General features: G+C 42.9%; 4 protein-coding genes and 1 pseudogene across 10 annotated transcripts; 3 read left to right on the forward strand and 2 right to left on the reverse strand.

Annotated features, from left to right (window-relative positions):
- Positions 1-1,360: 1,360 nt before the first annotated feature.
- On the forward strand, positions 1,361-6,457 carry LOC114497120 (mannose-binding protein A-like). Of its 2 annotated transcripts, none has more exons than XM_028512732.2 (5): positions 1,361-1,474; positions 2,935-3,124; positions 3,522-3,638; positions 4,776-4,850; positions 5,520-6,457. In XM_028512732.2, exons 2-5 carry the CDS (start codon positions 2,944-2,946, stop codon positions 5,891-5,893), a joined length of 747 nt encoding a protein of 248 aa, XP_028368533.2. In that variant the 5' UTR covers positions 1,361-1,474; positions 2,935-2,943; the 3' UTR covers positions 5,894-6,457. The 2 variants fall into 2 exon arrangements, with proteins under 2 accessions (XP_028368533.2, XP_035882643.1); XM_036026750.1 differs by having other exon boundaries at positions 1,377-1,540.
- A 14,983-nt stretch (positions 6,458-21,440) lies between these two features.
- LOC114497544 (pulmonary surfactant-associated protein D-like) lies at positions 21,441-111,460 on the reverse strand. Of its 2 annotated transcripts, XR_004903381.1 has the most exons (6): positions 111,234-111,460; positions 104,788-104,886; positions 104,083-104,166; positions 101,442-101,852; positions 85,724-85,745; positions 21,441-21,614 (listed from the first exon to the last, which is right to left on the reverse strand). XR_004903381.1 is itself a non-coding variant. In XM_028513345.2 (4 exons), exons 1-4 carry the CDS (start codon positions 111,430-111,432, stop codon positions 101,476-101,478), a joined length of 759 nt encoding a protein of 252 aa, XP_028369146.1. In that variant the 5' UTR covers positions 111,433-111,460; the 3' UTR covers positions 101,420-101,475. The 2 variants fall into 2 exon arrangements, 1 of the variants encoding a protein (XP_028369146.1); XM_028513345.2 differs by lacking the exons at positions 21,441-21,614; positions 85,724-85,745 and having other exon boundaries at positions 101,420-101,852.
- SFTPD (surfactant protein D) lies at positions 21,443-53,208 on the reverse strand. 5 transcript variants are annotated; one of them, XM_036026746.1, is made up of 8 exons: positions 53,185-53,208; positions 50,622-50,823; positions 26,344-26,460; positions 25,937-26,071; positions 25,503-25,619; positions 25,030-25,146; positions 24,325-24,408; positions 21,443-22,017 (listed from the first exon to the last, which is right to left on the reverse strand). In XM_036026746.1, exons 2-8 carry the CDS (start codon positions 50,818-50,820, stop codon positions 21,641-21,643), a joined length of 1,146 nt encoding a protein of 381 aa, XP_035882639.1. In that variant the 5' UTR covers positions 50,821-50,823; positions 53,185-53,208; the 3' UTR covers positions 21,443-21,640. The 5 variants fall into 5 exon arrangements, with proteins under 5 accessions (XP_035882639.1, XP_035882640.1, XP_035882638.1 ...); XM_036026747.1 differs by lacking the exon at positions 53,185-53,208 and adding an exon at positions 52,934-53,064 and having other exon boundaries at positions 25,937-26,062; XM_036026745.1 differs by lacking the exon at positions 53,185-53,208 and adding an exon at positions 52,934-53,064.
- On the forward strand, positions 65,226-65,582 carry LOC114497874 (annotated as a pseudogene).
- LOC114497914 (mannose-binding protein A-like) lies at positions 82,972-84,248 on the forward strand. The gene is made up of 2 exons (XM_036026751.1): positions 82,972-83,041; positions 83,711-84,248. The coding sequence occupies exons 1-2, from the start codon at positions 83,002-83,004 to the stop codon at positions 84,082-84,084; spliced, it is 414 nt and encodes a 137-aa protein (XP_035882644.1). The 5' UTR covers positions 82,972-83,001; the 3' UTR covers positions 84,085-84,248.
- Positions 111,461-125,503: the final 14,043 nt, after the last annotated feature.

Raw genomic sequence — 125,503 nt, forward strand, 5'->3', positions numbered from 1 at the left:
GCAGGTTCCTTTACAATAGGAACCTAAGTGGGCTGCTGAGCAGGGCATGAGGACTTGAGTACACAAGACTGATGACTTTTGAGAAGTCAAAACACCAATTACAAAGCATAGTCAAAGAAAAGTGGTCCAGTTCCTGCTTTACTTCAGGAAAAAAAAACAAATCTTTTGAGCTATTTGTTAAGACTAAGTGTTTTAAAGAGGAAATGTAAGTTTGGGGGAGGGTAGAAATCAAAGTCAGGTCAGGGACTTGAAAAAGGTCACTTGATTAGGCTTTGGCAATACTAACTGATAGCCCTGGAAACCAAGGCATGGAAGAGCCATGCACTGGTCTGGTATCTGTGCCATTCATGGTCTCGACTTCTCTCCTCATTCTCTCAGTGGGTCCTTCTGTGTACCCAACCCTGGGTTGCACCTTAGAGACAAGGAGGTGAATCAAACAAAGCTCTTGTCCTAGAAAAGTAAGAACACTGAAAAGGTGGTCACAGATGTTCACTCTAGCTGTAGAGGAATCAAGAGGGCTGCTTTTAGAACATGATGCTGGAGGATTCAGTTGTTCCATTAATGCCTATTAAGCATTAGCTCTGTTTCCAGACACTCTTCTAGGTGGAAACACAGCAGCCGAAGAATACTTTTGTTCTGTTCTAAAGGAATCAGATGGTCAATAATGTGCAACCAAATAAAGATTATTTTACATAGAGATAAATTATAAGCTAAGTGGAGAATTACAATTTCATGATAGAGGGGCTACTTAAAGTTAAATGGCTAGGGAAAAGCCCTTTATCCAGAGATAATATTTAAGCTGAAATCTGAATGAACACAAACAATTCTGCAAAGATAGAGAAAGAGTTCTAGGCCAGAACAGCCAATGCAAATGCCACATTCAGCTTTGAATGTAAGTTACCTACAAATACTTCTCCTTGTGCATAACCCTGTGGCACGCCCAAGGAAGACATTTGATAGATGTTCTGAATGAGAAGATTGGAATGAGGTGAGTCAGTGTTGTCACTAAGCTAAACACACATGGAAGGGTGAAGTAGTTAGAATAGACGCAGAGGTGTGTGCCTGCGTGTGCACATATACACACGTGAGCACACACATAAGTATGCGTTTGGTAGAATGTCAATGCATGCCTCTTATATTAAAATATAAGGGAAATATCCTGAAAATCTGTGATTCTAAAGGATTGGTTGCTGAGCTATAGAAATGGATGCATGGGAAGGGGCAATAGAAGGAAAAGTTTAGGGTTTAAAATAGAGAGCTTCCCAGTGCTAGGCTGGAAAGCCCACAGCAACCGTGGAGAATTACCCAGCATACAGAAGTTCTAAGGACTGTTGTCTATTAACCTGGGTTGAAGGTCAGTCCACTGCCCCTGGTCACCAGGTTAATTAGACCTGACATTGTTGAGGCATCTGCCAGAAGCCTGGGCTGGAAGACAGCTTCCCTACCACAGTCTTCATGCTCTGAAGAATCCCTAGTAAGTCATTTCTGGAATCAGAGGTGGAGTCCAGGGCCAAGAGTCTGGTCACTTGACCTCATACTGGTGAGACGGAGGCAGGGGCTTTGGTGGGGTTGTCAGGCCCACTTAGGGCCTCTGTATCTCTCTCTGATCTATGGCATTTATGTTCTTCTTGAATCCACCTGACCATCTGCAAACTGAAAGGTGGTCCTTTCAGCCAAAGGAAAGGATGAAAGTGGAGTGTGTTTAAGCTTAACCTTGGCCTCCAGTATAATCAAGGAAGGGGGGAAAAGAAGAAGGTGATAAAGGTTCCTTCTAACTCACTACTTCTGAGTCCTGGAGGAAAGGAATGCCTAAGGGAACTGACAGGGTAGACATGGGCACATGAGTAGTTACCAGCAACATTAAGATTAGCAGTGAGAGAGAAGCAGAGGGAGAGGCCCATAGGGGCTGAGCTGCCAAGGCTCCCTGTAAAAGGAATCAGACCAAGCAAAGACTTGGGGGAATCTGGCAGCTAGATGGGGGTACAGAGCTAGGTAGGCCTCTGAGCAACATGCAGAGAATCCTGGCAAGAGACGAAGCAGGAGCTGAAATCCTCCCAGGCCCAGTATGAACAAAAATTATAGGAGCCTGGATTCTGGATGGCAAAAAAAAAAAAAAAAAAAAAAAAAAAAAAGTTCTCACAGTAGAAAATTTCAAACCAAGCAAAAAAAAAGAAAATTTGAGTCTCATGTGGCAAGACTGAATGATCAAAGAAGGCTCCTTTTGAGGGTCAGAGCACTACCTCAGGGCACTCTGGGTCCTAATCACCCAGAAAGGGTCCATTACTAAATAGAGACTTTAGACAAAATGTTTGACAGGTTCTGAGGAAACAGCTGTGGTTCTGGGGGTAGGTGGAGCCCTGAAGTGTAAAATAGGGATTTTTATGTGAAATGGAAGAAGGGATGTCATAAACCAGCTGCCACCATGAAATGGACCCTGTGGAGCCTCACTTCACCTCCAATAGTTTGAGTCTAGCTTTAGGGAACATAGGAAGGGGAAGAAGAGGGAAAGCGAAGCTCACTTGGTCCTCAAAAAATGGAGTTGAGAAAGGAGCCAAAGTTCACACAGGTAATGAGCTTGCCCTTGTGCGAGGCCACCAGGAACAGAGCTAGTTTGTCATGTCCAGACCCCATAGGCTCTCATGCATAGGAACTGCCTAACCTTATACCTTGTACCACAGGGGCACTTGAAGCCCAGGGAGAGCAGGCTCCTGTTATAGTCCTCTTGCATCTACCTTTGCTTTAGCACTGAACTACTTCTAACACATTTTACTTGTCTGTCTCTTCAGTAGCCTGGGAGTAACTCAGAGTCAAGGGTTGTGAATTCCCTTCTGTGTGTGCTGTCTTGAGCATAGGTCCAACACACCAGAGGTGGTAGCGAATGTTGACTAAATGAGATAAGATGAAATTATTTTCCTTGACTTACTCCACTACTAGGTAAGGACCATGTTCCAGTTTTCATCACTTCCTGTCCTTCTGTGTGTGATGACAGTGTCCTGCTCAGAAATAAAATCCTGTGAAGATGCCCAGAAGACCTGTTCAGTGATTACCTGTGGCATCCCGGTCACCAATGGGTCTCCAGGCAGAGATGGGCGAGATGGACCCAAAGGAGAGAAAGGAGAACCAGGTACAGCAGGCTGGTCTGACTTCTTAAATCTCTACTCCCAAGAAAAGACTGTTCCCTATGAGGGATCTAGCAAAGAGCCATGAGCAGGCTCACCTTCCATTATGATGGGTGGTGAATAACAGAATAATTCCTGTACAATTTTATTCTCTCCAAAACAAAAATGCTTCTGTGGTTCTCCTGGATCCCACCTTTCCACACGGGAATTAATGAGGTGTGGCTGTCCCTAACGAGGGGTGTCCTGCCTGTCTGGGTAGCTGCTCCTGGGATGCAGGAGGATCTTTTGTTTTCAGGTCACCACTACTGTACTGGTTTCTGCACTCGTGAATCTGGTACAGGGCATTTGATAGAAGAGAATGAGCAACAACCACAGGGTCACATTTCCTTCATCTTCCAACAGGGCAAGGGCCCAGAGGCTTGCAGGGCCCTCCGGGGAAAATGGGGCCTCCAGGAATTCCAGGAGCTCCTGGATTAGCAGGACTAAAGGGCCAAAAAGGAGATCATGGAGGCAGTTCAGGTAAGGACCTCATCCCAGCACAGTGTGGGCTAAGGGGACCCAGAGCCCTGGGAACTTGAGGGCCAGGGAGGGAAGTGACCCTTCTCTTGCTGCCCCACTGGCAGATGTTCACTTCTGCTTCCTGACCCAGCACTCTCATTCCTCCCAGTCTTACTTGGGGCCTGAAGGGATTCCCATGGGTGCCTGAGTACAGACTTCCCACGCCTGTCAACCACCCCCTGAGCAGGCCATTGCAGAACATGGACCCCCTGCTCTTCTTCAGCTGGAACAGTGCAATGTGAGGCTCCAGGATGCGAGGGAGGAAATGGGTCCTCTAGGGTGTTCACTTTAAGTCTATTGTCACAAGAGTGGCATGAAAATGGACTGCTTCATAAGAGCCCTGCTTCTATACAGTAATTGATAAAGTAACTAAATAAAGTAACTAATTCAGAGTGAAATAAAGTAACTAGTAACAACAAAAGAAAAGTGATGACCACATATTAATATTTGTCCACAGACCTATCACTATTATAAAAATATTAAAGTGTTTGCCTGGAAGAACAAATAAGAGAGAATGATGAAGAATAGTTTTCAAAAAAAAAGAATGAGTTAGGTTTTATTTTTTTATTCTCACCCAAGAATATGTTCATTTATTTTAAGGAGACAGGAAAAGATAGAGAGGGAGAGAGAGAGAAACATCGATGTGACAGAGAAACATCAATCAATTGCCTCCTGAAAGTGTCCTAAGCGGGGACAGAACCCACAACCTAGGTATGTGCCCTAATTGTGAGTGGAACCCACAAACGTTTGGTGTAGGAGACAACACTCCAACAAACTGATCCACCTGGCCAGGGAAGCATTTTTTGATAAATAATTATAGTATTACAATATTTAAGCACTATGTGAAGAAAAGGATCCAGACCAATTGTTTAGAAGTTGTTGTTATTAGTACTAGTTTCAGACATAATTTATAAGAGTTATAAATTATATCTGCAAATGCAGGAATACAGTTTTTATTTTCTCCCTTTTCCTTTTATTTTCTTATTTTACTGCAATAAGCATAACTTCTGAATGAGCTTCCCCCACACACAGAAATACTCTGCTCTCCAATTTAAGGTCTTTTTCTCAATACATACCCTTCTCCACATTGCCTTGCAGTTGCTGAGACTACGCTGGCTGACGTAGAGAGAGAGATAAGGCACCTGAAGTCACAATTGTACCACATGAAAAAATGTAAGCCTTCTTTCTTCACACAATGTATTCCTAACTCTTGCCTTTTTCTTCAGACTGCTCTAGGATTTCAGGAGGGTGGAAGGGAGTTAACATATCTGAATACTTATTCTATAACAAGGCCTGGTCTAGTTTTGCATTTTCTCAAAATATGGTTTCATTCAACCCTCTCACCAATACTGTTTGTGGGTATTATACCTATTTTATTTACAAGTGACAGAAAACAGTCTAGGATTCATAAATAATTCATCTAACAGCACACAGCTGAGAAGCAGCAAAGGAAAGACTGCATGGAGGTTGGCTGACTCAAGAATCTTTGCTCCTTCCTCAGCATCCACTGTACTCAGATGGCTGTCCATGGCTCTTTCTTATCCTGGTGTCTAAGCATGATATCAGGCCCAAATATGTTTTCCTATGTTCACCTGCACCAGCCCAGTTTATAATGCATGGACTGTCTCAAGGGTAGGATATTCCAGGAGAAATCAGGCTTTTTGCCAGGGCCTTGCTCCACCACTGAGGAGCTCTTCCTTACTAGGATGTGACCTCAGGTGATCAGGAGGTTGAGCACAGGCTATTTTTCAGAGACCTCAGTACCCAGTCAAGGGCCCTTGTGCCTGCTATACTGGGCTGGCCTCCAACTCAAGTCAACCCCTCCCTCCTTTGTGATTTCAGTACAAACATTCTCCTTGGGCAAAAGATCTGGAAAGAAGCTCTATGTGACCAATGGTGAAAAAATGCCTTTTTCCAAGGTGAAGGCTCTGTGCAATGAGCTCCAGGCCACCGTGGCAACCCCCAAGAGTGCTGAGGAGAACGAGGCCATACAGCATGTGGCTGAGGACAGTGCCTTCCTGGGCATCACAGATGAAGTGACCGAAGGCCAGTTTGTGTATATGACAGGAGGGGGACTGACCTACAGCAACTGGAAGAAAGATGAGCCAAATGACTATGGCTCAGGGGAGGATTGTGTGGCCCTTCGAACAGACGGACTATGGAATGATGTCTCCTGCTCTTCCTCCTACCTAGCTGTCTGTGAATTCCCAGCCTGAAAAGGCATTCCTCAACCCATCCTTGGCTCTCTGCAGAGCTCTCTGCTGCTCTACAAGAGAATTCAGTGATGGTTTTCTCATGCCCAGTGTTGATTCATCCCTTCGTGCGGTTGGGAGGAAAAGGAAGTGATGTATTTGATTGTGGGATGAGGAAGTGAAAAGTGGCTGAAAGTGGGACATGAAGGTTTCTGGTCCTGCTTGTGGCAAAGGACACCCTCTGTCCTGCCTAAGAGCACAGCTTTGGGTCACAGTCAACCATGGAAAGGGCCCAGGCTAGCCCTCTCCTTTCCAGTGAGGACACTGCAGACCCCCAGAGGAACCAATGCAGGGCCACATGGGTGTCAGAGTCAGCAGCAGATCTCAGCCTCCAAAAGTTCCAATTCCTGTTTGTCCAAGTGCCACCACTATTGATGCCAAACTCTCCTACCCTTGGTTCCTTCCCATGGCTAGCCCAGCCCTATCTATGACACGGGTACTGTCTTTAGTTGTTCGTGAGCTGCACCAGAACACCCTTCACCACCAGAATGTATCACCTGGCAGTATGCAATTACAATCTTAGAACTTCCAAACCTGTAGAGAATTTTTATAAAAGTTTATTTGAACCAAACAAAGGATACTTGAAGCAAGACAACAGACCCAGAAAATGCTTCTCAGAATGACACTTTGCAGGTTCTTTTATGCATTTGGAGTTAAGGAGGGAAGGTAAGAAAGATTACACAAAGGTGAATGAAAGCAAGGTGGGGAATGGATTACAAGATAGTTAACAAGATTATGTGTACTCTTGAGGGTGTTTTCTCTTGAGGGGCTGAAAACAGGCATTTCAAAGGTGTGTTACCCTAGACGCCCAGAAACAATGGACACAGCTTGCTTAAGACTAAGGTAAACCTTTTACTACAAATGTTACATGCCTCAGTGTGGCTATTCACCATGGCCGTCCCTCTTAGAAATATATGATCACAACACCCTGCAAAGATACTTTCCATAGAATGTTTTCTTCCACACCAATGTAGGTGACAGTGATTAGTCTCAGGAATCTGCTCATCCTGCCCAAGTGGCTATGATCTCCTTATAGTCACTAGGGTGGTCTTGAGGAAAAAAGGACAGCCTTCCCTTCCTGCATATTTTAGGAAACCGATTTCACATTGTGGCACATGCAGCATCATCACTGGGGAGCCCAATGGTCAGGCAGACTCCTCACTACCCTCTTCACAGGGCACTATTGGTCTCAGGTTCTTCGTGTTCAGTACCCCCTTCCTTCTGTGGCATCCTCATCCCATTATAGGTCAATGGGTCCTTTATTGGTAGAGACAGGAGGAAAAACTCCCCAAAGTGAGGTTCACACCCTGTGGGTCACCCAGTCAGCAACTCAAACCTCCCTCTGAGCAGGATTCTGACACTGTAGGCCCACAGTCCTGCTCATGACCCTGCATGGCTTTGAGCAATCTCTGGGTGGTGGGCTGAGATTCTGCAGAGCCCATGCAGCACACTGTGGGGAGAGACTGGATCACAGCTCCAATTCTATGCCATTCACAATATAAGATTTGGGAAATGGGCCCTTCATGAAATATGTTTGTTAAAATTCATTTCCACTTTATTTTTCTCTGTATCTCATCTAACAGGGAGAGCACCTCATACTTAGTAAGTACTCCATGAGTATTTGTTGAATGGGTACACTCATTCAAAAATTCCCCAAATGGATGAGGGGATAGGATAGCGAGGAGTGCACATACGGAGAGATCTCTTCCAGGTGCCCTCCTGCTGCAGGCCTGCCAGGACCAGAATGAGAGTTGGATTGGGACATGTACAAGCCATTAGGGCTACAGGGTGAGGGTGACAGGACCTGTGCCTTTGGCCTCTAGCATACCTAAACTGTCATGTCACTGAATTTTTAACTCCACAAGTCTCTTTTGTTAACCCCTGCACTTGGGGTCAAGACAAAAAAAAATTTGTTATGCAGAGCAGAACAATTCACTATTTTCAATTCAAATCCACACTGCTTACCAAAGGAATGGGAAACTGCTTAAAGTGTAGAGGCACCTATCAAACCATGCATTAAGGCAAATAGAAAATGGAAAGACCACAAACTTACCAAGAAAAGAGGACACACATAAGATGACTCAGAAAAACAATTACTGCAACCAAGAATAAAAGTTACACCTGAATTTTCTCATAGCCAAAAAAGCAATGAGAACACAGACAGGTAACCAGTACATTATTCTTCTTATTTTATGTAAAGGGGAGCAGTGAGCATGGTCTACCCTGAGGGGAATGTCTTCTTTGTATATACTGTGCATAGAGGACATTATCTTCAGCCTATAAATCTGTAAAAGACGCAGTCATGTACTTCACATGGATGTTTCACAGTATGTAATGATCACCCCCTCAGTCAGGGAAACTACAATGAAAATCTGCAGGACACACTCAGATTCTTCCATTCCCCTTGCAGGTTTCTCCTTGGCCTGTTCTTACCGTTCTAGCACCTATTATCTTTTCAGAGCTCCTCTCTCCAAATTTAGCCACTTGCCATTGTTCTCCCCTCACCTAGAACTGAGGCAACTATCTCCCTGTATTCACTTATTAACTCTTATCAGCAAGCAGTGGGACCCATGCAAGTTAGCTCAAGAGGATGTGACATTAATCTAAAGATACAGGATTCTACTTTCAGCCAAGATGGAGGCATAGGAAGATACACTGTGCCTCCTCACACAACCAAAAGAAGGGCAATGACAGATTTAAAAACAAAAATCAACCAGAACTGCCAGAAAAGTGAACTTCATGGAAGTCCAACAACCAAGGAGTTAACGAAGAAACATTCTCCAGATAGGTAGGAGGGGTGGAGACAAGCCGCTGGGACAGCATGCAGCTAGGTGGTACCTGGTGGAGTGGGTGGTCCCACATTTCTATGCAGATAAAAATGGAAAGAACAACTGGGGAGCAAGACAAACTGCACTGCCCAGGGTTCCACTGCAGGGAAATAAAGCCTCAAAACTTCTGACTGAAAAAAAACTGTGGGGGTTGTGGCAGCAGAAGAAACTCCCAGCCTCAGAGGCGAGTTCATCAGAGAGACACACAGGGTCCTAGAATATACACAAACCCACCCACCTAGGAATCAGTGCCCAAGGGCCCAATTTGATTTTGGATAGTGGAAGAAGTGACTGAAAGCTGGCAGAGAGCTGAGAAGGCAGCATTGTTCCCTATTGGACCCCTCCCCCACATACAGTGCCACAACACAGCAATGTGGGTTGCCCTGCCCTGGAAATACCTATGGCTCTGCCCCTTACTACAACACAACAGGCACTCCCAGACAAAACAATGGCCCAAATGAAAGAACAGATCAAAGCTCTAGAAAAAAATACAACTAAGCAATGAAGAGATAGCCAACCTATCAGACACACAGGTCAAAACACTGGTAATCAGGATGCTCACAGAAATGCTTCAGTATGGTCCCAAAAGGGAGGAAAAAGTAAAGGCTATGAAAAGTGAAATGAAGAAAAATGCACAGGGAACCAACAGTAACAGGAAGAAAGCCAGCACTCAAATCTAAGATTTGGACCACAAAGAAGAAATAAACAATCAACCAGAACAAAATGAAGAAACAAGAATTAAAAAAAAAAGGGGGGAAAGGCTTAGGAGCTTCTAAGACAACTTTAAACATTCCAACATCTGAATCATAAGGGTGCCAGAGGAAAAGAGCAAGAAATTGAAAACTTATTTGAAAAAATAATGAAGAACTTTCCCAAGGAAATATATTTCTAGGAAATAGAGGAAGCTCCGAGAGTCCCAAAGAAGTGGGACCCAAGGAAGTATACACCAAGGCACATCATAATTACATTATCCAAGATTAAAGATAAGGAGAGAATGTTAAAAGCAGCAAGAAGAAAGGACACAGTTACCTACAAAGGAGTTCCCGTAAGACTATCAGCTGATTTCTCAAAAGAAACCTTGCAGACAAGAAGAGACTGGAAAGAAGTATTCAGAGTCATGAAAGGCAAGGACCTACATCAAGACTGCTCTATCCAGCAAAGCTATCATTTAGAATGGATGGGCAGATAAAGTGCTTCCCAGATGAGGTCAAGTTAAAGGAGTTCATCATCACAAAGCCCTTATTATATGAAATGCTAAAGAGACTTATCTAAGAAAAAGATTATCAAAACTATAAACAGCAAAATGACAACAAACTCATAACTATCAACAGCTGAACCTAAAACAAACAAACAAAAACAAACAAACTAAGCAAACTAGAACAGGAACAGAATCACAGAAATGGAGATCACATGGAGGGTTATCAGTGGGGGAGTAGGGGAGGAATGGGGGAAAAGATACAGGGAATAAGTAGCATAAATGGTAGGTACAAAATAGACAGGGGGGAGTTAAGAATAGTATGGGAAATGGAGAAGTCAAAGAACATATCTGTACGACCCATGGATATGAACTAAGGTGGGGGAATGTGGGTGGGAGGGGGTGCAGGGTACAGGGGATAAAGGGGTAAAAATGGGACAACTGTAATAGCATAATCACTAAAATATACTTAAAAGAAATATAAACCACTAGACTACAAGATAAGAAGGGAAACCATTAAATAAAAGCAAGAGTGGCTTAAATCTTATTGACCTACCAATAGTGCAGAAGGGCTCCCCTTTCTCTTCATGTGCCAGGGCTTGTTATTTCTTGATTTAATAATGATGGCCATTCTGACAGGTGTGAGCTGATATCTCATTATGGTTTTACTTTACTTTTCTCTGATCATTAGTGCTGTTGAGCATCTTCTCATGTGTCTATTGACCAGCCCTAAGTAGTCCTCTTTGAAGAAGTGTCTATTCAGGTCCTTTGTCCATTTTTCATTGGATCATTTATTTATTTTATTTTGGTGTTGAATTTTCTAAATTCTTTTTTTAATATTTAATTTATTTATTTTAGAGAGAGGAAGGGAGGGAGAAAGAGAAGGAGAGAAACATCAGTGTGTGCTTTGTCTCTCTTGCACCCCCCACTGGGGACCTGACCTGCAACCCAGGCACATGCCCTAGACTGGGAATTGAACAGGCAACCCTTTGGTTCCAAGGCCAGCACTCAATCCACTGAGATACACCAGCCAGGGCAAATTTCCTAAGTTCTTTATAAATTTTGGATATTAACCCTTTCTCACATGTATCAGCATATATGTTTTTGCGTTTATTAGGCTGTCTTTTCACTTTGCTGAAATTTTCCTTTTCTGTCCAAAATCTTTTTAGTTTGAAGTAATTCCATTTGGTTTTTTTTTTATTTTCTTTCACTTGCCCAAGGAGAAATATCAGAAAAAATATTGCTACAAGCAATATGTGAGATTTTACAGCCTATGTTTTTTCTAGGACACTTATGGTTTCGAGCCTAACATTTAAGTTTTTAATCCATTTTAAATTTATTCTCGTGTGTGACAAAAGAAGGTTGTCTAGTTTCATTTTTTGTATGGCTGTTCAATTTTCCAAACACCATTTATTGAATAAACTATCTTTAGCCCATTAAAAATAAATAAATAAAATAAAGATACAGGATCCTCATGAGAATCCACATAGAGCACCGGCAATTCATCCGGGCTTCCCAGGACTTGCAACCAGAGAGAAAGTACGGACTCATGGTGACTCTCCAGACAGTCTCTCTCCCTCCCTCAAGAGCTGAGGGCAGGCAGTTCCCTTCACTAAGGGACATACCTTGATTACACCTCTTGCACAGGGTCCAAATGAAGGTAGGGGCTCCACAAACAGACCTTTGGGGCCTCAGGTAACACAATCATCCAGGACTCCAGGAATGGGGATGACTCCGAGTGACCTTTGAGCCCCACTGCAGGCATTCTGAGATGCTATCTTTCTTTGCTGACTCTTCAAAGGAGTAAGGATTGAGGGTCATGTCTCTGAGCATCCCTGGAAAGGAAGCTGGTATTTAGATTTCTCTGGAGCCTGGGCTCTGCCTCCAGGGTAATGCTCAAGGCAGAACAAAGCCTGGGTCTCTGTATGCCATGAGAGACTGAAAGAGAGGTAGTCAAGTGGGTGGGAAGTTCAGGTTTGGAAGCATCTCCCTAATACATTGAGTGACATGTTGGCTCCTTGGGCCTCGATCCCCCATCTCCACTGGTCTATCAAGGCTTCTCCCTTCTCAAAAAGAAAGAATCAGTGGTCACACACAGTTTCAGTTCTGTGGGGCCCATTTCAGGAACAAAAACTACAGGATATGAGAACTGTTTTTAGTTTTTGTTAGGTGTCAATTTAGTCCAAAGTAATTGTACCCTGAACACTTAATCACCTATTTCTCAAGTCCACAGAAAGCCAGTCTGAGTAAGTTAGAATGGCCAATCAACCCTGGTCCAGATGGGAGATGTGAGTTTAAGTGACATGTACAAGTCAACGGTCTCCTGTAAGGTTAGAGACACGGGATTTGCTCTATGAGGAAAATATGTTAGAACAGTCTACTTTTAGTCTTCAATCTGCTGTGTAAAATCTATCACAAATTGTTTGAACACTTTCAACCTTAATTCATAGAAGCAGGATTTTTGAAAATTCTTTTCAGCAGGGGATGTAAACCCTAAATTCAAACTCTTCTCATTATGTAATCATTAAATGTGACTTCAGATGTAATAAAGCTGTTACTTTATTTTTTTTTTAAAAGTCACTGGGGTTGCTTCCTCTGCCACAGTGAAAACAGCTATCAAACTTGCAACATTGAAGGCCAAGTCTTTGGCCTTGATCTTGAAATTGCAGGGTCTCACTCCTGCACAGTAATCTCTCTTTAGAGTCCAGCAGCACTGCTGTTCTCACTCTCAGCCATGCCCCAGCCAGAGGATGGAGACTTGGGGCACCAGCTAAAGGCCTAGAGTTCACATTTGTCAAAACTCCTTTCTGCCCTGGACCAGACTCTTTCCCTTTTGTGCAGCTGCCAGAGACCCCACAGCAGGAGGGACTACAGTCAGACCCTGGACCTTGTATATGGATGTGGCAGAGAGCCTCTGACCTAAGGGCTGTTTGCTCACAGTTGTGTAACTGATCTGTACTTTTGCGTCTGATAAGACTCAGGGATTTTGCTTCTCATCAGCCAGGAAGAGACCAAATGTCATCAAGGGGCTGGGCTGGACTTGTCGGGAAGTGCACTTTGGAGAGTGATGTTGTCTTAGTAACCCTGAGTGACTGATGGAGTGCTGGGAAGAGAGGAGGAGCCCAGGGCAGGGTCCCTCTGGAAAAGGGGTGCTTCCAATCCTTGTTGCAACCTGTGTGTGTAAACAGGAGAGTGTCCCAACCACGGGCCAGTGGCATTTCCAGGAAAGCACAAATGTGGTGCTCAAAAGAAGCAGGAAGCAGGTAGTCATTTGTTAGCTAAGCAAACACATGGGTTGAGGTAGTCACTACAAACACAAGGTCCCTCCTGCCATGTCCTGGCAAGCAGATACTTGTGCCACCCTCAGTGGTTCTTCAAAAAGTGGCCAGCAGAAGAGCTCAGAAGGCTTGATGAATTCATAGGATCAAGATGGTGCCACTCTGGATCCAGAGGATCAAGATCAGAAATCTTCATTTTCTGAGCCCCCCAGTTGACCCAAGTGTTCGGCCAGCTTGGGGAACAGCTGCTCAAGAAAATGCCATCACCATAGCTGCTTTCTGCCTGCCTCTCACCTTTACAGGGAGCCCTGGAGCCAGGAGGCCAGGGCTTCTGCATCCTTATAGGTCCTACATGAGGGAAGGGGGTTCTGTTGAACTCTGTATGTCAGACCCCAAGTGATCTCCTTCCATGATCAGTGCCCCGCTAGTACAATAAAAAGCAACTGCTGGCCAAAATCCTTCCCTGTGCATTGCCAGGGTCTGACTGCTTCCTGACTTCAGGCTCTGGGTCTGGGCCTGGAACTGCTCTGGGGAATGTCAGAGAAGGCGGGGCACTGGGCCCTTGAAACCTGATGGGGAACTGTGTGCACATGAATTTGGGGGTGCATGTGTGGGTGTATCAGTTTCTGTATAGAAACCAGCAGACTCAGTGCTTGAAATCCCCAGCATCCTGCTGTGAGGGGTCTCAGCCCCTGCCTTTCCCCCAACTCATAACCAGGTGCCTCTCTCTGCACACCCATCACTGTGGAGCTCTAGGTGAGGTATATCACCTCTGGGTGCTTGGTCATAGACAAGTGGGCCCACGAAGAGGACCTGAGCTGTACACTGGGGCCATAGGTCTCAACAGAGATTGTGTGGGTGATCACATGATCCCATCCTGCCACCAGGTCTTGCGTCCCCTTGGCACCATTGTCCTCCCCTCCCAGGTCTCTATCTGACCACTGAATCGAAGGTTATTCCAAACCCCGTCACCCCTATAACATCCTGTTTTATTTTCTTGTTAGTGAATGTAGATGCCTAAAATCATCTTGACCGTTTCTTTGTTTGAGTTTGTCAGTGTAGCAATGTCATTAAGAGGACTCTGGAGCCATGCTGCCTGGACTCAAACCCTGGCTCCACCACCTCGTTGCATGTGATCCCAAGCAAGTCACATACACCCTGTGCATTAGTTCCCTGCTTGGTGAAAGTGGGTTACTGACTGGTAGTACCCACCTCACAGGGTTGTTCTGAGGGACAACTGGACTGATACAAGGAAGGCAGCTGGGAGAGCACTGGCCTGCAGTAAATGCCATGCCAGCATCTGCTCTTGTAGTTGCTGTGATTAGTATGATGAACTGTGTCCTACTTGGCAGTCCCAGGGCCTAGAAAAGGTTTGAGGACCACCTCACTCTCAAATACTGTGGAATGAATGAATGATTTGCACTCCTCTCCCATAATGACTGACCCAACACCCTTCCCTGGAGCTTAACTCAGCTCCAAGCTGGATCCAAGAGAGAAGAAGCCAGACTTATGCTGGACCATGACTCTGGGCACAGCCCCCTTTCTAGGGTATTTGGTTTTAGCTGGGCACCTGGAGCTGTGGCTTCATGCTGCCCTCTGCTGGCGTCTCTAAGACAGGGCTGGCAAACTCAGAGAGACTCACTTGGGAGGCCAAGTGAGGGAGGAGGCCACATGAGCTCCTTGGGTGCAGCTTTTGATGCTCCTAGTTTCCTCCTCTCCCCTTCTGCCTTGATTCATATACCCACTTGGAATGCCCTCCCTAAACGTCCTACTCCATAAAGCCAGACCCAGAGGCACGCTGTCACTGGTGACCAGACAGCCCTCACTGTCCAGAAAGCCCTGGTACTGGTGGAATTCTCAGTTCCATATCTGTGTGTCTGTCTCATTTCCAAACCTTCACTGTGAGCTCTGCAGAGCAGAACCCAGATGCCATCTTGACCCTATATTTTGTCTTCTTGCCCCAGATTTCGATGTCTAGGCTGATCCAGAAACCCTGTGGGGACAGGACTGGCCCTGTGGAGGCTGGATGTGCAGGCATCTCCCTGAGCTACCTCTGCAAACTTTTGAGGGATGGCTGTGAAGGGCAATCAGAACCAAGCCCTAGACTTTCCCCGCCCCCACCCCTCAGCATCAGTGGGAGAGTCTGCACTTTTCTCTGAACCAGGATCTTTTGGAGAACATCACCAAGAGTTTACTTGTGATCTTTGTGGTGACCCCACGTTCTCTCAACAGTGCAGTGGAGGTCAGGCTGAGGACCTGTATGTGACCCAGGAAACTAGAGAGGCTGCCCTGGGACCTGTGAGGACACCACAACAGGGCCTGGCATGCAGAGAGATGGTGGGGATCTCCAGCAGGTCTCAAATGGAGGTGACACTGTTGTCCCACCAGCTGTCAGTCTGTGTTATGTCACAGTCTTTGCACTTCCTGGAGGTCCAGCTGATGGAAGCACGAGGATTCTCACAGAGGTCCCAGAGGTGCCCTCACTTGGCTCACTGATGCAGCTCAGGGGATCGCCCTGGTTGGGTTCCCTCAAGTGCAGCAGAGCAGGGTCCTCTTAAGCCAAGAATGGCAAACACTAGCACACGTGTTGCCCATCTCCTTTCCCATGTCAGTGGCAGGCATAGTAATCAACTGCTTTCTACTCAGCCCAGATGAGCCCCTGGAAGCCATTTTAACCTTGCAGCTATTGCCAAGGGATCTGAGAAGGTGTGAGGAAAACAACTCATTGTCCAGCCCTGCCTGGCACTTCTGCCAAGTTCAGCTTCCTGTTCACATAAGAAACTATGACACTGGCAGTCCCAAAAGTACTATCAGATTTCATATGGAGAGCTGTATGTGTGACCCTTTCCCTAGCAAGATCATCCTCTGCAGACAAATTCTGCCCTCCTGAGCTGAGCCTTGCTCGTGATCTGTCTCTTTCCCTAGACCCTCTCCCCCAACACTGATGACATGTGGGTCCCAAGCACTCCAAAGGCAGGGACCAGAAAGTGTGGTGTGCAGTTTGGATGCACCATGTGAAAGGGTTCTGAGGAAGCCAGAGGCAGAAGCACCCACTGGGTCCGAGAGGGAGGATGGACAGATGAGTCAGAGGTGCCTTAACACCACACTCAATGTCCATGCTTTTTTTTTTAATTTTTTAATAATGAAAGTAAAGTATATTTACCTCTGAATATAGCTTTAACTCTAGCCCATAAATTTTGGATACTTACTGCTGTTTGAGTTTCTTTAGTGACTACTAAGATTATACATTTTTTATGTTTCATCACTATTGGCCATTTGTATTTCTTATTTTATGAAATTTCATTCTTACATATTTCCCCTCCCATTACTACTTAGCTGTTCATCATTTTGTTAATGATTTTTCTGCTGCATACTTTGAAATGAATCAGCATTTTTATTTTATTCTGTTGTTTTACTTTTATGAAGAGAAGGTTTACAATTTTTTTGTGTAGTCAGATGAAACATTTTTGTTTTGTGTTTTCCTCTCTGCTATCATGATTAGATAGTTCTTCTCCTACCCAAGACTATATAAATTACTGCCTCTAAGTTGTTCGGATTTTTAATTTTATACATATAAGTAAAAGAATCTGTTTTCATTTTTCTGCTAAATGCTTAACCATTTTACAGAGTTATTAATGGAATGGTTCATTATTTTCTTGTAATTTTGATCATCTATTTTTTAAATTTTATCTTTATTGTATTTTTTTTCCATTTCCATTTAGTCCCCTTACACCTCACCCCCCCCCAACTTCGGTGGTTGCTGGAGTTAATATACTTTTACCATGCATGTATGATGTATATGTGTGTATATATTGGGTATTTGGGTGGTTTTTACATTGTTCTATTTATTCCTATGTCAGTAACACTCTACTGCAATTATGTTATTTTCTAAAACTTTTTAACATAAGATGAACAAGTCCATTCTCATGTTATTTAATTATTTTTCTGACTCTTCTGGGATGTGTATTCTTCCAAAAGACCTCATGATGAGGTCTTCCCAGCCCCACTCTTTTTTGGAACTCAGTCTTTGGAGAATTCACATCCTCATCCTCTTCCTATCCTCTCAGGCCCTCTGTAGCCATGGTCAGTGTGCTGGGCTTCCCTAAATTCACACTGGTTTTACACACCCCTTCCTGCCCTGATCCAGCTTGCTGGTCACAGAAAGTATTTGCTTGGCCTGAAATTGTCACCTGACCTTTTGGCCCTAGCATGGCCCCAGCTATTCAGGGATTTAACATAAGTGCAGAAAGGCTGGCAGTGGGGCCACACTGCTATTTCCTCAGACCACAGAGCCTAGAAACATCTTAAAAACTCTTTATTCAGCCCTATAGTCAGGAATACAAATAGGAATTAAGGATTTCCTTCACTCAACTCTTTCATTTATTCATTCTGTCTACTTACTAAACAAATACGAAAAGTGCTGTTTTGCTCATGCAGGGAGGGCCCTTGTGAGTGCCTTTGTGGCTCAAAGTTGTTTGAGTCAGGTGGTCTGAGAGAGACTGCATTGCTTAAGTAAATGGAAGTCAAATAGGTTCATATTGTAAAATTATCCACTAAAGATGGGGCTACCTATGCTGTAGTAACAACCCCCAACTCTCACTCCAGGCCCAGGTAGATCCATCCAAGTGATCTTCAGAGACAGTTGTTGTCCGTGCATTGGCTCAGGTGTCCAGGATGCTGGGTTACACAATAACATCATAACCACTGATGCTTCTGTTCTCACCACAGCCATGGAAAAGTGGACCCTTCAGAACTGTGTACTGGCCAGTTCTGTTTCCACCCAGAGGCAACACTGGTCACACACCTGCCTTCATAGGGTCTCTCTTATTGAAACTGAGGGGAAAAAACAGTAAAATCTACCAAAGGATACCTGCTATTAGCCATATGGAGTCTTAACAGTCACAATTTGATTGAACAATAATGAGTGTCTTGGCCTCTGAGCAGCTTGGTGATTGCACCAAGAAATGTCTCTCTTCTCTTTTCCTGACTACAGGATTTGACAATCATCCACTCATTTCAAATCTACTTGTTGAGCATCTCAACTGTGCACAGGAACACAAGTCTACAGCTTATCCCCAGTGTTAGGCATGTGTAGGGCTGTAGCATCTATGAGGGTATGACCGGTGGCCTGGATAAATATTTGACTTATTTAACTTAATATTTTGTTCCACTGATAGATACCTGGTTTCTTGGCTCTAGTATAGAAATCACAAGTAACTTAAAAACACAAAGCACACCATTAAATTTGAATTAAGGATACCTGCAAGACAAGAGTGATTGAAAATGCCTTGAACTTAAGCAACTCAGATGTCAGTGTTTTACATCAAGGGAATTCAAAACAAAGGTAAGATCCTAAGAAAGCAAACTTTACAGTGCCCTCCATGCCACTTCATTATGGAGGGCACTGTAAAGTTTGATATCAAGCAACCGTTTCTGAGCTTTGTGTGACACAAGATTCCCTATGATTGCACAGTCAAGAGAGCAAAAACAGAAGGTGGTGTGAAAAGGAAGAAAAGAGGTGAGGGTGTCAGGAGAGACACAGACACAGAGAGACACACAGCATGTGAGCTAGTTTGTGGCAGGAGTATTGAGAACCAGGAAGTGATCTGAGAATATTCTATTAACTGAACAGCAGCTTCCCTATGAAACTGCTATGGTTGTTACCTTCCAGACATAGAAAGACCCCAGTCTGCTCCCATGATGCCACCTGGCATTGTAAGGGGTAACAACAACTTTTGAGTTGTAAGTCCTGCCTTCACTTGGCACCTAGGCTACTAAATAGAGACCATGGCTACTTATAGTTGGGGTAGGTCCAGTAGTGTTTAAGATCTGTGTTAACCTCAGCCCATGAATGTGAGTGCAGGAGAAGTTTCTGTGCTCAGGATGGGTTAAGACCTGAATTTTCTGAAATACTTGCCTTAGTTCTCTGCTTCAGAGGATGTGTGTCTGTAGACTCCAAGTCACCATTCTTTCTTGTTCTGTGCACTAGAGAACAAACCAGATCCCACGTTGGGTGGATCTGAAGCCTCTTTCTAGAAGTTGGGATCTCAATACTACTGGCTTTCAACACCACAAGAGATTTTTTTTCTTCCTCCTGAGTCACAGATTTATGCCATTTTTTCCCTACACTGTTGTCAAGAAATGTTTGGCTTAAGTTCTGGGGTGAGTAGTTGTCATTTTTAGAGGGTCTACACAGACCAGCAGGACCCAGCATGCATTTTAGTAGCCATATTGTTCTCTGGTCAACCCCAGGTTTTGTTTATCAGACCAGAGATATGCATCTGAGATAGGGAAATTCATTTCCACAGGAATTTTGATTTGATATCAAGCAACCGTTTCTGACCTTTGTGTGACATAAGATTCCTTATGATTGCACAGTCAAGAGAGCAAAAACAGAAGGTGGTGTGAAAAGGAAGAAAAGAGGTGAGGGTGTCAGGAGAGACACAGACACAGAGAGACACACAGCATTGCTTGTGCAACCCAGTCCTTGAGCCACTTCAGAACTCTTCATTCTCAGGAAGAATGCTTCCCCTTGGCTTAAACCATATCCAGTTGCTCTTTTAATTTTATTTGCAATGAAAAGGGGGCCTTTCTAAGCTCCCCAGCTCATTGGGTCCGGCTGTGGCCCCTGTACTGAAGATTATTTGCTCACTATTGCATAACTGACATATTTCAGAAACTGCCAGGAACTGGGGATTGTTTTCAGTAACAGCAAACATTCTTAGCAAAGAGCATGTGCTGTGTGCTATTAGAAGGTAAGGCTTTTTGTTTTCACACATGCTGTCCTACATAAGCAATGTAATTACAGACGTGTTGGGAAGTGGGCTGGGGATTAGGGGTCCCATCAGGAAGGTCCAAAAAGGACAGTTTTCCCAGTTCTGGGAGCAAAGGAGAGTGGTTGTTTTCCTGTCTAGGGAAGGGGTATTTGTTGCTCCCTCCTAAGAGCCTATAGTTCATGCTGGTGTCGTTCCAATTCCTTAAACACAAGTGCCATTTAACTCAACTAATATACATGGATATTTGGCATAAAAATTTACAAGTCAAAAGTATAAGGTTTGGAGTCAGAAGACCTTACACACAGCCAGGCTGCAGCACTGATACAACCTGTGGCCCTGTGCAAGTCTCCTCCCCTCTCTGTGTCTTGGTTTCCATATCTGTACAATGAGGAAGGGGATCTGCCTAGGTTGTTTCTGAGGCAAAGTGGGGAAAAAAACCTCCTGAAACTGCCAGTCTCGAGGAGGACTGTGAGCATGGCTGGATGCCCTCTGTGCCTGAGATTTCAAATGGCATTGGGATTATCCAAGTAGTGTTCCTTTCCATGATCCAGGAGGCATATTGACACAGATAGAAATAGGTCCTGAGTAGCAAGATGAGGAGGAGGCTATGTGATGGAAGGCCTTGCAGTCTGTCCAGGGAGCGGATGACTTCCCATATCTACCGATTGTGCTGTACAGCTTCCATGGCTTAGGCCTTGAAGCAAGATGGAGCCACTAGAACCTCCCAGCCCTTGGGCTTCAGCTTGCATTGGCTAGAGGAGTCTGGGGCTCCCAGGGAGAGGCCCAGAGCAGGGATACACATCTGGCTGCCATCAATAGAAGGAACCTGAGCCATAGACAGAATGAGCTCATTTCTGGGGTGAGGGTAATGAGAAAAGAGAAGGGAGGTTTAAGGCTTCAGCATGTCACCATTAAATGGTCAAGAAGAAAAGCCAGACTGACTGGTGTGGCTCGGTGGATTGAATGCCTGTGTGCAAACTGAAGGGTCCACAATTCAATTCCCTGTCAGTTCACATGCCTGGGTTTCGGGCTGGGTCCCGAGAGGGTGCTGCACTAGATGCAACTACACATTGATGTTTCTCTCCCTCTCTTTCTCTCTCTTACCTTCTATAAATAGATAGATAGATGATGATAGATAGATAGATAGATAGATAGATAATAGATAGATAAATGAAGAGGAGCAGGGGCTAGCAAAAGAGGATGACAAGAACAGCCATAAAGATAAAAGCAAGAATAGTGTCTCAGAAGACAAGAGGAGGAAGAGTAACAGAGAAGTTGAGTAGTTGGGGGCACTTCTGTGTCTGACAGTTTGAGAATACAGAGGGCAGAAGAGGAACCATTGGATTTTGCAACACGGAGGTCTTTGACACCCAATTTTATCCCTTGGCACTGGAATGCAGGCTGCCCCTTCCTCCAATGACAGGTCAGCCAGTGTGTGATGCCAGATTCATATTTTATTCTGAGAGAGGTGTTCCACAGGAGCCCTACCTCTGGCCTCATCCCATGGCTCTGTGGAGAAGCCATGGCCAGCAGAGGTGTCATCTTCTTGCTGGGATGTTGGCAGCTCACAGGTCTGGGCCCTAACTTGCTGGCCAGGCTCCTGGGCCATGAGTGCCCCATCCACCTTGGGTGGCTCAGAACTCACAGATCACAAGGCGCTTCTCTCCACAGGACTTATCGTTCCACTTTCCATTGTCGAAGATTTCCACACAGTCCTCTTCCCCACCACTGTTGTTGGGCTCCCCCGGGGCCCAGTTGGAATACACCAGGGACTCCCCTGTGGGGTAGGTGAACTTGCCCTCTGTCTGGGAGTCAGTCATGCTCAGGAACGCAGCCTTGTTCTGAGCTGCGACCAGCTGTTGCAAGGCCTCATTCTCAGCTGCAGAGCGTGGGGAGGGCAACTGACCCCCGGCCTGTCTGCATACTTGCTGTGCATCCTGAAAAGATTTTTCAAAGCCTCCTGTCTTGAATATCTTCTCTCCAACAACTCGGCCATCAGGAAACAGACCCACTAACAGAAGAGAACAGTTGGTTTTGGGTTCTGACAGCACCCTGCCAAAGCTCAGGGGACCCTTGTGCTCCAACCAGAGGTCCAGGCCTCCCATAGAGGGTATCAGGGCACCAGATAGGACAAAAGTGAAATACTTGGTACCAGAGTAGCCCCAACTTTACAATGCTTTCTATAAGGTGACTCTGGGGTCTCTAGTTACAGGTGTGAACCCTGGGTTCAAAGGTTAAGTAAGAGGCTCCTTGTCATGTAACCATCGAATATAGTTAGGAATTAAAACTTAGTTGATCTGACACTAAAGCTAACACATGCTCTTTCTATTTTACCCAACGTTGCATGTCAGAATTGGTTTTCTAATTACTGAGTAGAGCTGGGACAACTTTAGCCATTGAAATGGCACCCTGCAGCCTGGGCCAGTCTCTGAGACCATGGATAACAATGCAGGTGCTCCCTCTGATCTCACTTGGAACCGACGTATCAGTAGGGCATGTGCCATTGTCAGAAGGTCTGCGCTATGTGTGGGGTATGGGAAAGGAGAAGAATGGGTGGGCCATCTCAGAGCAGTGATGTGCTAATCTCTGCACTATGTGCAGCCTAATGCTGGCCTCATGGTGTGCATGTGGGTGAAGCCAGAGTGCTGGGTGAGGTGTTGAAGGCATCTGATCTGTGTAAGGGGGAGTGGGGGACAGAGAGAGAATCAGTGCTACAGAGCCCTGTCTGGGAATCAGAAGGCCAGGTTGTTTCACCCCATCTTGACAATGACTGTCCAGGCAGACAAGGGAAAGTCAATTCCTTTTACAGGGTTTCCAATTTCTCATCTCTAAATGGAAAATATATTTTATAAAAGCATCTCCTATGTGATATTCAATTATCTGTTTTTATTCCATCCCTTTGACTACTGAATTCATGCATAAAAATCCCCAGGGCTCCTGAGAGGGCTGTACCCCAACCTCATGGGGCTGGTCAGGAGCCCAGGCTGTACCCCAACCCACTGCCCTTGACCTGTGAGTATCTTCCACAGGGGCTCAGGGTGCACATTATCCACAGGTTCAAGATGGCACCCAGAAAAGCCCTGCACAAGGTCAGCAGAAGAGGTCACAGACCATTACATGCACTGGGAGGGTATGCTTGTGTATACATGAATATGGCCATGTTCTATCTGAAAGTACTTGAGAGGTCCTACTGAATTTGTGTGAATATTTGTGTGTGCCTACATAAGTGTGTGTGCTCCTGTGTGCAGACCATGTGAAGTGAGTGCCAGTATGTAAGTAATACATGTGTGGCAGGTGCATGTCACAAATTTGCCTTTGTTTGCATAAATGCATATGAGTGAGTGAGTACATGTGCAAATCCTTGATACACAGGTACTTAGTGGGCTTAGGTGCTCTGGAGCCAACCCTATGCCTCACTCTTTATGCTTTCCTCTGTCAGAAACTCTTCTTTTTTTGGATCAGTGAGATGTGCTGAATGATTTGAATTCAAAGGTGACATCAGGGAGAGCAGGGGTTGGGGGGAGCAAAATAGGGAGAGAGGGGGAGACCCCCACAGGCACAGGGCACTTGGGTGTGTGCTCCTGGAGGCCTCAAACTCCTCAGCATTCCAAGCTTTGGGAGGAATGTCTGCTTTGAACACCCAGAGCCAGAGATCACCAGTTCCCTACCAGACCCAGGGCATGCCTCAGGTGAGATTTTCAGTGACCACATGTGAACATCTGGCTCTCACCAGTCTTTACCCAAGGACAACATCCCAGCCCCAACTCTCAGAGCAGAGTCTGCAGTCTCTGCTGCTGTGGGCTGGGCAACAACATCTTGGGGTGTTCCTACACCTAACCCCACAGAGCTAAGGAATGCATCCTGGGTGGTTGGGTGTCCCCATATATAACAGAGACCCACACAGGGTCAGCAAAAGTGAAGGTCTGCTGGACTGCCCTGGGCTCAGGGCATTGATGTGGCTTAGTCACAGTTGGCTGTGATGTTGGGGGCATTCTAGAGCCACATAGCCTTGACCATGCTTCTGCCAGCCCACTGAACTCATGATAAGGGACACATCCAGCTCCTTGCCCCTTGCATCTACTTCCAGTTCCAAGAACAGGTGGCTGCACTTCTCTGTTCCACCCTTATCCTTAGCCTTAGCCTTAGCCTTAGCCCCACTCCCTGCCCCAGTCCCAGGTCTAGCCAGTCACCCCATCCCACTACAGTCCCAGACCCATGCCTGCCTCAGACCCAGCCAACTCCAAAACAAAACACAGACCCAGTCTGGGGCCCATCCCCAGTGTCTGGCTCAAGTTCAGGTCCAGGTCCAGGAACTCACCTTTCCTATACAGAGAGAAGGCACCCTGAAGACGCTGTACCTGTCCCTGTAGGGCTTCCACCTGCCTCCTCAGAGCAGTGATGTCTGCAGAGAGAGGAGTAGACTGAAGACTAGTCCAGAACAGCCAGGGATTGGCTCAGAGTCTGGGCCTCAAGGGAAGGGTGCCCAGTTGCTGGCATTATTGGCTATAGAGTAAGGAGCTGGGACTGGCCCCCCAAAGCCCACATCTGATGACACAACAGGCCCTGCTGCCCACATTTCCTGTGCTACTGTTGTGAACAAACTGTCCCCTGAGCAGGTCCTTGCACCCCACTGACACTGATCCAGATGACACTGTCACTCTACATTCTGAGAATCTGACAGCACTTCCTTTGGGAGGTGGGGTGGGTGACAGGATTGCACACTCCTCAAGTACTTCCCATCCCCTGGATTATTTGATGCTCAAAGTTATCTAGTGAATGGAATGGGAGCTGTGCTTGTCCAAATGACCAGATGGGAAAAACTGCTCAGGCCTGCCCTGCACCAAGTAACAGAGTCTAAAACCAGAGCCCAATCTTCCTGCCTTCCAGCCTGTCAGCCTTGCCTGCTTTTCATGCACCCCTGAAACACACTGACCACTGAGTGGAGGGGCTATCCTGAGCTGAAGAGAGCCCTCCTCCCTCCCCTACTAGTGGGGGTTCCCAGAGCTAGGGGAGGCTACCTTACCTGGAAGCCCACTCTCTCCTTTTGCTCCTCTGTCTCCAGGAGCACCTCTGTCCCCCTTCAGTCCTGGGGGACCCCTGGCACCTGGAGGCCCCTGTGGGCCCATGGGTCCTGCAGGCCCTGAGATCAGAGAAGAGTTGGGTGAGCTCTGCGCACATTTCCCAGCATTTTCACCCTCACACAGTCTGTTCCAAACACAGCCACATCCCCTGTCTGTACATGGACCATCTCCATCACCCAGCAACCAACCTTCCCTGTATACAGACTATCCCTGTGGCTCACACCACACTCCCCCCTCCCCAGGTACAGAGACTTCCTCATGGCCAGTGATGTACCCTCCTGGCAGGCCGACTTTCCCTACTGCCCAATAATGCCAACCCTGACCTGCTTGAGGGTAATAGTAAAGGGACGAGCATTGACAGCTTCCAGTGGACATGGGAGTTTGAAGGCCTGCCCAAGCTTCTTTCATCACTCACCTGCATCCCCAGCATTTCCAGGGGCTCCATGCTCACCAAGGGCACCTTTCTCTCCTTTAAGACCTGGGGGACCTCTTGTGCCTGCAGAACCCTGCATGCCTGGGGCACCCACTTCTCCTGAGAAAGAAACAAATATGTACAAAATCTGCTGAGGGTGTGTGCAGCATGCATTATTGCCTCAGCTGTGAAGCTCTCACCCAGGGCTCTGTGGTGAGAGAGAGAACTGGGGAGACTGTGCTCCTTATTGCCTGGGCTCCTCTGTAGAAGCTAACAGGAAACTATTATCAATAGGAGGAAGGGGTCACAGTAAGGCTGACCCAGTACTGATTGTCTGGGCTTTTCCTGGCACTCTGAGAATATCTTGGTTACATCATGGTCCGCCACTGACATTCCTCCCTTCTCCTTTCCAGACTGGTCATGTAACCACCACCTACCTTTGGACCCAGCCTCTCCTTTGGGGCCTGGTTTGCCTTGAGGTCCTATGTTCCCCTGCTTTCCTGAGGGACACTCTCTTCCAGGTGAACCAGGCATACCTGGAGATCCTGGAGGTCCTGGAGGTCCTGGGAGTCCTGGGAGTCCTGGGGAAAAGGACCCACCTAGTCAGTGCACTAATCCTTCTTGGAAGGGGGAGTGCATGGAAAGATAAGAGCAATAATGAAGGCAGAGAAGCAGCACCATCTTACAGATGAAGTCCAATAGTAGTTGCAGCCTTTCCTGTAATAATCCAGGGCCACCTTCAGAACAAACTTCTTCCTGGGACAGGATATGTGCATGCCTACCAACATAACCTAGTTGCAGCAGCACCACTTGCAGACATTGCATTCTATACCCAGCAGCTCACCAGGTGGCCCAGAGTCTCCTTTTGGTCCAGGTTCTCCAGCAGTGCCATTGTCCCCTTTGGGCCCAACTGGGCCAACTGGCCCAGGCATCCCTGTTCGTCCTACAGTTCCAGGTAAACCTGTAGCAACAGAAGAAATAGGCATACACCAGACACTAGGCCTAGGAGGAGCCAGCTCCTGCAGGGTCAGTTCCCTGGCATTCCTTCAGGGTTCTACAGGGTGCAGACATTCCACCTCCACACTCCTTGGTCCAGTGGTGATCCAGGACATGGGTGTCCACATTCCCATTTCAGGTGAGGAAATTGGCTTGCAGGAGTTGGAGGTGTATTCAAGCTAAGGCCCATCTGCCTTTCTGTGTATTGTGCCCTCTCCTACCCCAAGGCTGCAGTATTTACAGCAGGCAATCTGTCAGCATTTATCCTTGATCATGGACTCCTTGTCTTCCCCTTTCTAGAACCAAACTTTATATCAGAACTGACACCTGATATTAGTCATCATGGAAATGCAAATCCACTCATTTACTGATAGTGCTGCTATGAACATAGGGGTACTTAAGTTCTTTTGAATAGGTGATTCAGGATTCTGAGGGTATAATCCCAGCATTGAAATTGCTGGGTCAAAAGGCAGTTCCATTTTTAGTTTTTTGAGGAAATTCCATACTGTTTTCCACAGTAGCTGCATCAGTCTGCATTCCCACCAACAATGCACTAGAGCTCCCTTTCCTCCACATCCGCATCAGAACTTGTTGTTTGTTGATTTATTAATGATGGCCATTCTGATAGGTATGAAGTGACATCTCATTGTGATTTTAATTTGCATCTCTGTGATAGCTAGTCAGTGGAAGACAAACACCATATGATCTCACCTATAAGAGGAATCTAATGAACAAAATAAACTAACAAGCAAAATAGAACCAGAGGCACGGAAGCATGGAACAGACAGACAATGACCAGAGGGTGGGGAATAATGGTGGAAAAAAGGGAAGGGACTAATCAAAGAACATGTATGAATGACCTATGGACATGGACAATGGTGTGGGGACTGATGTGGGAACAAGGGGTGAAATGGGCAGAGGAGGGAAAAGGGGGAAAATTGGGACACCTGTAATATAATAGAAAAAAGTTTTTTGAAAATGTTCTCACCAAAAAAAAGAAGAGTTAATATGTGAAGTGATGGATGTGTTAATTAACTCGAGTGAAAATCCTTTCATAATGTATTCATACGTAAAATCATCAAATTGTACACTTTGAACTTTTTACAATTATATTTGACAATTATACTTAAATTTAAATTTTAAATTAAATAAAATCATAACCTCCTCCCAAAGTATAAATAAAATAAAATAGACAGACAATAACAAGTGTTGGTGAGGACGTGGAGAAATACAAATATTTATACACTGTAGGTGGAATTGTAAAATAGTACAGACACTATGAAGTCCAGTATGCAGTTTCCTCAAAATATTAAAGATAGAAACTTTGGAACTTATTCAAAAGAAATTAAACTCTCATTTGAAAAAATATCTATACCTTCACATTCATTGAAGCATTACTTATGGTAGCCAAGTAATGGAAACAGGCTAGGTACCCACAATGGGTAAATAGATAAAGATGTGATACGCACACACATACACAATGGAATATTATTCAGCCATAAAAAGAAAAAATCCTGCCAATTGTAACAACATGAATGGAGTCTGAGGGATAATGGCAACTGACATAAGTCAAGCAAGGAAAGATAAATACAGTATGATTTCGCTTATATGTGGCTCCTAAAAGTCAAAACAACAAAACCTGAACTCATAAATGCAGAAATAAGATTATTGGTTGTTGCAAGAGGCAGGAGATGGGTGGCAGGCAAGACAGGTGAAAGTGATGAAAAGGTAAAAACATCCAGTTTTAAAATAAATTAACCCTTAGGGAGGTAATTTACAGAATGGTGACTATACTTAATCTTACTGTATTGTATATTAAAAAGTTGCCAAGAGAATACATCTTAAAAACTCTCATCACAAGGAAAAATGTATGTGGTAATGCATGATCATTTCACAATATATACTTACAAATATTGAGTCATTATTTTGCATACCCAAAACAAATACCATGTTATATGTCAATCACACATGAATTTATTTATTTTTATGATACATTTTTATTTATTTTGTACCATATTTTAAACTGTACTTTTACAATTACAGTTGATCTTCAATGTTATTTTGTATTAGTTCCAGGTATACAGCCTAGTGGTTAGACAAAAATATACTTTACAATAGGGGTGCCAAACTCATTTTCACCAGAGGCCACACCAGCCTCACAGTTCCCTTCAAAGGGCCAAATGTAATTTTAGGACTGTATAAATGTAACTACTCCTGAACTAGGGGCAAGGAACTAGGTGCTGCTGCCAGGTAGAAACAAGGTACCAGACCAGATAAAACAAGGTGGAGGGCCAGGTTTGGCCCATGGGCCTTGTGTTTGCTACATGTGCTTTACAAGATGGTCTCCCAAATATTTTTAGTACACACCTGACACCACACAGAGTTATTACAATATTATTGACTGTATTCCCTATGCTGTACTTTATTTTAAGTGTGTTTTATTGATTATGCTATTACAGTTTCCCAAATTTTCCCCATTTGTCCCCCTCTGCCCTACACCCCCCAACCCTCCAGGATTCCCCCAACCCTAGTTCATGCCCATGGGTTGTATATATAAGTTCTTTGAGTTCTCTGTTTCCTATACCATTATTGATCTCTCTCTATTTTATGCCTACCAATTATGCTTCTTCTTCCCTGTACTTCCCCCCCACTCCTCCCTTCCCTCTCCCCACTGAAATCCTACCATATGATGTCCATTTCTCTGATTCAGTTCTTGTTCTAGTTGTTTGTTTATTTTTTGTTTTTTGTTGTTTGTCTTTTAGGTTCATTTGTTGATAGTTGTGAGTTTGTTGTCATTTTATTGTTCATAGTTTTGATCTTCTTTTTCTTAGATCAATCCCTTTAACATTTCATATAATAATGGCTTGGTGATGATGAACTTCTTTAATATGCCCTTATCTGGGAAGCACTTTATTTGCCCTTCCATTCTAAATGAAAGCTTTGCCGAATAGAGTAATATCGGATGTAGGTCCTTGTCTTTAATGACTATGAATACTTTTCCCAGTCCCTTCTTGCCTGCAAGGTTTGTTTTGAGAAATCAGCTGACAGTCTTATGGGAACTCCTTTGTGGGTAACTGTGCCCTTTCCTCTTGCTGCTTTTAAGATTTTCTCTTTATTTTTAATCTTGGGTAACTTAATGATGATGTGCCTTGGTGTGTTCCTTTTTGGGTCCAACTTCTTTGGGACTCTATGGGCTTCCTGGAAGTCTATTTCCTTTGCCAGACTGGGGAAATTTTCCTTCATTGTTTCTTTGAATAAGTTTTTAATTTCTTGCTCTTGTTCTTCTCCTTCTGGCACCTCTATAATTCAGATATTGGAATGTTTCAGGTTGTCCCAGAGGTTCCTAAGTCTCTCTTCACTTTTTTAAATTCTTGTTTCTAAATTCTGTTCCACTTGGATGTTTATTTCTTCCTTTTGTTCCAAATCTTTGCTTTGAGTCCTGGTTTCTTTCTTGTCACTGTTGGTTCCCTGAATATTTTGCTTTATTTCATTTTGGGTATCTTTCATTTGTTTTTGTTTTTGTTTTTTTTCAACAAAGTTCAATCAGTCCTGTGAACATTTTGATTACCAGGGCTTTAAATTCTCCATCAGATAGGCTGGCTATCTCCTCATCACTTAGCTCTCTTTCTGAAGTTTTGTTCTGTTCTTTCATTTGGGCCATATTTCTTTGTCTTAGCACACCTATTAAGTTGTAAGGCCATGGGGCCTTAGGTATTCACTTAGGCAGTTGCAACACTCCTTGCTGCACTGTGGTGCTGCCTGTGGGGGAGGGGCCATGGAGGGGAAAAGGAAGCTCACCTGCTTGGCTCTAGCCTACTTTCCAATGAAGTAGTGTGAGACTGGGAGTTTCTCCCATGGTGGCAGCCACAGTAGTCCAGAATCAGCTCTGAGTCTCAGTTTCCCCTTCAGCCAGCCCAGCCAATGAAGTCCACCACCTCACCACAGTTTCGCTCAGCCAGCCCTGCCCACATGATCCGCTGCCTTGCCACAGGTTCTTACCAGTATGGTTGCTCTGGTTGACTATTTAATACCTTGGTTGTCAGAGTTCCATGCAGTTTGATTTTCTGGCACTTCTAGTTTTTCATTGACTTTAGATTGGTTGTTATCCTCCTCTTGGTTGTGCAAGGAAACAAAGGGTTTCTACCTATGCCTCCATCTTGGCCAGAACTCTTACACATCAATTTAAAAAACAGGAAAACTCAAGATGGTGGCAAGATAAGTAGGAGTGGAGTCTACTTCCTCCTGCACATGGGTGAAACACCTAGCCAATCTACTGAGGAACAGAGCAAATAGACAACAGTACCCCAGCATATATGAAGATTGGAGGACAAAAATGGTAGAGGACATTGAAAAATCAAATGTGAAACAATAAAACCTGGAATGGTAAAAAGACCAGAGTTAAACCCAAAGAGGGAGCACCCCAACAGTTGAGAGAGTGTGACAAATATCACCTTCCTGCTCCATAGAACCTGCAAGACTAGATGGAGGCTGTAAACAGCAAGATACCTGCTGGAAGAGGAAACCCACCAACAAACGAACCAGCAACAAATAACAACAGAAGGTGAAGGAGGAAGTAGAAGCCACACTAACTCAACCCAGGACTGATCTGGAAATACAACCAAATAGTGGATAATTACCCACAACAAACAACTAAATAAGAGCAAGAGAGAAGTCTTAAAACCTCATACACACAGAAGAACCAACTTCAACACAACCTGTTCACACCTGCACAACAGAATACAAGATGTGGTGGATGAAGTGACCCTCAGTTAACCAGCTGGTGGGAAGGACCCACCAAAGAAACACCCAACAACAATCAAAACCCAAAGACATACAAAGACCCAACACAAATGACAGCCCAAGACCAGTGAACTCAGGAGATCAAGGAGTCTGCACCACTGAATCTCACAGGTATTCTACCATAGAAGTTCACACCATCAACCCAGGGAGTCAGAACACATCAATTTAAGAAGCAGAGGCTAACAAGAAGACTCTCACAAACAATGGGAAGACAAAGAAACAATCCCCAAATGAAAGGAAAGGAGGAAGCCTCAGAAAGAATGCTAAATGAAACAGAGGCAACTCAACTATCAGATATTGAGTTCAAAACAGTGGTTGTCAGGAAGCTCAATGAGCTCACAATGAGCTACCAGAAACTACAGGGAAAGTACAATGATCTCACTGCAAACTACATCAACATGAAAAAGGAAACAGAAACTATCAACAAGGGCCAAGAGGAAATGAAGAATATAATTACTCAACTGAAGAACACAGTAGAAGGAATCAAAAGCAGTCTAGATGAAGCAGAGAATCAAATCAGCGAGCTGGAGGACAAGGTAGAAAAAAACAACCAGAATGAGCAAGAAAAAAAAGAGGCAAAGAAATAATAGAGAAAGGTTAAGGGAAATGCAGGACAACATGAAACATAATAATATTCATATAATAGGGATACCAAAAGGAGAAGAAGAAGGGCAAGGGATAGAAAACCTGTTTGAAAAAGTAATGATGAAAAACTTCCCTAATTTGATGAGAAAAAGAATCACAGAAATCCAGGAAACACAGAGAATCCCAATCAAGAGGAACCCAAAGAGGCCCACTTCAAGACACATCAGAATTAAAATGGCAAAATTCCAAAATAAAGAGAAAACCTTAAAAGCAGCAAAGGAGAAACAGGAAGTAACATAAAAGGGGGCCCAAATAAGACTAGTTGCTGACTTCTCAATGGAAATGCTCCAAGCCAGAAGGGAATGGCGAGAAATATTCCAAGTAATGAAAACCAGAGGCCTGCAACCAAGACTACTTTACCTAGCAAGTTTCTCAATTAAAATGGAAGGCCAAATAAGGAGCTTCCAGGACAAAAGAAGCCTCAAAGAATATATCTCCTTCAAACCAGCTCTGCAGGACATGCTACAGGGTTTGCTTTAAGAACAGGAAGAAAAACAGTGAAAGAGAGAGGAACACGGGTACAAAAAAATGGCAATGAGTAAGTACCTATCAATAATAACCTTAAACACAAATGGATTAAGTGCCCCAATGAAAAGACACAACAGACTGAAAGTGAAGGGCTAGAAACAAATATTCGAAGCAAATGCACAGGGGAAAAAAGTCAAGGTAACAATACTCATATCAGACAAAATAGACTTCAAAAAAACAGCCATAAAAAGAGACCCAGAAGGTCACTTCATAATACCCAAGGGAAGAATCCATCAAGAAGACATAAACATTGTAAATATATGTGCACCTAACATAGAAGCACCCAAATACATAAAGAAAATCTTGGAGGGCTTCAAGAAAGATATTGACAGCTACACAATTATAGTAGGGGATTTTAACACCCCACTGTCAAAAATGGATAGATCTTCCAAACAAAATATCAACAAAGATATTGTGGTATTGAACAATGCCTTATACAAAATGGACTTAATTGATATATATAGAGCCTTTCATCCCAAAGAAGCAAAATACACATTCTTTTCAAATCCACATGGAACATTTTCAAAGATAGACCACATGATAGGACACAAAACAAGCCTCAACAAATTCAAGAAAATTGAAATAATATCAAGTATTTTCTCCAACCACCAGGGACTGAAACTAGAAACCCACCTCAAGGGAAAAAAAAAAAAAAAACACTCAAAATCATGGAGATTGAATAGCATGTTATTAAACAAAAAATGGGTCAAGAATAAGATAAGGGAAAAAATAAAAAAGTTTCTGGAAACAAATGAAAACAGATTCACAACAATCCAAAACTTATGAAACACAGCAAAGTCAGTCCTGAGAGGGAAATTCATAGTGATACAAGCCTACCTAAAAAAGATACAAACATTTCAAATAAACAACCTAATCCTACACCTACAAGAACTCGAGGAACAACAACAAAGACAGCTCAGATCAAGTTGAAAGAAGGAAAAAACCAAGATCAGAAAAGAATTAAATGACATAGAGACTAAAAGCACAATTCTAAGGATCAATAAATCCAGGAGCTGGTTTTTTTTTTTTGAAAAAATAAACAAAATCAACAAGCCTTTAAGCAGGCTCATCAAGAAAAAAGGAGAGAAGACCCAAATAAACACAATCAGAAATGAAAGAGGAGAGATTACAACTGATACCACAGAAATACAATGGATTGTAAGAAATTACTATGAAGAACTATATGCCAAGACATTTGAAAACCTAGATAAAATGGACAAATTTCTAGAAAAATACAATCTTACAAAACTCAATGAAGAAGAAGCAGAAAACCTGAACAGACCAGTAACACCTGATGAAATTAAAACAGTACTTAAAAAGCTTCTGACACACAAAAGCCCTGGACCAGATGGTTTCACAGGAGAATTTTACAAAGCAGTTAAGGAAGAGCTAACCCCCATCCTCCACAGATTATTTCAAAAAATTCAAGAGGATGGAAGACATCCAAACTCCTTTTATGAAGTCAGCATCATCCTAATCCCCAAACCAGATAAATACATAACAAAGAAAGAAAACTTCAGGCCAATATTGCTGATGAACATAGTTGCTAAAATCCTCAACAAATATTGGCAAGCTGCATCCAGCAATACATTAAAAAGATCATACACCTTCATTAAGTGGGATTCATCCCAGGGATGCAAGGATGGTACAATATTCTCAAATCAAATAAACAATACACCACATAACCAGGCAAAAATCACATGATCATATCAATAGATGCAGAAAAAGCATTTGATAAGGTACAGCACCCATTTACAATAAAAACACTAAGCAAAGTGGGAACAGAGGGAACATTCCTCAACATAATCAAGGCCATATATGAGAGACCTACAGCCAACATCATACTCAATAGGCAAAAACTTAGAGCTTTCCCACTAAGATCAGGAACAAGACAAGGGTGCCCACTTTCACCATTCCTATTCAACACAGTATTGGAAGTCCTAGCCACAGCAATCAGGCAAGAAAAATAAATAAAAGGCATCCAAATTGGAAAGGAGTAAACGAAACTGTCATTGTTTGCAGATGACATGATAGTATACATAGAAAATCCTATTGACTACACCAAAAAACTACTTGACCTAATAAATGAATTTGGCAAAACAGCCAGATACAAAGTCAATACTGAGAAATCAAAGGTATTTTTGTACACCAACAATGAAATATCAGAAACAGAAATCAGGAAAAAAAACCCATTTGACATAGCAACCAAAAAAATAAGATACCTAGGAATAAACCTAACCAAGGAGGTAAAATACCTGTATTCAGAAAACTACACAACACTAAAGAAAGAAATTAAGGAAGACACAAACAAATGGAAGCATGTACCATGCTCATGGATTGGAAGAACTAACATCATCAAAATGGCCATACTACCCAAAGCAATTTACACATTCAATGCAATCCCTATTAAAGTACCCATGACATATTTCACAGATCTAAAACAAATGTTTAAGAAATTTATATGGAACCATAAATGACCCCAAATAGCTGCAGCAATTTTGACAAAGAAGACAAAGTAGGAGGGATCACAATATCTGATATCAAACTGTATTACAAGGCCACTGTAATCAGAACAGCCTGATACGGGCATAAAAACAGACACATAGACCAATGGAACAGAACAGAGAGCCCAGAAATAAAGCCAAGTCTCTATGGCCAATAAACATTTGACAAAGGGGGAAGAACCATAAAATGGAATAAAAATAGCCTCTTCAACAAATGGTGTTGGGAGATCTGGACAGATACATGCAAAAAAATGAAACTCAATCACCAACTTGCACCATACACAAAAATAAGTTCAAGGTGGATAAAAGACTTAAATATAAGTTGTAACACCATAGAAGTCCTAGAGGAAAACATTGGCAGGAAAATCTCAGACATTCCACGCAGCAACATCTTCACTGATATGTCCACAAAAGCAAGGAACATAAAGGAAAGAATAAACAAATGGGACCTCATCAAATTAAAAAGCTTCTGCATAGTTAAAGAAAACTGCATTAAAATGAAAAGAGAAACAACTATTTGGAAAACATTTGCCAATGATACTTCAGATAAGGGTTTGATCTCCAAAATATATAAAGAACTCACACAACTCCACTCCAGGAAGACAAAAACCCAATTTAAAAAATGGGTAAAGGACTTGAACAGACACTTCTTCAAGGAGGACATACAGAGGGCCCAGAAACATATGAAAAGATGCTCAGCATCACTTTCCATCAGAGTGATGCAAATTAAAACCACAATGAGATACCACTTCACACTGGTCAGATGGCCAACATAACCATATCAACAAACAAGTGTTGGAGAGGATGCAGAGAAAAGGGAACCCTAGTGTACTGTTGGAGTGGAGAAAGCAGGCTGGTGCAGCCACTGGGGAAAACAGTATGGAATTTCCTCAGAAAACTAAAAATAGAACTGCCTTTTGACCCAGCAATTCCATTGGTGGGATTATGCCCTAAGAATCCTGAAACACCAATCCAAAAGAACTTATGCACACTAATGTTCATAGCATCACAATTTACAATAGCCAAGTGCTGGAAGCAAACTAAGTGTCCATCAGTAAATGAATGGATCAAAAAACTATGGTACATTTACACAATGGAATTCTATGCAGCAGAGAGAAAGAAGGAGCCTATACCCTTTGTGACAGCATGGATGGAACTAGAGAACATTATGCTAAGTGAAATAAGCCAGGTGGTGAAGGACAAATACCCTGTGATCTTGCATTTAACTGGAACATAATCAACAAAAGAAAAAAAGCAAACAAAATATAACCAGAGTCATTGAAACTAAGAACAACCTAACAATAGCAAGAAAGTGCGGTGGGGTGGGGGCCAGTGGGAAGAAGGGTTTTCAGGAACTACTATAACGAACACATGGATAAAACCAAGCGGGGAGGGTGGAAGCAAGGAAGGGAGGTGGGTTTGGCTGGAGTTGGGGGGAGAGGGTGAGAAAAGCAGACTACTGTAATAGAACAACAATAAAGTAATTAAAAGAAAAATAGATAAAGCTATGTAACATCCTCCTGAACCCTTAGAAAACAGACCAAAATTACTATCTAATGCATAATTAAGAAATAAATGTATGTTGTAAAAAATTATGTTCAATATGATTCTGTTTACTACGCATGTACAGACATTGTAGGGCATGTGCACATGTAATACATTTTGGAAAAACCATATAAAAGGCTTGCACAAAAGTGTTAAGTTTTTTTTTCTAAGTGGCACAATTAAGATAATTTTAATTTTCTTCTTTATGTTTATCTTCAGCAACCACATATTGTTTTGCTATTGGGAAAATAACCAAACATTAAAAAAGGACATGTTACCTCAAGAAAAGCTACAGAAGCCTAAAATTATACAAGATTTACTCCAAAAGACTAAAGGGAGCAAAGGGATATAAATGTTTAAGGATTTTATGCTCACTCTGGCCAATGTGGCTCAGTGCATTGAGCACTGGACTATGAATCAAAGTGGGTTGCTGGTTGGATTTCCAATCAGAACACATGACAGGGTTGTGAGCCAGGTCCCACAACCTGGCTCACAATATGAGGTGGCTCACAATATGGGGTGCTCAAGAGGCAACCATTCATTGATGTTTCCCTCTGTCTCTTTTTCCCTCCATTCCCCTCTCTAAAAATAAATACATAAATAAATTTTTAAAAAAAGAATTTTGACACATCTGGCCAAGATGCAGGCATCGGTAGATACACTGTGCCTCCTCGCACAACCAAAAGAAAAACAACAACAAATTTTAAAACAAACAGACTGCCAGAAAATAAAACTGTATGGAAGTCCAACAACCACAGAATTAAGGAAGAAATAATCATCCAGACCAGTAGGAGGGGTGGAGACACGCAGCTGGGGCAGAGAGGAGGCAGCAAAGTGGTGGCTGTAGAACAGGTGGTCCAACATTAGTGTGAGGATAAACTGGGAGGAAAAACTGGGGAGCAAGACAGAACATGCAATCCAGGGTTCCAGCACAGGGAAATAAAGCCTCAAAATCTTTGACTGAAAAACCTCTGGGGGTTGTGGCAGTGGGAGAAACACCCAGCCTCACAGGGGAGTTCCTTGAAGAGATCCACAGGGTCCTAGAATGTACACAAACCCACTCACCAGGGAATCAGCACCAGATGGCCCAATTTGCTTGTGGGTAGCACAGGAAGTGACTGAAAGCAATCCAAGAACTAGGCAGGCAGCATTGTTCCCTGTCAGACCCCTCCCCTACATTTGGCATCACAACACAGTGATGTGGGTTGCCCCACCTTGGTGAATACCCACCCCTTACTATGTAATAGGCACACCCAGATGAAACAAGGCCCAAATGAAAGAACAGATCAAATCTCAAAAAAAAAAAAAAAGAATACAACTAAGCGACCAAGTGATAGCCAACCTGTCAGATGCAGAGTTCAAAACACTGGTAATCAGGATGCTCACAGAAATGGTTGAGTATGGTCACAAAAATAGAGAAAAAGGTGAAGGCTATGAAAACTGAAATAAAGGAAAATGTACAGGGAACCAAAAGTGATGCGAAGGAAACAGATTCAAATCAACAGTTTGGAGCTGAAGGGAAAAATAAACATTCAACCAGAACAGAATGAAGAAACAAGAATTCAAAAAAAATGAGGAGACAATTAGGAACTTCCAGGATAACTTTAAACATTAGAACATCCAAATCATTGGGGTACCAGAAGGAGAAGAGGAAGAGCAAGGCATTGAAAACATATTTGAAAAAATAATGAAGGAAAACTTCCCCAATCTGATCAAAGAAATAGACCTCCAGGAAGTCCAGGAAGCTCAGAGATTCCTAAAGAAGTGGGACCCAAGGAAGCACACACGAAGGCACATCATAATTACATTACCCAAGATTAAAGATAAAGAGAAAATCTTAAAAACAGCAAGAGGAAAGGACACAGTTACCTACAAAGGAGTTCCCATAAGGCTATCAGCTGATTTCTCAAAAGAAATCTTACAGGCAAGAAGGGACTGGAAAAAAGTATTCAAAGTCATGAAAGACAAAGACCTACATACAAGATTGCTCTATATGGCAAAGCTATCATTTAGAATGGAAGGGCAGATAAAGTGCTTCCCAGATAAGGTCAAGTTAAAGGAGTTCATCATCACCAAGGCTTCATTATATGGAATGTTAAAGGGACTTATTAAGGAGAAGAAGATCAAAACTATGAGCAGTAAAATGACAATGAACTCACAGCTACCAACAACCAAACCTAAAAAAATTAAAAGAAAAAGAGAATAAACAAGCAACTAGAACAGGAACTAAATCAAAGAAATGGAGATCACGTGGAAGTTATGAGCAAGGAGAGGGAGGGGAAGGAATAGAGGGGAAAAGGTACAGGGAATAAGAAGCATAAATGGTAGGTACAAAATATACAGGGGGAGGTTAAGAATAGTATAACAAATGTAGAAGCCAAATAACTTATATGTATGACCCATGGACATGAGTAATGGGGGTAGGGAATACAGGTGGTAGAAGGGGTACAGGGTGGAGGGGAATAAAGTGGGGGAATGGGACAACTGTAATAGCATAATCGATAAAATATATTTAAAAAACAAAAAAAAGAATTTTAAATGCAATTCTATGAGTTTGGTGATTCTTTTTAATTGAGGTGAAATTTATATAGTGTAAAATAACCCTATTAAAGGACACAGTTCAGTGGTTCGTGGGAGAGGAGTATTAGGGGATTAAAAGACAATGTAAAAAAATACAATAAAGATCAAAAAGACAAAAATGAAAGAATAGGGATGGAAGATGGCGGCTTTACTCTAGGCAGTGTTTTTCTCGGCTTCTGTGAAGAGGGGGGAAACTCACGGATCGGTGGAGAAACAGAGCAAGTGGGCTAAGTTACCGAATCACTTTTGAAAGCAGGACATCAAAAATTATTGCACTCACTGGAAAACCAGACGGTAAGGAGACTGCTACAGGACAAAAGGGGCCCAGGGATCAGCGCGGGGTCTAGGGGTGTGCAGACCCCAGGCCCGCCCGGTGCTCCGGGGTCTGCCCCAGGGCTCCCTGGAGAGGGAAGTCACTGCTCCCTCCCCCGAATACGGGGGGTGAGCAACTCCAGGGGAAAATGTGTTGCTAGAAGGAACAGATTGGCCAGTTGGACTGGGAAAAAATCGCCCAGGGACTATGAACACCCACCCAGAGACCTGGGGAAGTGAGGGCCTCTAGCCGGCAGGACCAGGGGCAGCCTGGAAGAGCGCCCGCACCCCTAGCCTGGTGGAAGTGCAGATTGATGGAGAGTACAGAGCCGGGCCATGCTCGGCTTGCGCCCCATAGGGAGGCCTGAAAATCACGCCATGATCCCGGGAGGGATGTGGCGCTTGGTGCATTCCTACAGTGGTGGCTCAGAAATTTCCAGCCAGCCCAACCGGGGGAGCCAGGAAAGGTGCCAACACCCGGTTGGAGTGCGGTTCGGCGGGGAACATGGAACTGGAAACAGCTTGGCTCGCGCACCGCACCATCGGGAAGAATGACTCTCACGCGCTTTGAACCCAGAAGGGTCGCAGCGAGGCGCTTAGGGTGATCCTAGACCCCGAATCTCAAAAGTTTGGGGGAGGGGCATGCCCTTTTATGATCCCCAGGGAGGGCGCAGTGAATCCCAAAACATCTCGGGTGCCTCCTGAGATCATAGAGCTGGAACCCTGCAGGACCCTGGAGTCCAGAAGAACGTGGAAGTGAGATCCAGAGAGATCCAGTGTGTTCAGGAGAGCCCAGGGTACCTGACAGACTTGCTGAGATCTGGCTGGGAGAGAGAGAAGCATTTCAAAGGTCCCTGAGCCAGCTGAAGCCAGCAAGATCAGAAAAACTGGTCTGGCCAGTTAGAAACCAACAAGAGGTTTGTTTGTTTGTTTGTTTGTTTGTTTTTTCTTTCTTTTTGGTTTTTTTTTTGTTTGGTTTGGTTTGGTTTGGTTTCTCTGGCTGTTGTTGGTTGATTGATTTTATCTTGTGTCTTATGTGACATTTTATTTTTCAATTCTTATTATTTTTATCTCGCAATCCCTTATGTTTCTCTTCCATTCATCCTAATATTATTCTTTCCACTCCAAATTTATCTCTCCTGCACTACATCTTCTGCTTTTCTTTCCTTTTTTTTTAATCTTGCAAGTTACTGTAAATTTGTATTATCTTTTTCTCACTTTTCCGACATTTTTTATTTTAATAATATTTTGGTATTCTTTTTCTTTCTGTATAATCTTCTTTGCTTGGCTGGTTATACTGTCATTTGATAGGTTCCCCCTGGTATCTCAGTCACAAGGTGTTCATAAGCTACTATCCTTCATCTGTGTTCCATTAATACACCTCTCAAGGTTCTACACTCTTTATTCTTGTTATCTAGACCTCATCGATTCTGCCACAAGACTGTCACTTTACTATTACTGCTAGTAAGACCTAGTCTATACAATTGTAAATGCTTCTCAATACCCCTACCTGATCTCAGCCCACTTTGCAATTTTCTGAACTATACTATTGTGGGGGTTGTCTCTATTCTTTTACACACTACTCCTATATACTAATCTTTAATCCAACACTACCTTAGAATCTGACCTCCCACAGCCTCACAGCTTTCTAGATCCAACTATGAATCCTTTTGTCCCCAATAAGAGTCTTACCTTCTTTCCATCCTTTCTAAAATGTGGATAGTGGGGTAGAGGATCACGGTTAACACTATAAGGAGCCAAAGGATAACCCATCTCTTCTCTACTGGCTGCTAATGTAAATATCATAGTATACTGTCTTGCTGTTTTAAACCATTTTGCCTTACTCCTCCAACTGATCACAAAAAAGAGTAGGGGGGAGCTGTGAACACCAGGATACACGAAGGAGACTGCACCACGGAATCTCACAAATATTCTACCACAGAAGTTCACACCATAATTACAGGGAATCAGAACAGATCAAATTAACAAACCAGAAGAAAAAAGCAGAAACCCACGAACAATGAGAAAACAAAGAAACAACCCCCAATTGAAGGGAAATGAGGAAGCCTCAAGAAAAATGCTAAACGAAAAAGAGGCAACTCAACTATCAGATAGTGAGTTCAAAACAATGATTACCAGGAAGTTCAATGAACTCACAATGAGCTTTCAGAAATTAGAGGGAAACTACATCAATCTCACTGCAAACTATATAAACATGAAAAAGGAAATAGAAACTCTCAACAAAGGTCGAGAGGAAATGAAGAATACAATTTCTGAACTGAAGAACACACTAGAAGGAATGAAAAGCAGGATTGATGAAGCAGAAGATCAGATTAGCAAGCTGGAGGACAAAGTAGAAAATAGCATCCAGAAAGAGCAAGAAAAGGAAAAGAGGCTCAGAAAGAATGAAGAGGGATTAAGAGAAATGCAAGACAATATGAAACGTAATAATATCCGTATAATAGGGATACCAGAAGGAGAAGAAGAAAAGCAAGGGATTGAAAACCTAGTTGAACAAGTAATGAAGGAGAACTTCCCTAATTTGATGAGAGAAAAAGTCACACAAATCCAAGAAACACAGAGAGTCCCAGTCAAGAGGAACCCAAAGAGACCCACCCCAAGGCACATCATAATTGAAATGACAAAATTTCAAGACAAAGAGAGAATCTTAAAGGCAGCAAGGGAGAAAAAGGAAGTAACATACAAGGGAGCCCCAATAAGGCCAACAGCTGACTTCTCAATGGAAACACTTCAAGCCAGAAGATAATGGCAAGAAATACTTCAGGTAATGAGAACCAGAGGGCTGCAACCAAGGCTACTATATCCAGCAAGGCTCTCGATCAAGAAAGAAGGCCAAATAAGAAGCTTCCCAGACAAAAGAAGTCTAAAAGAATACACCTCAACCAAACCAGCTCTGCAAGAGATTCTAAAAGGACTGCTTTAAGGAAGGGAGGGAAAAGAGAGAGAGAGAGAGAGGAACACACGTACATAAAAGACAATGAATAAGTACCTATCAATAATAACCTTAATAACGTAAATGGATTAAATGCTCCAATCAAAAGACATAGAATAGCCCATTGGATAAGAAAAAATGACCCACATATCTGCTGTCTACAAGAGACCCACCTCAGGATAAAAGACCTGCACAGGCTGAAAGTGAAGGGCTGGAAACAAATCTTCCAAGCAAATGGACAGGAAAAAAAAGCCGGGGTAGCAATACTCATATCAGACAAAATAGACTTCCAAAAAAGGCCATAAAGAGAGACACAGAAGGTCACTTCATAATACTCAAGGGAAGAATCCATCAAGAAGACATAAATATTGTAAATATATATGCACCCAACATAGGAGCACCCAAATACATAAAGAAAATCTTAGAGGACTTCAAGAAAGATATGGACAGCAACACAATTATGGTGGGAGATTTTAACACCCCACTAACAAAAATGGACAGGTCTTCTAAATGAAATATCAACAAAGATATTGTGGCATTGAACAATACCCTTGATGAAATGGACTTAACTGATATATACAGAGCCCTCCACCCAAAATAAGCTAAATATACATTCTTTTCAAATGTACACGGAACATTCTCAAAGATAGACCACATGATAGGACACAAGACAAGCCTCAAGAATTTCTAGAAAATTGAAATCATACCAAGCATTTTCTCAGACCACAAGGGACTGAAGCTAGAAACCAACCTGAAGGAAAAAAACCAAAAACACTCAAAATCATGGAGATTAAATAGCATGCTATTAAACAATGAATGGGTCAAGAATGATATTAGGGAAGAAATCAAAAGGTTTCTGGAAACAAATGAAAACGAACTCACAACAACCCAAAACTTATGGGACACAGCCAAGGGAATCCTGAGAGGGAAGTTCATAGGGATACAGGCCCACCTAAAAAGGTTAGAAACATTCCAAACAAACAACCTTACCCTACGTCTACAAGAACTCGAGGAACAACAACAAAGGCAGCCCAGAGCAAGCAGAAAGAAGGAAATAACCAAGATCAGAGCAGAATTAAATGACATAGAGACTAAAAGCACAATTCTAAGGATCAATGAATCCAAGAGCTGGTTCTTCGAAAAGATAAACAAAATCGACAAGCCTTTAAGCAGACTCATCAAGAAAAAAGGAGAGAAGACCCAAATAAACACAATCAGAAATGAAAGAGATTACAACAGATACCACAGAAATACAAAGGATTGTAAGAAATTACTACAAAGAGCTGTATGCCAAGAAATTTGAAAACCTAGGTGAAATGGACAACTTTCTAGAAAAATATAATCTTCCAAAACTCAATGAAACAGAAGCAGAAAGCCTGAACAGACCAATAACAACAAAAGAAATTGAAGCAGTAATCAAAAAACTCCCGACACACAAAAGCCCGGGACCAGATGGTTTCACAGGAGAATTCTACAAAGCATTTAAGGAAGAGCTAACCCCTATCCTTCACAGACTATTCCAAAAAATCCAAAAAGGTGGGAATCTCCCAAACTCTTTTTATGAGGCCAACATCATCCTAATTCCAAAACCAAATAAAGACACAACAAAGAAAGAAAACTTCAGGCCAATATCACTGATGAACATTGACGCTAAAATCCTCAACAAAATTGTTGAGAACCACAACCGCATCCAACAATACATTAAAAAGATCATACACCATGACCAAGTGGGATTCCAGGGATGCAAGGATGGTTCAATATTCGCAAGTCAGTAAATGTAATACATCACATAAACAAAAGCAAAGACAAAAACCACATGATCATATCAATTGATGCAGAAAAAGCATTTGATAAGGTACAGCACCCATTCATGATAAAAACACTTGGCAAAGTGGGAATAGAGGGAGCATTCCTCAACACAACAAAGGTCATATATGAGAGACCTTCAGCCAACATCATACTCAATGGCCAAAAATTAAAATCTTTTCCACTAAGATCAGGAACAAGACAAGGCTGTCCACTTTCACCACTTCTATTCAATATAGTACTGGAAGTTTTAGCCAAAGCAATCAGACAAGAAAAAGAAATAAAAGGCATCCAAATTGGAAAGGAGGAAACAAACTGCCACTGTTTGCAGATGACATGATAGTATACATAGAAAATCCTATAGACTCTACCAAAAAACTGCTTGACCTAATCAATGAATTTGGCAAAACAGCGGGATACAAAGTCGATATCCAGAAATCAAAGGTATTTCTGTACACCAACAATGAAACAGCAGAAACAGAGATCAAGGAAAAAATCCCATTTGAAATAGCAAAAAGAAAAATAAAATATCTAGGAATAAACCTAACCAAAGAGGTAAGAGATCTGTATTCAGAAAACTACACAACACTGAAGAAAGAAATTAAGGAAGACACAAACAAATGGAAACATATACCGTGTTCATGGATTGGAAGAATTAATATCATCAAAATGTCCATACTACCCAAAGCAATTTACACATTCAATGCAATTGCTATTAAAGTACCAATGGCTTATTTCACAGGCATAGAACAAACACTTCAAAAATTTATATGGAATTATAAACAACCCCGAATAGCTGCTGCAATTTTGAGAAAGAAGAGTAAAGTAGGAGGGATCACAATACCCAACACTAAACTATACTACAAGGCCACTGTAATCAAAACAGCCTGCTACTGGCATAAAAACAGGCACATAGACCAATGGAACAGAACAGAGAGCCCAGAAATAAGCCCAAGTCTCTATGGTCAATTAATATTTGACAAAGGAGGCAGCAACATAAAATGGAATAAAAATAGCCTCTTCAACAAATGGTATTGGGAGAACTGGACAGCCACGTGCAAAAAAAATGAAACTTGAGCACCAACTTACACCATATACAAAAATAAATTCAAGGTGGATAAAAGACTTAAATATAAAACATGACACCATTAAAGTCCTAGAGGAGAACATAGGTAGGAAAATCTCAGATATTTCACGAAGAAACTTTTTTACTGACGTGTCCCCTAGAGCAAGGGACATAAAGGAAAGAATAAACAAATGAGACCTCATCAAAATTAAAAGCTTCTGCACAGCTAAAGAAAACAGTATCAAAATTAAAAGAGAACCAACTGTATGGGAAAACATATTTGCCAATGATACCTCAGACAAGGGTTTATCTCCAAAATATATAAAGAACTTACACGACTGCACTCTAAGAAGACAAGGAATCCAATTAAAAAGTGGGCAAAGGACTTGAACAGACACTTCTCCAAGGAGGACATACAGAAAATCCAAAGACACATGAAATGATGTTCAATATCGCTAGCTATCAGAGAGATGCAAATTAAAACCACAATGAGATACCACTTCACACCAGACAGAATGGCCATCATAAACAAAGCAACAAACAACAAGTGTTGGACAGGTTGTGGAGAAAAGGGGACCCTAGTGCACTGCTGGTGGGACTGCAGACTGGTACAACCACTATGGAAAGCAGTATGGAACTTCCTCAGAAAACTAAAAATAGATCTGCCTTTTGACCCTGCAATTCCACTGCTGGGACTCTATCCTAAGAATACTAAAACACCAATTCAAAAGAACCTATGCATCCCAATGTTCATAGCAGCACAATTTACAATAGCTAGATGCCAGAAGCAACCAAGATGCCCATCAGTAAATGAATGGATCAAAAAACTATGGTACATTTACACAATGGAATTCTATGCAGCAGAAAGAAAGAAGGAGCTCCTACCCTTTGCAGCAGCGTGGATGGAGCTGGAAAACTTTATGCTAAGCGAAACAAGCCAGGCAGTGAAAGACAAATACCATATGATCTCACCTTTAACAGGAACCTAAATAGGACAGGCTCAAGGTGACTGGAGGGGAGAGAAGAGGGAATTTAAGGGGTCAGTGGGAAGGGCTCACAGGAACAAATTTAAAGGGCACATGGTCATAAACTAAGGGGAGGGTGGTAATGGGAGGGAAGTGGGGAGGATGGAAGGGGGGAAAGGATTGGGATTAAAAAAGAGAAAACTGTATTTGAACAATGATTAAAATATAATAAAAAAAAATTTTTAAAAAAGGAACCTAAATAACAAAACAAAGAAACAAGCAAAATATAACCAAAGACACTGAAATAGAGGACAGGCTGACAGTGAACAGAGGGGAGAGAAGAGGGAATCTAAGGGGACAGTGGGAAGGGTTCACAGGAACAAACTTAAATTACACATGGTCATAAACTAAGGGGAAGGTGGTAATGGGAGGGAAGTGTGGCGGGGTGGGAGGGGGGACTGGATTGGGAGTAAAAAGGAGAAAACTATATTTGAACAATGATTTAAAAAAAAGAAAAAAAGAATAAAAAATAAGAACACATACAGTTCAGTGGCATTTAGCACCTTCACAACATTGTGCAACTACTGCCTCTATTTAGTTCTAAAACATTTAATAACTCCAAAAGCAAACCTCACAGCCATTAAACAGCCACTTGTTATCTCCCTCTCCCCCATTCCAACCCCTGGGTATCCCTAGTCACTATTCTGCTTTCTGTCTCTATTACCTATTCTGCATATGTCATATCAATGAAAATATACAATATGTGACCTCTCATATCTGACTTTATTAACTCGGAATGACTTCTTGAGGTTTGTCCATTTTGCAGCATGTCTCAATACTTCATTCCTTTCTATGTCTCAAAAATACACCTTTGTATGGATAGAACACATTTTATTTGTACATTCTTTAGTGGATTACCATTGGTTTGTTTCCATCTGTTGGTTGTTGTGAATTAAGCTGCTATAAACATTCATGCATAAAAAAAAAAGATACCAGGAGGAAAGGGGGTGTGGTATGATGCAGGGAAGGTTAAACAGGGCACAGGAGGGATAAGTGGTGATGGAAGGAGAGGACTTGGAGTGGTTAACACAATATACAAGATTATGTATAATAAAATTGTACATTTGAAATCTATATAATATTATTAACTAATGTTAGCCCAACTAATTCAATTTAAAAACTTAGAAAGACTGATGGTATAACACAGCATAAAATTTTAAAAGAAATAAATACTGACAGGTGTTGCCAACATGTTCATTCACATATTTGTCCACTTGCTCATTGTTCCATTTATTGGTTCACCAAGAAACCATTTATGGAACAGAACTTCATGCCTGGCAGTGGGGGAGATGCAAATGTTACCACCAGGTCCAGTCCTGCAAGGGATTTGCAGCAGAATGTGAAACTGGGAAGCATGGGAAATGAGTGTGGAAGACAATATGTGAGATGCCCCTCACCCCAATATATGAGATACCACTCACAGCACCCCTACTCCAGCACACACATACATTCTCAGAGCTGTTTTACTGAAGGACAAAGTAGGACTTAAAGGGTGAGGAGGATGCAGAGAGATTTGTAGAGGAGAAGTGACATTTCAGACTTGGAAATCCTGCTCTCAGGGCAGGATGGGTCAGACCTGCCTGGAGCAAGAATGTGCTGGTGGTGGAGGACTGGTGCCTTTAAGAGGCTGTGTACTGGGCATGGTGTTCTGCTTCCAGTTGCAGTCCTCACTAGGAATGAAATGGAACATGGACGGTTCCAGGATGAGCCCCATATTTCATATTCAAAAGTACACTATGCAGGGGCAGAGATGCCCTGACCCCAGGCTGAGCTTCCCTTTTGGTTTCACCCTGGCCAACGTGGCAACAGGTAGATGGGCCAAGAGAAGAGACAACCCATAGAAGGGCACATTCAAGGTGACCCATCCTCGGCACACAAGCATGGATGCCAGGAGAGCACTCAGATAGAGAAGACACACCCTCATCAACAAGCACTCATGTCCCCTGAAGTACTAATTTTGCATCTTAGTTTCCCCAAGAGATGTATCCCTGTACCCTAATTGCACCTGAAGTGAAGCTTCATGGACCAGAAGTATGGTCACTCTCAACTGTACCGAAACTCCTCTTCTCCTTGCATCTCACATTCATTCATTCCATAGTGTTCTCAGAGCTTCTACAACATACTGTCCTAAATGCAGGGCAATAATAGAGAAAGAGAAAGACAACAACTCAGATCCCTTCCTCATGAAGCTTAAATTCAACTGCATAGAAACAGATATTAAGTATAGAGAGTGTTGTCAGGTGCATCTTCTAAGTGGGTGGTCAGAGAAGCTATTGGTCTGTGAGTGAGGCTAGGAAGGTGGTGAGGAGTGTGCCTCTGGGAAGAGCAGTGACAGGGCCCTGGGGAGGCAGGGCCCCAAGTGTACTGACAGATCAGTGAAGGGCCAGTGTGGTGGGAGCCCAGGGACTGTGGGGAGGAGGAGAAGGTGACAAGATCAGACAAGTAAGCAGGGGAAGAGAGGGGCCATGTGGGCTGCTGTGAAGTGTGAGGTCTTCTCCAAGGGAGGTGAATATCCCCAGGGGCACTCTGCTGAATCCTCTGGGCAACAATCTAGATGCTGAGAACTAAGGGAATTGTCCCTGTAAATACAGCTTACAAAGCAGGGCCCAGGTCTCATTGGCCCTCCATGGTATGTCTGGGCATCACCATGGAAACCTGGGCTCCACATTCCACCTCTGCTCAAGGGTCTCTCATCTCAGGCCCATCTTGTCCTTTACAGCAGCTTCCTGGGACCACATGCATCAGAATCTGCAGGGCAGGTGTCACAAGTCGCACCCAGACCTACTTGGTGAGGGTACTGAGGCTACTAGAGTGCTCCAATAAATTCTCAGACCCATTAGGATTAAGTGACTAATGTGCCTGGAATTAAGAAGCCAGTGTGGAGCCTGGGCCCCCAGGCCTACTGTGTACCATTCTCTCTCCAAGCACCAACCCTAGGCTTGGGATGTGCATGAGGTACATGCATAAGAAAGGGAAGCCTCAGCCAAGACTCCATGCCGCAGGTTAGAGAACCACCTAGGAAAGGGCGTCCTCCCCAAGATTCAATTCAGGGTCCCTCTGGGTGCTACAGAGAGCTGGGATTCTCCAAGAAAGAGCTGGGATTCTCCAAGAGAGAGCTGGCACTGTGAAAACCACCCTTCTTCGGAGTTCACTTCCAGGCAGCTTTCTCAAGACCCAGACCATTCCCACTGGGAGCCACCTTCTCTCTGTAAAGGACAAATGGATACTTGCTTGTTCTTCACCCTACAAAGCCTAGCAATGTTACCTATTCTTTCCAGCTAAAACATCATCTTCCTCCTTCATCACCAAAATGCAAACTCCAGAAAGATAAAGGCCACAGCTGATTCTCTTATAACTGAAGCCAAGTGTCACAATGGTCCCTTCATGCCCATTGCTGGTTCTTGAATTCTTCCTTTTTGCCAGTCACACCCAGACTATCCCCTATGGGGAAGTATTCCTTTGATAATATCCTTAATAATAAATAGTACCTTTGCAAAGCTCAGGAGAATTCAGCTGTTAGTACCTTTGGAAGATGCAACTTTATCTTGAACACTCAACAAAAAATAAAGCTTTGGCTCAATTGTTTGTCAGTTTGTGATGGATACTCTTCCACTTACAGAATGAGCAAACTGAGACTCAGGGACACTGAGTGGCTTGTCATGGGAGTTCCAGCTGTGGAGATGGAGCTAGCAATCAAGCACAGGTCTGTCTGACACAGAAGCCCAGGACTTTATCACCTCCCATATTTTAGCCTCCCTAAGTCACAATTTTATTTCCTGTCAAATGAGGTTAATATATCCTGTATAATTAGGATTAAATGAATATAGAAGGGAATGCCCAAGCATAGGGCTGATCAAAGAAATGTGAGCTCCCTTTTCTATTCTCTGTAGAATATTTAAAACAAATCTTTTTGATCAGGTCTGAGTATGGGCAACTGAGCCTCATCTCTTCCCACCCTCATGCAGTAGAGCTTCATTAGATATTTAACACGATGCACAGGCCCTATTTAACCACAATGAACAATTGCTAAGTGCCAGAGCATGGTTCTAGAGTGGCCCAAATACCAGTTATTTACCCATTATTTGCTTGTTTGGGAGGTGAGAGGAATCAGAAGACCCCAGGGGAGAAATCAGGGCAGCTGGGTGATGTGGGGAGATGTATGGAGGCTCAGGACAGCCAGTCACTTGGCAGCTGGTAAAGCACTGTTTTAGATGGACTGAGTATCTACAGGACTTCTCCTTCTCAAGGAAATGGGTGTCCATTTCCAAGGCTTCCACAGTACAATATCCAAGGTTGCTGAGTTGGTTACAGTTCCAAAGCCCACCCCTTCTCCCTAGGACAAGCCCATGGTCCCAGTTCTACCTGGATCCCCCTTCTCGCCCCGGGGGCCATCTCTCCCATCTCGTCCATCACGACCAGGCAGGCCATTCTCCACAGGGCCACACATGACCAGGGTGCAGGCATTGGGTACTGTTTTCTGGGAATAGGTCTTCATTTCTGTTTCCAGTGACCTTGTAGGCTGAGTGAGCAGGATCAGCATGGGGAGGAAGAGGAGAGGCATGGCCTAGGCAGGTGGGTAGGAAGAGAAAGGACACATTCTCAGTTCTAGAACATGGGCGAGTGCTTAGCACAGCTCCTAGAGGTCAGGGGAGGCACATCTCCTACCTCCTCTTCCGTTCTGTAGGATCAGGAGCAGCAGGACCCCCAAAGCAGTTTAGGATGAGTGGGCACACAGCCTGGTCTGGGAGGGCATGGTTACCTAGCTAAAGCTCAGACATTGGTTTACAGCAGCATCTACCTCTTCTCAGATGTCCTGTTTTGTCCTTTCTAGTGACTTCCCTTGGTCACTGCCACCAGCAGTGACAGTGGCTAGGATGTAGAACTCCTCAGTGAGGCCATCTGTCCCACCAGGAAGGATTTATCAAGTGCCTTTGGGAAGCACCTTTCCTCTCCTTGAAACTCCTTCTCCCTGTCTGTATCATTAAGGTGGTTGGCTTGGCTCCAAAAAAGGCAAATCAGTTTCCTGTCACTTGTGGCCTTGGATGGACTAGCATTGGCAGCCTGTGTTGTGGGTCTGAAAAGAAGCTAAAGTCCTCAACCACTTAGCCAGAATACTTGGTGACTCTTGTCCTGAGCACAACATAGGTACATGGCTGCATGTTCATCAGGTCATTGGGCCATTCCCAGACTAGATCCTGTCTCCACAAAGAAAGTTCCAGGTACACCCAAGGAAAAAGTTCTCAGCGATACTATATTATCAGCTATAGAGATCCTGGGACACCTGGAGTCCTGCTCAGTCTACCTGAGATGACTTGGAAGAGGGACTTCAGGGATGAAGGGCATATGAGATGTGATCAGTTAGGGACAGAGTAGTTTTAGGGCAGGAAAGAAGTGATGTCCAGTAGGATGTCCAGTTACCATGTGCGAAGGACTTGGGGGCTAAGTGAGATCAGGGTGGGTGGTTGCAAGACCTTCTCACTCCCAATGTTCAGCTTCTTTTGTCCCTGAGAGAAATTGTAGAGTATGAGCATGAAAAGAGCTCATGGAAGTGGCAGAGGCTGGGACAAGGCCTGAAGGACTTGTGCAAAGGTGAAGAGGGTCACCAGACAACTGGAGGTGGAGCCAGGAAAGGGGCTTCCTGGCCAGAGGAGTGCTTTTGTCTCTAGTTGCTGGTGATTCTGGGCTGTGAAGGACCTTAGTTCACAGGAGACCTTTTTCATTTTGAATTCACCACTTCCTCAGTCATCTGGGGAGTCTCTACAAACACCCAGTCAAGCTCAAAAGCCAACAGCAGCTGACTTACTGCATTTGCTGTGGCAGAGGCTCAGCTGTGAGCACCAGAGAACCAAGGCCAGAGCAAGGATACTGTTGCCTGGTCTGCAGCTGTAATTCTGGAGCTCTGCACCCAAGTCTGGGGAAGAATGAAAAGCAGTAGGAATTCTGCCCAACAGCTCACAATAGCACAGAAAGCACCACTGTCCATTGTAGCAGAAAGTGGCCTTGGTGGAAGCTAACTCACAAGTTTTTAGACCTAGGATTTAGATGATGCCTCTTAGCTGGGCCTATACAGAGAACGGACAGAGCCACAGCCCCTTCCCACATAGTGTTCAGTTTATGTCAAGATTTCAGACTAAAATTTTATTTAAATAAATGGTTCCTCTAAAAATTGGTTGGAAATCAATGACCTAGTCCAGTCAGTATATGTGTTAAATAAAGACTTGAGGCTAAGAGAGAAACATCTTTATCTATGTCCCACAGGCTATTGGTACAAGGATAGGCTTAGAACCCGGGCCCATGAATTCCTAGACTGCTTCTCCTTCACAACCGTTCTCTGATGAAGAAATCAGGGATGGAGAGGACAGAAGGTGGAGCTGCATTTCCAACTGAGGCTTCCAGACAATGGCATCTGGGGTCTGTGTGGGTGTCACATCCCACTCACCCACCTTACCCCAGTCCAGAAAGCATATCTCCCACTGAGCAAAGGAAGCAGAGGGGCAGAAGAATGTTCTTTATTCCCCCAATCTGTCCCTGTCTCACATCCACGCCCACCCCTCTTAGACCAGAACAGCTACTGCCTTCCTCAACACCAGTAAAACAGACCACCCCTGATGGGCCTGGGGATACTCACTCAACACAGGGAAAACAACATGAGAGGCAAGGATGTAGACACTCACCATTGCTTCCTCTGGGACTCCAGGATCTCCAAGAAAACTAGCCTTTCCTTGGCAGGCACTGGCTGTTTATGCTGCCCTGAAACCCCAGCTGCCCAGCCCTACTCTTTGAGAACTCTTCAGGAAGTGGTGGTTTTCTTTCTTGCTGACTCACTCAACCCCCACCTGGGTTCTGGAAACCTGCCACCAATACTCCTAGCACTATACACATATCACTTTAGGGTATACAAAACACATTCAGTCCGTAGTCTCACCTGCACCACACTGCAGTTCTGTGAGCTAAGTCACATCCTCAGTGTCTGGATTTTACAAATATCCAGGGATACGAGGTCCAGAGAAGACCAGTGAATTGTGCAATGAGTCACGACTATTGCAAAAGCATCCTGCATCTGTAGATTTAGAGCCAGGACCTGCTGTGCCAAGTTGTCTTCATCCTTCACTTCAACATACCATTCAGGTAATGAGAAAGAGCTAGGAGCTCTTGACATATCTGGGTCAGGGATGGGGCAAGTGAGGGGTTGCAGAGGCAGCAGCAGTCTGTGAGGCTAGAAAAGCTGCCACCTGTCAGTGGTCACTATTTTGCTTCCTGCTCTAGATGTTGGAGAGCCTCTCACTTGGCTTTTGTGGGATGGACTTCCCTTAACTTCTTTGTCTCCATTTCTCCACTTCCTTAGCTGGGCTGTGTAACCAGTATTGCTGTAGTAACCAGCTTGGAGTCCTGAGCTGCTGATACGCTATTGCAACCAGTCCCCAGGAAACCTCTAACTTCCAGTGACTGTGGGGCATATTGTGAATGAATCAAAATTATACCTATTTTTCTTAGGTCAGCAAAAATATATTTTTCATTGTGGCACAGACTTTTAATAATTAGTTTATGTGTGCTGGTTACTGTGATGAAAATGGTTGAAAATCACTGACATAAGAACTTTGAACACAAACATTCAAAACAATAGTTCTAGACTCCTCACCTTAGCCTGATTTGCTATTGTTTGACCTTAACTCCTGGCTCCAAACACTTAGCCCCAGACCTTGACTTCAATTCTTGCCCCATGGGTGCCACAGTATTGTTGTTCTCAGTTACTCTCCTTGATGTTGGATCTTGATTCTTCTTTGCCCATAGTCTGAATAATTTTTTTTCACATAGTAGCTAATCTAATCTTCAAACTCCAGCAAGTTAAAGTATCTGAGTATTATTACAAGTTGTGAGTTCTTCACACAGGGAAACCCCCTCACTGTAGACTGAGAGACTCCAAATCTGTCTCTTTGCCTGCAAAGTGAAGAGGAGTTCTTAACAAAGTTTGGATTTGAAAATTCCAGATTAAATATTTCCCAAAAGTAATCCTTAGTCTTTTTTTATCTTAGTCTTTGTTGATCACCTTGGGATTGTTTCCAACCAGGTTAAAGAAGGCAGGCTCCTCTTCCACATTTTGATACAAATAGAGCTCACATGAACAGAGACGCAGCAGGGTCAAGTCTCATCCATAGCCCAGACCTGGAAAGTTCCAAATTATTTCTGAACTTCAAATATCAAATCACTTGTGAACTGAAAAAACAAAAATCCAAGGACCACTTCAACAATTCTTCCAAAAAAGCTTTTGTGATTTGGAGAAATATTTATTTTTAATTTTAAAATCCTGTTATTTACATATATGTAAAATAAAATATTACTCAGCCATGAAAAAAAGACAAAATACTGCCACTTGTGACAACATAGATCACAGGTGGCAAACACAAGGCCCATGGGCCGAATCCAGCCCTCCACCTTATTTTATCCAGCCCAGTACCTTGTTTCCACCTGGCAGCAGTGCCGAGCTCCTTGCCCCTAGTTAAGGAGTAATTACATTTATGCAGTCCTAAAACTACATTCTGCCCTTTGAAGGCAACCATGAGGCTGATGAAAATGAGTTTGACACCCCTAACATAGATAGACCTTGAGAATATATTATATGAAATAAGGCAGTCAGAGAAGGCTAAGAGCCATATGATTTCACTCAAATGTGGGATATAAAACTGAAAGTCATGGACACAGACAACAGTGTGGTGGTTACCAGAGGGGTGGTGGAGGGTGAAGGGGGCCTAATATATGGTGATGGAAGATCATTGGACTTTGGGTGTGGACACACAGGAAAATATGCAGATTTGTATCATAGAAATGTACACTTGAAACACATGTACACTTGTATGTGTTCCTATTAGCCAATGTCACCCCAATATGTATTTTTTAAGATTTTATTTATTTAAAGACTGAATGCCAGGATCCAAGATGGTGGCAGAGTAGCAGGCCACTCTTCCATCTGCTCTCAGACACAGACCAGATTTGAAGTCAGAACACAAAGCAGAGTGAGTGAAAATATCTGGGAGCGGGAGCATACTCGGAGGAGAGTGTGGGGAGTGCATAGGAGTACGCAAGACCCAGCCTGCCTGCAGGGTGCCCTGGAGCTATGACCCAGGCTTTCTAGGCTGACCAGGAGTTAATGACCCAGACTTTCCAGGCAGACCACCACCCCTGTCCAGCCCAGCACTGCTGGCTGCACAGAACTGGGGCAGCTGAAGATCAACTCAAGAGTCACAAGTTCCCAGGACAGCAACAGAAGGCCTAGGAGGTATGGGCTCCAGAAAAGGCATGAAGGAACAGGCCAGGCCAAGGCTGAAGACCTCTGGAGGAAGAAGGAATATCACTGCCTTCTGTTACAGTAGACCTGAGAAGAGCTTCCCAACACCATCCCAGAAAAATTCAGAGAGAGATTTTATCTGAAATTGTCAGAGGGCCTATAAAGAAGTGACCAGGCCTGACCATGAGAGACTGTGTGATTTGGAGGAAGAGGGAGCTCATGGAGAACAGAACCCACAGGGACCCACACTACAGTGTAGGGACCACAGAGACACTCTTTTAAAAGGGGAACTAAGGTGCACCCAAGGCTTAGTAGGGACATGGGCACACAGGCTTGTTCACATGAGCAGGATGTAGCATCTTTGCTAACCAGAAAACTCAGAGGCAGAGAATTCACTGAAGGAATGGGACCCAATATGGCTCAGAAGCAGAGGGCAGAACAAAGTGGAGAATTCGGGCTGAACCTTCTGCAACAGAGTAGCAGGATTGGGTCTGGAAGGCAGGAGATGAATGACTAGGATTTGGTCTAGTCACCCAGAGCCTTTCACAGATAAACCCAACACCCACCTGCAGGATTGCAGGCCAGGCAGAGCAGCAAGATCAGGTTCAGGAGTTTCCTGTGGTGTACATTTTCTGAGGGGAAAGAGGAAAAAGCCCTTCACCAGACACCACATGCTACACAGCTTCTCCAGCCCCAATTTACCAAACCCAGCAGAGCAGAGAAAATAGAGACAGGTGCAATAAGATGCTGTCTTGTCTCCTGCACAGCAATTTAACTTTCATTTAATGTTCTTCAAGCTTGGGCATAATATGGCACCAGGTTTTATAATACAGTTTACTTCAAATCTCATATATTGCTCTCCCTATCTCTTATTCCATACTATCTCTTTCCTCCTCCTTCAGATTTTTGTTTTAAATTCTATTTTCCCTCTTGCTATGACTTGTTTCTATTCTGCACTATTACTATTTCTGCCCCCTCCAGCCTCTCAAAACCATTTGTGATTGTCATTAGTTATCTCATATTCTTTCTCCCATTCTTAAAATACCCTTATTCTCTCTCCTATATCAATCTTTGCTCATAGGTAGTGGATAAGGAGGTTGTTGATACTATTCTTCAACATTATTTCTTGGTAGTTACTATCTTTGTATTTCAAATCTCAAATTTCATTCCTCCCCTCTCCTACTCCATTTTGCCTTCCTCGTGCCCTTCCCTTTTTTTGTTTTAAACATTAGTTTTTCCCTGTCTTAGCTGGGTTTTCATCCCACACTCCTAGTTTTCATCTCCCTCTATCCTTCCACAATTTAACTTGTTTCCTTTAGACATCTCTTAAGCTCTTCTTTCCTTATGCCCTCTCATTCCCATTTCACCTATATAAATCTTAGCTCATTGTTTGTTGATATTTCTGTGGTGGAGATTTTTCTGCAATTAGAGCCATATTATATATATTGCTGTTGTTGTTATCTGTTTTTTCTCTCACTACATATATACAAATATATGTATTTTTTCTTTAAATTTTGGTTTTAACCTACTACTACATGCTTCTCCTCTCTTACTCCTTTTGCCTTTCCTTCTCCTTTTTTTAGTTACGAAGTAAATTTTATTTCTTTCCTGCTTTTCCTTGTCTCTATTCTTTACTCTTATTATTGCCCCTTTTTTTACCCTCATAAAATCCCTTTTCTTAAAGTTAGTTGTATCATATTCATTTTTCTTTTCTTATAATAGTGTTAATCTCTTTACATCCTTATTAATACAGGCACACTGACTGTTGATGGTGTAAGCGTGGGTGGGGGATATCTTTGCAGGTATGGGCCTGTTTCCTGGGCTGTTTGGTTTTTGTTCTGACAGAACATGTACAACAGTATATAAGATATAGAGGGTGGAATGACTCTCAGTCAGTCAGCCAAAGGGAAGAAACCACCAAAGAATGACCCAACAACAGCTAAAACCTAATTACAATCACATAAAATGCATAAAGGGCAGCATAAGAGCATCAAGCACAGGCAATCAAGGAGAGTGCAACACTGAATCCCACAGGTTTCTTACCACAGAAGATATCCTAAGAAATATTCCAAGTAATGAAAAGCAAGACCTGCCACCAAGACTACTCTACCCAGCAAGACACTCATTTAAAATGAAAGGCAAAATAAACAGCTTCCAAGACAAAAAAAAAAAAGGCTGAAAGAACACATCTCAACCAAACCAGCATTGCAAGACATGCTAAAGGAGCTATTTTAAGAAGATACATAAAGGGTGGGGGGAGAGAGAGAAGAATACAAGAACAAAGGGGAAAATGGCAATGAATAAGTACCAATCAATAATAATTTCAAATGTATACAGATTAAATGTTCCAATCAAAAGACATAGGGTAGTTGAATGGGTAAGAAAACATGAACTGAATATATGCTGTCTATAAGAGACCCATCTTAAAACAAAAGACCTACACAAACTGAAAATGAAGGGATGGAAAATAATATTCCAAGCAAACAGACCTGAAAAAAGATGTAGTAGTAATACTTATATCAGACAAAATAGGTTTAAGAACAAAGGCCATAAAAAGAGACAAAGGAGGACACTATATAATACCTAAGGGAACAGACCATCAAGAAGATAAAGCCCTTATAAACATATATGCACCCAACATAGGAGCACCAAAATATATAAGGAAAATCTTGGAGGACTTCAAAAAAGATCTCAGTAGCAACACACACTCATAGTAGGATATTTTAACAGTCCATTGTCAATAATGGATAGATATTCCAAGCAAAGAATCAACAAGGATAATGTGGCATTGGACAACACTCTAAATCAAGTGGGCCTAATTGGTACATACAGAATCTTTCACCTCAAAGAAGCAAATACACATTCTTTTCAAATGCACATGGAACATTTTCAAGATAGACCACATGGTAGCTCACAAAACAGGCCTCAACAAACTCAAAAAAATTTAAATCATAGGAAGCATCTTCTCATATTACAATGGCTTGAATCTAGAAACCAACCTGAAGGAAAAAATTCAAAAACATTCAAATTCATGTAGACTGAATAACATTCTACTAGACAATGAATAGGTTAACAATTAGATCAAGGAAGAAATCAAAAAGTTCCTAAAACAAATAAAATGAATACACAACAGCCCAAAACCTGTGGGACACGGTAAAAGCAGTCCTGAGAGTGAAGTTCATAGCAATACAGGCCTGCAGAAAAAATTATAGAAAATTTTCAAATAAACAACCTAACCATACATCTACAAGAACTAGAGGAACATGCACTGGCTGGTGTGGCTCAGTGGATTGAGTGCTGACCTGTGAGCCAAAGGGTTGCTAGTTCAATTCCCAGTCAGGGCACATGCCTGAGTTGCAGGCCAGATATCCAGTGGGGGGAGGGGGGCATGAGAGGCAACCACACATTGATGTTTCTCTCCTTCTCTTTCTCCCTCCCTTCCCCTCTCTCTAAAAATAAATAAAATCTTAAAAAAAAAAAAACTAGAGGAACAACAACAAACAAAGTCCAGGAGTAGAAGGAAGGAAATATTCAAGATCAAAGCAGAATTAAATGACATAGAGACTAAAAGAACAATTCAAAGGATTAATAAATATAGGATATAACCTCTGAAAATAAAAACAAAATCAGCAAGCCTTTAAGCAGACTCATCACAAAAAAAGAGGACTCAAATAAATAAATTCAGAAACAAAAGAGGAAAAATAATAACTGATACCACAGAAATACAAAGGATTATAAGGAATTACTATGAACAACTACATGCCAAGAAGTTTGACAACCTGGACAAAATGGACAAATTTCTAGAAATATATAACCTTCCAAAACTGAATCAAGAAGAAACAGAAAGCCTGAATAGAGTGATAACAACTAGTGAAATTGAAGCCATAATAATAAAACTCTTGGCACACAAAATCCCTGGACTGGACAGTTTCACAGGTGAATTTTACCAAATGTTTAAGGAAGAGCTAACTCCTATCCTTCTCAAACTATTCCAAAAAATTCGAAAAGAGGGAAGGCTGCCAAACTATTTCTATGAGGCCGGTATTATCCTGATTCCAAAACCAGGTAAAGACACAACAAAGAAAGAAAAGTATGGGACAATAGTGCTGATGAACATAGATGCTAAAATTCTCAACAGAATATTGGCAAACCAGATCCCGCAGCACATTAAAAAAACCACCATCAGTATCTACTGTGGTTCATCCCAGGGATGCAGGATGGTATAATATTTGCACATCAATAAACATAATACATCACAAAAACAAAATAAAAGACAGAAATTGCATGAGACTTCTGGCCTAGATGGAAGTGTAGGTAGATGTACTATACTTCCTTGCACAACCAAAAGAAGGACTACAATGAATTTAAAAACAAAAAAACAACTAGAGCTGCCAGAAAGTCAAATTGTATGAAAATCCAACAACCAAGGTGTTAAATAAGAAACATTCACACAGACTGGTAGGTGGGATGGAGACAGGCAGCCAGGGTGGAGAAGACACACAGCAAGGAAGTGGTTGATGGACATGGAGATCCCACATTAGCATCCAGATAAACCAGGAGGAACAGCTGTTAAGTGAGACAGACTGACTGAACAACCCAGGGTTCCAGTGCAGGGAAATAAAACCTCAAAACTTCTGGCTGCAAAAACCTGTGGGGGCTGTGGTAGGAGAAACTCCTGGTCTTACATAAGGGTCCATTAGAGGGGTCCACAGGGTCCTAAAATGTATAAAACCCATCCACCCAGGAATCGGCACCAGAAGTGCCCATTTCACTTCAGAGTAACAGGAAAAGTGACTGAAAGTGGGACAAGAGCTGAGCAAGTAGCATTGTTCCCTCTCTGACCCATCCCCCACAAATAGTGACACAACACAGCAAAGTGGGCTGCCCACATCTGGCAATTACCTAAGGCTCTACCCTTTATAATGTAAAAGGTGCACCGCAACAAAGAAATATGGCCCAAATAAGAGAGCAGATCAAAATTCCAGAAAAAAGAACTAAGAGATAAGAAGATAGCCAACCTATAAGATGCAGAGTTCAAAACACTGGTAATCAGGACGCTCACAGAAACGATTGAGTATAGACACAAAACAGGAAGAAGTGAAGGCTACCCAAAGTGAAATGAAGCAAAATAGTCAGGGAACCAACAGTGACAGGAAGGAAACCAGGACTCAAAACAAAGATTTGGAACAAAAAGAAGAGATAAACATCCAAATGGAACAGAATGAAGAAACAAGAATTCAAAAAAAATAAAGAGAGGCTTAGGAACTTCTGAGACAACTTTAAACATTCAAATATCTGAATATAGGGATGCCAGAAGGAGAAGAACAAGATCAAGAAATTAAAAACTTATTCAAACAAATAATGAAGGAACACTTCCCCAATCTGGCAAAGGAAATGGACTTCCAGGAAGTCCAGGAAGCCCAGAGAGTCCCAAAGAAGTTGGACCCAAAGAGGATCATCATTAAGTTACCCAAGATTAAAGATAAAGAGAAAATCTTAAAAGCAGTGAGAGGAAAGGAGAGAGTTACCCACAAAGGAGTTCCCATAAGACTATCAGCTGATTTCTCAAAACAAACCTTGCAGGCAAGAAGGGACTGGAAAGAAGTAATCACAGTCATGAAAGGCAAGGACCTACATCCAAGATTGCTCTATCCAGCAAAGTTATCATTTAGAATGGAAGGGCAGATAAAATGCTTCCCAGATAAGGTCAAGTTAAAAGAGTTCATCATCACCCAGGTTTTATTATATGAAATGTTCAAGGGACTTATCTAAGAAATTAAAGAAGATCAAAAATTACGAACAGTAAAACAACAACAAACTCACAACTATAATCTGACCCTAAAAAACAACAACAACAATGAAAACAAATACTAAGCAAACAACTAGAACAGGAACAGAATTAGAGAAATAGACATTACATAGAAGGTTTTCAGTGGGGAGGCGGGAAAAGAATAGAGGAGAAAGGGACAAGGAGTAAGCAGCATAATTGGTAGGCATAAAATAGATGGGGAGAGGTTAAGAATGGTGTGGGAAACAGAGAAGTCAAAGAACTTATATGTGCAACCTATGAACATGAACTAAGTGGGGGGAATGCTGGAGGGTTGAGTTGTGCAGGGCAGAGAGGGGATGGGGGGGAATTGGGAAAACTATAATGGCATAATCAACAAAAAATACTTTAGAAAAGAAAAATATACAAGGAACCAACAGTGAAGGAAAGGAAACTGTCATTCAAATCAATGATTTTGAACAGAAGGAAGAAATAAACATTCAACCACAACACAATGAAGAAACAAAATTCAAAAAAAATGAGGAGAGGCTTAGGAACCTCTGAGACAACTTTAAACATTCCAATATCTGAATCATAGGGATAGCAGAAGAAGAGGAAGAAGAGCAAGAAATGAAAAACTTATTTGAAAAAAATAATGGAGAACTTCCCCAATCTGGCAAAGGAAATAGACATGCAGCTCCAGGAAGCCCATAGACTCCCAAAGAAGTTGGACCCAAAGAGGAACACACCAAGGCACATCATAATTACATTACCCAAGAGTAAAGATAAGGAGAGAATGTTAAAAGCAGCAAGAGGAAAGAAGAGAGTTACCTACAAAGGAGTTCTTATAAGACTATCAGCTGATTTCTCAAAAGAAACCTTACAAGCAAGAAGGGACTGGCAAGAAATATTCAGTCATGAAAGGCAAAGACCTCCATCCAAGATTACTCTATCCAGCAAAGCTATCATTTAGAATGGAAAGGCAGATAGAGTGCTTCCCAGATAAGGTTAAGTTAAAAGAGTTCATCATCACCCAGGCCTTATTATATGAAATGTTAAAGAGACTTATCTAAGAAAAAGAAGAAGATCAAAACTATGAACAGTAAAATGACAACAAACTCACAACTATCAACAACTGAACCTAAAAAAAACAAAAACTAAAACTAAGTGTACGACTAGAACAGTAACTGAATCACAGAAATGGAGATCACATGGAGGGTTATCAGTGGGGAGGAGGTGGGGGAGGATGACAGAAAAGATACAGAGAGTAAGAAGCATAATTGATAGGTATAAAATAGACAGGGGGAGGTTAAGAATAGCATAGAAAATGGAGAAGACAAAGAACTTATATGTACAACCCATGGACATGAACGAAGGGTTGGAGCCATGCTAGAGAGAGGGGTGGTGCATGGTGGAGGGGGACAAATGGGAGAATAAATACAACTGTAATAGCATAATCTATAAAATACACTTAAACAATCACATGATAATATCAATAGGCACTGATCAATAGACACTAATGGACATTTGATATTATAGCACCCCTTTATGATAAAAATGCTCAGCAAAGGGGTAATAGAGGGAGCACACCTCAGCATTATAAAGGCCATACACAAGAATCCTACAGCCAACATCATACTCAATGGGCAAAAACTAAAACCTTCCCTGCTAATATCATGAACAAGACAGGAATATCCACTTTCAACACTTTTATTCAACATAATATTGGAAGTTCTAGTCACAGCAGTAAGACAAGAAAAAGAAATAAAAGGTATCCAAATTAGAAAGGAGGAAGTAAAACTGTGAGTATTTGCAGTTGCCATGACAGTGTACATAGAAAACCCTATAGGCTCCATCAAAATCTACTCAACCTAATAAGTGAATTTGACAAAATAGTGGGATACAAAGTCAATATTCTGAAATTGAAGGCATTTTTGCACACTAACAATGAAGTATCAGAAACAGAAACTGGGTGGGGGGTGGAATCCCATTTACTATAGCACAAGAAAAACAAAGTACCTAGGAATAAATTTAACCAAGGAGGTAAAACAACTGTACTCAGAAAACTATACAACACTGATGAAAAACATAAGGAAGACACAAACAAATGGAAGCATGTACTGTGTTCATGGACTGGAAGAATCAACATCATTAAAATGTCCATACTACCCAAAGCAATCTACTGACTTAATGCAATCTTCATTAAAATACCAATGATATATTTCACAGATTTAGAACTAATGTTTCAAAAAATTTATATGGAACCAATGACCCCAAATAGCCACAGCAGTCTTAAAAAGAAGAAGAAAGGTGGAAGGATCACAATACCTGATATCAAATGATATTATAAGGCCACTGTAATCAAAACAGTCTGGTACTGGCATAAGAAGAGACACATAGATCAATAGAACAGAATAGAGAGCCCATAATAAGCCCATGTCTCTACAGTCAATTAATATTTGACAAAAGAAACAGAAGCATAAAATGGAGTAAAAATATCCTCTTCCACAAATAACGTTGGGAGATCTAGAATGGTACATGCAAAAAAAAAAGACCATGAACTTACACCATACACAAAAATCAACTCAAAATGGATAAAAGACTAACATAAGCTGCAACACCATAAAAATCCTAGAGGAAAATTTCAGATATCCCATGAAGCAATATTTTCACTGATATGTCCTCTAGGGCAAGCGAAATAAAGAAAAGAATAAACAACTGGGACTACATCAAATTAAATAGCTTCTTCACAGCTAAAGAAAACATCAGCAAAATGAGAAGAGAACCAACTATATGGGAAAACATGTTTGCCAATGATATCCCAAAGATTTGATGTCCAAAATATATAAAGAACTCACACAACTCCACACCAGGAAGACAAACAATCCAATTTAAAAAATGAGCAAAGAACCTGAACAGACCCTTCTCCAAAGAGGACATACTGAGGGTCCAGAGACATATGAAAGGATGCTCAATATCACTAGGCATCAGAGAGATGCAAATTAAAACCACAATGAGATACCACTTCACATAGGTCAGAATGGCCAGAATGGCCATCATTAGCAAATCAACAAACAAATGCTATGAGGAAAGGGAACTCTGGTACACTGTTGGTAGGGATGCAGACTGGTGCAGCCACTGTGGAAAACAGTATGGACTTTCCTCAATAAAACTACAGATGGATCTGCCTGTTGATCCACCGATCCCACTGCTGGATTCTACCCTAAGAATCTTGAAACACCAATTCAAAAGAACATATGTACCCCAATGTTCATAGCAGTGCCATTTACAATAGCCAAGTGGTAGAAACAGCCTAAGTGCCCATAAGGAAATAAGTGGATAAAGAAACTGGTACATTTACACAATGGAATACTACACAGCAGAAAGGAAGAAGGAACTCCTACCTTCCGAACAGCATGGATGGAACTGGAGAGTATTATGCAAAGTGAAATAAGTCGGGCAGTGAAAGACAAATGCCATATGATCTTACCTATAAATGGAACCTAATAAACAAAACAAACAAATGAGCAAAAAAGAATCAGACACATAGAAATAAAGAATAAACCAACAGTGACCTGAAGGGAGTGGGAAGAGGGATAATAGGGAAGAGAAGGGGAAGGGTCAAGGAATATGTACAAAGGACCCATGGTCAAGGACAATAAGCTGGGGATTGTCTTCAGGGGTGGGGGTTGGACACAGCAGGGGAGAGTAATGGGGGTAGTGGAAGTAAGGACAACTGTAACTGAACAACAATAAAAAATAATTGAAAAAAAAGATGATTTGACTTTGGGTTGGTAGTGGACACACAATGTAATATGCAGATCATGTGTCATAAAAATATACACTTGCAACCTATATGATTCTATTAACCAATGTCACCCAATAAATTTAATAAAATAACTTTCCGCCACAGCAGCCATGGCTCTTTGCTACCCCATGGCCATGGGCCTCAACAAGGGCCACAAAGAGACAAAGAACATGAGCAAGCCTAGGCACAGCCACCGCCAAGGGCACCTCACCAAGCACAGAAAGTTTGTGTAGGACATGATCAGAGAGGTGTGTGGCTTTCCCCCGTATGAACAGTATGGTATGGTGCTGCCTGAGGTCTCTAAGGACAAGAGGGCCCTGAAATTCATCATAAAAGGGTGGGGACACACATCCGTGCCAAGAGGAAAAGAGAGGAGGTGAGTAATGTCCTTGCAGCCATGAGGAAGGTAGCAACCAAGAAGGACTGAGCCCCATGCCCTCTGTGTAATAAAACCTGTTCAGAAAATAAAATTAATAAACAGATAAATACATAATTTAACTCTAGCTGCCAAAAACACTATGAGCATTAAAATCACCAGGGACTCAGATACATGAGGAAAAGGAAGGACAGACAGATTAACTTGTTTGAGGTCAAACTCTAAGAAGAGGAAAATGCCAAAGGAACATAGAGCAGGTGAAAGTAAGGTTTTTCACGGGGGAAGTCGATGGCTGACGTGCAAGTGGAGGGAGTACCCATGTGTCTGACTTGATTCCAGCATAGGTCATGCCTCCCCAATGACAATGAAGAGGCATGAGGAACAGACTTGATGGACAAAGGGAATATGGGAGGTCATTTTAATGAGTCATGACTGCAGACAGGTCCTATGCTGCTGCTTGGAATTACAGGCCTTGACAGCTCAACCAGTCCATTTGGGCAGTACTAGGTGTTTTGAGGTGGTTGAGAAGAACATCTGAGGAGCTGTAAGTATTGAAGGACTTTGAAGACTAGAAGAGCAGAGCAAACCAAAAATAAGGTAGAACCTAAACTAATTTCTCTAGCTTTTTTTTCTCCCCCAGCAATCTAAAATTCAGATCAGCTCTTTTTGGTTTTATTTTTTCTCAGTACCCTGAGCTCACACCAGGTGGCGACCTTCCTGGTGCCTTCTCCATCAAGCTGCTTCCAAAACACTCTTTTACCAGACTTTCACTTCCTTGCTTTTACATTATTTTCGAAACCCCAGGCTATCTTGCCTCTGTTTCATTCCATTATTTAGATCTCACTGGCAGAGGACAACAAATTAGCCCCTAAATTGCCCACTCTTACGGTTAATCTTCCTCCCTAAGTCATTTTTCCCTTCATATTCTTTTCCTTAATATTAAGCCTGGCTTCAAGGGATATCCACTGAGTCCCTTGTGCTTTTGACATATACCTCATAACAGCAAGAGCCCAACATATACCAGGTGTATACTGAGCCCTGCAAATGTAGGCTCTGCTCTCAGAAAACCAACATCCAGCATACTTTATGTTTTTGATTCCCAATTACCACCCACAAGGAAAAGTGAGAACTTACTAGAGTGCCTAAGAAGGACTTTCATGACCTGGCCACTACTTCCCTTTTAGCCTCACCTTCTAATCTCTGTGGCCTCCTGCCAACTCTTAGCTCTCTAATCAAGCTAGGCTATTTCCAGGCACTAAGATACTTTCTGCCCTCCTGACCTATACATTTCCTTCAGGTGATACAAAGAAGAGTCCTAAGAGACCTTAGAAGAAAATACTTTAGTCAAACACAAGTTGATCAACGTGGCAATTTGATTAAAACAATCATCTGAGTTTTTTTTTAAAGCAACAATAACAACAGGTAATTTTAGGGATTGGCTACTGTGTAAAGTAACTTCGCTTTCCTTAAATATTTTTCTCCCTGGTCCCACTGCCCAAGACTGTTGAGACTTGATCTCCACTTTTGTATCCCATGAATTTTTAATTTATTTTCTCCATTATTTTTCTGACATTAAAAGTTAAACTTAAATGTCCCAAAATCTGCATAGTCTTCAGTTTGCCTACATCAAAAATGTAACATTTTCCTATTATATAGATGTTTGAAACAGGATATTTGACTCATTCAATTATTCAATAAATATTTCTGAGCCCACACCATTGTTCTATGCTGAGATTAGCACTAATGTGTTTCTTATAGCCAAATTTTGGTCATGTTTTTCTTTGTTTTTATTTTTACAAAGACCATAGGTAGTACTCTTTCCTCTTTCTCTCTCAATGTATGTGCTCAAAGGGAAATTATTAGGCATTTTTGCTTCCTTCCTTCCCTACCCTATAAGGAAATACTGTTTACTAATGAGATATTAATTTCTGTCAAATTGTATAAAATGTGTAGCAATATTCCACAAGAAAGTACAAAATTATTCACCCAGGAGTGAGGATGCCTGGTAGGGTCAGCCACAAGACACCAGCTTGGTAGGGGTACAATAAGAACAGGCAGCAGCACCCTATGATAGCCCCCAAACCAGCCCTGGAAGTCAACATCTGGATTTTTGAGGGAGGGGAATAAGGGTTTACTTTCTCACAGCCATATCTAACCCTAACTAATACAATATACTACCCGATGCTACCTGAGAAATGTCCATGCTGCCTAAAGCAATCTGTAGATTCAATGCAATTTCCATCCTGATTCCAATGACGTATTTCACAGAATGAGAAAAAATATTTTAAAAATTTATATGGAACCACAAAAGGCCCTGCATAACAACAAGGATTGTGAGAAAAAAGAACAAAGTTGGAAGAATCATGCTACCTAATAGCAAAATACACTATAAGGAGAGAATCTTAAAAGCAGCAAGAGAAAAGGAGACAGTTACCTACAAAGGAGTTCCCATAAGATTATCAGCTGATTTGTCAAAAGAAACCTTACTGGCAAGAAGGACTGGATAGAAGTATTCAAAGTCATGAAAGGCAAGGACCTACATCTAAAATTACTCTATCTAGCAAAGTTAACATTTAGAATGGGAAGGCAGATAAAGTGCTTCCCAGATAAGGTCAAGTTAAAGGAGTTCATCATCACCAAGCCCTTAATATATGAAATGTTAAAGGGACTTATTTAGGAAAAATATCAAAACTATGAATATTAAATTGACAACAAACTCACAACCATCAACAACTGACCATAAAAAAACAAAAACAAACTAAGCAAACAACTAGAACGAGAATAGAGTCATAGACAGGGAGATCATTTGGAAGGTTAACAGCTGGGAGGGGGAGGGGGAGAATGGGGAAAAGGTACAGGGAATAAAAAGCATAATTGGTAGGCACAAAATAAACAGAGGGATGTTAAGAACAGTATAGGCAATGGAGAGTACAAAGAACTTACATGCACAATCCATGGCCATGAACTAAGAGGGGTGGTGGGGGACACTAGAGGGAGGCATGGTGCAGGGTGGAGAGGGATAAAGGGGAGAAAAAAATGGGACAACTGTAATAGCATAGTCAATAATATATACTTTTTTTAAAAAGGCCATTTTAATAAACAGTATGGTACTGGCATAAAAACAGACACATAGATCAATGGAACATAATAGAGAGCCCAGAAATAAAACCACACCTTTATAATCAATTAATACTTGACATAAGATTAGTTTATTCAATAAATGGTGTTGGGAAAATTGGACAGATATGTGCAGAAAATGAACCACCTTCTTACACCACACACCAGAATAACTTCAAAATGCATTAAAAACTTAAATGTGTGACCCAAAACCATAAAAATCCTAGAAGAAAATATAGGCAGTAAAATCTCAAACATTGTTCATGGCAATATCTTTTCAGATACAACTCCTCAGGCAAGGAAAACAAAAAATAAGCAAATAAGACTACATCAAATTAAAAAGTTTTTGCACAGCAAGAAAACAATCAACAAATTAAAAAGACAACCCATGCAATGGGAGAACATATTCACCAATACATCTGATAAATGGTTAATATCCAAAATTTATAAAGAATGCATAAAACTCAACACCAAAATTATAATAATAATAATAAATTAATCCAATTTAAAAATGGGCAAAGGGCTTGAATAGACACTTCCTCATAGAAGACATACAGATAGCTAATAGATGTATAAAAAGATGTTTAGAGGAGTTCCAGCCAAGATGGAGGCATAGGAAGAAACCCTTCACTTCCTCGCATAACCAAAACGGGGATAACAACCAATCTAAAGTCAATAAACAACCAGAGGTGCCAGAAAATCAAATTGCTTGGAGCTCCGACAACCAAGGAATTAAAGAAACAGTCGAACAGAACAACCAGACTGGTGTGCCAAGACAAAGAAATATAGCCCAAATGAAAGAAGAGAGCAAAACTTCAGAAAGAGAGCTAAGTGATGAGGAGATAGCCAAACTATCTGGTGGAGAATTTAAAGCCCTGGTAATCAAAATGCTCACAGAACTGATTGAGCTTGATCAAAAAAATGAAAAACAAATGAAAGATACCCAAAATGAAATAAAGCAAAATATTCAGGGAACCAACAGTGACAAGAAAGAAACCAGGACTCAAAGCAAAGATTTGGAACAAAAGAAAGAAATAAACATCCAAGTGGAACAGAATTAAGAAACAAGAATTCAAAACAGTGAAGAGAGACTTAAGAACCTCTGGGGCAAACTAAAACATTCCAATATCTGAATTATAGAGGTGCCAGAAGGAGAAGAACAAGAGCAAGAAACTGAAAACTTATTCAAACAAATAATGAAGAAACACTTCCCCAATCTGGCAAAGGAAATAGATTTCCAGAAAGTGCAGGAAGCCCAGAGAGTCCCAAAGAAGTTGGACGCAAAGAGGAACATACACACCAAGGCACATCATCATTAAGTTACCCAAGATTAAAAATAAAAAGAAAATCTTAATAGCAGCAAGAGGAAAGGCCATAATTATCTACAAAGGAGTTCCCATAAAACTATCAGCTGATTTCTCAAAACAAACCTTGCAGGTTAAAAGGGGCTGGAAAGAAGTATTCATGTAACAGGGTGAAGCCAAGAAGGAGCCCCAAATAGGGATTTGTAATAGGGTCCAGAAGAGCTTGGAGATAATTGACTCCATACCACAGGGCCACACCCGCCCAGAATACTGGCAGCTGTGGCCAATTGCGAGAGGAGCTAGAATTGGGGCTGCAGAGGAAGATTGGCGCTGGGATTTAAACGGAGGCACAGCAGCCATTGGACATCTCTCTTTTTGGGACCACGCCTCTGTTTAGGACTACACGGCTTTGGTGTCTTGGTTGGGACCATGAGGCTTGGGTGAGAGGACCATGAGGCTCTGGAAGTACTCCCTTTTGCCACGTGGAGGGTGCTGGGAGGACTGTGTGCATTTGTGGGGAACTTTAGTTTGTGTTATTTCAAATGAATAATAAATTCCTTTCCTTTTCATGAATCTTGGGCATTGACAGATATCTTTCCTCTGACAGCGGACATAATGAATCTGGGGGGTTCCCTTTGGGTAACAGTATATTGCCTTGGCTGCCCTTGCCCCCCCACCTTTTGTACTGTAACATTCACAGTCATGAAAGGCAAGGACCTACATCCAAGATTACTCTATCCAGCAAAGCTTTCATTTAGAATGGAAGGGCAAATAAAGTGCTTCCCAGATAAGTTCAAGTTAAAGAAGTTCATCATCACCAAGCCCTTATTATATGAAATGTTCAAGGGATTTATCTAAGAAAAAGATCAAAGCTACGAACAGTAAAATGACAACAAAATCACAACTATCAACAAATAAACCTAAAAGAAAAGAAACAATGAAAACAAAAACTAAGCAAACAACCAGAACAGAAACAGAATCAGAGAAATGAACATCACATGGAGGGTTTTCAGTGGGGAGGGGGGAAGGGGGCATAGAGGGGAAAAGGTACAGGGAAGAAGAAGCATAATTGGTAGGCATAAAATAAATGGGGAGAGGTCACAATGGTATAAGAAACAGCGAACTCAAAGAGCTTATACATACAACCTATGGACATCAAATAAGGGGTGGGGAATGCTGGAGGGTGGGGAGGTGCAGAGTGGAGTGGGGAAAAAGGGGGGGAAATTGGGAAAACTAATAGCATGATCAATAAAATGTACTTTAAAAGTTCATTTAAAAATTTTTTTAAATAATAAAATAGTGAGTCCAGAAAAAAAAGATGTTCAATGTCACTAATCATCAGAAAAATGCAAATTAAAACTACAGTGAGATATCACCTCATACCTGTCAGAATGGCTCTCATCAATAAATCAACAAGCAACAAGTGCTGGTGAGGTTGTGGAGAAAGGGGAGCCCTTTTGCACTGTTGGTGGGAATGCAGATTGGTGCAACCACTGTGGAAAGTAGTACGGAGATATCTCAAAAAATTAAAAATGGATCTGCCTTTTGACCCAGTGATCCCACTTATGGAAATATATCCACAGAAACCTAAAACACTAATTCAAAAGAACAAAAATACCCTTATGTTCATTGCAGCATTATTTTCAATCACCAAGATATTGAAGTAGCCCATGTGTCTGTCAATAGATGAGTGGATAAAATGACTATGGGACATTTACACAATGGAATACTACTTAACCATAAAAAGAAAATTTTACCCTTTGTGACAGCATGGATGGACCTAGAGAACATTATGTTAAGTGAAATAAGGCAGTCAGAGAAAGACAAATACCATATGATTTCACTCATATGTGGAATCTAATGAACAAACTGAATTAACAAGCAAAATAGAAACAAACTCATGGAGAACAGGATGATAGCTTTGGAAGGGGGTGGTTGGTGGATAGAGGGATTGAGCAAAAGGGAAAAGAACTCATGGACATGGGCAACAGGGTGGTGATTGTAGGGGGAAGAAGTATAAGGGAGATAAATGGCAATGGAAAAAATACAATACAAATAAATAAATACATAAATACATAACACATACATACACCCCCGTGTTCATTGCAGTATTATTTACAATAGCCAAGACCTAGAAACAGCCCAAGTGCCCATTAATAGATAAGTGGATAAAAAAGCTGTGGTACATTTACACAATGGAATACTACTCAGCCATGAAAAAGAAGGTAATCTGCCCTGGCTGGTGTGGCTCAGTGGACTGAGCACTGGCCTGCGAACCAAAGGGTTGCCAGTTTGACTCCCAGTCAGAGCATGTTCCTGGCTTGCAGGCCAGGTCCCAAGTCAGGGGCGCATGAGAAGCAACCACACATTGACACTTCTCTCTCCCTCCCTTCCCCCTTCTCTAAAAATAAATAAATGAAATCTTAAAAAGAAAAGAAGATTTTTAAAAAAAGAAAAGAAGAAGGTAATCTTACCTTTTATAGCAGCATGGATGAACATGGAGAGTATTATGCTAAGTGAAATAAGCCAGTCAGAAAGGCAAACACAATATGATCTCACTTATGTGTGGAATCTAATTAGTAAAATAAACGGACAAACAAAATAGAAACAAAGGTATTAATACATGGAACAGACTGACAGCTGTCACAAGGGGGGGAGTTGAAAGACTGGATAACTGAAGGTGAAGGAATTTTCCAAAGAACATATATTCATAACTTGTAGATAGAGACAACAGTGCAGTGATGACCAGAGGGGATGAACAGCGGGGGATGGGTAGAGGATGGCAAAGTGGAAGTGGGGGAGAGGATGGAAACATCTGTATTAGTGTCAACAATAAAAATAAAGGGAAAAACTAAAACAAACTCCTCAATTTGACACTGACTGCCATTAATGACCAGCACACTACCTGCCTTTTTAGTTTTACCTTCCTTCATTCAATTTCATATTGTTTCTTCTTGCAACAATAAATTGATCCTAATTCTCTGGACACACAATGATATCCATATTCCCATACATGTGTTTAGATTACTCCCACTTTCTGTGCTCCTGGGAAAGTGTGAGGTTTTTTGCTGTACCTGCACATACCCATCCCCTAAGGGGCTATTACCTCTTTAGCTCATGATCCTGTATTATTTGTTTTTTGATGTTGGGTTGAGGGTAGAATATGAAATATCTTTCCCAAATAGATAATTAATCATCTGAAAAAAATTGAATGAATAGTTCATGCTTTCCACCTTAGTTTGAAATGTTAGCTTTATCATAAAATAAATGGTTGGTTCTCCTTCTATGTCAGATCTATTTCTGGAGTATCATTTTCCTTTGACTTATTTGTGTTTCAAATACCAACCACTTTTAATTGCCACTGTTTATAGTGTGTCCTCATACTTTGTAGGCCAATCTTATGGGGAAAAAAAGCATCTTACTTTTGCTTTATTTTGTACTTCCCAAACTGCCTTAAGGTTGAACATCTTTTCATGTTTCCTGGCCATTCGTGTTTTTTCTTTTAAGGATATCCAATTCATATCCTTTACTCATCTGTCTATTATATGAGTTAAAGAATTCATTCATCCACGTCTTTCAATTTTATGGTGACTTTCATAAGAATGAAGTTTTAAATTTAGATGCAGTTAAGTGTTCAATCTTTCCCTCATTGGCCTTAAATTTTAATTGCTTGCTCAGAAGTTTCTTTCCCTGTTGCGCGTGGGTCACGGGCCAGCAGTGACCACGGAATGCTGTGGATGGCTCTCCGAAAAACACGCGAGAAACAAACATACATGCACAGAGACAGACTAGTTTCTGTGGGGAAGTAGGGACAGAAATGGCCACCCCCCCTAGTGGGGAGGGCCCTGATTTACCGTCCACACTTGCTTTTATTGGGCTCATTTTGCATAATAATTCAGGTAAAGTACACTACTTATCAGTGGGAAGTAAGGAACTATAGAAAACAAGGAACTCTGCAGGTCTATTGAGTCGGGGTCAAAGAGCTGTAAAACTTTGAGGAACAAACTTCCTCCTTGGACCCCTCTCATTCAACTGAGAGCATTTTAAACAAAGAAGGTTTCACAGTAATTTACATGTTCTTTCTTAGGCCTGATCACCCAGGGAATCCGCCCCTTCTCAGCCCAGAGCTGCACCACCCTGTCATTGTTTCAGGCTTAGCACGGGAACTAAGGCAATAAGGAGATTTTCTCCCAGATGATGAGAACTCAGGCTATGTCAAAGCCGAGAAGCAAGGGTCCTTCACCCCCTTCCGCTGCAGCCCTCCAAGTCCTTCTTTTGGGGGGGGCCTCCCAAAGTGATCGTGCCTGGCTTAGGTCATTCCCCCCGTGGGGAAGCTTACCCGTCTTTGGCTAACCGACCAAGCTTTTTGGGGTTCAGCAGCAGAAGCAGCATTCCTGCCAGGGAGACAAGCCCTTGTCTCCTTGCTGGCTTACGGTTCCAAGGGCATTCCCTTAGCCTTAGCCTAGGTGGGGGTTTCAGCCTCTGATACCAGTCAGGGCGGTCCCCAACATTTCCCCTTTCTCAAAAGGTGTAAAATTCTTCTCCATATTTTGTTTTGTTTTGTTTTTGTTTTTGTTTTATTTTATTTTATTTTTTTAATATATTTTATTGATTATGCTATTACAGTTGTCCCATTTCCCCCCTTCTCTCCCCTCCACCCTGTACCCCCCTCCCACCCACATTTCCCCCTTTAATTCATGTCCATGTGTCATACTTATGAGTTCTTTAGTTTCTACATTTCCTGTACTATTCTTGCCCTCCCCCTATCTATTTTCAACCTACATTCTATTCTCTATACCTTTTCCCCCTCTCTCCTCCTCCCACCCCTCTGCCGCTAACCCTCCATGTGCCCTCCACTTCTGTGGTTCTGTTCCTGTTCTAATTGTTTACTTAGTTTCTTTTGGTTTTGCTTTAGGTGTGGTTGTTAATATTTGTGAGTTTGCTGTCCTTTTACTATACATGTCTTTTCTTTATCTTCTTTTCTTAGATAAGTCCCTTTAGCATTTCATAAAATAAGGGCTTGGTGATGATGAACTCCTTTAACTTGACCTTATCTGAGAAGCACTTTATCTGCCCTTCCATTCTAAATGAGAGCTTTGCTGGATAGAGCAATCTGGGATGTAGGTCCTTGTCTTTCATGACTTGGAATATTTCTTTCCAGCCCCTTCTTGCCTGTAAGGTCTCTTTGGAGAAATCAGCTGACAGTCTGATGGGAACTCCTTTGTAGGTTACTGTCCCCTTACCTCTTGCTGTTTCTAGGATTCTCTCCTTCGTTTTTACCTTGGCTAATGTAATTATGATGTGCCTTGGTGTGTTTCTTCTTGGGTCCAACTTCTTTGGGGCTCTCTGAGCTTCTTGGACTTCTTGGAAGACTGTTCCCTTTGCCAGATTGGGGAAGTTCTCCTTTATTATTTGTTCAAATACATGCTCAATCTGTTGCTTTTCCCCTTCCGATTCTGGTACCCCTATAATTCGGATATTGGAACGTTTAAAGGTGTCTTGGATGCTCTTAATCTTTTCCTCAGTTTTTTGAATTCTTATTTCATCATGCTTTCCTGCTTGGTTGATTCTATCTTCCTTCTGGTCCACTGTATTGTTTTGAGACTCATATTCCTTCCTTTCACTATTGGCTCTCCTCCGCGTGTCTTCCTGCATCTGTTTTATGGTAATCTGCATTCTTTCATCTAAATTTCGTCCAAAATCAACCAGTTCCGTGAGCTTTCTGATCACCAGTGTTTTGAACTGCGCATCTGATAGATTGGCTAGTTCTTGGTCGCTCAAAAGGATGAGTCCTGGGGGACTGATCTGCTCTGTTGAAAACATATTTTTTCCCCCCCTGTCTCTCCTTTTTTTTTTCCAGTCTGGTTGCTCTTGTTACGGTGGGGGGGCGAAGCCTTAGGTGCTCACCTGAGCTGGGCACCCCAGTCGCTAGATTGTGACGTTATATGTGGGGGCGGGGCGGGAGCGGGAGCGGGGCGGGAGAAAACAATGGCGGTAGTTCCGTTCCCCTGGACTCAGACCCTTGTCTGGGCTTCTGGGCCACGAGTTCTGCCCTGGTCCACAATCGCTACCCCTCTGGGTCTGCCAGCCGCAGCTTGCGTATTCAGGGATCACCGCTGCCTTCTTGTGCGCCGGATGGCTTTTGCGCCGATTTCGCGCCAAACCTTCCCCCGACCTCCGCGCGCCGCCGACCCAAGCCAGCCCGGTGCCCACCGGCTCGTCTTCTCCTACCAGTCTGGATGAACGCGTCTACTTCAACTTCTTGGCTGCCCGACTTCCATTCAGATAAATCTTCTGCCGGATCTGGGTGTTATTCTGATAGTAAATTATTGTTGTAAATTATTGGTTTTCTAATCTTGGTTGTACGAGGAGGTACGGTACGTCCACCTATTCCTCCATCTTGCCGGAAGTCCCATATTTTCTTCACTATTTTCAATGTTTAGGTCATTAATCAATCAATCCACCTAGAGGGGAGAGAGATAAAGTATATAATGAGGTAAGCAGTTTCTCTGCCAACCGGGAGGCGATGGCAATACAGCATACCTGGAGGATAGAGAATTTAGCTGCCCCTGTCACATGTGGAAAGGGCAGAAAGGGCGAGTTAGGAGATAAATTTAAACATAAACGGGATCCGTAACTAGTCTAAGTTTACACACTAAAAATTAGTGGCAGAACCAGGGCTTAAGCCCAGGGTATCTACTCCACAGACCCTGTCCTGACTGCCGGCCCTGTGGTTCCACATGTCTGATCAAAAGGAACAGCGTTGTTTGTCACAGCGCCAGCAGAGCTGAAGTTCAAAAATTAGACTCGCGATTATTAGACGTGTGTGTAAGGCACCACCTATTTCCACACCTTTATCTTAAACGCGGCCAAGTGACACTGAGGGGGAGGGGGAGTCTACTCTGTAGATGATGCCGCCTGGGAGGGAGGAGGGAAGGGGAGAAGGGAGGGGGAGAGAGGAGCACAGGCCAGCCCCTTCCCCCGACTCAGCCTCCACTTCCACCCGAAGCAGTACCTTGCCGTGCATGCCCAGGGATGGGGTTGGCAGTGGGCAATGAGGCTTACTTCCAGAGGGGCAGTCTGTTCTGGCTCACCGTCATCACCCTCTCCTTTGGCAATTACACGATTAAGGCAGCAAGAGGAGCGAGCATTACATTCAACGCACTCAGAGCTGAGGGAGAGAAGACTAGATCCCAGAAAAAGGCACAAGTGCACTGGACTGCCTGCACCTTTCGCTGCTGCTGGAGACCCTGAGAAGCCAGGGTCTGTCCCTGTTTGGTGGCAGGAGCAGGTACTGTAATAGGGAATATAGAGAATATTCCCCATAAACTTGGCCTGAGGGAGGGAGAAACAGAGTACAGTTGAGAGTTACTTTGCATATCAGTGATAGCTGGCTAACTTCATAGTCATGCTAAATAATTTGCCTGCTGTGCTCAGGGAGATGGGCATGACTTTAACCCATGATGTAGGAGGAAGGTGGCTCAGTTGTTGCTGTACCTGCAGTAGAGCAAGAAAGAGGTTCCCCTTTGTCACCAGGCCAACCCTGCCTGGACTAACAATGGCAGCCAGAGAAAGGAAGAAGATAAGGGAGGGCTGGCAAGTACAGCAGGTTGTGGGAGGAGTTGGAAATGGGGTTATGGAGGAAGATCCTGGGCAGAGATTTAAACTCAAGTGTGAGGCAGCCACTCTCTCTTGACCATGTGGTTGGAAGGAAGTAAGAGAGCCATGAGGGGCATCTCTCTCTCTCTCTCATTAGAAAGGAGACAAAAAGCAGGATGTAGGAGCTGCGCTGAGCTCCCAAGACCATGTAGCTTGGGAAGCAAAAGCCCTCTTGGCCATTCTGGGAGCAATAGTGAGGGAAGAGACATGCTGTCTTTAATAAGGAATTAAGCCATATACTGCTGCTGTCATTGTGTCTGCTCTAGGTGACTCCAGAACTGCAAAAGACTTCTTTGCAAGATGCTGCCTTGCAGACCTAGACTTTACCTGGACTATTAAGACTTATGCCTTTTCTGAGTTTCACTGTGATCCACAATAACATGACACATGCTTTCCTGAACTATTATATATAGGTTGATGGCCACATATTTCAGATCCTGCACAGATAAGGACATGGGAAGCTTTTGAGACTTTTGGCTAGTAGCCTGGTGGGGAGTATGTGAAGTGCTGGGTCTTGTGAGAAAAGAGGGCTCCAGAGCTATTGGGCCCTTCTGGTGCTAATTCCCCAGTGGGGACTGGGGGGTTACATATATTCTTGGACCCTGTGGACCATCCAAAAAGCTCTCCTGTGAGGTTGGAAGTTTCTCCCACTGCCACCTCAAACCCCACAGGTTTTTACAGCCAGAGGCTTTTGAGGCTTTAGTTTCCCATGCTGGAGCCCTGGGTTGTGTGGTCTGTCTTGCTCCCCAGTTGTTCCTCCTGGTTTATCTGCATACAAATGTGGGACCACCACTCGCTGCCTTGCTCACCCAATCCTCCTGCCACCACCTTGCCATGCATCCCCTCTGCCCCAGCTGCTGGTCTCCGCCCCTCGTACCATTCTGGATGAATGTTTCTTCTTTAACTCTGTAGGTGTTGGATTTCCATACAGTTTGATTTGCTGGAAGTTCTGGTTGTCTTCTGTTTTTAAATTTGTTGTCCTTCTTCTGGTTGTGCAAGGAGGCAAAGGGTACCTACCTATGCCTCCATCTTGTCCAGAAGTCCTAAACAAGCTAGAGTTTCCTGGAGAGGAACAGAAACCAGCTTTATTCTTTCTCATTCCTCTCCAAATACACTCACCGTGTAGACTGTTATCTGTCTCCCACCCTAGGCCTGGATGAAATCTGAAGCAATTGAGTAGATTTTCCTTGTGACATTTTCCAGTCTAGTTCAATCAATTTACTAAAACTGTAAACTTTTATCTATTCAGAATGTCTGCTTTCATCAAGCAGGGCTTCAGGAGCCTGCTGTGAGGAAGAGAACTTATTTGATATTTCATCTCCCACCCTTATTTCCTATTAACTATCAGCTGCCTGTGGCCCTTGAGGGTGGTGGAAGCATAGGGGCAAGAGGACACAGTCTGCCTTGTGATCTGCTGATAGTTGGGCGCTATGGATGTTGCATACCAGTGTTGGCTCTTCTCTCTGGAGGTGTTCCCATTGGTTTTTAGGACATCTCTCATCACTTGGGATCTCCATTCTGCAGTTCTTCTGGTTTCTTCAGACACATCCTCCAATATGTCATTGCAGTTTCTCCTCAGAATCTATGATTAGGGGAAAATTCCTTTTTATTGAGTTCTCTTCTTCCATTTAGTCAGGCCTCTAGGCCTGGGTCCCTTTTAAGCCCACCTAAGTCCAGTGCCCTTACACAAGATCTGTATGGCTCATAGTAACAGCTTCTTTGTCCCACCACTGGGCTAAATCTGCAACTGCAGGCCCTGGAAAGGTAGATAAGATGTTTAGAGCATTGTCCCAATATGCTGAGGTTGTGGGTTTGATCTCTGTTCCAAGCACACACATGAAGCAACCAATGGATACATAAATAAGTGAAACAACAAATCAACTTCTCTCTTTCTCTTTCTCTTTCTCTTTCTTCTCTTTCTCTCTCTCTCATCTCTCTATCCTAAAATCAATTTTTAGAAATCACTAGTGCATGCTGTTCCCAGTGCAGCTATGTACCCATCAGGCAAAGTCAGCAGTCTTTCAATGTTTGAATCATGTTAATCCCTCCCCCCAAATTCCAGGGGACTCTTGTCATGCTCTCCAAGTGGTTCTGTTGAAGCTGTTCTTTGGGCTTCACTTGTGATAGGAAATGCCACAGCACACTAGTGCCTCTTTCCAGTGGCCTCTCCAGCCTCTCAGTGAAATCTTACCCTAGAGGTATGGTCCAGTGCATCAACTTACATTGTTGAGTTACTTGACACCTATTTTGTTCTTGGTTTGGAACCATTAATGGAAAACAAAGGACTCATTCACATCCTTCTAATCAGTTCCTTGAGGAGCAGAAGGAAAACAAGAATGGAGAGGTTACGTCACTATTGTTGTTTCTTCTTTTGATCACTGGTCACTAAAAAAAATAAAATAAATACTTCTTTTCAATTATGAATGAATAAACTTAAGTGAGTGAATCAATATACAAAGACATGTATTAGTTGGCATTTTCTTCAAAAGAGTTTCCCTTTTTACTTATTTTTATGTCTAGTATTGGAGATATCAGCATGAATTTTTGAATTATTTTTTATTTAATATGTTATAAAACATTTATACTATTATTTATTTGAATGCTCAAATTTGGCCAATGAGAGCAGCTTTGAGGTGGGGTAATCTCTGGGTGGCATACAGAAGAGATCCTGGCAGGAGAAGAAGCAGGAGCTAAAATCCTACTAGCCCCAATGTGAACAGAAATTTTAAGAGCCTGGGTTCTGGATGGCTAAATAAATAAATAAATAAATAAATTCTCACAGTAGAAAATTTCAAACAAAAGAATAGAACAAATTAAGGTCCCATGAGACCACAATCAATGGTCGAAGAAGTTGTTGTTGTTGTTGTTGTTGTTTTTGAGGCTCTGAGCCCTGCCTCGGGGTGTTCTGGGTCCTGAGCACTCAGCAAGGGCCTGTCTAAAGGGACTTTAGACAAAATGTATGACAGGCTCTTGGAGCACAGCTGAGGTTCTGAGGGTAGGTGGAACACCAAAGTATAAAATAGGGATTTCTATGTGAAATGGAAGAATGGATGTCATAAACGAGCTCCCACCAAGAAATGGGTGTTGTGGACCTCACATCACCTGCTATATTTTGTGTCTAGATTTAGGGCCCATAGGAAGGGGAAGAAGAGGGAGACAGCCTCAACTGGTCCTCAAAACATGGAGTTGAGAGAGGAGCCAAAGCTCACACAGGTAATGAACTTGCCCTGGTGGGAGACCCCCAGGAACAGAGCTAGTTTGTCATGTCCAGACCCCATAGGCTCTCATAGAAACTGCCTAACCTTATACCTTGTACCACAGGGGCACTTGAAGCCCAGGGAGAGCAGGCTCCTGTTATAGTCCTCTTGCATCTACCTTTGCTTTAGCACTGAACTACTTCTAACACATTTTACTTGTCTGTCTCTTCAGTAGCCTGGGAGTAACTCAGAGTCAAGGGTTGTGAATTCCCTTCTGTGTGTGCTGTCTTGAGCATAGGTCCAACACACCAGAGGTGGTAGCGAATGTTGACTAAATGAGATAAGATGAAATTATTTTCCTTGACTTACTCCACTACCAGGTAAGGACCATGTTCCAGTTTTTATCACTTCCTGTTCTTCTGTGACAGTGTCCTGCTCAGAAATAAAATCCTGTGAAGATGCCCAGAAGACCTGTTCAGTAATTGCCTGTGGCATCCTGGTCACCAATGGGTCTCCAGGCAGAGATGGGCGAGATGGGCCCAAAGGAGAGAAAGGAGAACCAGGTACAGCAGGCTGGTCTGACTTCTTAAATCTCTACTCCCAAGAAAAGACTGTTCCCTATGAGGGATCTAGCAAAGAGCCATGAGCAGGCTCACCTTCCATTATGATGGGTGGTGAATAACAGAATAATTCCTGTACAATTTCATTCTCTCCAAAACAAAAATGCTTCTGTGGTTCTTCTGGATCCCACCTTTCCACACGGGAATTAATGAGGTGTGGTTGTCCCTAACGAGGGGTGTCCTGCCTGTCTGGGTGGCTGGTCCTGGGATGCAGGAGGATCTTTTGTTTTCAGGTCACCACTACTGTACTGGTGGTTTCTGCACTCGTGTGAATCTGGTACAGGGCATTTGATAGAAGAGAATGAGCAACAGCCACAGGGTCACATTTCCTTCATCTTCCAACAGGGCAAGGGCCCAGAGGCTTGCAGGGTCCTCCGGGGAAAATGGGGCCTCCAAGAATTCCAGGAGCTCCTGGATTAGCAGCACTAAAGGGCTAAAAAGGAGATTGTGGAGGCAGTTCAGGTAAGGACCTCATCCCAGCACAGTGTGGGCTAAGGGAGACCCAGAGCCCTGGAAACTTGAGGGCCAGGGAGGAGGTGACCTTTCTCTTGCTGCCCCACTGGCAGATGTTCACTTCTGCTTCCTGACCCAGCACTCTCATTCCTCCCAGTCTTACTTGGGGCCTGAAGGGATTCCCATGGGTGCCTGAGTACAGACTTCCCACGCCTGTCAACCACCCCCTGAGCAGGCCATTGCAGAACATGGACCCCTGCTCTTCTTCAGCTGGAACAGTGCAATGTGATGCTCCAGGATGCGAGGGAGGAAATGGGTCCTCTAGGGTGTTCACTTTAAGTCTATTGTCACAAGAGTGGCATGAAAATGGACTGCTTCATAAGAGCCCTGCTTCTATACAGTAATTGATAAAGTAACTAAATAAAGTAACTAATTCAGAGTGAAATAAAGTATTTATATAGGCAACAACAAAAGTAATGACCTCATATTAATACATGTCCACTGACCTATCACAATAATAAAAATATTAAAGAATTTGTGTAGAATAAGAAATAAAAGAGAATGAAAGTAACCTATTCAATTGGAGGATGGGTTAGGCTTTTTTTAAATTCCACCCAGGGATATGTTCATTGATTTTAGAGAGAGAGAAAGAGAAACAACGATGTGACAGAGAAACATCATTCAGTTTCCTCCTGTAAGTGTCCCAGATTAGGACCAAACCCACAACCTAGGTATGTGCCCTAATAGTGAATCAAACCCGCAAACTTGTGTTGTAGGGAATGATACTCCCACCAACTGAGACACCTAGCCAGGAAAGCACTTTTATGATAAGTAAATATAATATTTCACTTTCAAAAACTACTTGAAGACAAGGACCCACAGCTATTGTTTAGAAGTTATTATTATTATTACTTTCAGAATTATAATTTACAAAACTAATGAATTATGTTTGAGAAGCAGGATTACAGTTTTCCTTTCTCTACTTTTTTTCATATTTTTCTGGAAAAATAATCTTTTCCAGAAAGCTTTTTTTCTGGAAAATTAAGCTTTTTCCCCCCAAAGTACAATGCTCACCAGTTAAGGGTTTTGCTCAATAAACACCTTTCTTCCTATTGCTTTTCAGTTGCTGAGATTACATTGGCTGATTTAGAGGGAGAGATGAGGCATGTGAAGTCTCGACTGTACCACATGACAAAACGTAAGCCTTCTTTCTGCACACACTGTATTCCTAACTCTTGCCTTTTTCTTCAGACTGCTTTAGGATTTCAGGAGTGTGGAATGGAGTTAACATATCTGAATACTTATTCTATAATAAGGCCTGGGCTAGTTTTGCATTTTCTCATAATATGGTTTCATTCAATCCTCTCACCAATACTGTTTGTGGGTATTATACCTATTTTATTTACAAGTGACAGAAAACAGTCTAGTATTCATAAATAATTCATCCAACAGCACACAGCTGAAAAGCAATAAAGGAAAGATTGCATGGAGGTTGGCTGACTCAAGAATCTTTGCTCCTTCCTCAGCATCCACTGTACTCAGATGGCTGTCCATGTCTCTTTCTTATCCTCGTGTCTAAGCATGATATCAGGCCCAAATATGTTTTCCTATGTTCACCTGCACCAGCCCAGTTTATAATGCATGGACTGTCTCAAGGGTAGGATATTCCAGGAGAAACCAGGCTTTCTGCCAGGGCCTTGCTCCACCACTGAGGAGCTCTTCCTTACTAGGATGTGACCTCAGGTGATCAGGAAGTTGAGCACTGCCTATTCTTCAGAGACCTCAGTACCCAGTCAAGGGCCCTTGTGCCTGCTATACTGGGCTGGCCTCCAAATCAAGTCAAACCCTCCCTCCTTTGTGATTTCAGTACAAATATTCTCCTTGGGCAAAAGATCTGGAAAGAAGCTCTATGTGACCAATGGTGAAAAAATGCCTTTTTCCAAGGTGAAGGCTCTGTGCAATGAGCTCCAGGCCACTGTGGCAACCCCCAAGAGTGCTGAGGAGAACGAGGCCATCCAGCATGTGGCTGAGGACACTGCCTTCCTGGGCATCACAGATGAAGTGACTGAAGGCCAGTTTGTGTATATGACAGGAGGGGGACTGACCTACAGCAACTGGAAGAAAGATGAGCCAAATAACTATGGCTCAGGGGAGGATTGTGTGGCCCTTCGAACAGACAGACTGTGGAATGATGTCTTCTGCTCTTCCTCCTACCTAGCTGTCTGTGAATTCCCAGCCTGAAAAGGCATTCCTCAACCCATCCTTGGCTCTCTGCAGAGCTCTCTGCTGCTCTACAAGAAAATTCAGTGATGGTTTTCTCATGCCCAGTGTTGATTCATCCCTTCGTGGGGTTGGAAGGAAAAGGAAGTGATGTATTTGATTGTGGGATGAGGAAGTGAAAAGTGGCTGAAAGTGGGACATGAAGGTTTCTGGTCCTGCTTGTGGCAAAGGACACCCTCTGTCCTGCCTAAGAGCACAGCTTTGGGTCACAGTCAACCATGGAAAGGGCCCAGGCTAGCCCTCTCCTTTCCAGTGAGGACACTGCAGACCCCCAGAGAAGCCAATGCAGGGCCACATGGGTGTCAGAGTCAGCAGCAGATCTCAGCCTCCAAAGGTTCCAATTCCTGTTTGTCCAAGTGCCACCACTATTGATGCCAAACTCTCCTACCCTTGGTTCCTTCCCATGGCTAGCCCAGCCCTATCTATGACACGGGTACTGTCTTTAGTTGTTCATGAGCTGCACCAGAACACCCTTCACCACCAGAATGTATCACCTGGCAGTATGCAATCACAATCTTAGAACTTCCAAACCTGTAGAGAATTTTTATAAAAGTTTATTTGAACCAAACAAAGGATACTTGAAGCAAGACAACAGACCCAGAAAATGCTTCTCAGAATGACACTTTGCAGGTTCTTTTATGCATTTGGAGTTAAGGAGGGAAGGTAAGGAAGATTACACAAAGGTGAATGAAAGCAAGGTGGGGAATGGATTACAAGATAGTTAACAAGATTATGTGTCCTCTTGAGGGTGTTTTCTCTTGAGGGGTCTGAAAACAGGCATTTCAAAGGTGTGTTACCCTGGATGCCCAGAAACAATGGACACAGCTTGCTTAAGACTAAGGTAAACCTTTTACTAAAAATGTTACATGCCTCAGTGTGGCTATTCACCATGGCCTTCCCTCTTAGAAATATATGATCACAACACCCTGCAAAGATACTTTCCATAGAATGTTTTCTTCCACACCAATGTAGGTGACAGTGATTAGTCTCAGGAATCTGCTCATCCTGCCCAAGTGGCTATGATCTCCTTATAGTCACTAGGGTGGTCTTGAGGAAAAAAGGACAGCCTTCCCTTCCTGCATATTTTAGGAAACTGATTTGACATTGTAGCACATGCAGCATCATCACTGGGGAGCCCAATGGTCAGGCAGACTCCTCACTACCCTCTTCACAGGGCACTATTGGTCTCAGGTCCTCCGTGTTCAGTACCCCCTTCCTTCTGTGACATCCTCATCCCATTATAGATCAATGGGTCCTTTATTGGTAGAGACAGGAGGAAAAACTCCCCAAAGTGAGGTTCACACCCTGTGGGTCACCCAGTCAGTAACTCAAACCTCCCTCTGAGCAGGATTCTGACACTGTAGGCCCACAGTCCTGCTCATGACCCTGCATGTCTTTGAGCAATCTCTGGGTGGTGGGCTGAGATTCTGCAGAGCCCATGCAGCACACTGTGGGGAGAGACTGGATCACAGCTCCAATTCTATGCCATTCACAATATGAGATTTGGGAAATGGGCCCTTCATGAAATATGTTTGTTAAAATTCATTTCCACTTTATTTTTCTCTGTATCTCATCTAACAGGGAGAGCACCTCATACTTAGTAAGTGCTCCATGAGTATTTGTTGAATGGGTACACTCATTCAAAAATTCCCCAAATGGATGAGGGGATAGGATAGCGAGGAGTGCACATACGGAGAGATCTCTTCCAGGTGCCCTCCTGCTGCAGGCCTGCCAGGACCAGAATGAGAGTTGGATTGGGACATGTACAAGCCATTAGGGCTACAGGGTGAGGGTGACAGGACCTGTGCCTTTGGCCTCTAGCATACCTAAACTGTCATGTCACTGAATTTTTAACCCCACAAGTCTCTTTTGTTAACCCCTGCACTTGGGGTCAAGACAAAAAAAAATTTGTTATGCAGAGCAGAACAATTCACTATTTTCAATTAAAATCCACACTGCTTACCAAAGGAATGGGAAACTGCTTAAAGTGTAGAGGCACCTATCAAACCATGCATTAAGGCAAATAGAAAATGGAAAGACCACAAACTTACCAAGAAAAGAGGACACACATAAGATGACTCAGAAAAACAATTACTGCAACCAAGAATAAAAGTTACACCTGAATTTTCTCATAGCCAAAAAAGCAATGAGAACACAGACAGGTAACCAGTACATTATTCTTCTTATTTTATGTAAAGGGGAGCAGTGAGCATGGTCTACCCTGAGGGGAATGTCTTCTTTGTATATACTGTGCATAGAGGACATTATCTTCAGCCTATAAATCTGTAAAAGACGCAGTCATGTACTTCACATGGATGTTTCACAGTATGTAATGATCACCCCCTCAGTCAGGGAAACTACAATGAAAATCTGCAGGACACACTCAGATTCTTCCATTCCCCTTGCAGGTTTCTCCTTGGCCTGTTCTTACCGTTCTAGCACCTATTATCTTTTCAGAGCTCCTCTCTCCAAATTTAGCCACTTGCCATTGTTCTCCCCTCACCTAGAACTGAGGCAACTATCTCCCTGTATTCACTTATTAACTCTTATCAGCAAGCAGTGGGACCCATGCAAGTTAGCTCAAGAGGATGTGACATTAATCTAAAGATACAGGATTCCACTTTCAGCCAAGGTGGAGGCATAGGAAGATACACTGTGCCTCCTCACACAACCAAAAGAAGGGCAATGACAGATTTAAAAACAAAAATCAACCAGAACTGCCAGAAAAGTGAACTTCATGGAAGTCCAACAACCAAGGAGTTAACGAAGAAACATTCTCCAGATAGGTAGGAGGGGTGGAGACAAGCCGCTGGGACAGCATGCAGCTAGGTGGTACCTGGTGGAGTGGGTGGTCCCACATTTCTATGCAGATAAAAATGGAAAGAACAACTGGGGAGCAAGACAAACTGCACTGCCCAGGGTTCCACTGCAGGGAAATAAAGCCTCAAAACTTCTGACTGAAGAAGAACTGTGGGGGTTGTGGCAGCAGAAGAAACTCCCAGCCTCAGAGGCGAGTTCATCAGAGAGACACACAGGGTCCTAGAATATACACAAACCCACCCACCTAGGAATCAGTGCCCAAGGGCCCAATTTGATTTTGGATAGTGGAAGAAGTGACTGAAAGCTGGCAGAGAGCTGAGAAGGCAGCATTGTTCCCTATTGGACCCCTCCCCCACATACAGTGCCACAACACAGCAATGTGGGTTGCCCTGCCCTGGAAATACCTATGGCTCTGCCCCTTACTACAACACAACAGGCACTCCCAGACAAAACAATGGCCCAAATGAAAGAACAGATCAAAGCTCTAGAAAAAAATACAACTAAGCAATGAAGAGATAGCCAACCTATCAGACACACAGGTCAAAACACTGGTAATCAGGATGCTCACAGAAATGCTTCAGTATGGTCCCAAAAGGGAGGAAAAAGTAAAGGCTATGAAAAGTGAAATGAAGAAAAATGCACAGGGAACCAACAGTAACAGGAAGAAAGCCAGCACTCAAATCTAAGATTTGGACCACAAAGAAGAAATAAACAATCAACCAGAACAAAATGAAGAAACAAGAATTAAAAAAAAAAGGGGGAAAGGCTTAGGAGCTTCTAAGACAACTTTAAACATTCCAACATCTGAATCATAAGGGTGCCAGAAGGAAAAGAACAAGAGCAAGAAATTAAAAACTTATTTGAAAAAATAACGAAGAACTTTCCCAAGGAAATATATTTCCAGGAAATAGAGGAAGCTCCGAGAGTCCCAAAGAAGTGGGACCCAAGGAAGTATACACCAAGGCACATCATAATTACATTATCCAAGATTAAAGATAAGGAGAGAATGTTAAAAGCAGCAAGAGGAAAGGACACAGTTACCTACAAAGGAGTTCCCGTAAGACTATCAGCTGATTTCTCAAAAGAAACCTTGCAGACAAGAAGAGACTGGAAAGAAGTATTCAGAGTCATGAAAGGCAAGGACCTACATCAAGACTGCTCTATCCAGCAAAGCTATCATTTAGAATGGATGGGCAGATAAAGTGCTTCCCAGATGAGGTCAAGTTAAAGGAGTTCATCATCACAAAGCCCTTATTATATGAAATGCTAAAGAGACTTATCTAAGAAAAAGATTATCAAAACTATAAACAGCAAAATGACAACAAACTCATAACTATCAACAGCTGAACCTAAAACAAACAAACAAAAACAAACAAACTAAGCAAACTAGAACAGGAACAGAATCACAGAAATGGAGATCACATGGAGGGTTATCAGTGGGGGAGTAGGGGAGGAATGGGGGAAAAGATACAGGGAATAAGTAGCATAAATGGTAGGTACAAAATAGACAAGGGGAAGTTAAGAATAGTATGGGAAATGGAGAAGTCAAAGAACATATCTGTACGACCCATGGATATGAACTAAGGTGGGGGAATGTGGGTGGGAGGGGGTGCAGGGTACAGGGGATAAAGGGGTAAAAATGGGACAACTGTAATAGCATAATCACTAAAATATACTTAAAAGAAATATAAACCACTAGACTACAAGATAAGAAGGGAAACCATTAAATAAAAGCAAGAGTGGCTTAAATCTTATTGACCTACCAATAGTGCAGAAGGGCTCCCCTTTCTCTTCATGTGCCAGGGCTTGTTATTTCTTGATTTAATGATGATGGCCATTCTGACAGGTGTGAGCTGATATCTCATTATGGTTTTACTTTACTTTTCTCTGATCATTAGTGCTGTTGAGCATCTTCTCATGTGTCTATTGACCAGCCCTAAGTAGTCCTCTTTGAAGAAGTGTCTATTCAGGTCCTTTGTCCATTTTTCATTGGATCATTTATTTATTTTATTTTGGTGTTGAATTTTCTAAATTCTTTTTTAATATTTAATTTATTTATTTTAGAGAGGGGAAGGGAGGGAGAAAGAGAAGGAGAGAAACATCAGTGTGTGCTTTGTCTCTCTTGTGCCCCCCACTGGGGACCTGACCTGCAACCCAGGCACATGCCCTAGACTGGGAATTGAACAGGCAACCCTTTGGTTCCAAGGCCAGCACTCAATCCACTGAGATACACCAGCCAGGGCAAATTTCCTAAGTTCTTTATAAATTTTGGATATTAACCCTTTCTCACATGTATCAGCATATGTTTTTGCGTTTATTAGGCTGTCTTTTCACTTTGCTGAAATTTTCCTTTTCTGTCCAAAATCTTTTTAGTTTGAAGTAATTCCATTTGTTTTTTTTTATTTTCTTTCACTTGCCCAAGGAGAAATATCAGAAAAAATATTGCTACAAGCAATATGTGAGATTTTACAGCCTATGTTTTTTCTAGGACACTTATGGTTTCGAGCCTAACATTTAAGTTTTTAATCCATTTTAAATTTATTCTCGTGTGTGACAAAAGAAGGTTGTCTAGTTTCATTTTTTGTATGGCTGTTCAATTTTCCAAACACCATTTATTGAATAAACTATCTTTAGCCCATTAAAAATAAATAAATAAAATAAAGATACAGGATCCTCATGAGAATCCACATACAGCACCGGCAATTCATCCGGGCTTCCCAGGACTTGCAACTAGAGAGAAAGTACGGACTCATGGTGACTCTCCAGACAGTCTCTCTCCCTCCCTCAAGAGCTGAGGGCAGGCAGTTCCCTTCACTAAGGGACATACCTTGATTACACCTCTTGCACAGGGTCCAAATGAAGGTAGGGGCTCCACAAACAGACCTTTGGGGCCTCAGGTAACACAATCACCCAGGACTCCAGGAATGGGGATGACTCCGAGTGACCTTTGAGCCCCACTGCAGGCATTCTGAGATGCTATCTTTCTTTGCTGACTCTTCAAAGGAGTAAGGATTGAGGGTCATGTCTCTGAGCATCCCTGGAAAGGAAACTGGTATTTAGATTTCTCTGGAGCCTGGGCTCTGCCTCCAGGATAATGCTCAAGGCAGAACAAAGCCTGGGTCTCTGTATGCCATGAGAGACTGAAAGAGAGCTAGTCAAGTGGGTGGGAAGTTCAGGTTTGGAAGCATCTCCCTAATACATTGAGTGACATGTTGGCTCCTTGAGCCTCGATCCCCCATCTCCACTGGTCTATCAAGGCTTCTCCCTTCTCAAAAAGAAAGAATCAGTGGTCACACACAGTTTCAGTTCTGTGGGGCCCATTTCAGGAGCAAAAGATATGGGATGTGAGAACTGTTTTTAGTTTTTGTTAGGTGTCAATTTAGTCCAAAGTAATTGTACCCTGAACGCTTAATCACCTATTTCTCAAGTCCACAGAAAGCCAGTCTGAGTAAGTTAGAATGGCCAATCAACCCTGGTCCACATGGGAGCTGTGAGTTTAAGTGACATGCATAAGTCAACAGTCTCCTGTAAGATTAGAGAAACAGGATTTGCTCTATGTGGAAAATATGTTAGAACAGTCTACTTTTAGTCTTCAATCTGCTTTGCATTATGGAAAATCTATCATAAAGTGTTTGAACACTTTCAAGTTAATTCATACGAAGCAGGATTTTTGAAACATCTTTTTATCAGGGAATATAATCCCTAAATTCAAACTCTTCTCATAATGTAATCATTAAATGTGACTTCAGATGTAATAAAGCTGTTACTTTATTTTTTTTTAAAAAGTCACTGGGGTTGCTTCCTCTGCCACAGTGAAAACAGCTATCAAACTTGCAACATTGAAGGCCAAGTCTTTGGCCTTGATCTTGAAATTGCAGGGTCTCACTCCTGCACAGTAATCTCTCTTTAGAGTCCAGCAGCACTGCTATTCTCACTCTCAGCCATGCCCCAGCCAGAGGATGGAGACTTGGGGCACCAGCTAAAGGCCTAGAGTTCACATTTGTCAAAACTCCTTTCTGCCCTGGACCAGACTCTTTCCCTTTTGTGCAGCTGCCAGAGACCCCACAGCGGGAGGGACTATAGTCAGACCATGGACCTTGTATATGGATGTGGCAGAGAGCCTCTGACCTCAGGGCTGTTTGCTCACAGTTGTGTAACTGATCTGTACTTTTGAGTCTGACAAGACTCAGGGATTTTGTTCCTCATCAGCCAGGAAGAGACCAAATGTCATCAAGGGGCTGGGCTGGAGTTGTCAGGAAGTACACTTTGGAGAGTGATGTTGTCTTAGTAACCCTGAGTGACTGATGGAGTGCTGGGAAGAGAGGAGGAGACCAGGGCAGGGTCCCTCTGGAAAAGGGGTGCTTCCAATCCTTGTTGCAACCTGTGTGTGTAAACAGGAGAGTGTCCCAACCACGGGCCAGTGGCTTTTCCAGGAAAGCACAAGTGTGGTGCTCAAAAGAAGCAGGAAGCAGGTAGTCATTTGTTAGCTAAGCAAACACGTGGGTTGAGGTAGTCACTACAAACACAAGGTCCCACCTACCTTGTCCTGGCAAGCAGATACTTGTGCCACCCTCAGTGGCTCTTCAAAGGAGTGGCCAGCAGAAGTGCTCAGAAGGCTTGATGAATTCATAGGATCAAGCTGGTGCCACTCTGGATCCAGAGGATCAAGATCAGAAATCTTCACTTTCTGAGCCACCCAGCTGACCTAAGTGTTCAGCCAGCTTTGGAAACTGCTGCTCAAGAAAATGCCATCACCATAGCTGCTTTCTGCTTGCCTCTCACCTTTACAGGGAGCCCTGGAGCCAGAAGGCCAGGGCTTCTGCATCCTTGTAGGCCCTACATGAGGGAAGGGGGTTCTGTTGAACTCTGTATGTCAGACCCCAAGTGATCTCCTTCCATGATCAGTGCCCCGCTAGTACAATAAAAAGCAACTGCTGGCCAAAATCCTTCCCTGTGCATTGCCAGGGTCTGACTGCTTCCTGACTTCAGGCTCTGGGTCTGGGCCTGGAACTGCTCTGGGGAATGTCAGAGAAGGTGGGGCACTGGGCCCTTGAAACCTGATGGGGAACTGTGTGCACATGAATTTGGGGGTGCATGTGTGGGTGTATCAGTTTCTGTATAGAAACCAGCAGACTCAGTGCTTGAAATCCCCAGCATCCTGCTGTAAGGGGTCTCAGCCCCTGCCTTTCCCCCAACTCATAACCAGGTGCCTCTCTCTGCACACCCATCACTGCAGAGCTCTAGGTGAGGTATATCACCTCTGGATGCTTGGCCATAGACAAGTGGGCCCACGAAGAGGACCTGAGCTGTACACTGGGGCCATAGGTCTCAACAGAGATTGTGTGGGTGATCACATGATCCCATCCTGCCACCAGGTCTTGCGTCCCCTTGGCACCATTGTCCTCCCCTCCCAGGTCTCTATCTGACCACTGAATCGAAGGTTATTCCAAACCCCGTCACCCCTATAACATCCTGTTTTATTTTCTTGTTAGTGAATGTAGATGCCTAAAATCATCTTGACCGTTTCTTTGTTTGAGTTTGTCAGTGTAGCAATGTCATTAAGAGGACTCTGGAGCCATGCTGCCTGGACTCAAACCCTGGCTCCACCACCTCGTTGCATGTGATCCCAAGCAAGTCACATACACCCTGTGCATTAGTTCCCTGCTTGGTAAAAGTGGGTTACTGACTGGTAGTACCCACCTCACAGAGTTGTTCTGAGGGACAACTGGACTGATACAAGGAAGGCAGCTGAGAGAGCACTGGCCTGCAGTAAATGCCATGCCAGCATCTGCTCTTGTAGTTGCTGTGATTAGTATGATGAACTGTGTCCTACTTGGCAGTCCCAGGGCCTAGAAAAGGTTTGAGAACCACCTCACTCTCAAATACTGTGGAATGAATGAATGATTTGCACTCCTCTCCCATAATGACTGACCCAACACCCTTCCCTGGAGCTTAACTCAGCTCCAAGCTGGATCCAAGAGAGAAGAAGCCAGACTTATGCTGGACCATGACTCTGGGTACAGCCCCCTTTCTAGGGTATTTGGTTTTAGCTGGGCACCTGGAGCTGTGGCTTCATGCTGCCCTCTGCTGGCGTCTCTAAGACAGGGCTGGCAAACTCAGAGAGACTCACTTGGGAGGCCAAGTGAGTGAGGAGGCCACATGAGCTCCTTGGGTGCAGCTTGACGCTCCTAGTTTCCTCCTCTCCCCTTCTGCCTTGGTTCATATACCCACTTGGAATGCCCTCCCTAAACGTTCTACTCCATAAAGCCAGACCCAGAGGCACGCTGTCACTGGTGACCAGACAGCCCTCACTGGCCAGAAAGCCCTGGTACTGGTGGAATTCTCAGTTCCATATCTGTGTGTCTGTCTCATTTCCAAACCTTCACTGTGAGCTCTGCAGAGCAGAACCCAGATGCCATCTTGACCCTATATTTTGTCTTCTTGCCCCAGATTTCGATGTCTAGGCTGATCCAGAAACCCTGTGGGGACAGGACTGGCCCTGTGGAGGCTGGATGTGCAGGCATCTCCCTGAGCTACCTCTGCAAACTTTTGAGGGATGGCTGTGAAGGGCAATCAGAACCAAGCCCTAGACTTTCCCCGCCCCCACCCCTCAGCATCAGTGGGAGAGTCTGCACTTTTCTCTGAACCAGGATCTTTTGGAGAACATCACCAAGAGTTTACTTGTGATCTTTGTGGTGACCCCACGTTCTCTCAACAGTGCAGTGGAGGTCAGGCTGAGGACCTGTATGTGACCCAGGAAACTAGAGAGGCTGCCCTGGGACCTGTGAGGACACCACAACAGGGCCTGGCATGCAGAGAGATGGTGGGGATCTCCAGCAGGTCTCAAATGGAGGTGACACTGTTGTCCCACCAGCTGTCAGTCTGTGTTATGTCACAGTCTTTGCACTTCCTGGAGGTCCAGCTGATGGAAGCACGAGGATTCTCACAGAGGTCCCAGAGGTGCCCTCACTTGGCTCACTGATGCAGCTCAGGGGATCGCCCTGGTTGGGTTCCCTCAAGTGCAGCAGAGCAGGGTCCTCTTAAGCCAAGAATGGCAAACACTAGCACACGTGTTGCCCATCTCCTTTCCCATGTCAGTGGCAGGCATAGTAATCAACTGCTTTCTACTCAGCCCAGATGAGCCCCTGGAAGCCATTTTAACCTTGCAGCTATTGCCAAGGGATCTGAGAAGGTGTGAGGAAAACAACTCATTGTCCAGCCCTGCCTGGCACTTCTGCCAAGTTCAGCTTCCTGTTCACATAAGAAACTATGACACTGGCAGTCCCAAAAGTACTATCAGATTTCATATGGAGAGCTGTATGTGTGACCCTTTCCCTAGCAAGATCATCCTCTGCAGACAAATTCTGCCCTCCTGAGCTGAGCCTTGCTCGTGATCTGTCTCTTTCCCTAGACCCTCTCCCCCAACACTGATGACATGTGGGTCCCAAGCACTCCAAAGGCAGGGACCAGAAAGTGTGGTGTGCAGTTTGGATGCACCATGTGAAAGGGTTCTGAGGAAGCCAGAGGCAGAAGCACCCACTGGGTCCGAGAGGGAGGATGGACAGATGAGTCAGAGGTGCCTTAACACCACACTCAATGCCCATGCTTTTTTTTTAAATTTTTTAATAATGAAAGTAAAGTATATTTACCTCTGAATATAGCTTTAACTCTAGCCCATAAATTTTGGATACTTACTGCTGTTTGAGTTTCTTTAGTGACTACTAAGATTATACATTTTTTATGTTTCATCACTATTGGCCATTTGTATTTCTTATTTTATGAAATTTCATTCTTACATATTTCCCCTCCCATTACTACTTAGCTGTTCATCATTTTGTTAATGATTTTTCTGCTGCATACTTTGAAATGAATCAGCATTTTTATTTTATTCTGTTGTTTTACTTTTATGAAGAGAAGGTTTACAATTTTTTTGTGTAGTCAGATGAAACATTTTTGTTTTGTGTTTTCCTCTCTGCTATCATGATTAGATAGTTCTTCTCCTACCCAAGACTATATAAATTACTGCCTCTAAGTTGTTCGGATTTTTAATTTTATACATATAAGTAAAAGAATCTGTTTTCATTTTTCTGCTAAATGCTTAACCATTTTACAGAGTTATTAATGGAATGGTTCATTATTTTCTTGTAATTTTGATCATCTATTTTTTAAATTTTATCTTTATTGTATTTTTTTTCCATTTCCATTTAGTCCCCTTACACCTCACCCCCCCCCAACTTCGGTGGTTGCTAGGGTTAATATATTTTTACCATGCATGTATGATGTATATGTGTGTATATATTGGGTATTTGGGTGGTTTTTACATTGTTCTATTTATTCCTATGTCAGTAACACTCTACTGCAATTATGTTATTTTCTAAAACTTTTTAACATAAGATGAACAAGTCCATTCTCATAATGTTATTTAATTATTTTTCTGACTCTTCTGGGATGTGTATTCTTCCAAAAGACCTCATGATGAGGTCTTCCCAGCCCCACTCTTTTTTGGAACCCAGTCTTTGGAGAATTCACATCCTCATCCTCTTCCTGTCCTCTCAGGCCCTCTGTAGCCATGGTCAGTGTGCTGGGCTTCCCTAAATTCACACTGGTTTTACACACCCCTTCCTGCCCTGATCCAGCTTGCTGGTCACAGAAAGTATTTGCTTGGCCTGAAATTGTCACCTGACCTTTTGGCCCTAGCATGGCCCCAGCTATTCAGGGATTTAACATAAGTGCAGAAAGGCTGGCAGTGGGGCCACACTGCTATTTCCTCAGACCACAGAGCCTAGAAACATCTTAAAAACTCTTTATTCAGCCCTATAGTCAGGAATACAAATAGGAATTAAGGATTTCCTTCACTCAACTCTTTCATTTATTCATTCTGTCTACTTACTAAACAAATACGAAAAGTGCTGTTTTGCTCATGCAGGGAGGGCCCTTGTGAGTGCCTTTGTGGCTCAAAGTTGTTTGAGTCAGGTGGTCTGAGAGAGACTGCATTGCTTAAGTAAATGGAAGTCAAATAGGTTCATATTGTAAAATTATCCACTAAAGATGGGGCTACCTATGCTGTAGTAACAACCCCCAACTCTCACTCCAGGCCCAGGTAGATCCATCCAAGTGATCTTCAGAGACAGTTGTTGTCCGTGCATTGGCTCAGGTGTCCAGGATGCTGGGTTACACAATAACATCATAACCACTGATGCTTCTGTTCTCACCACAGCCATGGAAAAGTGGACCCTTCAGAACTGTGTACTGGCCAGTTCTGTTTCCACCCAGAGGCAACACTGGTCACACACCTGCCTTCATAGGGTCTCTCTTATTGAAACTGAGGGGAAAAAACAGTAAAATCTACCAAAGGATACCTGCTATTAGCCATATGGAGTCTTAACAGTCACAATTTGATTGAACAATAATGAGTGTCTTGGCCTCTGAGCAGCTTGGTGATTGCACCAAGAGATGGCTCTCTTCTCTTTTCCTGGCTACAGGATTTGACAATCATCCACTCATTTCAAATCTACTTGTTGAGCATCTCAACTGTGCACAGGAACACAAGTCTACAGCTTATCCCCAGTGTTAGGCATGTGTAGGGCTGTAGCATCTATGAGGGTATGACCGGTGGCCTGGATAAATATTTGACTTATTTAACTTAATATTTTGTTCCACTGATAGATACCTGGTTTCTTGGCTCTAGTATAGAAATCACAAGTAACTTAAAAACACAAAGCACACCATTAAATTTGAATTAAGGATACCTGGAAGACAAGAGTGATTGGAAATGCCTTGAACTTAAGCAACTCAGATGTCAGTGTTTTTCATCAAGGGAATTCGAAAGAAAGGTAAGATCCTAAGAAAGCAAACTTCACATTGTACTCTATGTCACTTCATTATGGGATGTGAGCTAGTGTGTGGCAGGAAGATTGAGAACCAGGAAGTGATCTGAGAATATTCTATTAACTGAACAGCAGCTTCCCTATGAAACTGCTGTGGTTGTCACCCTCCAGACATAGAAGGACTCCAGTGTGCTCCCATGATGCCACCTGGCATTACAAGGAATAACAACAACTCTTGAGTTGTAAGTCCTGTCTTCACTTGGCACCTAGACTACTAAACTAGAGACCATGTCTACTTATGGTTGGGATGGATCCAATAGTGTTTAAAATCTGTGTTGACCTCAGCTCAGGAATGTGAGTGCCCATACTGAGAACGAAGTTTCTGTGCTCAGTATGGGTTAAGACCTGAATTTTCTGAAATACTTGCCTTTGTCCTCTGGTTTAGTTGGACTATTTCTATAGAGCCCAAATGATCCTCCTTTCTCATTCTCTACACTAGAGAGCAAACCAGACCCCATTTGAGGTTGATCTAAAACTTCTTCCTAGAACTTGGGGATCCAACGTTCTTTCTTAACACCACAGCAGATTTTTTTTCCTTCCTACCATGGCACACAGTTCTGCCATTCTTCCCTTCACTCTTGACAAGATATGTTTGGCTTAAGTTCTGGGGTGGGTAGTGGTTACTTTTAGAGGGTCTGGGCAGATCACCATGACATTGCATGCATCCTGTTTACCATATTGTCCTGTGTAGTCAACCCCACAGGTTTGGTTTATTAGACCAGAGGTGGGAATATGAAAGAGGGAGATTCATTTCCACAGGAATATTGACTTGACATCGAGCAACAGTTTCTGATCTCTGTGTGACACAAGATTCCCTATGATTGGGCAGCTGAGAGACTAGAAGCAGAGGGAGTGTGAAAAAAAGGAATAGAGGCAAAGATGCATGAAGGGAGGCAGATGCAGACAGATCTCACAGTGTTACTTGTGCAACCCAGTCCTTGAGCCACTTCAGAACTCTTCAATCTTAAAAAAAAAAAAAAAAACTCCTCTTTTTGGTTAAGCCATATCCAATTGTTTTTCTTTTTATTTGCAATGAAAAAAGTCCTTTCTAAGTCCCCTGGCTGATTGTGTCCAGTTGTAGTCCTTATATTGAAGATTATTTGCTCACTGTTCCATTACTGACATATTTCAGAAGCTACCAGGAATTGGGACTTTTTTTTTCAGTAACAGCAAAAAGATCTTAGCAGAGAGCCTGAGCTGTGTGCTATTTGGAGGTAAGGCTTTTTGTTTTCAGATATGCCATCCTACATGAGATATGGCCACAAGAGTCTTGGGAAGAGGGGTGGGGATTAGGGGTCCCATTCATGGGGAGCCAGAAAGGGCAGTCTTCCCAGTGTCTGGTAGCATAGGAGAATGGTTGTTTTACTGTCTGGGGAAGGGGTATTTCTTGCCCCTCTCCTAGGAGCTTGCAGTTCACTTGGTGTCATTCCAGTTCCTTAAGTACAAGTGACATTAAATTCAACTAATATACATGGATATTTGGCATAAAAATTTACAAGTCAAAAGTATAAGGTTTGGAGTCAGGAGATGTTTCACACAGCCAGGCTGCAGCACTGATACAACCTGTGGCCCTGTGCAAGTCTCCTCCCCTCTCTGTGCCTTGGTTTCCATATCTGTACAATGTGGAAGGGGATTTGCCTAGGTTGTTTCTGACGCAAAGTGGGGAAAAAAACCTCCTGAAACTGTCAGGCTCCAGGCAGACTGTGAGCATGGCTGGATGCCCTCTGTGCCTGAGATTTCAGATGTCATTAGGATGGTGCAAGTGGTATTCCTTCCCATGATCCAGGAGGCATATTGACACAGATAGAAACAGGTCCTGAGTAGCAAGATGAGGAGGAGGCTATCAGATGAGAGGCCTTGCAGTCTGTCCAGGGAGCAGCAGATGACTTCCCATATCTACCCACTGTTCTGTGCAGCTTCCATGGCTCAGGCCTTGAAGCAAGATGGAGCCACTGGAACCTCCCAGTCCTTGGGCTTCAGCTTGCATTGTCTAGAGGAGTCTGGAGCTCAGGGAGAGACCCAGAGAAGGGATACACATCTAGCTGCCATCAGTGGGAGAGATCCGAGCCATAGACATAATGAACTCATCCCTGGAGTGAGGGTAAGGAGCGAAGAGAATGGGGGCTTAAGGCTTGAGCATGTCACCATTAAGTGGTCAAGAAGAGGAGAATGGACTAGCAAAAGGATAATAAGAACAGCTATAAGGATTCAGACTTCTGGCCAAGATGGGGGCATAGGTAGACACTGCCTCCTCGCACAACCAAAATAAGGGCAACAAATATTTAGAAACAAAAAACAACCAGTACTGACAGAAAATTGAACTGTATGGAAGTCTGACAACCAAGGAGTTAAAATAGATACATTCATCCAGACTGGTAGGAGGGGCGGAGTCAGACAGCTGGACTGAGAGGGGTCGCAGCAAAAAAAAAAAAAGCAGTGGCTGGCAGATACCCCAGTGCAGGGTTGCAGTGGGTGAACCCAGCGAGGAGGCAGATTGTGGATGGGAGGGGCAAGCAAGGTGGCTGGTGGACCAGGTAGTCCAACATTCAAGCCCAGATAAAACAGGTAAAACTGAGGAGCGAGACAGACCACACAACCCAGGGCTCCAGCCTGTGAAAATAAAGCCTCAAAATACCGATTGAAAACACCTGTGGGAGTTGAGTTGCTGGGAGAGACTCACAGCCTTACAGAAGAGTTCATTGGAGAGACCCACAGGATCCTAGAACATACACAACCCCACCCACATGGGAATCAGCACCAGAAGGGCCCAGTTTGCTTGGGGGAAGTAGTGGACAGGACTGAAATCCAGCAGAGAGTGTAGCAAGTGCAATTGTTCCCTCTCAGACCCCTCCCCCACAAACAGCATCACAACCCAGCGATGTGGATTACCCTGCCCTGGTGAATACCTAAGGCTCTGCCCCTCACTACACAACAGGCGTGTCAAGACAAAAAAAAAAAAAAAACAACAAACAGCCGAAACAAATGAACACATCAAAGCTCCAGAAAAAATACAACTAAACAACTAAGTGATGAAGAGATAGTCAACCTATCAGATGCACAGTTCAAAGCACTGGTGATCAGGATGCTCATGGAATTGGTTGAATTTGGTCACAAATTAGATGAAGAAATGAAGGCTACACTAAGTGAAATACAGGAAAATGCACAGGGAACCAACAGTAGAGGGAAGGAAACTAGGACTTAAATCAATGCAGTGGACCAGAAGGAAGAAAGAAACAACCAAGCAGAAAACAATGAAGAAACAAGAATTCAAAATAATGAGGAGAGCCTTAGGAACCTTCAGGGCATCTTTTAACGTTCCAACATCTGAATTATAGGGGTACCAGAAGGAGAAAAGGAAGAGTAACAAGTGGAAAAGTTATTTGAACAAATAATAAAGGAGAACTTCCCCATTCTGGCAAAGAAAATAGACTTCCAGGAAGTCCAGGAAGTTCAGAGAGTTCCAAAGAAGTTGGACCCAAGGAGGAACACACCAAGGTACCTCATAATTACACTACCCAAGATTAAAATGAAGGAGAGAATCCTAGAAGCAGCAAAAGATAAGGAGACAGTAACCTACAAATGAGTTCCCATCAGACTGTCAGCTGATTTCTCAAAAGAGACCTTGCAGGCAAGAAGGGGCTGGAAAGAAGTATTCCAACTCATGAAAGGCAATGACCTACATCCAAGATTGCTCTATCCAGCAAAGCTTTCAGTTAGGAGTGTAGATAAAGTGCTTCTCAGATAAGGTCAAATTGAAGGAGTTCATCATCACCAAGCCCTTATTATATGAAATGTTAAAGGGACTTACCTAAAAAAGAAGATAAAAAACATGTATAGTAAAATGACAGCAAACTCACAGTTATTAACAACCACACCTAAAACAAAAACAAACTAAGCACACAACTAGAACAGAAACAGAATCACAGAAATAGAAATCACATGGAGGGTTAGTTATCAACAGGAGAGTGGGAGGAGGAGTGAGGGGGAAAAGGTACAGAAAATAAGTAGCATAGATGGTAGGTAGAAAATAGGGGAATAGCAAGAATAGTATGGAAAATGTAGAAGCTAAAGGACTTATAAGTATGACACATGGACATGAACTAAAGGGGGGAATTATGGGTAGGAGAGGGTGTGCAGGATGGAGGGGAGTGAAGGGGGTGAAATAGGATAACTTTAATAGCATAATCAATAAAATATATTAAAAATAAATATTAAAAAAGAATGGCTATAAGGATAAAAGCAAGCAAGAGTGGTGTCTTGAAGAAAGAAGAGGAAGAGTAACAGAGAAGAAGTTGAGCAGTCACTTCTGTGTCTGACAGTTTGAGAATACAGAGGGCAGAAGAGGAACCATTGGATTTTGCAACACGGAGGTCTTTGACACCCAATTTTATCCCTTGGCACTGGAATGCAGGCTGCCCCTTCCTCCAATGACAGGTCAGCCAGTGTGTGATGCCAGATTCATATTTTATTCTCAGAGAGGTGTTCCACAGGAGCCCTACCTCTGGCTTCATCCCATGGCTCTGTGGAGAAGCCATGGCCAGCAGAGGTGTCATCTTCTTGCTGGGATGTTGGCAGCTCACAGGTCTGGGCCCTAACTTGCTGGCCAGGCTCCTGGGCCATGAGTGCCCCATCCACCTTGGGTGGCTCAGAACTCACAGATCACAAGGCGCTTCTCTCCACAGGACTTATCGTTCCACTTTCCATTGTCGAAGATTTCCACACAGTCCTCTTCCCCACCACTGTCGTTGGGCTCCCCCGGGGCCCAGTTGGAATACACCAGGGACTCCCCTGTGGGGTAGGTGAACTTGCCCTCTGTCTGGGAGTCAGTCATGCTCAGGAACGCAGCCTTGTTCTGAGCTGCGACCAGCTGTTGCAAGGCCTCATTCTCAGCTGCAGAGCGTGGGGAGGGCAACTGACCCCCGGCCTGTCTGCATACTTGCTGTGCATCCTGAAAAGATTTTTCAAAGCCTCCTGTCTTGAATATCTTCTCTCCAACAACTCGGCCATCAGGAAACAGACCCACTAACAGAAGAGAATAGTTGGTTTTGGGCTCTGACAGCACCCTGCCAAAGCTCAGGGGACCCTTGTGCTCCAACCAGAGGTCCAGGCCTCCCATATAGGGTATCAGGGCACCAGGTAGGACAAAAGTGAAACACTTGGTACCAGAGTAGCCCCAACTTTACAATGCTTTCTATAAGGTGACTCTGGGGTCTCTAGTTACAGGTGAGAACCCTGGGCTCTGAGAGATTAAGAGGCTCCTTGTCATGTAACCATCAAATGTAGAGTTAGGAATTAAACCTTATTTGATCTGACACTAAAGCTTACACATGCTCTTTCCATTTCTCCCCACGTGGCATACCAGAATCAGTTTACCAATTAGTGGGTAGAACTGGACCCATTTTGTCCATTGAAATGGCACCCTGCAGCCTGGGCCAGTCTGAGACCATGGATAACAATGCAGGTGCTCCCTCTGATCTCACTTGGAACCCATGTAACAAACAGTAGGGCACGTGCCATTGTCAGAAGGTCTGCACTGTGTGTGGGGTGTGGGAAAGAAGAAGAATGGGTGGGCCATCTCCAAGCAGCGATGTTCTAATCTCTGCACTGTGTGCAGCCTAATGCTGGCCTCATGGTGTGCATGTGAGTGAAGCCGGAGTGCTCGGTGAGGTGTTGAAGGCATCTGATCTGTGTGTGTGGGAGTGGGGGGGCAGAGAGAAAATCAGTGCTGCAGAGCCCTGTCTGGGAATCAGAAGGCCAGGTTGTTTCACCCCACCTTGACAATGACTGTCCAGGTGGACAAGGGAAAGTCAATTCCTTTTACAGGGCTTCCAACTTCTCATCTCTAAATGGAAAATATATTTTATAAAACTATCACTTGTATGACATTTAACTATCTGTTTTTATTCTGCCTCTTTTTCCATTCCTTTGATGTCTGGGTTTGTGCATAGAAATCTTCAGGGCTCCTGAGAGGGCTATGACTGGATCTCACAGGGCTGGTCAGGAGACCAGGCTGCACCCCAACCCACTGCCCTTGACCTGTGAGTACCTTCCACAAGGGCTCAGAATGCACATTATCCACAGGTTCAAGATGACACCCAGAGTAGCCTTATACAAGGTCAGCACAAGAGGTCACATGCCATTACATGTACCTACATGGGTACACATGTGCATACATGAATATAGCTATGTTCCATCACAAGGTAATGGGAGCCCAAAAGGCCCATTTGAATGTGTGTGACTATTTGTGTGTGCCTGCATAAGTGTTTGTGCTCATGTATGTAGAGTGAGTGAGTGAGTACATGTGCAAATCCTTGATATGTAGGTACTTAGTGGGCTTAGATGCTCTGAAGCCAACCCTATGCCTCACCCTTTATGCTTTCCTCTGTCAGAAACTCTTCTTTTTTTGGATCAGTGAGGTGTGCTGAATGATTTGAATTCAAAGGTGACATCAGGGAGAGCAGAGGTTGCGGGGAGCAAAATAGGGAGAGAGGAGGAGATTATCACAGGCACAGGGCACTTGGGTGTGTGCTCCTGGAGGCCTCAGACTCCTCAGCATTCCAGGCTTTGGGAGGAATGTCTGCTTTGAACACCCAGAGCCAGAGACTACCAGACCCAGGACAGGCCTCAGGTGAGATTCTCAGTGGCCACATGTGAACATCTGGCTCTCACCAGTCTTGATCCAAGGACAGCATCCCAGCCCCAACTCTCAGAGCAGAGTCTGCAGTCTCTGCTGCTGTGGGCTGGGCAACAACATCTTGGGGTGTTCCTACACCTAACCCCACAGAGCTAAGGAATGCATCCTGGGTGGTTGGGTGTCCCCATATATAACAGAGACCCACACAGGGTCAGCAAAAGTGAAGGTCTGCTGGACTGCCCTGGGCTCAGGGCATTGATGTGGCTTGGGTCACAGTTGGCTGTGATATTGGGGGCATTCTAGAGCCACATAGCCTTGACCATGCTTCTGCCAGCCCACTGAACTCATGATAAGGGACACATCCAGCTCCTTGCCCCTTGCATCTACTTCCAGTTCCAAGAACAGGTGGCTGCACTTCTCTGTTCCACCCTTATCCTTAGCCTTAGCCTTAGCCCCACTCCCTGCCCCAGTCCCAGGTCTAGCCAGTCACCCCATCCCACTACAGTCCCAGACCCATGCCTGCCTCAGACCCAGCCAACTCCAAAACAAAACACAGACCCAGTCTGGGGCCTATCCCCAGTGTCTGGCTCAAGTTCAGGTCCAAGTCCAGGAACTCACCTTTCCTGTACAGAGAGAAGGCACCCTGAAGACGCTGTACCTGTCCCTGTAGGGCTTCCACCTGCCTCCTCAGAGCAGTGATGTCTGCAGAGAGAGGAGTAGACTGAAGACTAGTCCAGAACAACCAGGGATTGGCTCAGAGTCTGGGCCTCAAGGGAAGGGTGCCCAGTTGCTGGCATTATTGGGGGTAGAGTAAGGAGCTGGGACTGGCCCCCTAAAGCCCACATCTGCTGACACAACAGGCCCTGCTGCCCACATTTCCTGTGCTACTGTTGTGAACAAACTGTCCCCTGAGCAGGTCCTTGCACCCCACTGACACTGATCCAGATGACACTGTCACTCTACATTCTGAGAATCTGACAGCCCTTCCTTTGGTAGGTGGGGTGGGGGGACAGTATGCACACTCCTCAAGTACTTCCCATCCCCTGGATTATTTGATGCTCAAAGTTATCCAGTGAATGGAATGGGAGCTGTGCTTGTCCAAATGACCAGGTGGGAAAAACTGCTCAGGCCTGCCCTGCACCAAGTAACAGAGTCTAAAACCAGAGCCCAATCTTCCTGCCTTCCAGCCTGTCAGCCTTGCCTGCTTTTCATGCACCCCTGAAACACACTGACCACTGAGTAGAGGGGCTATCCTGAGCTGAAGAGAGCCCTCCTCCCTCCCCTACTAGTGGGGGTTCCCAGAGCTAGGGGAGGCTACCTTACCTGGAAGCCCACTCTCTCCTTTTGCTCCTCTGTCCCCCTTCAGTCCTGGGGGACCCCTGGCACCTGGAGGCCCCTGTGGGCCCATGGGTCCTGCAGGCCCTGAGATCAGAGAAGAGTTGGGTGAGCTCTGTGCACATTTCCCAGCATTTTCACCCTCACACAGTCTGTTCCAAACACAGCCACATCCCCTGTCTGTACATGGACCATTTCCACCACCCAGCAACCAACCTTCCCTGTATATAGACTATCCCTGTTGCTCACAGCACACTCCCCCCAGGTACAGAGAGTTCCTCATGGCCAGTGATGGACCCTCCTGGCAAGCCAACTCCCTACTGCCCAGTAATGCCAACCCTGACCTGCTCGAGGATGATGGTGACTGGACAGGCTGCAGTGTTTACAGCAGGCAATCTGACTTTTACCCTTGATCATGGACTCCTTGCTTTCCCCATCCCAGATCCAAACTTTTATCAGAAATGACACGTGACACTAATCATCAGGGAAATGCAAATCAACCTGCAAGATATCACCTCACATCAGTTAGAATGGCTATTATAAAAAAGACAAAGTATAACAGTGTTGGTGAAGATGCTGAGAAAAAGGAACCCTTGTGCCCTGTGGGTGGGACTGTAAGTTGGTGCTGCCACTATAGAAACCAATATGCATTTTCCTCAAACAATTAAAAATAGAACCCAAAAATAAAAATATGACCCATCAAAGCATTTCTGGGTATTTATATAAAGACAATGAAACACTAATTCAAAAGCTATCGGAACCTGAGTGGTGTGGCTCAGTGGGTTGAGCATCATCCTGTAAATGGGAAAAGTCACTGGTTCCATTCCCAGTCAGGGCACATGCGGGGTTGCAGGCAAGGTCCCTGGTTGTGGGGTGCAAGAGGCAACCGATTGGTGTTTCTCCATCACATCAATGTTTCTCTCCTTCTCTTTCTCCCTCCCTTCCCCTCTCTCCAAAATAAATAAATAAAATTGTTTTTAAAAGGAAAAAGAATTTTAAAAATAAAAGATATATGTACCCTCATGTTCATTGCAGCATTATTTATAGTAATCAATAATAGAAACAAGTTAAGTGTCCACTGTGGATGAATGGATAAAGACAATGTGATACACACACATGCAGAGGAATATTATTCAGACATAAAAAGAAAAAATCTTGCCAATTGCAAGAACATGAATGGACCTTCAGGGATTATGGTAACTGACATAATTCAAGCAAAGAAACACAAAAACAGTATGATCTCACTTATATGTGGATTCTAAAAGAAAAATAGAACTCATACAATAACTATAGAGATCAGATTATTGGTGGTTGCAAGAGGTAGGAGCTGGGTGGCAGGCAAAACACATGGAGCAGGTGAAAACATACAAACATCTGATCATAAAATAACTAATTCCTTAGAGATCTAATGTACAGAATGGTGCCTATACTTAATAGCACTGTATTGTATATTTTAAAATTGCCAAGAGAATACATCTTAAAGCGTTCATCACAAGAAAAAAATATAACTATATGTGGTAATGGATGATCATTTCACAATATATACAAATATTGAATCATTATGTTGTAGGCCTGAAAATAACACAATGTTATATATCAATTATATCTCAATTTTAAAAATTAGAAAAGTCCTGTAACATACCTTTGAGCCCTTATAAAATAGACCAAATTATTATCTAATGCATCACTAAATAATAAAAGTATGTTAGAAATACTACATTCAATATGATTCTCTTTCAATAATATGTGGAGACGTTGTAGGGTATGTGCACATGTAATACATTTTGGAAAAAACACAGGAAAGGCTTATACAAAAGTGTTAAGTTGGTTTTTTCTGAGTGGTACGATTAAGGTAATTTTAATTTCCCTCTTTTTGTTTATCTGTAGTGACCATATATCACTTTTCTTTTGGAAAAATAACCAAACTTTTAAAAGGGACGTGTTACCTCAGCAAAGGCTGCCTAAGCCGGAAATTATACAAGATTTACCCAAAAAAGTAAAGGGAGCAAATGGATATTAATATTTAAGAATTTTACACTTGCCCTGGCTGGAGTGGCTCAGTGGATTGAGTGCCAGCCTGTGAACCAAAGGGTCACTGGTTTGATTCCCAGTCAGGGCACATGCCTGGGTTGCGGGTCAGGTCCCCAGTTGGAGGCGTTCTAGAGGCAACCACACACTGATGTTTCTCTCCCTCTCTTCCTCTTTCCCTTCCACTTGCTCTAAAATAGATAAATCAATAAAATCTTTAAAATATACTTTCTTTAAAAAAAGAATTTTACACTCAATTCTATAAGTTTGATGATTCTTTTTTATTGTGGTGACATTTACATAATGTAAAATTAATCTCTTTAAAGTATATGGTTCAGTGGCATCTAACACCTTCACAATGTCATGCAACTACTGCCTCTGTTTAGTTCTAAAACATTTAGTCACCCTAAAAGAAAATCTCATAGCCATTGAACAGTCACTCCTTATCCCCCTATTTCTTAACCCAGCCCCTGGGTATCACTATTCTGCTTTCTGCCTCTATTACCTATTCTAGATATTTCATGCAAATGAAATCATACAATATATGACCTTTTGTATCTGACTTTATTAACTGGGAGTGACTTCTTAAGGTTTATTCACCTTGCAGCATGCCTCAATACTTCATTCCTTGGTATGCTCAATAATATGCTTTGAGTATGGATAGAACACATTTCATTTATCCATTCATTAGTTGATGGGCATTCATTTATTTGCATCTTTTAATTGTTCTGAATTAAGCTTCTATAAGCATTCATGGGCAAAAAAAAAAGATACAAGAGGAGGAAGGGTATGGAGTAAGACAGGAGAGGGTACAGAAGGGATAAATGGTGATAGAAGGAAAGTTGACTTTGGGTGGTGAACACACAATACAATGTACAGATGATGTATAATACATTGTAACCTAAAATGTATACAATATTATTAACCAATATCATCCCAATAAATTCAGTTTTTAAAAAATGAGTAAGACTGATGGTATAACAAAGCAAAAAAAAAGATAAAAAGAAAGAAAAATTTTTGAAAAAAGAAATACTATCTGACAGGTGGTGCTAACATGTTCATTCACATATTTGTCCACTTGCTCATTGTTCCATTTATTGTTCACTAAGAAACCATTTATGGAACAGAACTTCATGCCTGGCAGTGGGCAAGATACAAATGTTACTGCCAGGTCCAGTTCTGCAAGGGATTTGTAGCAGAATGTGAAACTGGGAGGCACAGGAAATGAGTGTGGAAGACAATATGTGAAATGCCCCTCACCCCATCACAGCACCCCTACTCCAGCACATACACATATAGTCTCAGAGCTCTTTTACTGAAGGACAAAGTAGGACTTAAAGGGTGAGGAGGATGCAGAGAGATCTGTAGAGGAGAGGTGACATTTCAGACTTGGAAACCCTGCTCTCGGGGCAGGATGGGTCAGACCTGCCTGGGGCAAAAATGTGCTGGTGGTGGAGGACTGGTGCCTTTAAGAGGCTGTGTACTGGGCATGGTGTTCTGCTTCCAGTTACAGTCCTCACTAGGAATGAAATAGAAAATGGAGGATTCCAGAATGAGCCCCATATTTCATATTCAACAGTGCACTCTGCAGGGCAGAGATGCCCTGACCCCAGGCTGAGCTTCTCTTAGGTTTCATCCTGGCCAACGTGGCAACAGGTAGATGGGCCAAGAGAAGAAGACAACCCATAGAAGGGCACATTCAAGGTGACCCATCCTCGGCACACAAGCATGGATGCCAGGAGAGCACTCAGATGGAGAAGACACACCCTCATCAACAAGCACTCATGTCCCCTGAAGTACTAATTTTGCATCTTAGTTTCCCCAAGAGATGTATCCCTGTACCCTAATTGCACCTGAAGTGAAGCTTCATGGACCAGAAGTATGGTCACTCTCAACTGTACCGAAACTCCTCTTCTCCTTGCATCTCACATTCATTCATTCCATAGTGTTCTCAGAGCTTCTACAACATACTGTCCTAAATGCAGGGCAATAATAGAGAAAGAGGAAGACAACAACTCAGATCCCTTCCTCATGAAGCTTAAATTCAACTGCATAGAAACAGATATTAAGCATAGAGAGTGTTGTCAGGTGCATCTTCTAAGTGGGTGGTCAGAGAAGCTATTGGTCTGTGAGTGAGGCTAGGAAGGTGGTGAGGAGTGTGCCTCTGGGAAGAGCAGTGACAGGGCCCTGGGGAAGCAGGGCCCTGAGTGTGCTGACAGATCAGTGAAGGGCCAGTGTGGTGGGAGCCCAGGGACTGTGGGGAGGAGGAGAAGGTGACAAGATCAGACAAGTAAGCAGGGGAAGAGAGGGGCCATGTGGGCTGCTGTGAAGTGTAAGGTCTTCTCCAAGGGAGGTGAATATCCCCAGGGGCACTCTGCTGAATCCTCTGGGCAACAATGTAGATGCTGAGAACTAAGGGAATTGTCCCTGTAAATACAGCTTACAAAGCAGGGCCCAGGTCTCATTGGCCCTCCATGGTATGTCTGGGCATCACCATGGAAACCTGGGCTCCACATTCCACCTCTGCTCAAGGGTCTCTCATCTCAGGCCCATCTTGTCCTTTACAGGAGCTTCCGGGGACCACATGCATCAGAATCTGCAGGGCAGGTGTCACAAGTCGCACCCAGACCTACTTGGTGAGGGTACTGAGGCTACTAGAGTGCTCCAATAAATTCTCAGACCCATTAGGATTAAGTGACTAATGTGCCTGGAATTAAGAAGCCAGTGTGGAGCCTGGGCCCCCAGGCCTACTGTGTACCATTCTCTCTCCAAGCACCAACCCTAGGCTTGGGATGTGCATGAGGTACATGCATAAGAAAGGGAGGCCTCAGCTAGACTCCATGCCACAGGTTAGAGGACCACCTAGGAAAGGGCGCCCTCCCCAGGATTCAATTCAGGGTCCCTCTGGATGCTACAGAGAGCTGGGAGTCTCCAAGGGAGAGCTGGCACCTTAAAAACCACCGTTCTTTCTGAGAACACTTCCAGGCAGCCTTCTTAAGACCCAGTCCTTTCCCACTGGGAGCCACCTTCTCTCTGTAAAAGACAGATGGATACTTGCTTGTTCCTCACCCTACAAAGCCTGGTAATGTTACCTATTCTTTCCAGCTTAAATGTCTTCTTTCTCTTCCAACCAAAATGCAACCTCTGCAAAGATAAATGCACAGTTGGTGCATCTATAGCCCAAGCCAAGTGCCCCTTTTGGCCCTTCACCCTCATTGCTGCTTTATTGAATTCTCCCTTCTTGCCAGTCACACTCAGACTATCCCATATGAGACAGTATTTCTTGGATAACACCCTTAATAATAGTACCTTTACAAAGCTCAGGAGAATTCACCTGATGGTATAGCAGGAAGATGCAACTTTATCCTGATGATTCAATAAAATAAAGCCTTGGCTCAATTAGTTGTCACTATGTGGCAAATAACCTTCCCACTGACACATGAGCAAACTGAGACTCAGGGACATTGAGTGGCTTGTCCCAAGGTGTCCCTGCTAAAGATGGAGTTAGCAATCAAGCACACACCTGTCTGACCCAGAAGCCCTTCTCCTTATCCCCTTCCATGTTGCCTCCTTGAATCTCATATTTATTACCTGTTGAATGAAGTTATGTGTCCCTGATAAGTGGGATTAAATTTATACACAAGTGAATGCTCAAGCACACAGCTGGACAATGAAATATGAGCTCCCTTTCCTTCACTCTGTAGAATATTTAGGACAAATCCTTTTTATCAGGCCTGAGTGTGGACAACTGAGCCACATCCATTTCCACCCTTCTTGCACTTTAGTTTAATAAAATATTTAACACCCTGCACAGGCCCCATTTACCCTCAATGAATATTTGCTAAGTGTAGGAGCATGGCTCTACAGCACCCTAAGTTCCAGTCATTTACACACTATTGGCTCATATTTAGGGTAAGAGGAATCAGATCCTAGGGGAGCCCTGACTGGGGTGGCTAAGTAGACTGAGCACCAGCCTGTGAACCAAAAGTTCATTGGTTCGATTACTGGTCAGGGCACATGCCTGAATTGCAGTCTAGGCCCCCAATTGGGAGTGGCGAGAGACAACCAATTGATGTTTCTCTTGCACATGGATGTTTCTCTCTCTCCCTTCATCTGTCTCAAAAAATAAATAAATAAAATAAAATAAAAAAGAAAAAGATCCCAGGGGAGAAATTAAGGCAGCTGGGTAATGTGGGGAGATGTATGGAGGCTCAGGATAGTCAGTCACTTGGCAGCTGGCAAAGCACTGTCTTAGGTGGACTGAGTGTCTACAAGACTTCTCCTTCTCAAGGAGGTGGGTGCCCATTTCCAAAGCTTCCACAGCACAATATCCAGGGTTGCTGAGTTGGTTACAGTTCCAAAGCCCACCCCTTCCCCCTGGGACAGGCCAATGGTCCCAGTTCTACCTGGATCCCCTTTCTCGCCCTGGGGACCCTCTCTCCCATCTCGTCCATCACGACCAGGGAGGCCATTCTCCACGGGGCTACACACGACCAGGGTGCAGGCATTGGGCACTGTTTTCTGGGAATAGGTCTTCATTTCTGTTTCCAGTGACCTTGTAGGCTGAGTGAGCAGGATCAGCATGGGGAGGAAGAGGAGAGGCATGGCCTAGGCAGGTGGGTAGGAAGAGAAAGGACACATTCTCAGTTCTAGAACATGGGTGAGTGCTTAGCACAGCTCCTAGAGGTCAGGGGAGGCACATCTCCTACCTCCTCTCCCCTTCTGTAGGATCAGGAGCAGCAGGACCCCCAAAGCAGTTTAGGATGAGTGGGCACACAGCCTGGTCTGGGAGGACATGGTTACCTAGCTGAAATTTGGACATGGGCTCACAGCAGCATCTACCTCTCCTCAGATGTCCTGTTTTGTCCCTTCTAGTGACTTCCCTTGGTCACTGCCATCAGCAGTGACAGTGGCTAGGATGTAGAACTCCTCACTGAGGCCATCTGTCCCATCAGGAAGGATTCATCAAGTGCCTTTGGGCAGTACCTTTTCCCTCCTTGAACCTTCTTCTCCCTGACTGCATCATTAAGTTGGAATGGGGGAGGGAGGTGGGGAGGACTGAGGTGGTGGGGAGGGGTGGGGGGAAAAGGCAGAAAACTGTACTTGGAAAACAACTTAAAAATTGTAAAAAAATTTAAAATTAAAAAAAAATAAAAATAAATTAAAAATTAAATAAATGTTAATGCAAACTAAAAAGAAAAAAAGTTGGCTTGGCTCTAAAAAGGCAAATCCATTTCCTACCACTTGTGGCCTTGGATGGACTAGCACTGGCAATCTGCAGTACAGGTCTGAGAAGAAGCTAGAGTCCAAAGCCACTTAGCGACACTTGTTCTGAGCACAACATGGGTACATGGCTGCATGTTCACCAGGTGATTGGGGCATTCCTGGACTAGACTCTGTCTCCATGAAGAACGTTTTGCCCAAGGCAAAAGTCCTCAGAGATCCTATATTTTCAGCTAGGACACCTGGAGTCCTGCTCAGTTTACCTGAGATGACTTGGAAGAGGGACCTCAGGGACAAGGGGCCCCTCTGAAATGTGCTCAGTCAGGGAAAGGGTAGTTTTAGGTGTAGGAAAGAACAGATGTCCAGTAGGACATCCAGTTACCATGTGAGAGGGACTTGGGAGCTAAGATTTGCTTTCTGGGCAAATCTCCCACTGAGAAAAAGCAGCAGAGTGAGGGGCAGAAGAGTGTTCCTTATTCCCCCAATCTGTCCCTGTCTCACATCCACGCCCACACCTCCTAGACCAGAACAGCTACTGCCTTCCTCAACACCAGTAAAACAGACCACCCCTGATGGGCCTGGGGATACTCACTCAACACAGGGAAAACAACATGAGAGGCAAGGACGTAGACACTTACCATTGCTTCTTCTGGGACTCCAAGATCTCCAAGCAAATTAGCCTTTCTTTGGCAGGCACTGGCTGTTTATGCTGCCCTGAAACCCCAGCTGCCCAGCCCTACTCTTTGAGAACTCTTCAGGAAGTGGTGGTTTTCTTTCTTGTTAACTCACTCACTCAACCCCCACCTGGGTTCTGGAAACCTGCCACTGATATTCCTAGCACTATACACCTTAGGGTGTACAAAGCACCCTCAGTCCATAATCTCACCTGCACAACAAGGCAGTTCTGTGAGTTAAGTGGTATCCTCGGGTTCTGGTTTTTATAAATATCCAGAAATATGAGGTCCAGAGAAAACCAGCAAGTTGCACAATGACTTAACTATTAATTTACTATTAACTACTCCATAACTATTGCAAAAGCAACCTGCATCTGCAGATTTCAGCCGCCAGGACCTGCTTCACCAACTTCTCTTCATCCTTCACCTCAACATTACTATCCAGATAGTGGGAAAGAGCTGAAAGCTTCTTGGCATTTCCAGGCAGGGGTTGGGCAGGTGAGGGGTTGTAGAGGCATCAGCAGCCTGTATGGACAATGGCTGGGGAGCTGCCACCTGGCAGGGATCACTCTTTTGCTTCCTGCTCTAGTTACTGGAGAGCCCCTCACTTGGCTTCTGTGGGATGGTCTTCCCCTAACTTCCTTCCCTTCATTTCCCCACTTCCTTAGCTGGGCTTTCCGAGTATTGCTCTAGCAACCAGTTTGGAGCCCTGAGCTGCTGAGACACTGTTGCAACCAATTCCCAGTGAACTTTAACTTCCAGTGACTGTGAGGCAGTTTGCTGTACTGCTGTTTCTATCATCTCTGCTTCCTACTAGATCCCTAGGACTTCATCTCATATCAATGCTTTGCTTAGGTCCACACACCAGAAGCCCCATGTCCCCAGTCCTCCCTTTTGGCCACCCCTTAGGGGGTGCTGACTTGCTCCTACTTTTGATGCTTCTGTGGCAACTCCTTACACATTGTAGAATCTATAATGCTAGGTTTCCTCAGCTGGTAGGAAAAGGTCTTTTACTTCCCATACTGTAATTGTTGAGGCAGGATCCCATAGTAGAGCAATATGTGCCCCAAGTGATAAAGCTCTTTTCTTATTAACACACAGCCCTTTCCATCTAGGCTGTTCGGGTGCCTCCCAGAGATCTAGATCAGCATGGAGGCTGAACTGAACCATTGCTCTCCTGCCCCACAAGGCCTACTTGTCAAGCCTTATCCTGATAGTTCAACAAACTCCTATTCCTGGTAACTTATTTCAGAAGCCCTATATTTTATCACTCATTGCAACTTGGTTTCTATTAATTGCTACTTCCTAACCTGTTGAATACTCCCCTTATAATGCCCTGGAATCCCATTACATAGCACAGAATATAATGTTTCCTGTGTCTAACTCCACATTACAACAGAGTCTAGTTTTATTTATGATCCAACCCAGACACTCTATTTCAATTACAATCTTTGCTTTCCTCAGTTACACCAACACAGGTAAGAAGAATCAGGTCTTAAATGATGATCACAAAGACTTTCATACAGAGAACCACTGGACCAACCTATCTTCCCAAGATGAGGTCTAGGGTGATGACTTGGTTTCTATGCTACTTATTTTCTGTAGCTACTTGGTTTCTTGGTTTCTTGGTTTCTTGGTGATGAGTTGGGTACTGGCTCCTGATGCCATACTGTAGCCTCAGCAATACCTGCAGCCCCTTATGGACTTATTAGCTGCACTTTTGTCAGAGCTAAGCTGGGCCTCTGATATTTGGTTTACTAGCTGCTTGCCCACATCACTGCTGAAACTCACAGCTCAGCAGGCCCATTACATTTCTTATCACTGCCAGCCCGTAAGGCAGCAATTTTCCACCAGTGTGCCACAAGAATTTTTTAAACATGCAATATACCTAACTATTTTGTCAGGGGCACTAACCTCCTTTCCCTTAGACTGTCAAATAAAAAAAATGACAAAAGTCAACATAAAAATAGCCATCCAGTGTGAATGAATCAAAATTATACCTATTTTTTAGATCAGCAAAAAATATATTTTATGGTATATTGCAGAATTTTAGTAATTATGTGTGCTAATTACTGAGATAAAGTTGAAAATCACTAACATAAGAACTCTGGACACTAATAAACATTCAAGACAATAGTTCTAGACTCCTCACCTCAGCCTGATTTGCTATTGTTTGACCTCAACTCCTGGCTCCAAACACTTGGCCCCAGATCTTGACTTTAATTCTTGATCCATGGGTGCCACAGTATTGTTGTTCTCAGTTACTCTCCTTGAGGTTGGACCTTGATTCTTCTGTTTCTGGCTTGAAACCCCTCTCTGACTTCTAAGCATAACCTATTTTCCTGGAGAATTTCTGGTCTTTATTCATGGCATGGACAATAAATCTGAAACACACTCCATACCTTCACTTGATTTGAGCTGAGCTAGCTGTGTATTTAGTGACTGGGGAAGGAAGTGGGAATGCATGTGTGGCATGATGATAACCTGTCTGGCCCTTGGAGATTGAAACATCTCAATCTTCTCATTCTGAAACCAAAAACAATTGCATTAACACTGACCTATTATTTTTTACTTCCCTTGAAGTAAATCACAGCGAATTACATGCTTGATGCATCCATTTCTTATCTCCCTTCCATATGAGAGTCCCCAACAATTCCAGTTCAAAAAGATCATGCCCACATTTTCAGTCATTCTGTGCTATCTTCTTTTGTGACTTGTGTTCTCATGTTCTTTCCCTGCCCTCTCAATGAGACTATGAAGTTGTGTTTAAACTGTTTTATTAGCTTATGATTAATATACAAAAAGCTGTACATATTTAATATACAACTTGATGAACTTGGAATAGGTATATACCTGTGAAACCATCAAGGCTGTAAACTTATCCATCATCTTTGGAAGTTTCCTCCTGCCCTTTATTTTTTTCTTTCTATGTATTTATGATAAGAGCATTTAACATAGTATTTACCTTCTTAGCAAATCTTTAACTATGAAATAGGATATTGATACCTATAGGCCTTATGTTGCACAACAGATCTTCAGAACTTATCTATCTCACCTAACTGAAACTTTGGACCCTTTAATATTACCTCCACATTTCCTCCTCCACCCAGTTCCAGAAACAACTATCTACTCTTTGGTTTTATTCATTTGACTATTACAGATTCATCATAAAAGTGGTATCAGGAAGTATTTGCCCTTCTGTGTCTGGCTTATTTAATTTAGCATAATGTCCTCCAGCTCCATCCATGTGTTGTAAATGGCAGAATTGATTTCCCTTTGTAAAACTGAATAATCTTCCATTGTGCATATATAACACATTTTTCTTTCTTTATCCAGGCTTACTGAAATAATGCATAATTGAAAAATATAATTATAACATATTTAAAGTCTACAACGTGATCACTCAATATATACATTGTGAAAAGGTTCCCATAATCAAGATAATTATCACAATCATCATCTCACACAGTAACCAGTTTTGAATTCATGAGAATTCTTAAGATCTACTCTCAGCAAATTTTTCAGTTAGCCCTTGTTGGTGTGACTCAGTTGGTTGGAGTGTTGTCCTTTAACCAAATGGTTGCAGGGGGGGGGTTTATGTCCTCCCTCTATTTTGTACCTATTATTTATGCTTTTTAATGTTTTTAATATGTTTTATTGATTATACTATTACAGTTTTCCCATTTTCCCCCTTCACTCCCCTCTACCCTGCACACCCCCTCCCACCCACATTCCCCTGCTTTACTTCATGTCCATGTGTCATACTTATAAGTTCTTGGCTTCTACATTTCCCATACTATTCTTACCTTCCCCTGTCTATTTCCTACCTACCATCTATGCTACTTATTTTCTGTACCTTTCCCCCCACTCCCCTGTTGATAACCCTCCATATGATCTCCATTTCTGTGATTCTGTTCCTGTTCTACTTGTGTGCTTAGTTTCTTTTTTTTTTATTTTAGGTGTGGTTGTTAATAATTGTGAGTTTTCTGTCATTTTACCATACATGTTTTTTATCTTCTTTTTCTTAGATAAGTCCCTTTAACATTTCATATAATAAGGACTTGGTGATGATGAACTCCTTCAACTTGACCTTATCTGAGAAGCATTTTATCTGCCCTTCCATTCTAAATGAAAGCTTTGCTGGATAGAGCAATCTGGGATGTAGGTCCTTGCCTTTCATGACTTGGAATACTTTTTAGCCCCTTCTTGACTGCAAGGTCTCTTTTGAGAAATCAGCTGACAGTCTGATGGGTAACCCTTTGTAGGTGACTGTCTCCTTATCTTTTGCTGCTTCTAGGGTTCTCTCCTCCTTTTTATCTTGGGTAATGTAATTATGATGTGCCTTGGTGTGTTCCTCTTTGGGTCCAACTTCTTTGGGACTCTCTGAGCTTCCTGCACTTCCTGGAAGTCTATTTCCTTCACCAGATTGGGGAGGTTCTCCTTTATTATTTGTTCAAATAACTTTTCCACTTGTTGCTCTTCCTTTTCCCCTTCTGGTATCCCTATAATTCAGATGTTGGAATGTTCAAAGATGTCCTGGAAGTTCCTAAGCCTCTCCGCATTATTTTAAATTCTTGTTTCTTCATTCTTTTCTACTTGGTTGTTTCTTTCTTTCTTCTGGTCCACTGCATTGATTTAAGTCCCAGTTTCCTTCCCATCACTATTGGTTCCCTCTACATTTTCCTTTATTTCACTTAGCATAGCCTTCATTTCTTCATCTAATTTGCAACCAAATTCAACCAATTCTGTGAGTATCCTGACTACCAGTGTTTTGAACTGTGCATCTGATAGGTTGGCTCTCTTCGTCACTTAGTTCTATTTTTTATGGAGTTTTGATCTGTTCTTTTGTTTCGGCCATTTTTTCTTGTCTTGATGCATTTGTTACGTAGTGAGGGGTCGAGTCTTACGTGTTCACCCAGGTGGGGCAACCCATGTTGCTGGGTTGTGAGGCTATATGTGGGGTAGGGGTCCAAGAGGGAACAATGGCGCTTGTTCTGTTCTCTGCTGGATTTCAGTCACTTCCCCTACTTGCAAGCAAGCAAACAAAATGGGCCCTCTGGTGCTGATTCCCAGGTGGGTGGGTTTCTGTACATTCTGGGACCCTATGGGTGTCTCCACTGAACTCTCCTGTGAGGCTGGGAGTTTCTCCCAGCACCTCAACCCACACAGGTGTTTTCAATCAGTGTTTGAGGCTTTACTCCCCCAAACTAGGACCCTGGGTTGTGTGGTCCGTCTCGTTCCGCAGTTCCACTTGGCTTATCTGTGCACGAATGCGGGACCACCCAGCCTGGCAGCTGCCTTGTGCACTGCACCCCTTCACAATCCTCCACCTTGCTGTTTCTGCCCACTGCCATGTTGTGTGCCCAGGGTCCACCAACTGACCTGCTGCAAGCCCTCTCTGCCCTGGCTTCCTGTCTCCACCCCTCCTACCAGTCTGGATGAATGTGTCTACTTCAACTCCTTGGTTGTGGGACTTCCATACAGTTCAATTTTCTGTCGGTACTGGTTGTTTTTTGTTTCTAAATTGTTGTCCTTATTTTGGTTGTGTGAGGACGCACAGTGTGTCTACCTATGTCTCCATCTTGGCTGGAAGTCTCAGAGTTATAGGTTTGACTCTTGCTCAGGGCACATACCTATGTTGCAGGTTGATTCCTGGTCTAGGTGCATATGGGAAGCAACCAACTGATGTTTCTCTCTCACATCGATATTTCTGTCTCTCCCTTCCTTTCTCTGTTCTACTCTCTGAAAAAGCAATTAAAAATGTCCTTGAGTGAGGATTTAAAAATAGAAAATGAAATAAAATGTTCAGTTATACACAAATAAGTGATACCATGTAGGCTTTGTTTTTCTCTCTTTGGCTTATTTCATTTAGCCTAGTACACTCCAGGTTCATCCATATGGTCATGAATGGCAGTATTTCTTTCTTTTATGTCTGTATAATATTGCATATGCATATATATATACATACACACATATACATGAGAGTGTGTGTATATGTGTGTGTGTGTGTGTGTATAATGTTTTCTTTATCCATTCATTTTAAGAGGACATTTCAGTTGCTCCCATATCTTGGGTATTGTGAATAATACTGCAATGATTATGGGAGTACAGATATCTCAAGATAATCATGTTTTCTTTAGACATATGTACAAAAATAGGATTGTTGGATAATATAAGCATCCTATATTTATATTTTTAGGAAATTCCATACAGTTTTCCATGTGGTTGTTCCAAAAACAGTATCAAGAGTTCCCTTTTCAAATCATACCTCAACATAACAAGGCCATTTTTGACAAACCTACAGCTAACATCATACTCAATGAACAAAAACTAAAAGTGTTTCCCTTATGATCAAGAGGTCCACATTTACCATGTCTATTTGACAGAGTACTGAAAGTCCTAGGCACAGCAATCAGACAAAAAGAAGAAATAAATGGCATCCAAACTGAAAAGGAGAAAGTAGAACTGTCCTTATTTGCAGATGACATGATATTGTATATAGAAACCCTGAAGACTTCTCCCCGAAAATAATAGGTATAATAAATGAATTCGGCAAGTTAACAGAATACAAAAATTAATATTCAGAAATCAGTGGCACTTTTGGTTTGCAGGCCAGCACTCAATCCACTGGGCCACACCAGCCAAGGCAGAAATCAGTGGCATTTTTATATACCAATAGTGAACTGTCAGAAAGAAAAACAATCCCAATTACTATCACAACAAAAACATAAGAAATAAAGGAATGCATTTAACCAAGAAGGTAAAGGACCTGTACTTGAAAACTATAGAACATTGAAGAAAAAAACTGAGGAAGATACAAATAAGTGGAAGCACATACCGTGTTCATGGATTGGAGGAATTAACATCTTTAAAATGTCCATACTACAAAAAGCAATTTATAAATTCAGTGCAAATCCTAGTAAACTGCCAAGGAAATGTTTCACAGATTTAGAACAAATATTCCAAAAATTTACGTAGAACAAAAACACACCAAATAGCCTCCGTAATCTTGAGAAAGAAGAACAAAGTTGGAGGTATAACAGTAACTGATATAAAATTACACAAGCCCACTATAATCAAAAAACAAACAAACAAACACTAGTATTGGTGTAAGAACAGGCAGACAGATCAATGGGACAGAACAGAGAGCCCAGAAATCAACCCACACCTTTATGGTCAATTAATATATGACAAAGGATCAAAGAGCATACAATAAAGTAAAGACAGTCTCTTCAATAAACAAATTGGACTTCATCAAAATAAGAAGCTTCTGCATGGATGAAGAAAACATCAGCAAAATGAAAAGGGAACCAATCATATGGGAAATCACTTATATTTGCAAGTGATACCTCTGATAGGAGTTTGAGCTCCAAGATATATAAAGAAATCACACAACTCCATTCCAGGAAGACAAACAACCCAATTTAAAAAATGGGCAAGGGACCTGAACAGACACTTCTGCTAGGAGGACATACAGAGGATCCAGAGACATGTGAAAGGATGCTTAGCATCACTAGCCATCAGAGAGATTCAAATTAAAACCACAATGAGATACTACTTCACACCAATCAGGATGGCCATCATAAACAAATCAACAAACAATAAGTGCTGGTGAGGTTGTGGAGAAAAGGGAACCTTAGTATCCTGTTAGTGGGAACGAAGTCTGGGGCAGTCACTGTGGAAAACAGTATGAAATTTCCTCAGAAAACAAAAAATGGAACTGCCTTTTGACCCAGCAATTCCATTGCTGGGACTATATCCTAAGAATCCTGAAACACCAATCCATAAGAACCTATGCACCCCAATGTTCATAGCAGCACAATTTACAAGAGCCAAGTGCTAGAAACCACCTAAGTGCCCATCAGTAAATGAATGGATCAAAAAACTATGGTAGACTTACATGATGGAATACTATGCAGCAGAAAGAAAGAAGGAGCTCCTACCCTTCACAACAGCTTGGATGGATCTGGAGAGCATTATGCTAAGTGAAATAAGCCAGGCAGTAAAAGACATATAAATACCATATGATCTTACCTATAAGTGGAACCAAAACAACAAAACAAACAAGCAAGCAAAATATAACCACAGACATTGAAAATAAGAACAAACTGACAGAAACCATAGGGGATGTGAGAGGAGATAATGCGAAGAGAGGGGCAGGGATGCTAAGGAATATGTATAAAGGACACATGGACAAAACCAAAGGGGGTAGGAGGGTGGGAGGGTGGGAGGTGGGGATGATGACTGGGGTAGGGAGAAGTAGTGGGGGGAAAATGGAGACAACTATACTTGAACAATAAAAAAAAGACAGTCTCTTCATTAAATGGTTTGGGGACTTCCAGTCAAGTTGTAGACATAAGTAAACACACCTCACTTCCTCACACAACTACAGCAAAAATTACAACTAGACTATAAAACAAGTGTCACCCAGAATCATCAGAAAATCAAACTGTTTAGAAGTCCAACAACCAAGGATTTAAAGAAGCCACATTAATCCAGACAGGTAGGAAGGGCAGACACAGAAACACCTGTAGAGGCACAGAGACATGGAATGAGCAGACTCATATCCACTTCTGGTGGATGAAAATTGTGACAGAAACCTTGAGAGTGAGGGATCCCTCGAGAGCAAGGGATCCCGGTGCCAGACCAGACCACCCAGCCCAGGGTTCCAGTGCCTGGAAGACAATCCCCATAATAACTTATGTCTGTAAAAACCAGTGAGGAGTTGGAGTGGTTCAAGAAACTGTTGTCATTTTACTGTTTATCAAAACTGTGAACACTAAAATAGCAACAAACTCACAACTATCAACAACTGAAACTAAAAAACTCACACACACACACCTAAGAAAACAACTAGAACAGGAACAGAATAACATAAACAGAGATCACAGGAGGGATATCAGTAGGGACAGGGAAGGGAGAGAATGGGGGGAAAGGTACAGGGATTAAGAAGCATAATTGGTAGGCACAAAATAGACAGAGGGAGGTTAAGAATAGTATAGGAAATGAAGATGATAAAGAACTTACATGTATGAACCATGGATGTGAACTAAGGGAGGAGAATGCTGGAGGGAAAGAGAGTACCAGGTGGAGGGGGATCAAGGGGAGAAAAAAATTGGGACCACTATAATAGCATAACCAATAAAATATACTTAAAAAGTTAAAAATTAAAAATAAAAAACAAATTCAGCAAACAAGAACATATAATCAGAATCATAGATATGTAGATCACTTGGATGGTTACCACTTGGAAGGGGGAAGGAGGTGAATGGGGGGAAAGGAGCAGGGATTAAGAAGTACAAATTAAGCCCTGGCTGGTATGGCTGAGTAGATTGAGTACCAGCCTGCAGATGGAAATGTTGCCCATTTAATTCCCAGTCTGGGCACATGCCTGGGTTGCAGGCCAGGTCCCCAGTTGAGGGTATGGGAAAGACAACCAACTGCGGTTTCTATCCCTCTCTTTCTCCCACCTTTCCCCTCTCTCTAAAATAATAGATAGGAGGCAAGATGGCAGAGGAGTAAATGGAAGCCACACTTAACTCCTCCCAGAACCAATCTAAAATTACAACTAAATTGTGCAGAAATCATCCAGAACAAACAACTATACAATAGTGAGATGGAAGCCTTATAACCTCAGAAAGACAAAAGAATCATCTTCAGCACTAACTGACTGGTAAGGATTGTGGAGGAGACTCAAGAAGGCTAGCTGGGCACCACAGGTTGCAGCACTGGATGGGTAATTAAGCAACTGGTTGGATCCCCTAGAAAAATTTGGGGTCTACACCCTAAGCTGGGATCCCCAGCCTAAATAGAGCACCAGAGCCCAAAAAGTACACAGATAACAACTGGTGGAAAAAAGCAGTAGGGTTGTTCTGCCAGAGATGGATGTCTGGAAATGCAAAGAGCAGTTTAAAGGGTCAGCACACAAATTTTCATTTGCAGCCACTTATCTGGGGCTCACTGCTTACAATGGTGGTGGCAGAGTGGACTACAGACAACTGCAGAGAGACTAGGGACAGAAGCTTTGAAGACAGAACTGAGAGAGTAGCTACTGGAATCCCAGTGCTGAGTCATCACTCCTACAGCAGCTGCCATCCTCCTCAGGCAGATCACTCCACCCCATACAGCAAGCAGCCTCAGGAGAAACAAGAGCCCAAATACCAAGATGGATTATCCCCTCAACTATGGGTCTTAAACCTGACTGCTGAGTACAGAGTAACTATATTAACAAATGAAGAATTCAGCCACAGAGAGTAGATTCCTGGCAGTCTCAGAGCAGGCTGCCTAAGGTCATACAGGGTCAATATCTGACATCACCAGAGGTGGATCCAGAAAGGAAAAACAGTGGTAAATGCTAGAGGCTACTGAAATGAAATCCACTGTGGTCTCCTCCATGATTTGCAATATTTTATTTCCTGTATAGGCTTTTAACATGCATTTCTTGTCCATCAAATTTGTGCATATTAAGTCACTAGATTTTATACTATAGTTTATTTCTCTCCTTTCTTATAATACTATTAATCTCTTCACACCCTTATTAATACTGGTTCATTTGCTGTTGATAGTAGGATTGTGGGGGAGGAGGGGATATTTTTGCATATGTGGGTTTGTTCCCTGGGCTTTGTGTTTTTTTTTCTGGCAGCATCTGCATAACAGCATATGAGACATGGTGAGCAGAGTGACCCTCAGTCAACCAGCTGGAGGGAAAGACCCACCAGAGAACAACCAAACAACAATCAAAAGCCAATTACATCCAGAGAGCCAACATAAATGGCATAAAGGGCATCCCAAGAGCATCAAGTTCAGGAGATCAAGGAGAAACTATACCACTGAAACTCACAGGTCTCCTACCATAAAAGTTCATACCATAAATTCAGGGAGTCAAAACAGATCACCTTGAGAAGCAGAGGCAAAGAAGAAGACTCTCACAAATACTGAGAAGACAAAGAAACAACCACCAAATGATAGGAAAGGAGGAACCTTCAGAAAAAATGATAAACAAATAGAGACAAGTCAGCTATCAGATATTGAGTTCAAAACAATGGTTATAAAGAAACTCAATGAGCTCAGTGAGAATTACCAAAAACTACAGGGAAGGTACAGGAACTTATTACAAATTACACCAGCATTAAAAAAGGACATAGAAACTATGAACAAGAGCCAAGAAGAAATGAAGAATCCAATTCCTGAATTGAAGAACACAGTAGAAGGAATCCAAAACAGGCTAGATGAAGCAGAGGATTGAATCACCAAACTAGAGGACAAGGTAGAAAAAAATTCCCAAAAAGAGCAAGAAAAGGAAAAAAGACTCAAAAAGAATTAAGGGGAGTTAAGAGAAAATGCAGGACTATATAAAACATACTAATATCCATATGAGGGATACCAGAAGGAGAAGAGGAGCAAGGGATAGAAAACCAGTTTGAAAAAGTAATGATGGAACTTCTGGTCAAGATGAAGCTGTAGGTAGGAACATTGTGTCTCCTCGCACAACCAAAAGAAGGTCAACAACAAATTTAAAAACAAAAAAACAACCAGAACTGACAGAAAATCAAACTGTATGGAAGTCTGACAATCAAAGAGTTAAAAAAGAAATATTCATCAAGACCACATCACAACTCAGCAACATGGGTTGCCCCACCATGGTGAACACCTAAGGCTCCACCTCTTACTATGTAACAGGTATGCTGAGACAAGAAAAAGAAATGTTCCAAATTAAAGAACAGACCAAAGCTCCAGAAAAGAAAATACAACTAAGCAATGAAGAGATAACCAACCTATCAGATGCACAGTTCAAAACACTGGTCATGAGGATGCTCCAGGAACTCACTGAATACTTTAATAGCACTAAAAAGACCCAGGCAGCAATGAAGGTTGCATTATGTTAAATAAAGAAAAATCTATATGGAACCAACAGTGATGGGAAGGAAACCAGGATTCAAATCAATAGTTTGGAGCAGAAGAAAGAAACATTCAACCAGAACAGAATGAAAAAACAAGAATTCAAAAAAAATTAGGAGTGGCTCAGGAACCTCCTGGACATCTTTAAACATTCCAACATCCGAATCATAGGGGTGCCAGAAGGAGAAGGGGGAAAGCAAGAAATTGAAAACTTATTTCAACAAATAATGAAGCCAAACTTCCCCAATCTGGCAAAGGAAACAGACTTTTAGAAAGTCCAGGAAGCTCAGAGAGTCCCAAAGAAGTTGGACCCAAGGAAGAACACACCAAGGCACATCATAACTACATTATCCAAGAGTAAAGATAAGAAGAGAATCTTAAAAGTAGCAAGAGAAAAGGAGACAGTTGCCTACAAAGGAGTTCCCATTAGACTATCAGCTGATCTCAATAGAAACCTTGTAGGCAAGAAGGGGCTGGCAAGAAATATTCCAAGTCATGAAAGGCAAGGACCTACAGCCAAGATTACTCAATCCAGTAAAGCTATCATTTAGAACGGGCGGTGGGCAGATAAAGTCCTTCCCAGAGAAGGTCAAGTTGAAGGAGTTCCTCATCACCTAGGCCTTATTATATGAAATGTTAAAGGGACTTATCTAAGAAAAAGAAGATAAAAAATATGAACAGTAAAATGACAACAAATTCACAGCTATTAACAACCAAACCTAAAAAAAAAAAAAAAAAAAAACTAAGCAAACAACTAGAATAGGAATAGAATCACAGAAATGGAGATCACATGGAAGGTTATCAGAGGGGGAGTGGGAAGGGGAGAGAGGGGGGAAAAAGTACAGAGAAAAGTAGCATAAATAGTAAGTAGAAAATAGACA

The sequence above is a fragment of the Phyllostomus discolor genome, chromosome 5 (genome assembly GCF_004126475.2).
Source record: "Phyllostomus discolor isolate MPI-MPIP mPhyDis1 chromosome 5, mPhyDis1.pri.v3, whole genome shotgun sequence".
Lineage (NCBI taxonomy): Eukaryota > Metazoa > Chordata > Mammalia > Chiroptera > Phyllostomidae > Phyllostomus > Phyllostomus discolor.

Excerpts from the sequence above, each read along its gene's own strand:
- LOC114497120 (XM_028512732.2), top strand. The coding sequence starts at position 2,944 with ATGTTCCAGTTTTCATCACTTCCTGTCCTTCTGTGTGTGATGACAGTG. Across the intron at positions 3,125-3,521 it reads AGGAGAGAAAGGAGAACCAG|GGCAAGGGCCCAGAGGCTTG; the intron begins GTACAGCAGGCT and ends ATCTTCCAACAG. Across the intron at positions 3,639-4,775 it reads AGATCATGGAGGCAGTTCAG|TTGCTGAGACTACGCTGGCT; the intron begins GTAAGGACCTCA and ends ATTGCCTTGCAG.
- LOC114497544 (XM_028513345.2), bottom strand. The coding sequence starts at position 111,432 with ATGCCTCTCCTCTTCCTCCCCATGCTGATCCTGCTCACTCAGCCTACA. Across the intron at positions 104,887-111,233 it reads GGGCGAGAAAGGGGATCCAG|GGCCTGCAGGACCCATGGGC; the intron begins GTAGAACTGGGA and ends CTCTGATCTCAG. Across the intron at positions 101,853-104,082 it reads CTTCTCTCTGTACAGGAAAG|TGGGTCTGTTTCCTGATGGC; the intron begins GTGAGTTCCTGG and ends CTCTTCTGTTAG.
- SFTPD (XM_036026745.1), bottom strand. Across the intron at positions 26,461-50,621 it reads GGGCGAGAAGGGGGATCCAG|GTTTACCTGGAACTGTAGGA; the intron begins GTAGAACTGGGA and ends CTGTTGCTACAG. Across the intron at positions 25,620-25,936 it reads AGGAGAGGCTGGGTCCAAAG|GAGAAGTGGGTGCCCCAGGC; the intron begins GTAGGTGGTGGT and ends TTTCTTTCTCAG.
- LOC114497914 (XM_036026751.1), top strand. The coding sequence starts at position 83,002 with ATGAGGCATGTGAAGTCTCGACTGTACCACATGACAAAAC. Across the intron at positions 83,042-83,710 it reads ACTGTACCACATGACAAAAC|TACAAATATTCTCCTTGGGC; the intron begins GTAAGCCTTCTT and ends TTGTGATTTCAG.